The following is a 137691-nucleotide window of genomic DNA, read 5'->3' as shown; positions in this document are numbered from 1 at the left end:
GCAATTTGTTGTTGACAAAGGACAGCTGGACATATAAATGGCCCCATTACCTTCAGTAGCTTAGGGCCTCATCAAACCTAAACCCAGCCCTGTCCATGCCCGGTCCCTCCCCGCTTTTGTGTCCTTCAGAGTCACGGAGGGGGGTGTTTTTGCCTTGGCAAGTTCTGGGGTGGGCAGGAAATGCTACAAATTAGATGGATAAATAATGGTGAATTGGTATATTGGTGGAATGCTAAACCAGAGGATGACGTGCAAAATATCTAGGATGTCTTTTTATTTCATCATGGCACAAATAGCGTTCTTAATATGAATCCCATGATTTTGACATCCTACAAGGGTTTGCATCCCCCTCCTCCACATGCAGCTGCTGGCTGACCTTGGGCTAGTCACACTTTGCTGAAGTCTCTGGAGTCTCTCAGCCTCACTCACCTCACGGCGTGTTTGTTGTGGGGGAGGAAGGGAAAGGAGATTGTTAGCCGCTTTGAGACTCCTTCAGGTAGTGATAAAGCGGGATATCAAATCCAAACTCTTCTTCTTCTTCTACAAGTTTACTACTTTCACATCCCACTACGACTTGCGAGACCAGGGGTCAAAGCCCAGGTGACATTGGGCCAGTCTCTGCCTCTCTGCCTAACCCAATTTTCACAGGGTTGTGAGGATTAAATGGAGGCGGGTGTGCATGCCACCTTGGGCTTCTTGCAGAAAAAGGTGGGATGCAAATCCAGTAACTTATATTAGGGTCTGCAACCCCTGCTCATGATCATAGGAATTGTAGACTGGAAGTCCACCCCCCTGCAATGCAGGAAAATATAGCTGTCCCGTATGGGGATTGAACCTGCAACCTAGTGCCACCTCAGCTGTAACACAAACTTAGGAAACAACCATATGTGATGTGTGCTGGATGATTGGGGAAAGGGCTTGTTTAAAAACAACAACAATTTGATTATTGACATCTATGACTGGTTGGTTAAAAGGAGTTAATCTTTGGTTAATTTGAGTTACTTCTGGGAGGCTTACAAGGTCCCTGAAATTACTCTTAGTATGAATTAGTACTCTTTCAGCCAGCCTGTTTTATCCTCTGGATGCACACCTGGGATTTTAATTTGCCATTAAATGCATGAACCAGTGTGCTCTTTTTCTATACATGGTGGTGTAAAACACAGGCTTATAGCACTATTATATCACTTTTAACACCTTCCGTTCCTGGTGTCCTCATCCTGCCTGGAACATCCTCAGTGAGGCATGTCACCAGACTCAATGCAAGTAAAGCATATCCCACAGAGTGTTTAAACTGGGTAATTGTTCTTTGATATTGCCGCATGTCGTCAATCACTTGACCAGCATGGACATCTGTATGACGTGGTCCTACTATGATGCTGGCAAGCACTTAGCCCTCTATCACACATATGACAGAGTTGCTTCTCCCCTAATGCTAATTGCCACAGAGGGGATTTTCATTGGGATCACAGCTGAGGAGCCCAGGGTTAAACCTCCCCTCCCTGTGTGCTGTGATCCTGATAAGACATGGAAGAGCCATACTGAGTGTGCATTAAAGAAAACAAAAACAGGCATGGTTGCTAATCATGCAGTAAAAATAGCTCCTGACTTCACTCCCTAACTTATCAGTAGCTTACGCATAATTGGAATAGTGGGTTGCTTCTCTCACCACCATGTATTAATAAACAAGCCGAGTCTCTTTACTCCCACAAAGTTGCATAGGAATAAACCTCATTTAGGGAACCAGACAGGGAACCAGACACAGAGGGCCTTCTCAGTAGTGGCGCCCACCCTGTGGAACACCCTCCCTTCAGATGTGAAGGAAATAAGCAGCTATCCTATCTTCAAAAGACATCTGAAGGCTGTTCAGGGAAGTTTTTAATATTTAATGCTGTATTGTTTTTAACATTTGATTGGGAGCCGCCCAGAGTGGCTGGAGAAACTCAGCCAGATGGGCGGGGTATAAATAATAAATTATTATATTATTATTATTATAATGTGGTGGGACTTGCTTCCGAGAAAAGGTACAAGTTTGGACTGTAAAAGCAGCTGTTATTGCCTTCCTCTTTTTTGACCCCAGTCTTGCCCTAGCTTCACCTCTCAGTACAAGTTGCCTGGATTTTCTGGTTCTTCAGAACCTCAGGCTGGGCAAGAGAGAGAGAAAGGGTTTATTGCCCAGCCAGAGGTAGAGAGACTTCGGTAAGTCCCTGTGAGTTCCCGCTCTCCTCCGCAGATATCTTGCAGTTTTTCAGAGATGCTGAAGGGAGAAGGGGTTGGGGAGGCAAGGCAGTTCACAGTATCCCAGAGGGCTAGAGCAGTTGGATGTGTGGCAACAGATAATGGCACTTCCTGTTTTCTGGGAAATCTTTCCTGATCTGTTGCCCAGTTGTTTAAGCAAAATTGCACTAATTATTTAATTTTTAAAAACTCAGGAAGTGCCCCTGCTCTAATTCCCTGTAAAAGGAGGTTTAAGCCTATGTTGCGGTGCATAAGGAAAACAGCACTCTCTCTGGTGTTGTGTAAAATCATTCCAATGCCACTTCATTTTTGCAGTATTAAAAGGCTCAAGTGTCATGTGGATGCCCCCTAAGAAGCAAGTGAATGCATTATATAGCTTTTCTGGAGTAAATGCCTTGTCTGGACACATCCAGGAGTCATTCTGTTTCCAGAAGTAGCCCGCGAGGGTGCTTCCAAGAAGCCTACATGCAGGGCTTGAAGATAACGCCACTCCCCTGTTTCTACTCCCCCCCCCCCCCCGCAACTGCTATTACAGGACATAACTCATCTGAAAATGAAGGTACCGCATAGCTATTGTGACTAATAGCCACCGATACACCTATCTTCCATAAAGCTGCCTAAAATTGAGAGGCTTTATTTGTCTATGGACTTTTTGCATGGACTGCAAGAAGATCAAACTGATCCATTCTGAAGGAAATAAGCCCTGAGTGCTCACTGGAAGGACAGATGGTGAAGCTGAGGCTCCAATACTTTGGCCACCTCATGAGAAGAGAAGACTCCCTGGAAAAGACCCTGATGTTGGGAAAGATGGAGGGCACAAGGAGAAGGGGACGGCAGAGGACAAGATGGTTGGACAGTGTTCTCGAAGCTACCAGCATGAGTTTCACCAAACTGCGGGAGGCAGTGGAAGACAGGAGTGCCTGGCATGCTCTGGTCCAGGGGGTCACGAAGAGTCAGACACGACTAAATGACTAAACAACAACAACAAGTTCAGAATTCTCTTTTGCTAATGAAATATACTCAGAGTCGCAAAGTGATTTCATGCTCTTTATTCAGCTCATAGTGGTGAGGAGGAATGAATGGAAGTCCCCTCAAAGTATCTGCTTTATATACATTATTTACACAATGGGCTGAACATGATTGGCTAATTCCAGAATTCTACTGTAAGCCAATCAGGTTGTGGATTCACTTCTATCTGGAGCATGATTGGGTGGTTCCTGCCAACCAATCATACTGCCGCAATGTTCTAGGACCAATAAGACTGCTGCATTTTGGATCCTATTGTTCTAGGACCAATCAGACTGCTGCAGTTTGGATCCTATTCAACTCAGTACATAACAGTTAATACCAGCACTTTTGTAGGTAACAAATTGATTGCTAACATTAGAGGGAAATGAAGTGGGTGGGATCTGTGCAGTTCCTTTAGTATAGTTTCAAGCAGTTCCGCTGCAACCTCCAGGCCACCTGCTTAACAACAGCATACAAACATCTGCCTAAAAATGATTTTTCATGTGCTTACATGATGCAGCTGTGCAGTTTTTAGAACACTGAAATCAGCTGAATTGGTTGTACGCTAAGATAGGCAACATAGCTCCCTTTATTTGTTTGTAGTTACATATACAGTGCAAAATTAATTGGAGCAATAAGCAAATCATGGGATGAAACGCTATTTTAACAACATTCCCATTGCCTTCAGTAGGGCCTGTGGTTTTTAATCCGAAATTTGAAAATCCTGAGTTTGGCCCTGACAGGCTTAAGATTTTGCTTACATGTGAGCAAACAGACCCCATTGATTCCAAATCAGAACATATCACTGCAAGACAGTCTTTGGCCTCTTACTTTGATAAGCAGCAATATAAGTGGTGCATCGTTTGATTTCTTTAATTTTTTTAGTAAGAGCTTGGAATACCAGAGCAATTAAATCTGTCAGGACGTATTTCATTTTGGGCACTGCATATTATCAGTAAAGAAATAGCTCCCACTTGGCGGGTAAAGGAATAAAAAATGGCAGGTTGGTCTATAGGAAAATATCCTCTATGTTAGGTGCACAGTGGAATGAAATTGGTTCCCTGGTGCTCTGTTCCTTGATATTTTAGTCCCCTTTATGATGAAAGAAGCCTCATGATGTTTTTCCATAGCCATACCTCTAGCTATACCAAAGCCATTTTATTTTCTGTAATCCTAAACTCTGTCAACCCCCACATCTTGTGTTGTCTGAAGAGAAAAGATGTGGCTGGGATGAAAAAGGATAGATTAAAATTGTGTGTGTGTGTGTGTGTGTGTGTGTCTGTCTGTCTGTCTGTCTGTCTGTCTCCCATACTCAACACGAAGCCACATGAAACTGCTTTTCAATATTAAAAGAAAGGCATGGGTAAAAGAACGACAGAACTTAAAACAATTACAGAACTACCCAGAATGTGTTGTTTGTTCTGCCCAAACAGAGTTCAATTGAGTACAATAAACTCAGGTACAATGTAAGCAAACAACCTAGCCTAGGTTATTTCACATAAATAGAAGATGAAGTATTGAGGCCATAAAGCATGTTTGCGTTGATTTTGAGGTGTGTTTTAAAAGGAGTCAAAGATTTATTTAAAACAGAGGTGGTATTGTGTAAGGAAGAGAGAATGTGTGAGGGGGCACTGCATGATGGGGAATAAGTTTCAGAACAATTTAGCATCGGATGAAAATACTTTATCGTTACGTTCATCCAATATGAAAAGATATACAGAGAAACTAGTTGGCAAAAACAAACGCCAAGGCATTAGGTTAAGAAAACGTTAAGCATGGAAACCAAGGGACTTCTATAAAGAAAGTTCAGGCTCTTGCAAAACTGAGAGGAAGTGTGAAAGCTTGTGAAATAGGGAAGCCTGAAAACGAGGAAGGCTGAGGTAAAATCCACCCAAGTAGTGTTTTTAGTTGAACACAGAAACTACCACCGCTAATTACGTAAATATTACTGTACTTTTGTGCCCTTTGTGTTCCCCTGACCTGACCTGACTGTTTATACCCTCCCACTGTATGTTTGCATACCTGAAAACTGAGGATCACTCCATGCAGCTGAAAAGAGCAGCTCCAGACTGCAAGGGTTTTGCAGGAGTTAGGTACTAGTTTGAGCATTTAAAGTGGATCAAAGCACTTGTGTCGCCCTGGTGCAACAATTCTAGTCTTAAAATACCAAAGGGGTATAAGGTGTGCTTTGGAAAATAATGGGAAAATGCATTAAAAAGTATTGTGTGAACGAATAACGGAAAGATATGTAAACAGCAAACAAACTGTATTGAATGCAGAATGAATGCCCATTATATAACCACAATAAATTAGAACAAGTGCTTATTAAACACTAGATATAATCTAACCTCAGAGTAAGCTTTGTGCAAACAAATCAGGGTAGGTCTTCAATCAATTGGTGAACTGGAGGTCACCAAACTGAAGTGGACTGTACTCCAGGAAAGTTATGTCACAATAAATTTATGTATGCACACAACCTATTTAAAGCACATTTCCCCCATACCAAAGAATCATGGGAATTGTAGTTTACTCCTCCCAGAACTACATTTACCAGCACTCGTAACAAACTACGGTTCCTACTATACTTGGTGTTTGTGTGCTTTAAATGTATGGCATGTATGCAGCCACTATTTGTAAGGTGTCACAAGGCCCCTTTGCATTACAGTGGTACCTCGGGTTACATACGCTTCAGGTTACACACCCTTATGGTTACAGACTCCGCTAACCCAAAAATAGTGCCTCAGGTTAAGAACTTTGCTTCAGGATGAGAACAGAAATTGCGTGGCAGCACAGCAGCGGGAGGCCCCATTAGCTAAAGTGGTGCTTCAGGTTAAGAACAGTTTCAGGTTAAGAACGGACCTCCGGAACGAATTAAGTACTTAACCCGAGGTACCACTGTATAACAAGTTTGTTTTCAGTGCATTGCCCTTCTAATACATGCTTCATGTATCTTGCTGTAAAGGCTTCGTTGTGCTGCCAAGCAGACTTAAGTATGAGTGCCATATTTCAAACAGTAAAAAAGTTGTTGAGCTTTGTTTTGTTTTTTCTAAGGGACGTTTTTTAAGGGAAATCATTGGTTGCCAGATTTCCCGAACATTTAGACGGTTTCCACCCACACACTGCTTCCAACTGCTGTATTCTGCATATGTCCGGGAAATTCCAGATGTATGGCAAACGTAATTCGAGACTACTGTTGTGTAATCATACAAGACAGGACAGTTTTGCTTTTCTAGAGCCCCACCATTGGATTTCTGATGGATATTGCCACCTCGTGGTAAACAAAGAGCATGACCCTTATCATCCCCAGCTTTGTTGTTGGCATCCGTCTGTCTCTAGAGACAATGGAGTGTGCTTCTAGGGGTCAAACCGCTGCACCAAAGTGACCTCCTTGGGGTGGTAGAACACACACTTTGAGAACACACACTTTCCTGGCGCTTTCATTGTACAGTGGTACCTCGGGTTAACAACTTAATTCGTTCCAGAGATCTGTTCTTAACCTGAAACTGTTTGTAACCTGAGGTACCACTTTAACTAATGGGGCCTCCCATGGCCACCGCACGATTTCTGTTCTCATCCTGAAGCAAAGCTCTTAACCTGGGGTACTATTTCTGGGTTAGCGGAGTCTGCAACCTGAAGCGTCTGTAAACCGAGGTACCACTGTAGAGGCGTGCTTTCGCTAATGGGGCCTCTTGCTGCCACTGTGCCACCAGCACGATTTCGGTTCTCATCCTGGGGCAAAATTCTCAACTCGAGGTAACTCCTCCAGGTTAGCGGAGTTTGTAACCTGAAGCGTTTGTAACTCGAGGTATCACTGTACACCTTTAGGCGCCAGGCAAAAATGTTCCTTTTTAACCAGGCCTTTGATTGACCTGATCGACACCCTGTACCCTTTTAAAATGCGGCTCTTTTGGGGGGGTGTTATAGGGTTATTGTTTATATTTTTATTTTATATATTGTGATCTTTTCTGTGAACCGCCCTGAGACCTCCAGGTATAGGTCAGTATATAAATGCAATAAGTAAATAAAAATAAATAGAAGGTGTCAGGTTCAACTCCTGGCACGTCTCCTTTTCCCCCCTTCAAAAACTGGTAAGGTAACAGGTGATGTGCAGTATGGCTCACTGGATAGAGTACAGTTGTACCTTGGTTCTCGAACGTAATCCATTCTGGAAGTCCGCTCAATTCCCAAAAATGTTCGAAAACCAAGGCACAGCTTCTGATTGGCTGCAGGAGCTTCCTGTACTCAATCGGAAGCCATGTCGGACGTTCGGCTTCCAAAAAACATTCACATACCAGAACACTTCTGGGTTTGCGGTGTTCAGGAGCTAAAAAGTACGCATACCAAGGCATTCGAGAACCAAGGTACAACTGTAGTTCAAAGGAAAGCAGAGCAATACATTTGGCACCAGCATGGCTGTAGGAGTTGCTGGAAAGATGTGTAAAAGACACCACCCAGCCACCTTAGGGACTCCACTCTGGATTTGTGTAGGGTTTACCCCTCAGCCATTTCTTCTCCCAAAGATATCAGAACAAGAGGGTGGGGTGGCTTTGTGGATCTCTTCACTGCATCAAGAAAACGGATCATTTCAGAGGCATCTTAGATGGCTGAATATGAATCAAGGTGAGGGTTATTGTGAGCAGGGAAAGGGTTAAAGCAGGTTTATTATTATTATGGATTCCTGGAATCTTGAGGTTTCATGAGCATCACTGCCTGGTCTCAAGCAGCTGATTCCTTATACATTAACAGTATTTCTAATCTCTTCACCCAAAGGCCCCAGGGCAAAAATATGCACAATCTAAATAAAAATTAAACAGGGAAATCAAAACACCAGTAAACAAATTACAGACTTCAGCTACAAATATAACCAGTAGTAGTGACAGGAATTCAAATTGTGGAAAAAGCCTGCCCAAAGGCTTCCACTCCAGAAACCTCATTATTATTATATAATACATTGCTACTCTGTTGTATTTTTCTTGCTGGGATGTGGGGAGATGCACTTGTGTGATTTAGTGCCTAAGGTGCCAAAATGACCGGCATGGGGTATGTTAAGTTGTGGATGAACATATCAGACGACACAGTGATTCTTCAAACAGCTCTTGTTTATTCACAGGCCAGAACAGAACTAAACTGAAGGGTTCAGCCAGCCTGCTTATATAGAGCTCCACTAGAACGCAACAGTAACCATTTTCTGTAACTATCCAATCACTGAACGTCACTTTCAATCCCTTATTTGCATATGTGGACCTGAGTGAAAACTATCTACAGTATCCCCCTGCTGGCCCAGAGAACTTTAGTACATAACAGGGTACTATACCATCTGACTGGGAATGAATTTGGATGTTGTGTGAAATTTTCTCAAGTTCCTAAGATTTATATTATTTTATCCCTTTATTTGGGGGGTTATGGTTGGTTATCAGCCAATCTCTGCATGGTGGAACTTCAATGTTCTCTGTATCAGATGCTGTGTATGCCTGCATATTCACAATTGTTCACAAAAATAAGAGACACACAAGCACCCACTCTTTCCTTCTCCTCCTGCTTCATCGACACCCAGCCTTAACCAGATGTGCTGATTTCAGGACAGGTGTTGGAAAGAAGCTACAAAGGCTTCCTTACAGTAACGATTAAAAGATCAAGCCCTGCTATCTAGAGATCTTTTTCAAATTATATTCTGAGCTTTTCCATTTATGTACTGATCAGGCGCACCACAGGGCATTTTTTTTTTCAGCCGGAACTTGCCAGAGCTTTGTTGCAGCACCTCTCAGGTGGGCGCCATTACAACTATAGGAGAACCAGGGTGAGTGTTATGTACTGAAGTTCTCACCCTGGGCCAGCAGGGGGATACTGTAGATAGTTCAGGTCCACATATGGAAATAAGGGATTGAAAGTGACGTTCAGTGATTGGATAGTTACAGAAAGTTGTTACAGTTATGTTGTACTGGAGCTCTATATAAGCAGGCTGGCTGAACCCTTCAGTTCAGTTCTGTTCTGACCTGTGAATAGAATCATAGAATCATAGAGTTGGAAGAATCGCTGTGTCATCTGATATATTCACCCACAACTTAACACTGGTTCTGGCACCCCTTTTTCTGGAAAAATATCACTGTCCACACCCAGCATCTTTTCAGCAATCATACAGCCTGTTTCCAGACCACTCACCGGGTCCTTTTAAGGAAGGTAAACGCTAGTCATGGTTATTACATCTTTGCTGTGTATATGGGGGCTTTAGTTCATGCATTATTATTTTTTTCTCCCATATGACTTCCAGTTATGTGGTATGCACTGCAAAAATGTGTTCTTTCCATATCTGCTCGGAATAAGGCTGCAGTTCACCAACTGTACAAGCTGTGTACTTAGCAATGCCAAGGGACAAGTATAAATAAGTGATTTGTGAACTGTGGCCCAGATAATTAACAGGATTTCAGCCAGTCCCCTTGGCGATTTGAAAGGGCTTCATGTATTCCTTTGTTAAAGCATACACATGCAAATCAGAATCAACTAGGAAATGAATAACCCATCTGGCAGTACAATGTACAAACGGAATAGCGCAATAAAGATGAAATTTTTAAAATTAATATTCAAATCATACAGTCATCCTTGATTTAACTTTCAATTATACAGAGGTAATTGTATTAAGGAATTACTTCATTTCACTGGTTGGTGGGGGGGAAATAGCTTGAGTGTTTTAATATCCTAGTGTCTGTAGGTAATATATGACCTGGTCTGCAGTCCTGAGCTGACTAGAATCCTAATTCTTTTTGCACTGAGCATATATGAGTGTGCGACTATGGCTAGCCTCTGAGCAAAACCCTCTGGACCTACATTCCACAGTCTATAGAATTTGCCGGAATATCTTTAACAGATTTCTCTGTACAAATGGTACTCCTTGCTAGAATGGAGCTCCATGTCTGGAAGGAAATACACAGCAGATTTAACAGCTAAGGGCTGAGTCTGTGTACAGGCTATTGTATAAAATATGGTAATGGAATTGTATGAAGGCTGTGTTCCTATGATCAAGTCACTTCCATAGATCTTTTAGAATTCGGAACTGCTCAGGCCTCTGTCAGATCCACTTTACATTTTTTTCTTTTCAAATGCAACCAGCTTAAGCCACATTTAGTGATGAGCATTCACTGGCAACCCGATTCTTTACTCTCCCCCGTCTCTTTAGTAAAGAAAACCAGGTTTGTTCTGAAAATCTGCTTACAGGAATGTTGTTTGCATTTCTTGGGAACATTTTAATTCTAAATTGTGCCAAGTTCAAGTAAGTTTATGATGTAAGGGGAGTGCGGAGAGAGGAAAAGAAGAAAAAGTAAACTGAACTTAAGTTCGCTCTGATTAAAAGGGGTCAGGAATGCTGCGGTAAGGAAAGCAAAGGCATACAGAAACTGGAACAGCGCCCTGAATTACCGTATTTTTCGCTCTATAGGACGCACTTTTCCCCCTCCAGAAATGAAGGGGAAATGCGTGTGCGTCCTATGGAGCGAATGCAGGCTCCTTGGCTTCAGCGATAGCAACGCGAAGCCTCCAAAGCGCAGAGGGAGTGCTCCCTCCGCGCTCCGGAGGCTTCGCGTTGCTTTCGCTGAAGCCTGGAGAGCGAGAGGGGTCGGTGCGCACCGACCCCTCTCATTCTCCAAGCTTCAGGGATAGCCGCCTGAAGCCTTTGGATTGCAGCGGGAACTCGCGCTGCGCTCCGAAGGCTTCGGGTTCCTTTTGCTGAAGCCGGGAGAGCAAGACTCTCCTGGCTTCAGCAGAGAGGGAGAGCTGCGCAGCGCTCATTCAGCGAAACGGGAGGAGGAATGGAAGGGGCTCCGTTTCTCCTGCCGCTTCGCCTTAGGGGCGCTGAGCAGAGAAGGAGAGATTTTTTTCCCCTTGTTCTCCCCCTCTAAAACAAGGTGCATCCTATGGTCAGGTTCGTCTATAGAGTGAAAAATACGGTAAATGAAACTGCACTAGCAGCCCTGTGACCCAACGTAAATGTCAAACATATGCTATGGAGAAAGTAAAATAATAATAATAATAATAGCAATGAAAATATTTAAGAAAAATGCCTCAGTACTTTGATGGGAATGTTCTTCTTTACCATTAATGATCAGCCACTGGTTTGCATCATGAGAGTTCATGTCTGTCCTGAATTTATAGAGCCCCATAATCGTAGGTGCACTCATTATCCATACATTTCTCAGCCCAGCAAACTACGTATTGGCCTCACCAAGGATGATCCCTGGGTCATTCTCCAATATATTACATATAATATATTGTGTCTGTGAGGGTGGGTGATAATTTTGAATGACCCTTCACATTTACAAAGGGAGGGAGGAAACTCTGCATGTAGTTCACCAGGGAGCAAGATTTAACTCAACCCTTAACACATCCTATGCAGAATGGCTTTTATATGTTGGTGCATTAAAAAATATACATACTGCACTTGCATGCTGCATTTTTGAAGTGGCTTAGTCTACAATTCTACCACCTTGTGCTTCTGTTGGAAGTGTCAAGGTGTGACTCGGCTGATGTATCTGCATGAGAAAGGGTAGATAGTGAGAGGAACCTCCAAGCTTCCTAAATTGTCCTCCTTGTGTTGATCTGTGTTGAACTTCTTTCAGCCATGCTCTTAGGCAGTGCTGGATTACCCAATAGGCAGACTTGGCATATGCTTAGGGCACTAGCAAAATAGGAGTGCAAAAAACTGAGAGTTCTTTTTTTGAAAGGAATTTACTTTTGACTTTTTTAAAAGCATTGAATAAGTCAACATGGGGAAAAATAAAACCTTATTAGACTTACTTGCCTTCCACTACACACTCTTGCCCCTTTCTGTTCTGTTCTCTTTTTGTTATTTATTTTGAATTTCATTGGAAGGGTACCATAATCTTTCCAGTGCTCAGGGCCTCTAAAGCAGCCTTTCTCAACCTGTGGGTCCCCAGATGTTGTTGGACTACAACTCCCATCACCCCTAGCTAGCAAGGCCACTTCTTCAGTGGCAGGGTGCGGTGGGGTTTTCCTCAGAAACCCATTTCTCCGATGGGTGATCTCCTACCCTTCTGAGAAAAACCCCACCCCACCCTGTCAATATATATAAGGGTCTGGTGACTTCTGTTTCAGTGTATCTGAAGAAGTGTGCATGCATACAAAAGCTTATACCCAGAAAAAACTTAGTTGGTCTCTAAGGTGCTATTGGACAATTTTTTTATTTTTTTATTTCGACTGCATCAGACCAACACGGCTACCTACCGGTACCTGAATGTTGGATTATTATTTGTTGATGTTTAGTTTTGCTGTTGAGTATTGGATCCTAATGGATTGTTGAGTATTGCTTTGTTTGATGTAGGTTGTTTATGTTAGAATTATTGTGACTTTTTATATAGGATCTGATTGCTACTATCAATGTTTGAAGTTTTATTATTATTCTAATGTGTGCTGGAAGCCACCCAGAGTGGTTGGGGCAACCCAGCCAGATGGGTGGGGTATGAATATAAATTATTATTATTTGATTTCCCCACCCTTGTTCCTGATGTAGATCTTCACTCACTCCAAGTTCTCGATGTAGATCTTTATTCCCTCCTTGTTCCTGATGTAGATTGTTAAGTTGTGGGTTGACATAGCAGACGACACAGCGATTTCTCCAAGTAGCTCTTTATTTTGTAAGCTGGAATAGAACTGACTGCAAACAGCTCAGCCGGCCTGCTTTTATAGGCAGCCGGCTGTCAACATTGTAGCAACAACAGCCCAGAGTTCCCGCCTAAAATAACGGACGTGGACCTGAGTGAAAACTATCGACAGACCTGAGTGAAAACTATATACAGTATCCCCCTGCTGGCCCAGGGTGAAACTTCACTACATAACACCCCTCCCCACCGAGATAAGGCGTTAGTTACAATCGTAATGGTTTCCTTATATACAGCACTACGCGTAATGATTCAATTAGGCACAAAAGCATATCGGTTACATTTCCCATACTTAGACCAACAGTGATACATGTCCAACAACATAGTCCTTTAAATAAGTTGGGCACTTGGGAACTCTGCCAGACCGCTGGGGACTGGTAGCCAAGTCCGGAGGGCCACACAGTTCTTGCTGAGGCTGTGGTGCGACCCTAGGTGGCGTTGGAACCAACTCCCCTGGATTCGCTGCTGTGGGTGGAGCCTCCGCAAGTGGAGTGGTCTGAGTCTGTGGTAAGTCTGGCAGACCCTCTGAAGCGGCTCGGTTCGGCTCCACGCTGGCAGTTTGCGAGGGAGGTGTAGGTGGGGCCTCGCCATCTGTACGTGTCTCTTCTGGAGCCGCAAGCGCAGTTGGGGGCACCTCGGTAGTGTCCAAGTCCCCAACCCTGCGCCTAAGCTGGTCTATGTGCCGTCGCCACAAGCGTCCGTCTTCGAGTGCCACCTGGTACGAGCGAGGTCCAGTGACTCCCACTACTGTGGCTGGCACCCAAGGAATGTCCCCCACATAGTTCCGGGCAAAGACCTGGTTTCCTGGGACAAATGACCGTGGCGCGTTGGCACAGCCTGGGGGTTCAGCCACGGCAAAGTCCGGGTGTAGCCGGTCGAGCGGTGACCTGAGGCGGCGGCCCATAAGCAGTTCAGCAGGACTCCGCCCTGTGGCCGCATGAGGGGTGATGTGTTGCACAAACAAGTATTCGGCGACCCGCTCATGCCAGTCTCCCCGGTCCAGGCGCGCCAGTGCCTCTTTTGCCGAGCGCACCATTCTTTCCGCTTGCCCGTTGCTGGATGGATGAAAGGGTGCCGTTAGGGCATGGCGGATGCCCAGTCGCAAAAGATACCGCTCAAACGTGCCTGACGTGAACTGCGGTCCGTTGTCAGAGACAAGGACATCAGGACACCCATGCGTTGCAAACAGGCCTCGCAGCACCCGGATGACAGCTTCGGTAGTGGTGGAGGGCATCAGGGCAACCTCCAGCCATTTGGAATAGGCGTCCACCACTACCATAAAGGTCCGGCCGTGAAAGGGGCCAGCCAGATTGATGTGCACCCTCGACCAGGGTGTCTTTGGCGTCTCCCAGGTGTGTCCCTTAGCTGCCGGTGGTGCAGGCCTCGACTCTTGGCACGCTTGACAGGCGGACACCCAGGCAGTGATGGCATCGTCCATATTAGGCCACCAGACGTAACACCGAGCCAACGCCTTCATTTTGACAATTCCCGGGTGGCCAACGTGCAGAGCCTTCAGGACGCGCTGACGGAGTCCCTGGGGAATCACGACGTGGTCTCCCCACAGCAGACAGCCGCGATGAGCTGAGAGTTCATGTTGTCTGGTTGCGAAGGGCTGGAACTCTGATGCAAAAGGCCCTTGTGGCCACCCCCTCCACACCCAGTTGAGCACCCGGCTGATGGTGTGATCCTGGGCAGACGCGGAGGCCACAGTGGCAGCCGATACAGGCACTGCCGGAAGATCCTCAATCAGAAGGAGCGATGAAGCTGGAGCCGGGTCTTCCACAAATGCTGGAAGAGGGCAACGGCTGAGGGCGTCGGCATGGCCCATCGATTTCCCCGAGCGATGGATGAGCCGGTAGTGGTAGGCAGCCAGGAAAACAGTCCATCGCAGCATGCGTGGCGAGAGGACCGGTGGAGTTGGACAATCACCGGCGAGGAGGCCCAGGAGTGGCTTGTGGTCAGTGATGAGGTCAAAAGTCCTGCCATAGAGGTATTCATGGAACCTCTTCACTCCAGCCACAAGTGCCAGTGCCTCCTTGTCGAGCTGGCTGTAATTCCGTTCCGTCGGAGATAGCGTCCTGGAAAAGTAGGCGAGCGGTGCTTCTCTTCCGTCTGGAAAACGGTGACTAAGGACAGCACCGATGCCAAAAGGTGAGGCGTCGCAGGCAAGGACCAGCGGCCTGGATTCACTGTACTGTACCAGCACACTGTCTGATGAAAGGAGAGCCTTGACCGCGTTGAAGGCCGCCGTCTCCCGATGACCCCAGGCCCAAGGCGTCTTAGTGCTAAGGAGTCGGTGAAGAGGCTCAGCCACTGTGGCTTTGTGGGGCAGGAACATGTTATAAAAGTTCAGCAGCCCCAGGAACGCCTGCAACTCCGTCTTGTTCTTTGGGGTGGGGGCCTGCTGGATAGCGTGGATCTTGGATGTGGTCGGGTGAAGGCCAGAGGCATCGATAAGATAGCCCAGGAACTCTACCTGTGGAACGGCGATCTGGCACTTCTCCCTCTTTACCTTGAGCCCGGCCTCTTGGAACCTGGTCAGCACGGCACGGAGGCGCTCGAACAGCTGCTGGTGTGAGTCTGCAGACACCAAGACGTCATCAAAATATGGTACCACGCCCGGAAGCCCTTGCAGGAGATGCTCCATAAGGCTTTGGAAGATGCCAGGAGCCACACTCACCCCAAACTGCAACCGGCGGCAACGGAATGCCCCCCGGTGGGTGACGATCGTCTGGGCTTCAGCAGTGGCATCATCGACTGGCAGTTGTTGATAGGCTTGGGCAAGGTCCAGCTTAGCGAAGACCTTACCCTCACCCAGGGAATGCAGCAGGTGTTGGACAACAGGAACCGGATAAGCGTGCTGCTGAAGTGCCTTGTTGATCGTGCACTTGTAGTCAGCGCAGATTCTCACCGACCCATCTGGCTTGACAGGCGTGACGATGGGGGTTTCCCACTTGGCGTGGTCAACCGGCTCCAAAACTCCTTGGGCGATCAGTTTGTCCAGTTGTTCGTCAACCTTAGCCTTGAGAGCAAAGGGAACCCGGCGTGGCTTTAGCTTGATGGGGGCGACTTGTGGATCAAGGCTAAAGGAGATGGGCGTACCTGTATATTGCCCCAAGGTGCCGTCAAAAACCTCGGCAAAGTCTTTGACCAGACCCTCAGTCTCTGCGTTAGAGATGCAGTTGATGCCGGTGACTTCCAGGCCGAGGGCATCAAACCAGTCTAGCCCTAGGAGGCTTGGCCGCTGACCTTCGACCACCACCAACCGGAGCAGGCCCGAAAAATCCTTGAAGGTGATCCGGAACCGGCCAACGCCTACCACGGGTAGTCTCTCAGGTAGTCTCTCAGGTGTACACGGTGAGAGTCGAGTTGCCTTTTGGACACTCTGGGTACCAGTCTTTTGATGGTGCTCCATGACACGATGGACAGGGCAGACCCGGTGTCGATCTCCATGTCACATGGAGCTCCTTCAATGAGCACCGTGACGTTCAGCTTGCGTCGCGTAGGCGAGTCGGTTTGGCCAATCGTGGTTCCAGACGGGCAGCGGCAGTTGGTGAGAGCGAAACAACTTTCCTTGGCAGACTGGAGTGAAGACTTGGACTTGCGAGTCGATGAAGGGGGGGTGTCAGACGGAGCCGATCGGCAGACCTTAGCAATGTGGCCCCTTCTGGAACACTTCCTACAGATGGCGTCTCTGAAGCGACACTTGGCACGGGAATGGTTGCCTCCGCAGCCGGCACATTCCGGTTGGCCCTTGGACTTCTGTTGGAACTTCCTGCGCTCCCGCTTTGTCTGGTGCACGTCATCGTCTTCACTGGAGGATGCCTCATCACTGCTGGCCTCTTCATGATGCACCGAAACTGGCTCCCTAGCAAGACGCGGGCTGCTGGACTTGCGGATCTCCTAGGCGGAGCGTTCAGCAGCTTCTGAGGCCACAGCCTCCTCAATGGCTTTCTGCAGCGTGAGGTCTGGCTTGGCAAGGAGACGCCGTTGCAGATGGATGTCCCGGACCCCGCAGACGATTCGATCCATCAGGGCATCGTCTAAGTCTCGGAACTCACAGTGCATTGCAGCCTGTCGCAGGGCGGTGGTGTAGTTGTTGATTGACTCCCCCTCTGCCTGGTTCCGGTGGTAGAACGCATGGCGGGCAGCAATCTTGGACGGCTTTGGTGCATAGTGGTTGCGGAGCTTCTCTTGGATCGTGTCCCATGGTGTTGCCTGGACTGCTTCAGGCGCAACCAATGCTATGGCCGTCTCAAACACCTCTGGCCCACAGAGGCTGAGGAATAGGCCCCGCTTCCGATCCTTTGATACTGCTGTCAGCTCGTTGGCTTGGAGGTAGCAGTCGAACCGAGCGAGGTAGGAGTCCCATGATTCAGAGGCTGGCGCAAACGGCGGTAGAGGCACAAGTGAAGCCATGATTCCAATGCCGGCGTGAAGGGCGATGGATGGAACACAGTGCTCTTAGCCAGAACAGTCAGCTCTGAATTGGTTCTGTCCAGTGATTTCGCTCAGTGATTTCGCTCTGTGATTCAGCTCAGTGATTCAGCTCAGTTCAGAGGCTGGCCGCATCTGGCTGTGCTCTGATGTCCATCGATCCCATCCTCATCGCCAGTGTTAAGTTGTGGGCTGACATAGCAGACGACACAGCGATTTCTCCAAGTAGCTCTTTATTTCGTAAGCTGGAATAGAACTGACTGCAAACAGCTCAGCCGGCCTGCTTTTATAGGCAGCCGGCTGTCAACATTGTAGCAACAACAGCCCAGAGTTCCCGCCTAAAATAACGGACGTGGACCTGAGTGAAAACTATCGACAGACCTGAGTGAAAACTATATACAGTATCCCCCTGCTGGCCCAGGGTGAAACTTCACTACATAACATAGATCTTCACTGAATCCTCCTTCTCTGGCTGGGAAAGTGCCATTGTGTGCTACAAAAAATGTCTTGGGCTAGCCCGGCACAAACCTCAGCCATTACTCAAAATCACAATTTTCCTCTCAGTTCCCTCCATCCCTGATTTACTTAAACTTCTGTTACCATTTTAAACCATTACTTTTCCCCTTTCCGTGTCCTTCCCTTCTTGCTCCCATGTCATGGCCACTGCTGTTGTGCAACTGGCCTTCCCTTTTGCTCCCCTAACCTAATCTTTACTTCATGCAAAATCCTCCTATGGGGCTTTGCAATGACATTCTTATAGCTCTTTCTCTCTGTGTGTCTCTCTGTGTGTGTTAGTCTACGTAATTGTACAGGGCAAGAGTCTCTGATCTAAAATCTTACTAAAAGTTTATTTTATATTTTAAAATTTAAGTGTGGAGAACTAGAGGGAGACTGGGCTACAACCAAAGCACATTTCACTTACAACCACAGTCTGCAATGCATTGCATCTAAACAAGCCCTCTCTTTTAGGAAAACAAGAATGAAATTTCCCCTGGGGAGGGGGAAGTACCAAAGAAATTAGTTTTTAAAATTCAAATTAGTGCTGTTTTGTAAACAAAGCTGTCTTTCCTATTAGTATTCCCATCTGTGGGGCTATAAACTGTTAGCAAGCAAGCTTCTGCTTATATTTTATTGTCTTGTTATCAGAATTAAGTTGGCCTTCTGAATACATTTAAAATGAAAGCACTGTGATTGTTCTCCCCCTCCCTTGGAAAACTATTGGATGAGAAATGCTAATTACTGTTCTTAACAAGCTGAAATATCTATAAAACTTTTTGGTCTACATTTGCTTTTCCGCAACCTTCCAGGGGCCACATAAAAAGGTGGGTGAGGACAGAGACTAAAGAGGGCAGAGCAATTCTCCCACACAGTGGCGTAGTGTTGGGGGGGAGGCAAAGTGGCGGTTGCCCCGGATGCAAAATTGTTAGGGGGCACAAAATTTCAACCCCCAGTGCTGCCTTGATACAACTGCCTGCTTCTGTCACTGGGCTACATTGAAAGCAGCTTCTCCATGCGAACCAGGAAGTGACGTCTCCAAACAATGGAATAACTCATATAATAATAATGTTATTATTTACACTTCGCCCATCTGGCTGGGTTGCCCCAGCCACTCATGTTTTCTTATCTCTGCAGCTGTGATCTTCTGGGTGACATGGACGCCATTAGGCAGTTGAATGTGCATGCACATTCCCCCTTCCTCTGTGCAGCCACGGGGCACAGGCAACCCACGCCACAGCTCCCACAGCGCAGGAAGCACTTGCCTAAATTAATGGGCAGCTTCATTTCTTGTCGCTTGAAATCTGGGCATGATGATATCTTTGCAACATTAAAGCATATAATCTTTTAGGATATGCGGAAGTGTTAACTTCATTTCAGACTTGGAAGACTATACTTTTCAAAGCCACTAACAGTTGAGAAAGAACTTTAAGAGCCAATATCTAAAATTGAAGTAGGGTACTTTGCTGTACTACCTATTAGTACTGTTGCAAGCCGCCCTAATCTCCACTGAGCAGTGCACAAGATTCCAGGGGTCTTGGCCTTCAACCAGGGTCTATGTCTCTTTGGGGAGAAATAAGGTGTGGCAGAATCTGCAGCATCTTTGAAATATGATTTATTAGCATAAATGTGCAATCTGGGTGTAGATGAAGGGAGTGCACAGTTTGCAGCTTTCTTATCGCAGGAGCATCTTGTCCTCTGCAAACCAGCATTGCGCTCTGAGACATCCTACATACCATGTATTTGTTCTTCCTTTTTGCCTCCACAGCAGCCCATGGAATTCTGCCCCACTCCTTCCCAGCAAACATTTAAGGTTTCAAAAAAGACAAATTTTCCCATGGTGTTATGTCTCCATCATCTTGGCAACTTGCCAATTCTCCTGTCCCTGCCAACTCCTGCGGGGACAGTTGTTTTGCATTGCCAATGGCCCATAATGGCTCAGTATTTGGTTCCCCATCCACTGTAGACGATGCCCTGATGGATTGAATCTGTCTGCAACGGCGTCTCCTTGCCAAGCCAGACCTCAGGCTGCAGAAAGCCATTGAGGAGGCCGTGGCCTCAGAAGCTGCTGAACTCTCTGCCCAGGAAATCCGCACGGCCAGTAGCCTGCGTCTTGCTAGGGAACCATTCCCGTGCCAAGTGTCAGTTCAGAGACGCCATCTGTCGGCGATGTTCCAGGAGGTGCCACATGGCTAAGGTCTGTCAATCGGCTCCGTCCAACACCCCCCCTCGCTATATCGCAAGTCCAAGTCTTTCCCTGGTCCGCCAAGGGAAGCTGCTTCGCCCTCACCAACTGCCACTGCCCGTCCGGAACCATGATTGGCCAAACTGACTCGATGACCGTGCTCATCGAAGGAGCTCTGTGTGACATGGAGATTGACACCAGGTCTGCCTTGTCCGCACCGGCATCAACTGCATCTCTGACGCAGAGGGTGATGGCCTAATCAAAGACTTTGCTGTATGTAATGGAACCACTATGATTGTAACCAATGCCTTATCTCAGTGGGGAGGGGTGTTATGTATTGAAGTTCTCACCCTGGCCACTAGGAGTATCGTGTATATAGTTTTCACTCAGGTCCACGTCAGTTACTTTAGGCAGGAAACCCTGGGTTGTTGTTGCTACAATGTTGACAGCCGGCTGCCTATAAAAGCAGGCCGGCTGACCTGTTTGCTGTTCAGTTCTGTTCTGGCCTGTGAATAAACAAGAACTGTTTGAAGAATCACTGTGTCGTCTGATATGTTCACCCACAACTTAACAGTTTGTTTGTCTTACCTTGTGTGCCTTTACCGTATGTGATGTCACAAAACACTCTTGTCTGTCATAATGCTAATTTCTCATTGTGATGAAGCAGATCGTTTCCCCCATTCAGAGCCCCTCCAAAATGATTTTTTTTATGTTTCAGGATTTCAGCAGGAAGCAACAGGACATGCTGTAATGGGAAATGAAGCACGATGTCCACCCCAAAACCTTTGTGGATGGAAACAGTAGGTAGAGCATGAGACTCTTCATCTCAGGGTTGTGGGTTTGAGCCCCACACTGGGCAAAGAGGAGGCTGGACTAGATGAGCCTTTGTGATTCTATATATTGAACTGTCTGGCTGGACTGAGAACTGGGAATGAAGCATAAGGTTGGGTCTTGCCAGTGTGGTGTAGTGGTTAAGAGCGGTAGTCTCGTAATCTGGTGAACCGGGTTCACGTCTCCACTCCTCCACATGCAGCTGCTGGGTGACCTTGGGCCAGTCACACTTCTCTGAAGTCTCTCAGCCCCACTCTCCTCACAGAGTGTTTGTTGTGGGGGAGGAAGGGAAAGGAGAATGTTAGACGCTTTGAGACTCCTTCGGGTAGTGATAAAGCGGGATATCGAATCCAAACTCCTCCTCCTCCTCCTCTACAATTCTGTGACTCTATTAGAAAAAGAAAACATCATGAACACAAATCATAATGAATGCACAATAAAAATGATGTCTGGAAGTGCCCTCAGGTGGTTTTTGTATATTGCAGAATTCCCCCAACCCCTACATACACACACACACACACACACACACACACACACACTTCTATATTGGAATTAACATGCATAAATCACAGCAAGGATATATCTGCACCAGGAAGTCACTTCCAGTTTTCATTATGTGGAAAACAGCCTTTAGGTTGGAAACATTATGATGCAGTTAATGGACAATGGCCTTGCAAACCTTTTGAATGTTCCTTTTTCAGAGCTGTAATGGCTTTCCCCCAGTAGCATCTGAAGCCTGGTACAGCCTTCCTCTATCTATTCATTTATTTTCAAGTGTTCTGCCTGTGTTTCTGATACTGCAGTGCCCAGCAGACAAAAGGAGCTGTCTTCCCCTTTTCTCTGCAGCCCGCAAAAGCAATAGTACTGCTGTCCAATGTCAGGGCTTCTGTTTTAACCCTTCCCCCTATCAACACACAAGGGAGCCATATCGCTACATAACAAGGCACTGTAAATTAGCTTGCAAGTAAAATGATGGGATTGTCAGAGTTGATGACCCACATTTTGATGAGCTGTGCAGTTTCCCCATTTGTGATCTGCATCCACTGTGCCTTTTATTCTGCAGTCCTGCGTACATTTAAGTAAGTCCATCGAATGGAGTGAGTGTTATTTCTGAATAAACAGGTAGAGGAGTGTGCTAGAAGGCATTGGCCATCCCTTTTTAGGGCCCCTGGGGTGTGGAACCTGTTGGATCTCCTGATGTTGGTTACAACTTCCGTCTTCCTTGATCACTGTCCATGACAGTAGAGGTATTGGGAGTTAAGAGTCCAACAACATCTGGAGGATGAAAGTTTATCCACCCCTGGACCCGGGCTACCGTAAATCTTGTTGCATTCGTCAGAAAGGAGCTACCGTTGTCTAAGAAGTGGGATTGGTTCATGCAAAATGTCATCCCAATAAGGAGAATGAGAAACTTTCTTCTTGGAATAATAGGTTTGGAATTGCCCAAAAAAGATGTTAGATTGTTTTTGTATGCCACAACTGCTGCTAGAACTTTGCTGGCCAAAAATTGGAAATCACAAGAAGTACCAACTGTGGAGGAATGGCAGATGGTGGATTTTTCAGAGCTAGCCGACCTGACCAGAAGAGTCCGTGACCAGAAGGAGGAGGAGTACCAGGAGGATTGGAAGAAATTTAAAGACTATTTAGCTAAATATGCTAAGATAATTTAAATAGAAATACTTGCAAGTACCAGATTGGCCTAGGATTTACATAAGTGATGTTACAGAATAATATGTTTAAAGTAAAAATGAAAAGAAAGAAAGATGTTAATCGATTAAGTAAATTACACGTGAAAATAGTTTTGGAAAACTGTTACAATGATACACATTGAAATTCAGCCTGGGGGAGTCGAGGAAGTCATCCAACAATGTAAAGAAAAATGGAATTATTATACTTATGATTTGTGTGTGTGTGTGTGTGTATGGAAAATCAATAAAGAAATGGAGAAAAAAGGAGAATGAGAAACTTGCTCTGCTCTTCAGCTTTTAGTATCATCCTCCACAGTCACTCAAAATACACTCAAAGCCCTTGTTAGATCATAGAATTGTAGAGTTGGAAGGGACCACAAGGGTCATCTAGTCCAACCCCCCTGCAATGCAGAAATCCTTTTGCCCAACATGGGGCTCAAACCTGTGACCCTGAAATTAATAGCCTCATGCTCTACCAACCAAGCTATCCTACAGATGTTGCGTTACATTGCACAGTGGCACGCCTAAGTTACAGTGATCTGCTTGCACATAATAGTCGTGTCACGGGTAGATCATCTTTTTGTGGGGATTTCAAAATGATTTGCTCCTAGGCACAAAGATTTGTTTTTAAAAACAAGTTCTGAAAATTAAGTCAGAACAATTTCACACATACACAAGCAAACACACACAAGGGCACTGGCATGCAGGTGATGACTGGGCTGCTCAGCTCATCATTCATGACTTCTCTGACATTTGCACAAACCCATTGCTTGTGACAACTGCAAAAGCAATGAAAACAGTAACTGGGGGGAAACAAATGAATTGTTACAGAAAATAACCTGGGTTCAAACTTGTGTGAACTTAATGCATCTGAGAAAGTGGGACTTAAGTGTTATCTTCAGATATATATTTCGATGCAGTGCCAGATTCAACAAGGGTTTCCTCTAGTGCAAATGTGAGAGCAAGGTTGATGGTTCTATCTGGAAAGCTTAAATGCTTGTGCTGACAAAATGCTAGCAAAATCTGCTGTATATTTTGAAAAGTGGTTTGTCCAGCCATCTATCCACCTGTTCTCTATAGGTTGAGACACCTCTTGAGACATCATTGCCAAACTTGGCCCTAGAAGATGGGGGTGGCAATTTTCTGCAATGTTGTGGATTATGCTCATCCATAAATATATGTAAAAGGGCAGAGTGGGGAGATCCAAACCCAACATGCTAAAAAATATGGTCACTAAAAGAGGCCACAAACATACCTAATAAACCCGGCAGAATAAGGGCCAAAAGAATGGGTAGATTAAAATGGTTTTGGCCAGCATTTAGAAACAGACAGGGATGGTGACAGCTGTGTCTCCCTGGTCAGAGCATTCCACAAACAGGGAGCCACCATTGAGAAGGCCCATTTTTGTGTCCAGCTGCAGCACCTCCCTCAGAGGAAGCATACAAAGTAGGGCCTCAGATGACAAATGCAAAGTCTGAGTTGGTTCATGTGGGGATAGGTGGTCTTTGAGGTAATCCTGTTCTGAGCTGCATAAGGCTTTATAGATCTTAAAGACTTTTTTGAAGGTAGGGACTATAACTCAGTGGTAGACCACACACTTTGCCTGTAGGATGTGTAAGGTTCAACTCCTGGCATCTCCTCCCCCCCCCTTTCAAAAACTGGTAAGATAACAGGTGATGTGCAATATGGCTGTTGCTACCAATCAGAGGTAATCTTTACCATAATAAAAGACAAAAGTGGAAATGACCTAACAGAAGCAGAAGACATCAAGATGAGGTGGCAAGAATACACAGAGGAATTATACCAGAAAGAAATGGATGTCTCGTACATCCCAGGTAGTGTGGTTGCTGACCTTGAGCCAGACATCCTGGAGAGTGAAGTCAAATGGGCCTTAGAAAGCACTGCAAATAACAAGGCCAGTGGAAGTGATGATATTCCAGCTGAACTATTTAAAATTTTAAACGATGATGCTGTCAAGGTGCTACACTCAATATGCCAGAAAATTTGGAAAACTCAGCAGTGGCCAGAGGTTTGGAGAAGATCAGTCTACATCCCAATTCCAAAGAAGGGCAGTGCCAAAGAATGCTCCAACTACCGCACAATTGCACTTATTTCACATGCTAGCAAGGTTATGCTTAAAATTCTACAAGGCAGGCTTAAGCAGTATGTGGACCGAGAACTCCCAGAAGTGCAAGCTGGATTTCGAAGGGGCAGAGGAACCAGAGACCAAATTGCAAACATGCGCTGGATTATGGAGAAAGCTAGAGAGTTCCAGAAAGACATCTACTTCTGCTTCATTGACTATGCAAAAGCCTTTGACTGTGTCGACCACAGCAAACTATGGCAAGTTCTTAAAGAAATGGGAGGGCCTGATCACCTCATCTGTCTCCTGAGAAATCTCTATGTGGAAGAAGAAGCTACAGTTAGAACTGGATATGGAACAACTGATTGGTTCAAAATTGGGAAAGGAGTACAGCAAGGCTGTATATTGTCTCCCTGGTTATTTAACTTATATGCAGAATTCATCATGCGAAAGGCTGGGCTGGATGAATCCCAAGCCGGAATAAAGATCGCCGGAAGAAATATCAACAACCTCAGATATGCAGATGACACAACCTTAATGGCAGAAAGTGAGGAGGAATTAAAGAACCTTTTAATGAGGGTGAAAGAGGAGAGCACAAAATATGTTCTGAAGCTCAACATCAAAAAAACAAAGATCATGGCCACTGGTCCCATCACCTCCTGGCAAATAGAAGGGGAAGAAATGGAGGCAGTGAGAGATTTTACTTTTTTGGGCTCCATGATCACTGCAGATGGTGACCCCAGTCACGAAATTAAAAGACGCATGCTCCTTGGGAGAAAGGCAATGGCAAACCTAGACAGCATCTTAAAAAGCAGAGACATCACCTTGGCAACAAAGGTCTGTATAGTTAAAGCCATGGTTTTCCCAGTAGTGATGTATGGAAGTGAGAGCTGGACCATCAAGAAGGCTGATCGCCAAAGAATTGATGCTTTTGAATTATGGTGCTGGAGGAGACTCTTGAGAGTCCCATGGACTGCAAGAAGATCAAACCTATCCATTCTGAATGAAATCAGCCCTGAGTGCTCACTGGAAGGACAGATCGTGAAGTTGAGGCTCCAATACTTTGGCCACCTCATGAGAAGAGAAGACTCCCTGGGAAAGACCCTGATGTTGGGAAAGATGGAGGGCACAAGGAGAAGGGAACGACAGAGGACGAGATGGTTGGACAGTGTTCTTGAAGCTACAAACATGAGTTTGACCAAACTGCAGGAGGCAGTGGAAGACAGGAGTGCCTGGCGTGCTCTGGTCCATGGGGTCATGAAGAGTCGAACACGACTAAACGACTAAACAACACCAATCAGAGGAAACAGTACTGAAATACAGTGGTACCTCGGGTTAAGTACTTAATTCGTTCCGGAGGTCCATTCTTAACCTGAAACTGTTCTTAACCTGAAGCACCACTTTAGCTAATGGGGCCTCCTGCTGCCACCGCGCCGCCAGAGCACGATTTCTGTTCTCATCCTGAAGCAAAGTTCTTAACCCAAGGTACTATTTCTGGGTTAGTGGAGTCTGTAACCTGAAGCGTATATAACCCGAGGTACCACTGTATATGGACAAATGTTTTGACTTGGTATGAGATGACATCACTGGATAGTGTAATTACCGTCTTCTACCAATAGGTGACACTCAGTTATTAGTTTTGTAAGCCAAATAGACTATGTGGTTGGTGTACACCGGGGTCCTCAAACTTTTAAAACAGGGCCAGTTCACTGTCCCTCAGACACTGTTGGGGGCCGGCGCAGCACGGCGGCTTTGTGGTGGGGTTCTGCAATGGCTGGGCGGGCTGGATTTAGGACCCTGATGGGCCGTAGTTTGAGGACCCCTGCTCTACTGCTACAGCACTGTGGGGTGCCATACCCTCCGAGAATCACTGATCCAAGTCATGATACACAGTTGTCACTAAGTGACAGCAGAAGGAGAGCCAAAGATCTCTGAAAACCAGTTGAAGGAGAGCCAAAGACAAGGGAGCCGGTGAAAAAGCCTTGCTCGCTTCTCTCCTTTGCTGCCTTCCAGTTTTTTCTGACTTAATCCAGCCACCCCACTGAGCTCTGCCTACTGCAAGCAGTCCCTGTTGCCATCACTGCATGCTGAAGGCGGCCTAGCATCGCACAGACCTCAAGTGCAGCCTCCGGACAATTTTGAATGTGTCTTTTTTGAGAGTCACAATTCTGTAGTTCGGCCAGTTCCATTTGGTAAATCGGATCAGCAATTTATTCCTCGGTCTCCTTTCTCCCTGCCCTGATGTGTCCTGGCCTTGGGCCTCCATCTCCCCCAGGCTGCGTGGTAAACAAGAGCCCCCTTGTTTCCCCACCCCAGGTTTCCTGACCCCTTCGCTTCTCTGGCGGGGCCTTTCCCTAATGGCCCCTCTCCGTGGCAGCTCAGCTCTTCCCACCCCTGCCCCCCATCCCTCTGGCCCTGGGGCTCCTGTCCAGATGGGTCTGTGTCCGTCATTCAAGCGGGGGGGGGGGGGCTTCTACAGAACCTCCCCTGTCGCCGCTGCCACCCCAGTTTCCCCCTTCAGAGCCTCTCTTACTAGGCTGACCCCAGGCCAAACTGAACTCCAAGTTGAGGTCGATGTTCTCCTGCTTCAGTTTGTCCTCCAAGCGGGGCAGTTTCTTCTCCAGCGAGGATGCCGCCATCTTCCCCTCCTCCCTCAGAGCCGCTGGCACTGCCGCCACCACGCAGCCAGAATACACAAACATCGCAGTGCGCACGCACCAAAAGGACCAACCAGGCCACCATATTCTCCTCCTGCTCCTCTTCCCACCGCAAAGGCTCAGCTCCACTTTTGCCCAATGTGCCCGTTTTGCCTCACAGCTTTTCCTCACTTTATGCATGTGCAAGGGTACTAAAGCGCTGCCCGAGCTCAGTAACAACACGGCTGCGCCATCAGTAATATTTTGGACGTTCTCCTTACCAGTACTTGTGCATCTTGGGCAGGCCGCATTTAGGAGGCTGGCGGGCCGGATCCGGCCCACGGACCATAGTTTGAGGACCCCTGGTGTACACTGTACAAATATCTCAACCCCCCCCCCCTGCCAAACCAAACCCTTTCATTTTGAAATAATCACCCTTATGTTTAAAATGAGATTGAAAACCAAAAATGGACTGGAGTTTTTCAAAGTGTACCCAAGAACAAATGAAATCCTAATAATAATGTATAGGGTCATTACTAGATAGGCATATGAATATTTAAATAGCGATGTAGAGGAGAGGAAGGAGTGTTTGATAAATATTTCCGTTCTCATTTGGAAAGAGGGAGAATAATGCATTCATAATGCCATATAATGATGATTAACTACTTTGTGATCCAGCCGTAATTAGGGAGGGTACTTATTGGCGCCCGCTAAGAAACATTTTCAGTCGGTATATCTCGCACTGAAGAGTTCTCAGAAGAACTTCCTTAGGAAGGATATGGTCTACTGACATTAATCATGCAGTATGGAAGAAATTAGCTAGCAGGATGGACCCAAGTAATTATGCTCCAATTACCACTGTATTGATCCAAGGGCAATTAGTTGAATGGCTCGGGCTGCAATCCTAAACACTCTTACAAGGGAGTAAACTTGTCCTCCTATAGGTGAAATAAGTAAAAATTGCAGATATACAACTAAAATGTAGTAGATGAACTGGGAAGCTGGGTTCATTCTATCAGTTCCACTGAAAGGCCAGTTCCATCCAGCCTCCTCAATGGGATAACTCTGTTGGTAGAAACAAAATAAAAAAATTCCTTCCAGTAGCACCTTAAAGACCAACTAAGTTAGTTCTAGGTATGAGCTTTCGTGTGCATGCACACTTCAGATCTGAAGAAGTGTGCATGCACACGAAAGCTCATACCTAGAACTAACTTAGTTGGTCTTTAAGGTGCTACTGGAAGGAATTTTTTTATTTTGTTTTGACTATGGCAGACCAACACGGCTACCTATCTGTTGGTAGAGCATGCGACTCTTGATCTCAGGCTTGTGGGTTTGAGCCCCACATTGGGAAATGATTAATTGTCATCTGGTAGCTACAATTCAGGCTGCCTCCTGGGACGGAGTCATTATAACAAGACCAGCTCCATCAGGTACCTTCTCCTTTCAGCTGATTCCATTTGAGATGGTCATTGTAAGAACTGTTCTTTCAGAAGAATAGAAGCATAACCATCTGAACCCATCCCACTTACCATTCCCCTCTCCCCCTCTCCCCCTCTTTTCTTCCTAACAAAAAATAAATAGAAATAAATGCTTGATGAATTAAAAAACCCCTCTATTCTACCCTGTTCCCTCTTTGTTTAAACCAATTCATGAACCAAGAACTTATACACTGACCACTAATAATAAACCATATGTTGTAGATATTATTCCGCATTTATTATGTTATTTTTGTGATATACAAATGACAGGTATACTTATTTGTATAACATTATTCTTGTGTATAAAACCCAATAAAAAGCTTTTTTAAAAAAACCACACAAAACCTGTTCTTTAAGGATTGACACCCTTTTGTGCCTTTTTTTGTGTGTAAAAGACATCTAATTGTTTGTATGTAAGCTGCTCTTTGAGACTTTGGGCTGAAGAGTGGGGTAGAAATGCTTTTAAAAAATATTTGATTGAGTTGAACTACATGTACCTCTCTGTGTGCGTGTGGCAGTGAGGTAATGGACAATCAAAGACCCAGAACTATTTTTGCAGTGGTTCTATTTCATACCCAATCAGCATGAAAGGGGGGCTTTTTAAGCCACCGCATTCTCCAAAGCTAGACTTTTAGGAACTCTGAAAACGCAAGGTGCTTCAATAGAGGAGTGTGCAAGTTGTTGCGTACTGTGGAACTTTGTGGAAAACACAGCGCAAGTCACTCGGAATGGAAACAATGGAGCGCTCCAAATCATTGGCCCATGGAAAATAACAGATCTAGCTGAAAGGCAACGTGCGGAGCTTTGCAGTGATTGTTGCAATGGATCCCTAATTAGAAGTATTGTGCAATTGTAAGACAGTTGTATAATCTAAGGTTGTATAATTATATGTTTGCGGCATAATCTGAATTGTATAATCTAAGAAGGGGCATGGCTGAGAGGGATGTGGTCATGACTTTCATGAAAGGGCCCCTCACTTCTGAATTTGCCACTACACTAATGATGTGTAGGTGTGTTAATGTAGATGGCCACATAAGGGAGGGTATACACGAACCTATTGCGGGAGGCCCAGATTTAAGAAAAGGTTACAGTCTGGCACACTCCATGCGTAGGATGGGCCTTAATTTCCTTGTGAAAGCAACTTCATACATTATAGCACCTGAAGGGACCAATTGCTGAAGGGACTTTTGTTGAGGTGAACAAGTGTAATAACTTACCTGAACCAGCTTGGGGCAACAGACAGAAAGGCAAGCTATTCTTCCCTTACTGATTCCTTATTAGCTGCCTGTAGATTGTCCTCTCTCAAGCTTCCTTCCTGCTTCCTCTCCAAGGCCCCCTCCAGACAGCATTTTTTCTTGCGAGTGCATATAATAACAAAGAGCTTGACTTCAATGTTCATTTCTAATGGCTTCGTTCTGGACCATCTGTTCCTCTTCCTCCTTGCAAGTGATATAAAAAATTGGGGTTTGGCTTTTGCTGCCCAATTCCCCATGGGACTCTGAGTCCCCTAAGTCCACGATCGGCCAGAGATGAATGGATGGAGGCAGGATGCAGTGGGAAGCAAGGCAGATATTTATTTTTTTCTGTTGCAGCAGAGTCCCCTCCCCTCCTTCCAAGGAGAGACCCTAAGCAAAAGTGTGCAGGAACCTTTTAAAGACTTTTGACATTGCTCAACCCCCTTAGCCAAAGACCACCTCAAATTCATCATACGTACATCATAGGAGGCGGTCTACAGCAGAAATCGTGCCTGCCAGGATACCTGATAATGGTTGCCGATTGCATTACCTGGGCAGTCTGGCCATTCTTTCGTGATGGTTAATACTTTAGTTCCTAAATCCAGGTCACAGGCTCACCCTAAAGGTAAAGGTAAAGGTCCAGTCGTAACCGACTCTGGGGTTGCGGCGCTCATCTCGCTTTATTGGCCGAGGGAGCCGGCGTACAGCTTCCGGGTCATGTGGCCAGCATGACTAAGCCACTTCTGGCGAACCAGAGCATGGCACGGAAATGCTGTTTACCTTCCCGCCGGAGCGGTACCTATTTATCTACTTGCACTTTGATGTGCTTTTGAACTGCTAGGTTGGCAGGAGCAGGAACTGAGCAACGGGAGCTCACTCCGTCACGGGGATTCAAACCTTCTGATTGGCAATTCCTAGGCTCTGTGGTTTAACCCACAGCACCCTACTAATACACAAATAAGCCCTTAAAACAGGATTTGTAGGCGAAAAGATAATGGGAAGGTTTTCCCCATTTGCCTTCCTTACCGTCATTGGGAGAGTCAAAATGGCTTAAGGATTGCTATCCTGTACTAATTTCAGACACATGGTTTACAGTATATTTAGATATGTCAGCATTAATTAATATTTATTCTATATTTGAGACCTTAGAATTCTTAAAACACAAGATGTTCTTCTATTCTCCAGCATTATTGTCTGCACTCCTGGCATTCCATTGTTTCCGTCACTGCTGACTGCCTTCACTGTTTTGTTTTTAAAAAACCATCAGAAGTTTGTTGCATTGGGATTCCATGGGAGCCTATGCTCCCTATACAATTCTGCTTCAGTGTAAATGGGTTGTCTTTTTGAGGAAGGAAAAACAGACACAAATAAACCAAGTGGAGGTTCCAGAGGCATCCTGGCTTTTAGAGATGGATAGAAAGAAAGAGAGAGATTGTGTGAGAGGGCAAGGGTTGCAGTCAGGAATGGGGCCACCGACTCTCCTCATAACTGCTGCTGCCTTCTTTCTTTTATGACCAAAACAGTTTGAGGAAGACTCTGCTGTGTTTTCCTGAGCAGCAACAGCCAGGCTAGAAACCTGAGAAGGAGCTTATCTCAGAAAGGCTGAGGATGGATGACCAAAGGAGAACAAACAAACTCTATATTGTGATTTATGGCAGCAGTATTTCTCACATAGGCTTTGAATGTCAAAGGCAGCCCCTTTGCATTGTATATGAGGAGTGACTATCTTGAAATCATTAAAATTAATACTGGGGACTGTTATTGGAAACATCTAATGGTGCAATGGCTTGATATAATCTTTTTTTGTGTGTGTGATGAAATTAGGTGTTCCTTCAGGTTGCTGTAGATTGAAATCAATGCTCCAGTTTCATTAATACCAGTGAAACTAGGTTGGTTACCCAGAGCTATTTGCTTGAGACATGATTCTTCAGCACACATGCTCTCTTCTTGAATTAGATGTGTGGAAGATCCCGTTTTTGAACCAGGATTTGATGCCTTTGGTTCCTCCCTACACATTGTGTCTCACTCGCTGGATCATCACCTTGTCGTGGTGAGTGGGCTTGCACGTTCCTATGACCCTTGTGAGCGAAGCCATCAGGAATCTCGTACTCCCAGCAGGATCACCCAAGGCAATAAGGTCAAAGGGAAGGAGCTAGACAAAGAATGATCCAAGAAGTCCTCAGCGGCAGAACAGGCAGATGATAACAAGCGGTATGTTACAATGGCTGTGAAGGCGGATGAAGGCTGCAACAGATAATAATCTACCAGTCGTCGTGACTTCTCATGCCATCGGAACAGAGCCCTACTGCGAAGACTCTGTGTTGGTCAGCGTGCACTGATCTACACACATAAAACAAATTCACGCACAGGCATCTTCCAAAAACCCATCCCAAACCCAAACCCCAAAAGTCCCATGGCGATCAACAAATGACAATGGGGGCAGGATCGTGATATCTGGAAGCCCCTAGTCATGAACCGGCACATGGGCAGCGGATACAGATTCAGTCGTTCTGACTCAAGGAACGAGGCAGTTGAGCAGCTTGGCAGCTGTATCCATGACTGAGCAGTCCTTTTTAGGATCCACTCTGCTAACTCTGAAAAGGGGAGGGGCTAGAAAAGGTGCCCTAAACATAGTCTGCCTCAGCGGCGTAGCGTGGGTTGTCAGCACCCGGGGCAAGGCAAGTAATTTGCGCCCCCTAACCCGGGGCAAGGCAAGTAATTTGCGCCCCCTAACCCGGGGCAAGGCAAGTAATTTGCGCCCCCTAACCCGTGGATTTGCGCCCCCATACCCTACAAATCTATGCCTATGAATGATGGCCCCCCTCTCTCTCTCTTTCTCATATTCCAATTGATTCCCATTTCGGCCGATCGATCCCCCAAGCTCTCACCCAGCGAAATTCGTGCGTAATTACGCTTCGCCATCCCTAATCCTGCCGCTTCCACCGGGAAATCATGACGGTGCATTTCTCCTCTCCAAACTTTCCCCGGCCCTTTGCCGGCCGGCGCAGCCCTTTTGGCTACGAGCTCCCCTCCTTCTCTGCCCGCTTCCGACCCCACCTCCCCGTCCAGCCTCCCTACCTCCTGAAAAAAGGCGCCGGCGCCGAGCAGGACACCCCCGCGGCCATCGGAGAGAGGCGGGGCCGAGGGAAGCAAGCGAATGGGCGAGGCGGGGGTAGGTGGCCACGGGGGCGGGCGCTGCCGCAGTCCTCGGGTGGGCAAGGTAGGAGCAGGCGGAGGCTGGCCGGCCGCTCTGACAATAGGGGCGGGCCGAGGGCACGACGGGGCTGGGCCCTCTGGACTCGCGCCCCCCCCCAGATGTTGCGCCCGGTGCGGCTGGCACCCCCGGCACCCCCCACGCTACGCCACTGGTCTGCCTCCCTTTCCCCCTGACTGGATTACCGCGCCCAGTGGGGTCACCACCCAGTGGTCGTAAAAGACAACTGAACTTGTGGAACACGGAATATACAGACTTTGTCAGATAGCGAGTGTCTTGAATGCAGAATTGCCATCATTGCAAGAGAGCTGTGACGTTTTAACATCGATATTGCCGCGCTTCAAGAGACTCAAAGAGCAGGTGAGGGACGACGGATAGAAGAAAAAGGAGGCTACGCATTCTTTTGAAAGGTCAAAGCACGCAAGTAGATAAATAGGTACTGCCGTGGCAGGAAGGTAAACGACGTTTCCGTACGCTCTGGTTTACGTCACAGTGTTCCGTTGCACCAGAAGTGGCTTAGTCCTGCTGGCCACATGACCTGAAAAGCTGTCTGTGGACAAACGCCAGCTCCCTTGGCCTGAAAGCGAGATGAGCACCACAACCCCATAGTTGCCTTTGACAGGACTTAACTGTCCAAGTATCCACTTCCTTTTGCCTTTTTTACCTTTTACATTGTGTTCCAGTGAAAGAATGTTGTTGGTGATCCAGATTGTTAATCTCTGTTCCTCTCAAAATATTACTGTGTAGCTTTCTCTAAATTAGAAGTGTGAGAGAACAGCTTTTATAGAAATATGGGGTGGAGACCTATTCCACAGAATCCAAAGACCTATTCCACAGAATCCAGAATGCTAAAATGTTCCAAAGCAGTAGCATCCTCCCCCAAAATTCAGGTTCTGTGTATCAAAAATATCTCTAGATTTTCCTCTTTACATGCATGGGAACACAATCCATTACATAGAGAAAGCATCGAAGCCCAGATTCCTTGCATCACAACATTTCCGGCTTCTTCACACCTCACAACCCCTAGCAAAGTTTGACTTACCATTTTTCAGCCTCCGGAAAGGAAAAACCATACATAAACTTGCACGGGCACACACAAAGGTATAATTTTTGCTGTGTAGTCGCTAATATATTTTCCTGGCTTAACTTGGAACTGTTATCTTCAAGGTTGGAACAAACCGCTTAAAGCTTCTTTATTATACTAACAGCTTAGGTTTTTAAAATAAAACATTTCAAAATGGAAGGACAGAACATGGTAAGGGAAAAATACAGTGATGCATAGCTCACTTGGTAGAGCATAAAACTCTGAATCTCAGGGTGGTGGGTTTGAGCCCCATGTTGGGCAAAAGATTCCTGCATTGCAAGGGGTTGGACTAGATGGCCCTTGTGCTCCTTTCCAATTCTATGATTCTTTAAAATCATTATACGTAATAAGTAACAAATAAGCGTAAACAAGCATTGACTTACTAGGTTGTGAAATACAGAAGTTTGTCTTTCATGCTTTTGCTTTATTAGGGTTGTCTACTTACTAGAATCATTTTTAGATAATACTGTTTCATCGTGACCCCACCCTTGAGCCAAGATTTTATGGCCTTTGTGTCCTCACTACAGCCAGTGAACAAAAATGTTGTTGGTGATCTAGATTGCTGATTTCTGTTCTTCTCAAAATGTTCCCCAAGGCAAACGGTGAAGTTGGTAAACAAACTTAGATTATAACTTATTAGAATTCAGGATGGGTTCCTGGTAGCATTCTGAACTCTTATTTGTAACATCATATTTCAAAAAGGACACTTCTGCTTTGAAACTCTGATAAACTTTTTTTAAAAAAAACAAGAGACTTCTAATAGCTTTGTGAGAAGTTTATATTTTGAGGAAATCTGCAGAAGACCAATGAATTCAAGACAACAAAAGAAAATCCCCAAGTAAATAAATAAGTGAAAGGTTTGAGAGAATGGATAGCCCTTGAGTCCTTTTTAGAAAAAAAGTTAAGAAACTAACAGTGGAATCCAACTATACGTACTCAGAAATATATCCTACTGGTAAATACTGATGAGTGAAGGATTGCAGCCTACATAACCAGCCAACCATTATGAGACCAAGTAGTTATTCAAGGTAGTTAGTATGTGCCCGTCTGGTTGAAAATACAAGCTTTATCTTCATCCCAAGGTGTTGGCTGTACAATTTCTTGCAATCCTTATTCAAACGAACTCTCCGCCTAATTTCACCATAAGGATTATATTTACATCAAGTCATTGCATCACTATGTAAATACAGTTTGTGGGTATTGTTTATTGTACTTTCATGTCCATTCTGACAATCCTTCTGTGGGTTTAAGAATGTTTTCATTCAGGGAGAGGGCAATGGTTTTAATTAAGGATTACTACATGAACATTTCATAACACTTTGTTTAGCAAGGTAGTTAGAAGTGGAAATGAAATCTTTTAATAATAATTGTGTGTGTGTGTGTGTGTGTGTGTGCACGCGCTTTAATTTCTCAAGAGAGCTAGGCACACAGGTCAAACCAGAGGAAACAACGAGTGTGATACAGGCACAGCAATCCAAACTAAATCAATCCAGTATGCTTAGTGGCTGCCAACAATATTGTTGTTGTTTAGTCGTTTAGTCGTGTCCGACTCTTCGTGACCCCATGGACCAGAGCACGCCAGGCACTCCTGTCTTCCACTGCCTCCTGCAGTTTGGTCAGACTCATGTTGGTAGCTTCGAGAACACTGTCCAACCATCTCGTCCTCTGTCGTCCCCTTCTCCTTGTGCCCTCCATCTTTCCCAACATCAGGGTCTTTTCCAGGGAGTCTTCTCTTCTCATGAGGTGGCCAAAGTATTGGAGCCTCAGCTTCACGATCTGTCCTTCCAGTGAGCACTCAGGGCTGATTTCATTCAGAATGGATAGGTTTGATTTTCTTGCAGTCCACGGGACTCTCAAGAGTCTCCTCCAGCACCATAATTCAAAAGCATCAATTCTTTGGCGATCAGTCTTCTTTATGGTCCAGCTTTCACTTCCATACATCACTACTGGGAAAACCATAGCTTACAATACGCTGCATCCAAACCCAGCTCAGTGCTGACTGATACTGACAACAGCCAGCAGAAAGTGCCTGAGCTCAGCGGAGGACCAAATATTTGCAGCATCTCTAATGCCACCGGACACATTGCCCACCAACTGCTTCACCCCAACCCCCACATCTCACGAGTTGTGCCAACAGCAACAATTGATCTAGTCTTGCTGCCAACACTACTGCTACTTGAGGGGGCACTCTCAGCATCAGGTGGTGGTCTGCCGCCCTCCACCAAGGGTACCGCCTTCTCCACTCTCTCTAAATAAATAAATAAATAAATACATCCCAAATTGGTAACAAATCCAATCCAATCACAATACAAACAGATAAGACCAAATTACATTTCAACTTAAAGAACATTTCAGAGGGGCTTCCCACATTCTGGATGTCTGGAGAAATTGTCTCACACATCCCCCCCCCCCCGCTTTCTTCGCTGTTGTTATGCCCATTTCCAAATTCCGATCTTAACCTCTCAAAATATCTTCAGTCGCCGGTGCATATCTCCTCTCATATTAAAGAAATCATTATGTCCATTCGCCTGCCGGAACACAGTTTAAGACATGTTGTTGTCCATCAATAAGGATTCTCAGCGCTGTCTCCCTCCCAAATCTGGGCTGTTGTGCAAGTCTGCTTCATTTAGAGGTTAAAGACGCCGTAAGCTCTCAAGTTGTTTAACAAGCTGTTATTCCAACGTATTTTTGTAGCCCATTTCCTGGGCTGACCTTGTGGATGGGGTCCACGCCAGTTTTACCCGTGAGAATGTTTGGGGCTATTCTTTATAGTCATTAAGTCTGCTGCTGGGTTCCTGTTTGGGAGTGGAACCTAAGGAAACAGTATCAGTGGGAGCATCACCTCCTCACTGGTACGACAGCTGTTCCCCATAGTGCCCTACTTTGGAGGACATAACCTGATTTGGATGCACTGCTCAAAAGAATTCGAAGAAACAAGTGCAAATACATCCCCATCTTCTTAAAAAAAAGCAGTGGTTTTAAAGCACTGTACTGTCTTCACTTGTCAGTACAGAGCGGAGCATCAGAGTTAGCAATGCAGACATTTTTTTTTTTTTTATAAATATTTATTAGAGTTTTTGAATACAAATGCACCGATAATAAACAATCTTACTTCCATCACAACGTAGTTTCATCACTTCTTTGGACTCCCTCACGTCTCCCGCTCCCATTTACATCGTTAAAAGGTTTTTCCAAGCAAATTATCAACTTGTTTACGATCTTATATCCACTCATTTAAGTATAATCTAGCAATTCTCCATAAAATTTATGTTTTCTTTAATCTCACTTATCATCAAATTCAAAATCTAATTTAGTGGTGGCCAATTTTTTATAATCTAGCATCCTTCTTAACATTCAACCAAATTACAATGTTTTTGTAAATACATCTTAAATTTCTTCCAGTCTTCCTCAATCCTCTCTTCTCCCAGGTCTCGGATTCTGCCAGTCATCTCGGCCAGTTGCATATAGTCCATCAGCTGCATCTGCCACTCTTCCAGTGTGGGTAGATCTTGAGTTTTCCAGTTTTTTGTGATGAGTATCCTTGCTGCCGTTGTTGCATACATAAAAAATGTTCGGTCCTTCTTTAGCACCTTCTGGCCGACAATACCCAAAAGGAAGGCCTCTGGTTTCTTGGTGAAGGTATACTTAAATACCTTTTTCAGCTCATTATATATCATTTCCCAGAAGGCCTTCACCTTAGGGCATGTCCACCAGAGGTGAAAGAATGTTCCTTCATTTTCTTTACATTTCCAACATTTATTATCAGACGAATGGTATATTTTGGCAAGTTTAACTGGGGTTATGTACCATCTATATATCATTTTCATTACATTTTCCTTCAGAGCATTACATGCAGTGAAGTTCAGCCCAGTGGTCCATAACCTTTCCCAGTCCTCAAACATAATGTTATGCCCAATGTCCTGTGCCCACTTTATCATAGCCGATTTAACCATTTCGTCTTGTGTGTTCCATTTTAACAGCAAGTTATACATTCTAGATAGTACCTTAGTCTTTGGTTCTAACAATTCTGTTTCTAACTTCGATTTCTCCACCTGGAACCCTAACTTTTTGTCATTTTTAAAAACTTTGTTAATCTGAGCATAATGTAACCAGTCTCGCACTTTGTCCTTCATTTTCTCCAAACTCTGCAATTTCCAATTGTCTCCGTCTTTTTCTAATATTTCCCAATATTTTGGCCATTTGGCCTCCATATTGGGTCTTTTTCGGGCCTTAGCTTCCAGAGGTGAAAGCCACCTTGGAGTTTTATTTTCCAATAAGTCTTTGTATTTTGTCCAGACATTAAACACTGCTTTCCTGACAATATGGTTCTTAAAGGCCTTATTGATCTTAACCTTGTCATACCATAAGTATGCATGCCAACCAAAAGCATTGTTAAAACCTTCCGGGTCCAGTACGTCAGTGTCTTCGAGAAGTAGCCAATCTTTTAGCCAGCAGAAAGCTGCGGCTTCATAGTACAACTTTAAGTCTGGCAGGGCAAAGCCCCCTCTTTCTTTCGCGTCTGTTAATATCTTAAACTTAATTCTGGGCTTTTTGCCCTGCCAGACAAATTTAGATATATCTTTCTGCCACTTCCGGAAGCACTCCGTCTTGTCCACAATCTGTAGTGTTTGAAACAAAAACAACATTTTTGGCAATACATTCATCTTAATAGCAGCAATTCGGCCTAACAAAGAAAGCTTCAGTTTTGTCCAACTGTCCAAGTCTCTCTTAATTTCAGACCAACATTTTTCATAATTATCCTTAAATAGACTCAGATTTTTTGCTGTTATGTTTACCCCTAGGTACTTTACTTTTTTAACAACAGTTAGTTCTGTTTCTCTCTGAAACCGTTCTGACTCTGTATCTGTCAAATTTTTTCCCAACACCTTGGTTTTCTGTTTGTTTAATTTAAATCCCGCCACCCGACCAAAGTCCTGAATCAATTGTAATACTCTTTTCGTACTAGATTCTGGCTCCTGCAGGGTCAAAAATAGGTCATCTGCAAAAGCTTTAAGAGCAATGCAGACATTAATGGAGATGAGTTTATCTTGAATTTACTGCTGGAATAAACGATCACTGCTTGAAAGTGAGCCGACACTGCAGTTATCCAGAGGTTATCTTCTTTAATCTAAAGATTCTGCAATTGCAACACAGAATGCTGGCAGCCAAATGCTTTTGGAAGTCAAATATAATGACTATATTACATCCATATTGTTCCAGTTGCATAGGCAACTACCTATTACTTTCCCAGCTCAATTTAAAGTGTTGCTTTTGACTGTTCCTCCCTTGCTTTGGATGCCAGGTTATTTAAAAGACCATGTGCACCCTTATGAGCTGGGCCCTGAAATGGGCTTGGGAGCATCTACTCTGTGGCCTGCCCTCAGGATTTTTAATCTTGGCCAGAGCAACAGGCCTTTTCAGTAGTGCTGGCACGTCTTTGGAACCATGTCCTTTGTGCTTACCTTTAAACTGACCTTAAAACGCTTTTCGATTAACCTAGGATTTTATAGATGTTAGCTGCCACCATTTTTATGAAGTCAGTTTCGAATGATTTCAATGATGATTTTGATTACGTACTGTCACATGCTATTTTTTACTCTAAACTTCTGAAAACCACCTTATTTTGTTTTATTGAAAATGATGTTTGAGAGGAAATAAAATTAATTTGAGAGGAAATGTGAACCCCACTGCAAAAGCATTTTAAAAATACAAATAAAAATTCCCCAAACTATAAAGGTAAAGGTACCCCTGACCGTTAGGTCCAGTCGCGGACGACTCTGGTTGCGGCGCTCATCTTGCTTTATTGGCCGAGGGAGCCGGTGTACAGCTTCCGGGTCCTGTGGCCAGCATGACTAAGCTGCTTCTGGCGAACCAGAGCAGAACATGGAAATGCTGTTTACCTTCCTGCCGGAGCGGTACTGGTCGGCAAGCCCTAGGCTCTGTGGTTTAACCCACAGCACCACCATAGAGAGCACCTGACAAACTAAGACCCATGTCCACCAAAAACCAACGTCTTACTTAACAGGGTCGGCCCAGATATTTTGGTGCCTGAGGCAAACTACAAAATTGCAGCCTCCGCCCACCCTCCCTGCCAGTGAAGAAGGGCTGGGTGAAACAGGAGCAAAGGGAGAATAATATCTGGTTGGTCTGCCTAAAATCATTTTGTGATAAATTTAGCTATTTCTTCTCTGCTTTTGCATATCAAACAAAACAGACGTAATCTGAGATTTGGGGCTATAAGGAATATGAATCTTTTTTAAAATTCAATTGACATAAGTTTTTATTGTTATAAGGAAGGGATTGGATAGTTTATACAAAAGAGTTTATTCTAGAAACTTAAAATGTTTTTGTGTGCAGCAACTGTTCACTGCAAACGGCTGTGTCCCTGAAGGGCAGCCTCTGGCTGTGGAAACAAAAGACAGTTAAATCAAAAGAAGTTGCTTCACAAATCGTTTTTGTTGATTGTCGACTGCAGCAATAAAACCGCTATCACAACTTGCCAAAGCACAGCAGATGTGGTTTCAAACTGGATGTTGAGATTCCTGTGGGGTTGGTCTAGATGACCCTTGGATCCCCCAACTCTACAACTCTATGATTCTATGGGATATACATTGGGATCTGCCCCGCTCCATGGATCCTGCCGCCTGAGGTGGCCAACTCACTTTGCCTCATGGGTGAGCCGGCCCTGCACCTAATAAATTGTGCCGGCCCTAAACATTCCTGGATAGCTCTTTGGTTATCTTTTGATTTAACACCAAGGTGGCAGGTTCAATCCCTGTGTGTGCCAGCTGCATATTCCTGCATTGCAGGGGGTTACTAGATGACCCACAGGATCCCTTCCAACTTGACAGTTCTATAATTCCACCAAGGCTGCCCAATCAGGGCGACACCTCTCGCACAGGTCAAGTTTTGCAGGACGGTTTGACCTGCCTGTGTCGCTGGTGGGCCAGGCCCAGGGCCAAGATTCCAACGTTAAGCAGGGGGAGGAGCCAGAAGGGGAGGTGGGCGGAGCCACCGCTCGCGGGTTCCTCTCGTATTGCCCGCTCTCCCAAACAGACTCAGCGGATAATACAGTGGATAATTTGGGCGGGGGGGGGGGGCTGGGCTGGGCCGCGCACGCGCGCCGCGCGGCGGGACAGCCTATAAGTGCCGCGGGCCGCCGCGTTCGACCTTTCACCCTGACGCTGAGGGCTCAACGCGGAAGCGCGATGGCGGCGGCAGAAGGGCCGGCAGGCGGCAAGAGCGGCGCTTCCCCGTCGGCTGCGCACCGGAGGCTGCGGATCCTCTCGGGCCACCTGAGGAGCGGGCCGCCGGAGGCGCACCTGTCCGCTGCCCAGTGCCGAGGGCGGGCGGCGCCGGCGCCGGCTCGCCCTCAGCCGAGCACCTTCCCCAAGAGGCGGTAAGCGGGTGGGGCGGCGGGGGAAGCCTGGGCGAGGGCGGTTCCTCCCCGGTGGGACGCCAGCTGGACGGGGGCTTCCCGAGACAGGGGGCAAGGCCTCGCCCCGCCGCCCCTCGCGGAAAGGGCCCGAAGCCGGTGCTTTCCTTGCAAGAAGAAGGGGACGGAGAGGCAGGAAAAAGCCGTTGCCGCTTTCCGCTATTCCTCCCTTTGGCCTCATTTAATTCGAAAAGAGAGTTTGGGGGCAGACTCAAGTCTCATTTCTCCATAACATCTGAATTAGGAGATCATATGTAGGCCCTGGGCCAGTGCCTGGGTTATTAAATCTAGCCGACAGGGTCTGATTGGTTGGGTCCAGAGCATGGTTCATTACTTGCGGGGGGGGAATGGTCTCTGATGTCTTGGAAAAGGTAGGTGTGTGGCTTCTCCTAAAGAAACCGACTTTGAACACCTTAGACTGGAACAACTGTTGACCAGTAACAAATACACCCTTTGGGAGGATGATGGGGCAGCTACAAGCATGTTTTGATAGCGGATTATTTAGATCTGTTCTAATCTGGGTTCAGGTCTGGCCATGGGACTGAGTTGCCCTTGGTCTTCCTAATGGATATTTGCAGTGGGTGGGAGAGGGTGTGTGTGAGCTTGATCCTGCTTCTTGATCTATGGCTTTTGAGACCATCAACCATGGTATCTTCCTTGACTGGCTCAAGAATGGGAATTTGGAGCACTGTGTTACAATGATTTTGGTTCTGCTTCTGGGACTAAGGAGAGTGGGACTGGGGAAGTACTTTACAGGCTTCTGGAGGTTACGTTATGAGGTGCTGCAAGGCACTATTTTAACTCCATTGTTGTTCAACACCTATATGAAGCTGCCAGGAATAATCATTAGGAGTTTGGAAACAAGGTACCAGCAGCATGCTGATGACAGACAGTTCTATTTCTCCATAACATTTGACTTGGGAGAGAGCATTGGAATCTGCATGAAAGCAGTGGCGAGATGGATAAGGAAATATAAGCTGCATTTGAATCCGGGTAGGATAGAGGCACTGTGGGCGAGTGGTTCCTGTGCCTGAGAAGTTGCTATGAGCTTCAGGTGCCATGTTCAAATAAAGAACTTGTACACCTGTCCCCACTAAAGTATGAACCTTATACAGTGGTACCTTGGGTTAAGAATTTAATTCGTTCCGGAGGTCCGTTCTTAACCTGAAACTGTTCTTAACCTGATGTACCACTTTAGCTAATGGGGCCTCCCACTGCCACCGCCGCACAATTTCTGTTCTCATCCTGAAGCAAAGTACTTAGCCCAAGGTACTATTTCTGGGTTAGCAGAATCTGTAACCTGAGGGGTATGTAACCCGAGGTACCACTGTATAAGGATACAGCTTGTGCATTATACTGCAGGGAAGACACACCCACCCACTCACACCCACCCACCTTCCTGTGTTGGACAAGAAATACAAAAGCTGAATGGGCAAGTCAGTTGATGGTAATGTCCAAAGTAGCTCAGATTCAGTTTCCCCCATTTCTGTTACATAAAAGTCTTGAAGACCAAGTTAAATAGGAGTTATGTGGGGGTGGGGTGGGGTGTTTGCAGTGTATATATCTATGAACCTGTAGAGAATTAAACCCATTTATGACAGCATTTATTTAACTTTAACAGTGCATTTGGTATTTCATATTTCCATTATTGAAGATTATACTAATATGCCACTACAGTAGTGACATTTTGATTAGTAGCTGCTGCTTGGTTAGACCCTGAGTTCCTTGTTTGAATGCTTGAAATTTAGTACAGTGGTACCTCGGGATGCGAACGGGATCAGTTCCGGAGCCCTGTTCACATCCCGAATGGAACACAAGACGCGACGGTGCGTCTGAGCGTGCTCATGCCGCGTTTCGCTGCTTCCGCGCATGCGCGTGACGTCATTTTGAGTGTCTGCACATGTGCGAGCGGCAAAACCTGGAAGTAACGTGCTCCGTTACGTCCGGGTTGCCGCAGAGCGCAACTCGAACGCGCTCAACCCGAAGCGCATTCAACTCGAGGTATGACTGTATTCCTAATTAATACTTGACAGACCACCATAGAACATGAACAGGATGGGGTAGAACAGCCAGGTAGTCAAAACTCCTGTCTGTTTAAATTTTGGTGAACAAGCAGGGTAATGTGACTGAAGCACTTACCAGGTTGGGTGGTAACTCTTTCTCCTGCACAATTTTCTTAATTAAAATTGCATACAGTATGCATAAGATTTCCCCGCAAGGAAATAGTGCGTTTTTGTGGAGAGTTCATTGGGAAAGCGTTGCAAGGAGAGTGGTTTAACCTCTTTCCCACAGTGCCATGGCCCAGATCTGGATTGGATTCTCCTTCAGCTACTATTTGCTGAAATTCTAAGCAGTGGAACGTCCACTTATGAATCTCAAGCATCTTGTCTTGTTTGGCTTTAAGAAACTTGTTGACTTTATCTAGATTTACTCTCGGTGCATAGTGCCAACAGCTCCCTCTCCCCCGATACCTTTTCTTAAGAAATCAACCTTTTATTTAGGTAAGGATATTCATACTGTGAGGCAAATGGTTACAGAACAAAATGTGAATTACTTTGCTTGTTAAGGGAGTTTCCTGGTGGGCAGTAGGAGTTCATGGAATGTGTCAAGAGAAGAGTAGGGTAGCTGCACTGTGAAAGGACTGGGATTAAGTGAACAGAAAAATCATACCTTAAATGACAGCAAAGCCCGGTATACAATGATGTGCATTATCATTAAGTATTATGTGTCCTGCTAAGATATTATCACATGATCTCTTTAACCCCCGCTTTGCCCCTGGCAGGAGCAGACTTGCTGTCTAAAGTCCTACTGACTGTATCTTCAGTCATGAGAAGCCAGTTGCCCAAGGGAGATCAGCCCATAGGCAAGGAGGTTGTCAGGGGTTCAGGAGCAGAGACACAGGAGAAGGAGCAAATGGAGAGTGAGGAGGAGGAATCCGAGGGGGGTGTAGGCAGTGACAGTGGTCAGAGAGATTCCACGAGTCTCTCCAGCGAATCGGAAGATTCACAGAGAGGAGCGCCGATGGCCAGGGCAAGGGGGGTGCCAAGGGGGAAACCCCAGAAGGAAGGGGCCAGCGGGGACTCCCTGAGCAGCAGTTGGAAATCAGGACCAGCGTCCCCACCAGAGCGTAGTGGGGGGGGAGGAGTCCCAGGCATCGGGACCAGTCTTCTCACCACCAGAGGGAGGAGATGAGTCAGGATTGGCCACGCCTCCATCGGAGAGCGGGGAAACGGTCAAGAGGAAAGTCACCGGCTGGGCGCGCGTGCCAAGTTCAAATGTACAGGCGAGCGGCACAGCAGGTAGCCCGGATAGGGAGCCAGGTCCTAAAGCCCGCCGGAAGGAAGGGCAAGACTCAGGGGGGTCAGCGTCAGAAGAGTCCAGGAGGGAGGAAACCCCAGGGGGCAGAAGGACCCAGAGGAGGAAGGAACAGCGCAGGAGGTGGAGCCGCGCTAGGATCTTAAACTGGTGCGGAAGGGGTAGTGACTCAGAGGGGACTTCGCCGGTCTAGGGTCAAGACGTAGGGCTGCACGCTCTGGGGTTTGAAATGGAAACTAAACTTCAATAAAGACTCTTGTACATTACATCAACCAGGCGTTGGTCCTCTGTGAGCTGGGACCTAGAGGCAGCTCTGACAGAGGTCATTAGCAGTTTTTGACTTCTACTTGTTCCTATGATTAAGTAAGCTTTTGCGTGACAGCATTGATGGGCTCAGGTTGTTCCCGAGGCCGCAGGTAGTGCAGAATGTGGTGGCCCTATGCAGCTCAAGCCCAGTATACTTGCCCTGTCTTAACCTTTATATACCCAGTAGGTTACTGCATCTTGCAGGAGCGTTCCTCCTTCAAGTTCTGAAGATCTCAAAAGCTTGCTCTACAGTAGCAGAGAGCTATGCCTCTTCTGTGGAGTGGCACTCCAGTTGAAATGTGACATGTACCTTCCTTATGCACTTTTTTTTGGAAACGACATTCTTGTTCTGATAAGTAATTCCAGCTAGATGAATAGGTTTCTGTGTAGGTGTCCATTCTGTATTTCTTGTAAATTCATCTTTCGTTAGTTTTGTGCTGTTCTGTTACTGTTTTTAATGTATTTGGGACATCACCTTGGGCATATGTGAAAGTGAGAAATAAGAACAACAACGTTCTTAAACACACACACTTCTCTTTTTTCTGCAGCTGGAGGTTGCCTGGTGGAGAAGGAGAAACCATTGACATTCCAAAGGGGTGGAGGGAAATTCCCAGCTGGTGGATCAGTTCCAGAACCAAGCCAACCTCTGTGGGCCATTAGACTATACCTCCGCAGTTGACAAGCCTATACTGGTTCCTTTTACCATCAAAGAGGAAGCAGAGGCATATCTCTTAGTGCTGTGGTTCATAGCACTAAGATCAATATGTCTGTTCTTAGTTCAGGAAAACCAGATCTCCATGCCTTATGTCTTATGATGACAGGCAACAGGTGTGTGTGATTTGCTTTTCTTCTGCTTACTTCCAACAGGGAAGCAGGAAATTTCAGCAGCATGCAAGAGGACTGGTGTCTTCTTTTACTGTGTTTCTACATTCACATGCCTCTGTCAGGGGTCCTGCTTGCTGTAACTACTGAGACCAAGAAAGTACCCCAAGAAAGTACACTGAGACTCCATAGCTGCTGGCAAGAAAGGTGTTTTTGGTCCCCCATTACACGTTAGGCAAATGAGTTGTCATTCTAAGTCATACTCAAACCCATTGGAAGAAATGGTCCTAAGATAGTCATGACAGTTTTAAGTCCACTGATTTCAGTGCATCTACTCAGATTATCACATTGTTGGCAAGATCCATTCATTGACTCCCTTAATTTATACTACAAGTGAAACTTCAGACTGAGTGTTTGGTATTTTTGAAAGTCCCTTACTTTCAAAGTCTCCCTTAAAGACTTTTTAAAAAAGTGGCTGTAGATTCTGTTGCAGATCTTTAAAGAAGAAAAATGTTCTGCTGCATATATTTTGTTTGGGTGATATTAGAGGTCCACTAAGTTTGGATGGGCTTGGTACTCGGTTATTGTTTCTGGTAGCCAAATTTTTGATGCTGTATGGAAGCAAAGTATATATTGTCTTAGCCATGTAGTTTCACATTTCAAGCAACACATTCATCAGAGGATTAAAAATAGAAAACAATAAGATGAAATTTTTTCAGAGTTGGAGAATCTCTTAGCTGTTTGAAAAACTTTCTTCAGTATGTATCAAGAGCGCATTTCTTACTTCAATCATTATCAGCTACTTAATGTCATCTCCTCTTAAGCCAACTGTCAGATCATATTTCAAATGAACATTTTAACCAACAAGAGAAAGTCTCAATAGTGATTTATAGGAGTTTCAAAAATAATTGAAGAAAGGAGGATTTGCTGGTCTTTGCCCTAGGGACTGAACTCCAGGGTTATTGTGGGGTTTGGGCAAGGTTATGTTTTTTCCATTCCCTCGTCACTCATCCACGTTCCTCAAAGATTTCTTGGACGCACGGCAGGGAGTAATCCTTCCAGAACATTTGGAAGTTAATTCCTGTTACCTTTGTCCCTCGGATATACATACAGTGGTGCCTCGCAAGACGAAATTAATTCGTTCCGCGAGTTGCTTCGTCTTGCGATTTTTTCGTCTTGCGGAGGATTCCCCGGGTATTAATGGCTTTAAGAAAAAGGAAGCAAACTCGCAAGACATTTTCGTCTTGCGAAGCAAGCCCATAGGGAAATTCGTCTTGCGAAGCACCTCGAAAAACGGAAAACCCTTTCGTCTAGCGAGTTTTTCGTCTTGCGAGGCATTCGTCTTGCGGGGCACCACTGTAATAAGATACAGTAGCCATCACTAATCACCACTTAATTATCTCTGCCAAGGGTCTTGACAGAGATGACTAACCAGCCATGAGGTCTCCCCGGAAGTCCTGAAACCCACTAGATTTCTGTGGTTCTAAGTTGTTTACAGTTTAAGTTTTTGATACTGTCTTAATTGTTGTAACCTGCCCTGGGACATTGGGGAAAAGTTTGAGATGGCGGCAAAATTATTGTTATTATAAGCTGCAACCCAAGATAAAAGGGCACACCTAGCTACTTTAAAAGAATTGAGATTCACGGATGCTGTGATTACTAAGAACCAGCATGGTTTCTCAAAAACAAGTCATGCAAGACGAATCTCTTTCCTTCTCTCTCTGGATAAAGCTACAAGCCTGGTGGATCATGGGAATGCTATGGATGTTGTGCACCTTGCTTTCAGTAAGGCTTTTGACAAAGTTCCCCATCATATTCTTGTAGAGAAGCTGGTAAAATGTGGGTTGGATGAGGTAACTCTTAGGTGGATTTATAGCTGGTTGACTGACCAATCCCAAAGAGTGCTCAATAACTGTTCCTTATCCTGGAAAAAAGTGACAAGCGGAGTGCCACAAGATTCTGTCCTGGGCCTGTTGTTGTTCAGCATCTTTATAAAGAACTTGGACAAAGGAATTGAAGGGATGCTCGTCACATTTGCAGATGACACCAAACTGGAGCTGCAGACAGAATCGGGATTCAATATGACCATAACAGATTGGAGAACTGGGCCCAAATTAACAAAATGAAATTCAGTAGGGACAAATGTAAGGCTCTTCACTTAGACAGGAAGAACCAGCTGCACAAATATAAGATGGGGGACACCTGGCTTACTAGCAGTACATGTGAAAAGGATCTAGGGGTCTTAGTAGACACAAGCTTAACACGAGTCAAAAGTATGATGCAGCAGCAAAACAAACAAAAAAAGCTAATGCTAAGCTGCATCAGCAGAATTCTAATGTTCAGATCAAGGGAAGTAATAATAACACTCTATTCTGCCTGGCGGCTCTGGTCCATGGGGTCACAAAGAGTCAGACACAACTAAACAACAACAAATTCTGTCTTGGTCAGACCACACCTGGAGTACTGTGTCTAGTTCTGGACACCACAATTTAAAGACATTGACAAACTGGAATATGTGCAGAGGAGAGTGACAAAGATGATCAAGACTGCAAACCAAGACTTATGAACAGTGTAAACTCTGATATATCAGTTAGGTGGCAAATGGCTCCTTAAACCATTTGGAAGTCGCCAAAATGGAATGTCTAGTTGTCATTTTGGGGCCAGGAGGCTTGAAAGTTGTATTTTTCAACACGACTTCTTGATTCTTGAAATTTGCTCTGTGCAGATAAAATATCACAAATAGAATACTACAGGATTTGTTGTTAGCATGTGAAAACAGGCAAGTTCCAAGGATACCCAGGCATGCACCTCCACATGGAGGTATCAGGTGCCATTCTGGCACCCGGGCATCTTCACTTGGTCGCAAGTGGCTGATAGCCAGGTGCAACATGCCTCTGGCGAATTTCAAATGCTGCTTATGAGGAATGGTTGAGGGAATTGGGGATGTTTAGCCTGGAAGAGAGGAAATTAAACAGCCATCTTCAAGTATCTAAAGGGCTGTCACATGGAAGATGGAGCAAGATTGTTTTCTCCAGCTCCGGAGGGTAGGACCTGAACCAACGGCTCCAAGTTGTAAGGGAGGAGCTTCCAACTAAACATCAGGAATGACTTTCTGATAGTAAGGGCTGTTTAACAGTGGAATGGACTCCCTTGGGAGGTTGTGAATCCCCTTCCTTGGAGGTTTTTAAGCAGAGGTTGGATGGCCATCTGTCATGGTTGCTTTCGTTCAGATTCCTGCATTGCAGGGCTTGGTCTAGATGACCCTTGAGGACCCTTGCAGCTCTGCAACTCTGATACTTCTTCTTCTTCTTCTTCTTCTTCTACTACTACTACTAATTATATTTCAGCCTTTGGCCTGAGCCTCCAGCACTGTTTTTTGCTAAAACTTTGAGAGATAGTGCCTTTTGCATACGTCTCTTAAGTACTCCGTGAGAGGTGTGAGCTTTCTTTTTCCAGGTAATCTCTGTTATATTAGGTCTAATTTGAGACGAATGAACTGTCATCTCCTTATCAACACGATGAAGCCTTTCTGTGGTGCAGTGGTTAAGAGCGGTAGACTCGTAATCTGGTGAACTGGGTTCGCTTCCCCACTTCGCCACATGCAGCTGCTGGGTGACCTTGGGCTAGTCACACTTCTCTGAAGTCTCTCAGCCCCACTCACCTCACAGAGTTTGCTGTGGGGGAGGAAGGGAAAGGAGACTGTTAGCTGCTTTGAGACTCCTTTGGGTAGTGATAAAGCGGGATATCAAATCCAGACTCCTCTTCTTCTTTCTCTTTTCTGATCTTCCATATTTGTTAGAGTTGTAAATGTTTGTTCACGGCATTATATCATGGAGAGTTATAGAAGAATAGCCAGTGCTCTTCAAGAGAGTTGTGGATATTGTTTCTGGTTGTATATCAAAAAAGAGTTCAGTGACATATTTCTGTGTTTCATTTTCAAATTGTGATCGCTCAAAATGTAGGCCATTTCCTCCTCCTCATTCAGTGTCAGTCCTGTATTGCTGCAATTCACAGAAGTGCCTCAGTATTTGTTGACATTAACTATTCTTCCATTAATTTTATCACCAGACAAAGGAATTTCCATAACTTGTTATTCAGCATCCTTATCAAACAAATTTTTCACAATCAAGCAACAGACAGGCTTAATCAGTTTTTCAGCTGCTGTATGTGCTTTGTCTCTTGAGGAATCAATTCAGCCAGTTGGTAAGATATAATTTGCATCTTACCTGAGACTTTACTCATTTTTCGAAATACGATCGTTGGCATTTCCACTGTTCCAACTGCCTTTCAAAATACTGAAACATTGCATTTTCGTATGTTTGGGGGCCATATTGGAATTGGAAAGCTTCTCACCACAGATCAGACACATAGATTGAGGGACATTTTCATCTTCAGTCCATGTGAATCTGAGACTTGGATAGCTATCCACATATTGTTGACTAACTTTCTTTTTTGGAGGTCTGCTTAGACCTGCTACTGGCATTGAATTAAACTAGTCTTCTCCAGTACTCTGTTTGAATGGTGATTCTGGATCACAACTAGGATTGCTTTCAGTATCACTTGATGCTCATGCTCTCATTTCAAAAAGATATCTATCCATATTCTGCAAATAAAGAAAGTGATTTTGATACTATACAGTACACTGGAGTGTTCAAATGTTTTTTGATTATTCTTTAATCTTTCTCCTGCACATGCCATCCTCTCCTGCTACACCAGTGTGGTGCACCGCACCTTTTGAGAACCACTGTGTTAAGTTGTCTGTTAAGCTATGGTGTAACATCCGCATTTATGATAGTTATCAGATTCACGTAATGATGTGGGTGGTAGACACACCATGAAATTGTGTGTCTTTTTAAATAAAGGTGGCATCAGATTTGGAATTGTTTTCATAGGTAGATGTGCTTAGTTGTGTGTTAATTTATCAGTGACGTGTTTCCCAACCTGGGCTCATTTGGAAGGATGAAGGGATATAAATACGTTAAAAAAATAAGATAGTTATGAAAATGACTTGGATTAGCAAGGAGGAAGGAAGTTCATTCAGTCTGCTGGTGTGGGTGTTTGGAATGGATGTCATTTAAATTAATTTGTTTTTATGTGCTTTTAAATGTGTTTTTGAGAATTGAGGTGTTAATTATTTTAAGCTACCACCACTGTGGTGTATGCATTGCATGGGTAGGTTAGAAATTAATGGGAGTCAGTGTTTCTCTGTCCAGAAGGCAATCCGTGATGGTTTGTTTTCGATTTAGCTGGAACTATACTGCACATACTCAATTTGAGGGGTGGAAACTTCTAAAAGCTCTCCTTATTTTATTCTTGTATTTACATATTAAGCTCAAACAATTCCATAGTATACACATCTGTCTGCCAGCGGGATGCACTTTGCTTGAACAATGGGACTTCCCCTTCATCTCCTTCCCCTTGCAGTTCCCTTGTGTGCCTGCCCAGTCAGCTGCAGAGAGTAGAGGGAAGTTCTACATGAAACTCGATTTTACCTATGATTTAGATTTTAAAGATTGGGGGGGATATGAAGGTACTGAAAACTATTAACCTGCTCAAATAATTATCTAAAAATATATGTATCTAAAATTACAGTTGTGGTAGTTAACTAGTATTGTTCTTGAAACATGAGTTTGACCAAACTGCGGGAGGCAATGGAAGACAGGAGTGCCTGGTGTGCTCTGGTCCACAGGGTCACGAAGAGTCGGACACGACTAAACAACAATCTGTTCCAGTTTCATATTTGTTTTGTATTATTTCCATTGGCTAGATTACTAATTCAACCATGCATATTTTTTTCCCAAACAGACAGCTTCCCACTAACATCACCAGAGTTGAAGTCAATTGTCAATGTGTACCTTAAACCTTAGGGGACGCCGGTCACATATTTTAATTTAGGAATGTGAGCTTCAATGGCACGATTAATAGAGTGGGGAAATCTCTGAAAAGGATATGGTAAGAAGATGTCTTTAGATAGGATGGCTTCTTGGAGCAGTATTCATTCATTTATTTTCTTTTAGTATTCCTTTCAGTATTACCTTTATAGACTACCTTTCCTCCAAGGAGCTCAAGGTGGCCAATACATATTTCTCCCTCTCCATTTTTATCCTCACAACCACCATGTGAGGAAACTTAGGCTGAGAGACTGTTCATTCAGTGAGTGTCCTAGCTGAGTGACCTTCAAATGCTTTGTCTGCCTGGTTCCAGTCCCACATTCTAACCGCTTCATCAGACTGGCTAGAGAGTATGAGATGTATTTGTGGTGACCCAAATTTCACTGCAAATTTTGACAAATGGGGGGGGGGCATTCTTGATGTCAGAATGAATGGCGCCCATCATGCAAGGATGGTGCCTGACATTTCCACTATCTGGGGATCAATGGATCAGTTATATTTTATCTGTGCGATCAGAATGAATTTCTGGAATCAATTTGCTTTTTCTGTTTAGCCTCAGCAGAAGTCATCATGAAGGAAAAGAGGTCTGAATAGGCCAATATATATGTGGACTGTCCCTGAATCAAGTGACTTCCCTTCTTTAAGTTCTCAAAGCTCTTAACGTAGCTCACAGTTGTCATCTGAACTAGCTAGATTTTTAACTGAGAATAAATCCCAGTCAGTCCATCATTTGAAAAATAAGATTTTAAAGCCGTCGTGCCCAAAAATGACAACTAGAAATTCTGTTTTGGCGATTGCAACTTTGGTTTAAGGAGCCGTTTGGCACCTAGTTTATATATGAGTTTCTAATACTACTCCCTGTCTTAATCTGTATGAAGTGGTAGGGTCCAGAAATGAAATCCACATGACAATTGGCATGTAAGAAACACATATTTAATGTGGCTGAAAGACACTTTCTAACCTTTTGCGGATGAATGAAGTTGAACACTAGTTACATGGCTTTTTTGTAATATCTGCTTGCTTTGATATGAAGATCTTACAAAAGGATTGCCTGTCTCATTCAAATAAATGGAAATATTGCCACCTTGTGGGTGGTGCTTTGTGTGCCATAGCTCCCTCTTTATAACATTTCCTGATAACATCTGTTGTTGGATTGTGAACAAATAATCTTCCCAGACCCTTTGATCATTCTTCCCTGAATGTCTCCTCTCTCAAATGGGGGGGGGGGGGAATGCATATGTTGTAAGTTTTGTTGCTTTGTAAAGAAATATGAGTAGTGCTCTTTTAAAATTGGCAGCGCAAATCATAAAGCTGTATGTTTTGGATGGAGGAGTGTTTTAGAATTACTTAACATCCTGTTTTAACATGCTGTTCTCACAGCTTGAATTTTTCTAAGCATGGTTCTGTGGAAACATTTTGGGGGTGATTTTCTTAACACTGTAGAGGAATACATCGAAGAAACAAGCTGTCACTGTCACACCAGATGTGTAGCGCACTTGAGTTTTTGTTTTATTCTTATCAAAGTTAAACCGCCAGACACAGTTGCAATTCTAGTTTATTTTAGCTAGGTTAGGATTGCCTTTACTGAACATTTGCTGTAGCAAATTCTCACAGCGGGTCTTTTTGCACACTTCAGGCTTTCTGTCACTTGTCAACATACCTACACACCTATGTCGTAACTCTGGAAATTTCATTATGTAAATCAGATTCTGGATAATGTCCTCCTTCAGAATGTCATTAACATAAAGAACATTAAGCATCCTATTCTCAAGAGTGGCATCCAGACCTGTGGGAAACCTTCAAGCGCACAAGCGCTGTCTCTCCCCGTCAGCTTCCAACAACTGGTGTTCAGAAGCATTGCTGTCATTTTTGGTATACAGAAGCATTAATGTAACAAAAATGAGTGTTAATAATAATAATAATTTTTATTTATATCCCGCCCTCCCCAGCCGAAGCCGGGCTCAGGGCGGCTAACAACATATAAGCAGCTAAGGGGCTACATGCAGCTTTGTACATCAATTATATAATCATGCAAGCTGATGTAAAGTTTCATCAGAATGGACAGTATCCTAGAATTATAACGTTGACAAAAAATGGGCAAACAACATAGACAACTAACAAGTCATATTCTTTTTGTCCTCCTTTCCCTTTTAGGCAAGAAGTTTTTAAGTGGAACGGATGGGGTTACAATGACTCAAAATTCATCATCAATAAGAAGGGACAAGCAGAATTCACAGGGAAAAGGTAACATCCTTGTAGATACATAATATTTCTAAGGGATAGGGGGCAGGAGGGATTTAAAAGCACGAAATGGATATTAAATAGTAGGTGAAGTAATATCATTGGCTTTTGGGTGGGTTGCCCCTGTCAGGTATGTGGTCTGTTGGTTACCTTTCTGTGAATAGTTCATCAGTGGCAGACTAAAGCCAAAGCTGTTACCCTGATTGTTGCGTGGATTTGTAGAAAAGGGAGGGGTGATTGGAGTGTCTGGCCACTTCTACTAGTCTGCAGTTTTTTGAGGCTTGGCTTTGTCACCCAGATTCAGATACTTGGGACGTTGTCTGACCCCCGTCCCAGCATAACTCCAATCCCATAGGTGATCCATTCCCTTATGCACACCTGTTGCTTCATCCTACATGAGCCAAGATGTAAGAAGCTGCTGGACTTCCAGCTCCCATCAACCCCGGCCACCATGGCCAAAAGTCATGGATGATGAGAGCTGTGCTTCAGTCATGTCTGTAGAGCCACAGGTTAGTTAACTACAAGCACCAGAGGATTTGTCGGAATCCTACCCTTATTATGTATATAGATGAGTTAATTATTCTTTATGTGAACGTAAGAGGGACCCTACGTAAGAGGGACCCTATTGAATCAAACCAAGAGCTCATCTCATCCAACATCCCATTTCCTATAGCAGCTGTATAGATGCTTCCAAAAACCCTGTAAGAAAGGCAAGAAGGCAATAACTTTGCCATCCTGGTTTCCCTACTTGGCAAGGATGATCACTGAACGTGGAGATGCTTTTTTGGCATCAGTTCTCATACCTTTTTTTTATGAGAGGAGACTTCTCCGTGAATTTGTCTAATCATCCTCTATAAAACTACTTAAGCCACTGGCTGTTACCACATCGTAGGATGGTGACGTTCATCAGCTATTTATGTTGTGTAAAGGTGTGCTTCGTTTTGCTAATCCTGAATTCATTTGTCTAATACTTAAACCATTTAAGCCACTGGCTGTTGCCAGATCAAGCGATGGTGACTTTCATGAGCACATGAAAGGTGTACTGCACATTTTGTGAATCTTGAGGCTATTGCCCAATTAATTTCATTGGGTAAACCAAAGGTCTAGTATTAGAGACAGCCAAACTTATTTCTGTTCACTTGCTTCACAGTTTGCATAACTTTTATCTTTAAAAACTACATCCTTGTCTTTTTTTCTGAACTAAAAAGCCACAAATGCTGCAGCTCTTCCGTATAGGAAAGATGCTCTAACCCTTGTTCGTCTTGGCTTCTCTTCCCCAGCTGTAGTCTCCTAGTCATCTTTTCTTCAAAAGAACCTCATGCTGTATACAAAATTTAGCCACACCACTTTTCTTAAAGTACTGCAGCGCTTGGATTCTTCTTTTCTGGAAATACAGTATTTGTAATTCCTCCTGTAGTAAACTTGATGTCAGTTAATATGATGACTTCTAGTTTTTGAAGGAATAAATTCTCTTCAGCTACTGTTTAATTTTTCAATCTAATTTAGGTGTCTTCCCCTGCAGATTAATCCCTGAAAACTTGAAGGAAATAGGCTTCAACTTCTGATCCTTGTATTTGCCCTGTATTTGGCAGCTATGCGCTAATTCTCTTTGGATGCTGTCTTTGGGGCATCCTGAACTGTACACAATATTCTAAATGTGAGCATGCCATGAACGAATGCAATTGTGGCTTTTTATTTCAGACCTATTCAGCTATTTTGTTGTTTATTTACCCAGACCAGAGAAATATGTGGGAACTCTTTAATATGCTTCAGACTTTGCTCTGTTTTAACTACCTTCTCAAGCAACAAGTAGTTTATGTTGCAAATCACCAGATAATTTCTGAATAAGTTAAATAGCACTGTTCCCAATACCAAACTTTGTGTTAGTACCAAAAACAGCAACCCTACTCTCTGCTCATGATTTTAATTAACTACTATCTGTAAGAGGGTTCTTGTTACCTCACTACTATGTTTTCTTCCTCTTTGATGGGCTTTCAAAAAGCATTTGGACAATTCAGAAGTATATAACTGTACAAAACTGGGTGTTTATTTGACTCGGGATTATGAAAGGTTGTTGAGCGATACTTTCCTTTGCAGAAGCTGTTCTGGCACTTCACCCACAAGACTGATTCTTCTTTCTGCTTAAGAATGGCTCATATTAAAACTCTTTGCAACTTAGCTGGATAGGTGAGACTGACAGATCTATAATTTCCTGGATCCTCGGTCCCATCCTTCCAGAAATTACATACTTTTTGTGTATATTTGAACAAATAAAATACTAGATTTGTACTAGCTTCAGGCTAGAAAGAACTGACTAAAATACTTTCGAATTCAGGTATCGGCTAGGTGGTACGGTGTTGCCTTTTTTAGTAGACTGGATGGAGAAATATATGAGCGGAAGTCTGGAGCATAAAAGTACTTCTAGAGTAAGTATATAAATGAACATCTAATTTGGTGTAACTCAGTGCGACTTCTAAGATTCCTTTGTATGCAGTTGGAATAAGGTTTAACCTCTGATCCATCGCCATTGTCCTTTTTGTACTATCTGATATCTGAGAACTTGGGCAGAGGCCTTTCTCAAGCTTGCTACCAGTGCCCTGTGGTTCCTTACTATATGGTTCAGTGTGAATCTGTGTCTAAAAATGAAGTACCTTATTTAATCTGATTTGATTAGGTTTCTTTCCTCTGTAACCTTTCTTAGTAACGTTACATTGCTTCCTTTTTGACACAGGTTGCAAATCCTTTTCTTTCAACAGACTTTTAGTGTTTTGCTTTATATTTTTATTTTTTAAATCTATTTTTTATAATGTTACGATTTACTAGTTCTCAGTTGCTCTGTGGATAAAAAAGCTGGGATAAATATCAAATAGCTAACATACTATTACTATGTTTCTGCAAGATTTCTTGGTCACTAATTGTTTAGACATTTGATCAGTACCTTTACACCTGCCCTCCAGATACTTGGCCAATTATAGATCAAATATAGATGGGCAGGTGATCAAATATAGATGGGCAGGTACACTTTTAAGTTAATAAAATTCCAGCACAGGTACCTGCTAATTCCAGATGCCCTAGTTAGCTGTGAAGCATTGAAATTGTTCCCTGTACCACTGGTCTCCATCGTTTTTAGCAAGTGTGCCACAAGTCAAGTCCAAAATGAATGTGCCAAGGTCCTTTTACTTTGGGACAGTTTGACTCAGCTAACATGGGGGGAGGCAGAGAAGTCCCCTCCATGCCATAGCTGGGATATAAGCACCACCTACTCTTGTCCACAAGTGCCACAAACCCCGCATGCAACAGGTTAGCAATTTGATTACCGAAGCTGAGGACGTATTTATTTTTAGCTAGTAACATTGGCACAAATTTAAATGTATATTAAATCTCCTGCAAGAGATTGGATTGTAAAGCATGCCTTTAAATCCAGGGGAAAGTATGTCCTGGTTGTCAGCTGGAAGTTTGGGAATCAAGCTGGCATGATACAACTTGGTTGCTGTTGAGGTATAATCCTGCCCCACTGCTTTGCCTGCATTCTTATGCTAAACTGCATTTCCAAGTATTTCAGTAGAACTTGTCTAGAACAATTGCTTTGCAGTGCAATTGTTAAAGCGTTTGGGGCAGACCTAAATGGAGAAGTAGATGTCTTTTCCAAGAAAGATAATGTTATGAAGTATAGCCTGAGCTCAGGATCTCCTAAAAAGGACTTGCATTTCTACTAGAGTGAAATGGAAGTGGGTTGGATAAATACAATTAAAACTTTCAGTTCTTAGAGCCTTTACCTTCCATTCATTAAGTGTAATCCACTTCAGACCAATATTTTAGGTCAGTGATACTTGATGGCTAGAGTAGAAGCACCATGCAGTAGAATATCCCTTTTTCAGTAGAAATCTGTCTGATGCTTGTGCCTCTCAGCTGGCTGTAGCTCAGGCAGGCAGAAATGAAACAGGGAGAAAGCAAGTGAGATAGACATGGTACCCTCCTTTTCCTTTAACACCATTGATTCGTGCAACCCAGATGTTGACACAGGTAGCAGAAAATAAAAGTCCTTTGAAATATAACAGTGATGTTGAATGAGCTGAGCATTGACCACAAGAAAGGTAAAGGGTTTTACCCAATTTCAACACCAGTAAATGGGTTTGAGTCATACTTTACCTTTGGCTTCTGGGAAGAACTATCAATGGTTTGTCCTTCCTGCACCTTCCCTAGGACTATTTAAAACCTTTGTGACCCGAGGAAAGGCTGAAACAAGGAAGGCCAGGCCAGGAAGCTATTGCCATCAGCTTCCAGTCAGCTTAAGAAGACTGCATTCTCTAGCACTTTTTGGTGTTAGTATTTCAAAATTGTGTATCGCCCCGGCTGCCTTGTTAGAAAGGTGCTATATATTTGCAATAATACAGAGAAATGAATAGTTTGAAAGGGGACAATACAAAAATGAATTGGTTTTCCAAGAGCTTGGCATTTCTCTTCTTGTAGAAGTACCTTGCCTCTCTGCGGGAGTTTCTTCTTCTGAATAGGTGCACTGAGCATAGCTGTGTTTTTCTTTTACATTGAAGGCATCCTTGAATCTTAGTGATGTGCCTCCTTCTATTGCAAATGAAGAATTTATCAAAGACCTCCAAGCTGCTAAAATATCATATACCCAAGAAGCAGAAGCTAGGATATTCAGAGCTCATGGTAAGAACACACACACACACACACACACACGAGTGCATTTTAACTGTATGTTTATTTTTTAACTTGACATCTTTGTAAACATCGCCCCCCCCCCTTTTGTACTTTAGGTCATTGCTTACATGAACTATATAAGCTCAGGGAAGGAATGTTTCAGCGAGTTCCTGATGTAGTTGTATGGCCAGGTAAGCTCTTTAGAATGTTTTTCTCATTCTTCAAAGGCTTTCCTCCACCCTGAAGTCCAATATAGCAAAATACAAATCTGGAGGCGGGGGATGAACTTGATATTGGAAAGCACTTGCAGATGTTGGCAGAGCAACCAGTACTTGGTCCAGGAATGTTGTTTGGAAGTCTGCCAAGAATGCTGCTTATGCAGCCTGGTGAAAAAGCCTTTGCAAAACACAGGCTCTGCTTTACTTGTTTGGTCACTTTCCTCCAAAGTGAAAGAAAAAGAGTGTCAAAATTTGAAAGGTAGATGCAACATGGGCACAGGATCAAAACATACAAACACGTGAAAGACTTGGAAGCTTTTTTCAGTGTGTGCAAACCTTGAATTTTCTGAAGATGAAATAAAGTTCTGATATGGTAAACTTTCAACCAGATTTTCACGGGCAACGGATTCTTGCTAAAGAAAGAAACCTGAGCCATGCTAGCATTTTCAAGAACACATAATTTGCTGTTCAGAATGCATTACATGGGTTCTTGTTTACAGTTTCTGTGATTTACTGGCCTTTACCCAGCTGGCTCCTTCCAGCTGTGCAACTTAGATGCTGGGAAAACTTGGCTCAGTATCCTTTATTTTTATTTCTAGTTGTTAATACCAGAACACTTGCTGGGGTGCTTTCTGCGCATTTTCCAGAGAAACCAAAGCTTCTTCATTTATGCTCCATTGAAACCAACATAGCAAGTTAGTCGAAACCAACTGGAGAGTTTCATGACCCACTTTAGATGGATTCAGGCCACTGCTCTAAATCAAGATATGGACACCTTTCCTATTGACTGTTCTTGCTAGTTCATTTTCAACTTTTTTCCAACTAGCAGAAATCTATAGGGAGGAATGTAGTGCTATGTAAGCTTTTCAGATTTCCAAGCAAAATAATCCCCTCTCTCCTTGCCCCCTCCTTCTGGGGGTTCTCATGACTTCTCCAGAGTCAGTGGAGTCCTTATGCAAGCTTCTGTTCCTGGGATGATTCATTGGTTGAATCTAGCCCATACTTTGTTGTCTGTAGGATATACAGTATTTTTCAGTGTATTGGACAAGATTTTTTGACTCAAAAATCATGTCAAAAAACTGGGGTCGTCCAATACACGGATAGTGACATGGCTGGGGGGGGGGGGAGAGAAGCTGTGCGCCGCCAGCCAGCTTGTTAGTGGGAGCGCAACATTCCCCAATGCTGCTGTGTGATCTAGGGAGTGTTTCCTGCCCGCAGCTGTGTGGGGGGAGAGGCTCAACAACTTTGGGCCATCTCCTCTCATTTTCCTAAAATTGAGTCCCCCAAAATGGGGGGGGGGTCCTTATACATGGGGGCGTCTTATAGACGGAAAAATATGGTATTTATTTGCACCTCCATTTCATAACACTTGGTGCATCCATAACTACTTCAAGCACTAGAGTTTTTACCAGCTTGGGCTGGTGCACCAACAATGTCCCTTCCTTCAGAAGCTGAATCTGGCCAGGGTTGCTTTTCAGTAACCTCCAGACTTGAGTACTATAAAGCACTGAACACCAGGCTGGCCTTGAAAAGCTTTTGGAAGCTTCAGCTAGTGCAGACTCCTGCCACCAGATGGACTAACACCCACCAACAATCAGAGCGTATTACAGAGTGGGACCAGACCAGTTGCCTATTGATTTCTGGGCTTGAATGCTGGTTCTTGCTGCTTGAATGCCCTGTTTGGGACTGGAAAATCTTATAGAATGCCTTTCCTTTGTGCACTCTGTTCAGTGTCTAAGATCCTGTCTTGCAATCCCACACCAAAGTTCATTCAGTTTTTGCTAGAAGCAGGTGTTTTTCAGTTGTGGCATCAACCTTACGGAATGACCTTTCCAGAAGAACCCATTAGGCACCATCATCTTGGACCTTCAGGTGCCAAGTTGAAGCCTGACTTCGTAGAAAGGCTTTTGGCTGGCTGTTGGTTTTACTTTCCTCCTGTGTTATTTCTATTTTCACGGCCTTGCTTTTTTGAGCATCTGCTAAATCTGTAATTTGCTGTTACTTGAATTGTAATTTTGTTGTGAGGTTCTTTTTGATAATTTAAGCTTTTTGTATTTTGTTTTGATTTAAAAAAAGGAAAAGTGTAAGCAACTTTGGTTCAGTGTTTAAGAGGAACATGTGAAAAATTCAGAACCAAATAGATGATCTGGGCTCAATCCATTTTTGCCAGCCAGTATTGCATATAGTTCTTCCCTGAGCCCCAATATTGGTGGTGCAGAGACTCCTTTTCATCTCATAGTGAAAGTGTCCAAAACATTGAGACTTCACTTCCTTAACTCTAGTATAGTTGTGGCCTCTGACATCACTGTAACAGTAAGCCGCTGTGAAATACTTTAATACATTTAAATTTTAATCACTGTCTTAATATATGTTGTTAATTCTCTATTTATACTTCTGTTTATAGACTGCCATGATGATGTGGTTAAAATTGTGGAAATAGCCTGCAAGCATAACGTTTGTATTATACCGTATGGTGGTAAGTTATATAGCAATTTTATGCCTTAAGGAGAATAATTGTCTTGTTTTCAGTGGCCAGAATCCAAAGTGTTGCTTCAGAAATAGCTAATGGCTTTTGTATGCCCAGTGGGATTTATTTTTATTTTTATTTTGAAGAGCAGACTCCCTTGCTATGTTGCGTTTTGCTTGAGGAAGCCTCATCCCAAGTTCAAATGTAGCACTGTTTATTTCTTTAAAAATGATTTGAGCCCCATAGTTAAGTATCAGAGAACTAACACGAAGGCACGTGAACGAAAAATAACGTCAATGCGTTTCTTGTATCTGCAGGAGGAACAAATGTTTCTAATGCTCTTCAGTGTCCTGCTGAGGAGAAAAGAACGATTGTTTCATTGGACACCTCACAAATGGTATGTGGAAAAAGCATTTTCAGGCAAAACTGTGTAGAATGTCAGATTGTAAAAAGTATTTCAAATACCAAAAACGTAACTTAAGCTGACTTCCCTTACATGGTAACAAAGACTGTGGGGAAGGTGGCAATGGACATCTTTATAAGGCCTTGAGTATTTTTGGTTCCTAGCCAAAGAGTTAAGTATTTTGTAGGATCAGCATGCTTGGTAGCAGAGTGAAGATTTTGAGTCTGGCTTTCTCAAGTCCCAAGCCCAGCACTCTTAACCATTATGTTACATTGGCTGTCTGTTGGGAGCATAAAGACTGCCACTGGGTTAGATAGCTAATTGATTTCATAAAGCATGAACTAGAGCTTTCAGCTTTCGAATAACTTAACAGGTAAGTTTGGAGGGGGTGGGAAGAAACACTGTGGTTCTTCTGTATACAATGCAAGGTCAATCTTTATTTCAGTGAACATGTGCAGCATAAAGATGTCATTACTGAACATCAGTTTGTCCAGAATCCTTTGTCTTAAAAGTTCTGTATAAAATCCCCTTCTGGTTTGCGCATAGGGTGGAGCGCTGCATGCCGTAGTGTTTGCCATACTTGCCCAATCCCAGTTCATAGTGCAACACTCAAGTAACTAGGGCGAGGTGCCCCAGGAGAAAACAGGATAAAGTTCAGCCATTAATATCCGAAGTAGGCACAAGCACATCTTGTTCCTTTTTTAAAAATCTAGCCTCTAGCAGGATTGAGTAAGAAAAAAAAATCACCTGTTAATCTTTTTGTATCCTTTGCTACTCTGAGTACTTCATCTGCAAACAATTTGCTGAGACCATATTGATTACATTGGTAAATTGATGCATAGTTCTTATATGAATCCATGGGCCTCAGTTCCCTGTGGATATTTTTGCTTTAGGCTCTTGGGCCTACTTCATTACAATTTTAGTTCCTGTGTGAAACAGTAATAGTTCAGACAGGCAAAAAATACGTATGTTTACACCTTCCCATTTCCAGCCCCTGAAGGCACAATCCTATACACGTCTGCTTGGAAGTAAGCCCTATTGTGTTTAATGGGGCTTACTTTCAGGTAAGTGTGTGGAATTGGCTAAACGCTGTTGATTTTGTCAACTGTCAGATTGTTTCACAAGTCTTACTTTGGTTTCTTTGTAATAGAACAGGATTCACTGGATAGATGAGAAAAATTTAACCGCTCATGTTGAAGCTGGCATTGTTGGACAAGACTTGGAAAGACAGGTATCTTCTTTGAAAATTACTTTTGGTTTTTACATTGCCAAATGTACTGTGTATATCTTCCAGGTTATTGAGTCAGCTCTGTCTTAATCATTATACCAGTTCGTGTCCTGCAGACATGACCGCGCCAGGGTAGATGTTGCTGAGTTAGTAGTGTGAACATGCTGGGAAAATGAGCTTGGGAGACCACGTCTTTGTTTGAGACTTGGTCCTGCCACGTGATGCCTCAAATCTTCCTGAGATTGTGGAAAGCATTGAGGCATCGCTCCTGACAGGTGTAAGTTTCCCTTGGCTCACTGCCAGAAAGCAGCATGCCCAGCACACAAGCCAGGTGGGACTTCATCTTGGGGTTGGTGGTTAGCATCACATTCTCCCAGATGCCTTTGGAGAGGCGAGCCACTGCTGTAGCTGCCTTGCCAGTACACCTATCCAGCTTGGTGTTGATGGAGAAGTTGCTGGTTATGGGGGAGCCCAGGTAGACAAAACTGCCTACCACCTCAAGCATGTGGTCACCAATGGAGTGCAGGCAACATCCTGACCCAGGATGTTGGCCGTCAGGGTGGTGTTAAGGTTGAACTCCATGCAGGCTGGGACAAAATGGTTGGTGAGACTCCGTAGAGCTTCCTGAGAGTGTGTTGTCAATGCTGTTACAAAAAAACACCTCATAGATAAGGACCCGCCACACTTTCGTTTTGGTGTGGAGGCATGCCAGGTTGAATAGAATAGACCCCTGTCGCTCCATGAATGGATGTACATACTGTCTTCAGTTGAGCTGAAGGCATATGAGAGCTATGGGGAGAATACGTCAAAGAGAGTTGGGGCAAGAATACAGCCCTGTTTCACATCACTCTTAGAGGGAAGGTGTCAAAGGATTGCTGTAGATCAGGGTTTCCCAAACTTGGTTCTCCAGCGGTTTTTGGACTACAACTCCCATCATCCCCAGCTAGCAGGACCAGTGGTCAGGGATGATGGGAATTGTAGTCCAAAAAGCACATTTGGGGAGCACTGCTGTGGAACTTGTCTAAAAGCATTCTCAAGTCCTACATACTTTAAAATATGTTTGAATTGTTAACTACTTGCAATACTTAGTAATAGACTTTCTGTAGACGAGTGGTCCTCCTTTAAAAGGGTTCTGTAGCTTTTTCCAAAGAAATGATTTTTGTTGCAAACTACAAACACAGCACTTTCTGATGAGATGGCCTTTCATACTTTTTATTTTTATATCCTCTTACTGTTTGATGTAGTATTTTAACCTTTCCAGAGCTATAGCTTTTTTTAAAAAAGGTTAGAATTAAAATGCACGGAGCATATTCTCTTAATTTAAATGACATTTTTCCAGGCTAGTAACTTCGGATGTTTCACTAACTGTTCCATTCTTGAAATGCCACAGACTCTTGTCCCACTAGAATAAGGCATAATAGCTTCTTTTGCTGCAGCTTCTTTAAAACCAAAGCAATTCCTGCCATTTCTCTTGGGGGGGGGGGCTTCTTCTGGATCACAAAGATTGTTACTCAGTGTATATTTTTATATAATCAGAACATATTCACAGCACTTTGGTCAACATATGAAGCATGTTCAAGAGTATATACTCAAGTATCGTGAGTGGGTCATGTGGTCCTGTAGGTGTTCCTCTGCAGAAATATGTGATCTTGTTCAAAAGAATTTGCATAGCAAGGGAATTTGACATTTGACAGTGTTAGTCCACAGAAGCTCCAGCAGTGCCTATGCTTGCAATCTGTCCAGAGGATGCTAGGGGTTTGGAGTGGTTTTTATTTTATTTTTTAAAGCTTACGTTTCATATTTCTAATAATAAATTCATATACCCTGCTAGTGATTTAAACATAACCCTCATATAATGTGGCTGTTTGGGGGGGGTCCTTCTTTCTTGGTGTTTTATAAGAGGGTAGTATATAGTATACATTTATAAGTAAAACCGTCTTTTTGCTAGCACACAGTCTTGTGATTTACATTTTAAGAGCTCAAGACTTGCTGTATTATCAGATCTTTAAGATAGGGAATGCCAATACCTGCATCATTGAAATGTCATGGTGACCATACTGTAGCATGTAATAAAGCAGAAGAAACCGGCAGATATATATATTGCGTTTAAGCAATTCCAGACGCAGAGCAGCAACACTGCATATGTGGACTTGCCCTTCCTCTCCTCACTCCTGCACCCTGAAAATCTGCTCCATACTGTCCCCACAATACTCGAAAGCAGATTTTGGGGGTACAGTGTATTTAATTTAATTTAACCAATGGTGTGTTCTGGTGGATGGACACAGTTGAGTTTTACCCTTATTATTATATTACCAAGAGAAGTTGTACCAGAAAACACTTGGGAGCTATTCCATCCCATAGGGCATTCTTGAATAATCCATCTCTCATCGCACATAATGTGGTTTCAAACGCAAGCCCATGTGACCAGTTCCTGTGCCAGTTGACATAAAAGACTGCTCTGCTGAGCAGTTTCATTGGGAGAGCTTTGGGGGGGTCAATGTATAAAGGCGTTTCATTCCATTTTTGAGGCAGTGCAGATGGCAAAGCCCAACTAATAAAGAAAAATGAAACCAGTGACAAATGTGTAGAAATTCCTCATCTGCATAGCAAATATACTGTAGTATTGCACATAAAAATCCCAGCCAGATGGTTGTATATTAAGTTGCCTCTTCTTGAACGAATGGAATATAATTGGTTGCTCAGGATTTCTACAGACCCAGCTGCATATTACCAGAACCATAACTAAGTGCTTGCTGTATTGTCTTTTAAGTGAAATCTTTTGAGCTGTAGTCTTCAAGCTAAAATTGTGTCATGTCGAATGTTCTTAATAAGGGATCAGATTTAGGTTTTTTGAACTGTGGGGATAAATAAGGGAAAGCTAACAGCTACGTTTAATACATTCTACTGAGACCTGGGTCCAGTTCATACAATAATCTTGGGCTATTTTTCACCCTCTTCTGATTGTGTATTCATGGGCACAGTACAACATCAGCTTGAGGTATGTGGCTTTGCAACTGTTTTTGCAATAAGGGTGGTGTTAAAAGTACTGCCATGATAGAATCGTAGAGTTGGAAGGGACTTGGAACAGTAATCTAGTCCAGCCGCGCCCCCCCCCCTCGCAAACGATGCAGCAATCACAGCTAATGCAAATGAATTGTCTCATTGGTGAATCGTCTGTGTACTTCTGGGTGATTGTATACCAGAGGGTGATAATGTGGAGAAAATTTGGTAGCAAACAGTATGGTTCTGTTTGGAGTAATCATGTTAATGAAAGCAGATTTTATTTTATTGGTGCAAAACAGTGGGCTTTCCTGCCCGTCTCTGGAAAGACACACATCTACAAAACCAAATTCTGGAGTTCAAGTTTCATATCCTTAGAAAGCTGTCCATTCCACAAATGCTGTCTTCTTTTTCACGTGTTTAGCTGGGTGAAAGTGGTTACTGTATGGGCCACGAACCAGATTCAATGGAATTCAGTACACTTGGAGGCTGGGTGGCAACGCGAGCATCAGGCATGAAGAAAAACATTTACGGAAACATTGAAGACCTGGTAATAACCCCCCCCCCCAAGCAAATGATCTCATTACTGTTCATCGGTGTTTGATGCTTGTTCTAGTTCTAATCTTTTTGTCAGTTAGTGGAAACTTAGGTTGTTCTGAAATTCCAAAGATAGTTTTTTTAAAAAAAAAAAAACCAGTCTAGTCTTAGAGAGGCAAAGTTGAATATTAAATGTTTTGATCAATAGTGGTATATTTGGGTTTAGGCTAATGATGGTTTTGGTATGCTCACATGCTTTTGTATGTTTCAATTCGTATGTAATTTTTAGGCAAATATATTTTATTATACAGGTGGTTCATATAAAAATGGTAACCCCAAGAGGTGTGATACAGAAAAGCTGTCAAGGACCGCGTATGTCAACAGGACCTGACATCCATCATTTCATTTTAGGATCTGAAGGTATGCATCAAAATAGAATTGCAGTTTTTGTGTGCAGTTGTTTTGAGCCACAACTCCTCTCATCCCTGACCATTGGCCATGCAGGCTGCAGCTAATGGAAGGAGTCCAAAACAACTGGAAGACATTGGATTTGAAAGGGCTTATTCCTTTTGCCATAAAGAATAAGATTTCTACGGTTGATGCCGTTAGATGCAGTGCAATTTTAACACAGTACATATAGCTGTAGACCTATTTTGGTGTGATGTAATAATTTGTACTGCTAAGGAAGAGGCTGGTGCCTTTTTCTTGGAGCAGTGCCAGATTAGTAATGCCTCTTGCTTAACGCTAACTCTCCTGCATCTTAGACTGCATTTCTAAACACACTACAGTGGTACCTCAGGTTACATACGCTTCAGGTTACATACATTTCAGGTTACAGACTCCGGTAACCCAGAAACAGTACCTCAGGTTAAGAACTTTACCTCAGGATGAGAACAGAAATCACACGGTGGCAGTGGGAGGCCCCATTAGCTAAAGTGGTGTTTCAGGTTAAGAACAGTTTCAGGTTAAGAATGGGCCTCCGGAACGAATTAAGTACTTAACCCGAGGTACTACTGTATTGAGTAAGCCCCACTAAGCACAGTGGAACTTTGAGTAAGCATATCTAGGGTGCTTTTTGCTTTAGCCACTCCTCTTAAAAGTCATTATAGCTTGGATTTTCTGATCATAGAAACTCTGTGTTCTATGTAAGGTGAAAAAACTAAAACAAATGGAACATCACAGCATTTTGTAACAAGGTAGCCCTGTGTATGCAATAGGTAAAAGGTGAAACACCCCTGGATGGTTAATTCCAGCCAAATCCGACCGTGGTGTCCGGTGGTGATCTCTGCTTTCAGGCCATTTGTCCACAGACAGCTTTTCTGGGTCATGTGGCCAGCATGACTCAACCACTTTTGGCGCAACGGGACTCCGTGACTAAAGCTAGAGCACATGGAAACACCATTTACCTTCCCGCCACAGCAGTACCTATTTATCTCCTTGTGCTGGTTTGCTTTTGAACTGCTAGGTTGGCAGGAGCTGGGACAGAGCAACAGGGGCTCATCCCATCGCAGGGATTCGAACTGCCAACCTTCCGATCAGCAAACCCAAGAGGCACAGTGGCTTAGACCACAGCGCCATCACGTCCCTGTTATTCAATAGGGCATTACAGTACAGAGTACCTAGTTTCCTAGAGGTGCTTCATTTGCAGTGGACATCCAGCTAAATGCTGGATTACAAGAGTACAGAGATGAAAATTCTCTGTCGGGATTAAGTAGGGACAGTATAACTCTGGTGCGCTGTGTTTGCTGAAGCGTTAAACTAATTTATTAAAACCGTTTTAGAGTTCTCATTTGGAATAAGGGAAAAGTGATGGACACGTGACAGATAATGTGAAATTGCCCTTTTTTTAGTCTACATTGTCATTTTACAAAATCTGTGCAAGCCTATCCCGTCTGTGCAAGCGTATCAGCTTGCTGGACAGAACAATTCCCTCTCTCCCAGCCCCTTCTCCTGACCTCCCCAGAAGCCATTGCACTGGGCTTCAATTGATGCTGATACACAATGATGCACAATACATTTCTGTGAAGAAATTCTGAGGCACTCTGTGTTGTAGTGCATTGACCCATTTTATTTACTACATGCAGTAGCTCGGGCATGGTGCCAAACCATGGATTGACTTAGTTATAGATTAGAACCCAGACTATTTTGACTACCAAACATACAAGGCAGCCATAGTTATAGAGCTGCTGGTTTGCTTGCAGTTTCTTTCTGTTTCAGCACGCTTCCACTGGTTGGCTGGGCACACGCTGCCCTGTTTCCCAGTACTTTTTTTCTGTTCTGTTTAAATGATTGGCAGGTGCTGTCAAAATATGAGAAAGCCTCTTTTGATGTTCTGCTTGATACTAAACAGTGCAAAAATTTCTTTCTATATTGGTCTTTTTGGAAGAAAAACGCCTAGCACACTAGTTATAACTTGCCCTTGGTGCTTATTTCCAGTGCTTTTTTTTCCTAAAAAAAAATGTTTAGGGGGTACTCTCATTTTCCTACTCATATTGAAATACTGCCCCTCAATGAGGCTAAACATAGATTCACAAAATGTTTAGGGGTATGCGTCCCCCCAGAAAAAAGCACTGCTTATATCATAGTTTTAACTACACTACGTTGAAAGAGCAAAGCTTTCTTCACATTATGATGGATCTTTGAAATTACATCAATATTTAATCTTATGAATTTTATTTCTACAATTAGAAAGCTAATCCTCACAGTTTGATAAATACTGCATTAACTGAACATTACTGCGCTAACTGAACACTGCCGTTTGGAGGTTCTGGAATAGGAAATATTTGTTAAAGAATTGGGCATGGTTTTCAAAATAAACAAAGATGGGATTCTTAATTTTGCCTATTAAATCACAAAATGATTTTTGTAAATCTTTCGACGATAGCAAAATGACCATTTCCCTCTTTTTATAAAGGAACCCTTGGAGTGGTAACAGAAGTTACAATAAAAATTCGACCAATCCCTGAATACCAAAAGTATGGGTCTATAGTATTTCCAGACTTTGAGAAAGGGGTGGCCTGTTTACGAGAAGTAGCAAAGCAGGTAAAGTAACCTTATCTTCAAGTTGTGATTTATTGCACTTTTTATTTATTTATATAAAAAAGAGTAGTATCAAAATGTTTTCACTAGATGGCATGCTAATGCTCTGCTCTGCTGTCTTTTTCTTGAGGCTGGGCAATATGCTTAAAGGGGAAATCTCCCACTAAGCTTTTGGGAGATTGCTAAATCGAATTTTAAGATTTTATATTTCTCTGGTTTGCTTTCCTGGATTTAGTATCCCCCCCCCCCCCCCGCTGTAATTAGGAAGCAGCTATTGCTTCAAACTTGAAAACATTTACAAATTAGCATAAAAGGGCTTGGGAAACTATTGCTAGCATACTGAGTTCAGGGTGAGATCTGGGCCAGTTAAAGTATTCAGTGTCCTTATTTAACAAATGACTCATTGTTAAAATGTTGCCCTTTACATCCTTCTCCCTCTTCTTTATTATATTCCCCAGTCAGTCCAATAAATAAGTAATTCCCTTATTCTGTACCTCAGTCTTTGTTTGTTTCCCCCCACCCCCTTTGTTAGAATACCTAGTTTCTTGGGTATACACAAAATGTGTGTGCATCTGTCTGCACACAATTATCTTTTGCACTGCATATAAGTTCTGTTCCGTCTTTCTCAGTTAATGGTTGTATCCATTTAAGTTCTACTCAGAGTGTAGTCGTTTCCATCAATTTCAGTGGGTATCCTCTTAGTATGACTAACATTGTCAACAACCCAACATATATATAAAACCATTTGCTTACAATTTCTTCTATTTTATTATTGACATGGGGAACACACTCTTTTTAACAATGACAGGGCATTATTAGTAGTTCCTAGAAGGTGCGCCAACTCTCTCCCCCCACTAAACTTGAATATTTCCCCCATTGTTCCATGTAGTTTCTAAAACCTTACATAGCATTGATCCATAGAGAGCTGGTTCTATATCTTAAATGTATGTATTTGAGGCTGGACAGACTACAAACAGGGGTATGCTATCAAAGGCCAGATGTTGACCTAATGTAATACAATGCAAATTTTGCAAACCACATTAATCTTAATCAGTCTGGGCCTCTGTGTTAAGATTACCGAATGTGTTTTTTTACAGCATGATGTAACTCCTTTATAGAGGTTCAGTATTTGACTGTATTTCATCCCATGCCAGATTTTTCTTTAAAAAAATTACTTTCTATCGGTGTTCTTTATTCACATGCAACTTGTCCCTTTATAGCGATGTGCTCCTGCATCCATTCGCCTTATGGACAATAATCAATTTCAATTTGGTAAGTTTTTACTAATTTTGCTCATGATTTGCTTTTGTAAACTTGCGCCGAACCTTGTGGTCTGATAGCGGGTATTCTGTGACCTTGGCGATAGGGGATTGAAAATTAAAAATGTGCCCCCTCTTTCCCATACTCCCTTGTCATTCTCCAGTTTTTGCCTCTCCCAGCTTTGGTGCCCGTAACCATGGTTCACTGTAGTGACCAATATCTGGAGAACTGCTCAGCTAGTTCTGCATGGCTAAGGCAGTTTTGGACTTGTGGTTCTTGAGCATCCCCTGCTGTCTAGCAAACAGCTTTTGCAAATAAGTTGGTTTGTCAGCTGTCAAGGAAAAAAGTCAAAGAGCTTGACCTCTTTGAATCTAGACTTGGTTAATTCTAACCCAACATTTGAAATCAGAATTTAAAGGGACGAGGGCATGATCTGCAGTTGGTTACTAATCCCAATGTTTGATCAGTTCATTCCTTTGTGCCATTCATCACTGACGTCGGATGGAGTTGATTATGCAGTATGGATACTTTGATTATTTTCTATCTTTCTGCTGACTGCACTGGGCTCTCAGTGACTCACATAAAATCCAAATGCAGTCAAAACCATTCTTCAAAATTAAGATTGTAGTGTCTTAATTTATTGATTCCCCCCCCTTTAATTAAAAACCTCTTGATCAACTGATCAGGGGCACCTTAATTAGACAACACATTTTTAAGTGATTTAAAACATATATAGTCTCATTTATCTTAGAGGCATTCCTACCTTCTCTCGCACAAGAAGAAATGTTTCTCCACACACGCATCATCTGAAAACAGAGCATACTTAGTTTTTCCATTCTGTTTATTAGTATGCATACTTTCATAGGTTTAATCAATTAAAACTCACATTATTTTTCAGTTTCTTTGATTGGATGGTGTCCCTAAAGAGAGAAAGCTTAAAAGCAAGACAAAAAATACACCCCCATAAAGTACAGCAGCATTGTACTAGCAGTCTCCCCCTAAAGCTTGTTGAAATAATAAAAAGAACCATCTTGTGATTCTTACATCTCTTTCCTTCTACCACTACTTTGTTGGTTTATTCTCTTTAAGAAAATTAGAACATTTTTGGGCAGACAGAGCTTGACTGAGGAAGTTGACTTAGGGCTGCAGTTAATGAAGAAGAGCATTTGATTGTTCTAGAGTTGTGGGAGCAGCCTTAGTGAACAAGGGTTCTTTGTTGCATTGGGGGCGTGAAATACCATCTCCCACCCCATTCTGACTTGTCAGCAAAAAGCTAGATAAAGTAGGCAAAAATAATCTGAGACTAGGTAAACATCTCCTAGCACTTCTACTATAGATAGCATTGAGTCAAAGTCTAAGATTGTTAAAGAATTAGTTGTGAAAAATGTCTTACGTGAATGTCTCCACTAGATGAAAAGCTGATCCACAAACAGAACTTCAGCGCTAGGTTTCTCCCATCGGTGTGTGTATATGTGTGTGTGTGTGTTTGTAATCTGTAAAATAAACAGCCAAATTAACTTTTGAATGCATGAATATACAAGTGGCTTCTAAACAAACAAAAATAGGGAATCTACCTGACTTTATGAACAGGGGACTGGGGAGTAGCAAATGTGCCTGTTCTCTGTGGTGCAGAGGTAGTCATTCTGTAGGAAAGAGAATCACAGACTCCTATTTTGATGTACTTTTGTAAGCAGGCAAAGAATTAGACTTGACAGATTGCACCGAGTTTTCAGATTTCTTGCATTTATGCCTAAACGTGCAGGGTTCCCATAAGTCCCTTGCAACAGTGTTAGTGGTAAGTTTATTTTGCTAAGAAATGCAGCACTTACTAATAAAAAAACTTTAAGCTCCAGCTTTTCAGTCACATTTCCAAATAAAATTCTGAACTCCATTAATATAGTTGTCTTACATTTTTTTTTTCCTTTTTCCTAACTCTTGCCAAGGACATGCTCTTAAACCACAGGTTTCTTCAATTTTTACATCGCTTCTGGACGGGTTGAAAAAATTCTACATCACAAAGGTATTTAATTTTTATCCTTGGCCTCTAATTAATTCAGATTCTAAAAGCTTTGGACACACGTGCCTGCAAAAGCACACTGTATAAAATTGCATGTTAGGTCTTCTCTTCTTCCCCCACACCAAATCTTAACCTGGGTTTATTATTTTTTTAAAAAATGTGCTTAATGTCTACACTAGTCCAGAGTCTAAGGGTGCAAATGGCAGAACAGCATCCGCCAGATGTTTTAGTTGAGAGTAGTAGCACAACGGGACACGGGTGGCACTGTGGGTTAAGCCACAGAGCCTAGGGCTTGCCGATCAGAATGTCGGCAGTTCAAATCCCCGTGACTGGGTGAGCTCCCGTTGCTCAGTCCCTGCTCCTGCCAACCTAGCAGTTCGAAAGCAGGTCAAAGTGCAAGTAGATAAATAGGTACCGCTCCGGCAGGAAGGTAAACGGCATTTCCATGGTTCGCCAGAAGCGGCTTAGTCATGCTGGCCACATGACCTGGAAGCTGTACGCCGGCTCCCTCGGCCAATAAAGCAAGATGAGCGCCGCAACCCCAGAGTCGGTCACGACTGGACCTAATGGTCAGGGGTCCCTTTACCTTTACCTAGTAGCACAACACAGGTGGGGAAGAGAGGTGGGAATTTCTGGTGTCAGAGTTCCTGCATTTATCTGAATGAGAAATATCTTTGCACGTGCAAGACATCTCTTCATTGACTTGTTGGCCTCTACCATTAGGGTTGGGGGAGGAAAAAAGTGAAACCATACACTCCAACAGGCTGTTCCTACTAATCTTGATGTCAACATATTAATTCTGTATCCTCCATTATTTTAGCAGCAGAAGTTTGTTGAACTTGGAAAGTTTCAAAATGAAATTTCATGTTCAGAATGAAGATTCACTTATTATCAGAAACTTCCACATGGCAGTAGTTGTAAATGGTTACAGAATAGAAAATAATGGATGCTTTACAACACTTGGGTTGCTCTTTCCCCCCCTGCTTGCGTTCGTAAAAGTGAATTTTCAGATTGGTTCTCTTGACGGCATCCTCTTGAACATTTCTCTTAAGTATCACACTTTCAAATATGTGCCATGTTACCTTGAAATATGCCTCTTGTTTATGCTAAAACGCTTGTGAATCTGCTTTAGAAGAGTTGTATTGTGTACAAAATAAGTTAGGAACATGAATATATTGTAAATGACTTAAAATGGTGGATCAACATGAATAATGGTATCTTGCTGTACTACCTTCATATAATGGAGATGCCTGTCTTTCCACAGTTCAAAGGATTTGATCCCAATATGCTATGTGTCACCACCTTACTTTTTGAGGGAGACAGAGAGAAGGTTCTTCAGCATGAAAAGCAAGTTTACGATATTGCTGCAAAATTTGGGTATGAAACCTTCATATCTTAATAGTTAAGCAATGTGTTGAAAAGTCCAAAATCTTTGTAGAGCTGAAAACCAGAGGCCTTTTATGAAAATTTATGGAAATCATGAGGTATCATGCATTTTTTCAATAATGCAAAACCATTTTGGAAAGTGAGAATGAAATTGTAGACATTAACTAAGAGGTTAGTGCATAAAAATGTACCTGAAAACACAAGAGAGTCATTTGAATTTGCTTGAGCACAAATGTTTGTAGGGACTTAACTGTGATACAAAATTGAATACATTTTGCCATAGTCCAGTTGAGGTCAGGGCTATTTCTATTTCTCTGTAGCACACGAAAGGGACTTTTGTGACACTAAACAAACAAATCTTAACGCACTGAAGGAGAGCATTGTTTTGAGCATTATACTTTAATACTGTGCATTATTGACTAAAGCTGTGACTCAGGCCAGCCTGTTTTAAAAAGGAAATTGTATTTAATCAACAGAACTTGATTAATTATATGTATTCCACCTCCTGTCACTGATTGCTCTGTGCTGTTACAAAGGAACAGAAAACATTTCACTTTAATAACAAGCTGAGTAATGATAGGGTGGTTTGTGTCCATCTGGTTTGATTGATTACAGGACTAATCAATGAAACCACGGTGAAGATATTTGTCTGGGCCACAACTTTATTTCCCATTTAAGCAAATTATTACTTAGATCACTGTGTTTAATGGGGAAAAACAGACACTTTGCTAATGTTCTGCGTTACAGGTTCACTAACCTAATATCTGAATGACATGTTACAACGCTCAACCTCCCATTCTCACCAAAATGTCCTTTCAAGAAGCAATGAATTGAGATTTAAGGGGCAGGCTGATAGGGGACAGAAGTAAAACACCTTCTGAAATATAGATACTTTGTGAACATTAAGCAATTACAGGATAGCCTGGCAGCTTAGAAAGTAGGAGCTGTCCTGCATTCTTGGTCAAACATCTCTGCCCCATCATTCTTTTCTTCTGTTTGCTAGCCTTGAAGCTAGAAGACGAGGAGAACTGGAACAGACAGCCACTGTTAGCTGCTTTGGCTACTAACCCCAAAACTCAGCTTGTTTCACCTAGAGGGTGTTTTCCTTGTACTTGCTACCTCTTTGCTCTTCTGCCAGAAAAACAAGGGGATAAAGTGTCGTCGGCTTATCCAAGAATATCCCACCATGTTGCCCCAGCTGTCAGCTGTTGCCCATGGCTAGCTAGAATACTGCCGGGCTGCACATGCCTGGTTGGGTTTCAGAATTTTCTCTGCCTCAAATGTGCCAGTGAAACTGAAAATGCAAAAGTCAGGTTACAGGTCAAGTGCCTATATAGCCAGCAGCACAGCCGGGCTAAGCTACCATTTCGGTTTTCACTGGGGGCCCACTCACTTGAGGGAAACAGGCATGTAACAAACACCATGCTTACATGCTGTTTGCATAGAAGTGTTCTCTTTGGCCCCTGAGGTCTCTGAGTTGAAGCTGCATGCTGTTTTTCATTCATTACCATTTGGTATTTGAGAAAAGCTCTTAAATAAAAGAAAATGTTCCTGAAAATAGTGGACATTTCTCTCACAATTTCTATCACACGCTGCTATATCTGAGCAGGCTGAAAGCAAAGAGTAAGGTTACTGTAACTTCCGTCATAGAGCTTCAACATGCTGATGACAACGTAGTGTGTGCATGCTCAGAGGATGACCGCCAAACCATCCTAAATATCTTTGTAGAAGCTTATGAAAATCTTGGCCTATCACTCAGCATCTAAAAACCAGTGCTGCACCAACAAGTACAGCGCCACAAATCCAACTCAATAGTGTAACGTTGGAAAAGTCAATCACTTCTCCTACCTGGGCAGTTATCTTTCCACAAGGGCCAACATTGATGCTGAAATCCAGCATCGCCTGAGCTCTGCGAGTGCGGCATTCTTCTGACTGAAGTGCAGAGTGTTTGAGGACTGGGACATTCGCAGGGAAACCAAAATGCTTGTTTACAAAGCATTTTGTACTACCAACCTAACTGTATGCTTGTGAAACATGGACCACTTATAACCGCCATCTCCAACTCCTCAAAAGATTCCATCAACGGTGTCTCCGGAAATTTGTACACATCACTTAGGAAGACAGGCGAAATAATACTAGTGTACTGGAATAAGCAAATATCACCAGTGTTGAAGCAATGATTCTTCAATATCAACTTCATTGGACTGGTGATGTTGTGCAGATATCTGATGATCGTCTTCCAAAGCAACTACTCTATTCCGAACTTAAAAATGGAAAACGTAACGCTGGTGGTCAACAAAAAAGGTTTAAAGACTGTCTCAAGGCAAATCTAAAAAAAATGTAGTATAAACACCAATAATTGGGAAATACTTGCCTGCAAGCACTCCAATTGGAGAACAGCCTTTACTAAAGGTGTCATGGGCTTTGAAGACACTTGAACTCAGGACGCAAGGGAGAAATGTGCTAAGAGGAAGGCACGCTTGGCAAATCCACACCGCAATCAACTTGCGCCTGGAAACCAATGTCCCCACTGTGGAAGGACGTGTGGATCCAGAATTGGCCTCCACAGTCACTTACGGACTCATTGTTTAAACCGTGTGTATGGAAAGATAATCTTACTCGGCTATGAGTGATCGCCAAAGAAAGAAAGAAAGAAGTTAGGTAGTCTTATTTCATACTGCCAGGTAGCAAAAATCTCTCCCTCTTGTCTCTTTCGGATCTCTAGGAGGCCTCAGCTCTATTTTTAAAACTAAATGAGGATTATGAAGGGAAGCTGGACAAAATCTAAATTAGATGTGCCTGTTCTTTAAACCTAGCAAACTAGCAAGAATCAGAAGGGTAGAGGTGACTGTTGCTACTTGAATTTTAAAATAATAAAAGTAAATGAGATATGACTGCCTGTCACTTTGATATTTTGTTCCTACATGCCTTGCATTTTATTTTTTCTTCAGAGAAAATGAGTTTAGGCTGTCTTGCCACTCTGTTATTTTTTGGGGTCAGCTTCTCAAATACACACACATTTAAACTTAATATGTATTTATTTAGAGCATTTGTACCCCAGTCTTCAGCCAAAATGGCTCCCAGAGCAGCTTCCATAAAAATCAATTAAAATGGGGCATTTTAAACGGAACTTAATTTACCTGCCTAAATTCTTGATTGGAAACAACCTTGCTGTAAACCATTTCATGCCATAGGAATAACTAATGTATTATGATATTTTACTGTCCTTAAATTATAGTGGTCTGGCAGCTGGAGAAGACAATGGACAGAGAGGATACATGCTAACGTTTGTCATTGCTTACCTTCGGGTAGGTCTCTTATTTTATTTATTTTTTAAAAAAACTCAGTTTCCCATTATGTATTGTGCTGCTGTGTATATGAGACAAGGAAAGGGGGGAGCTGTTGCATATTTTAATGGTTCAGAGTTTTTTCATATACAAAAGAACAACATGCATATTGGGCTACTCCGCTTTCTTGTTACACTTCCTAAAAATTTGTGCAGTTGCAAACTTTTGCCTACAGGATGCTTTCGACCCCATGACAAATGAATCGGTCAGCTTTAGTTGTTTGGGAAGGATTAGATGGGGAAGAAGTTTGAATCCAGGTCTAACCACATTCTCTCCCCCCCCCCACCCCAAAACAGCTTGAACAAAGATCTCTCCGCTACCTAGCCCTGAGCATCTCATTAGGTAGATATATGAAGGTCAGTAGGCACTGTCAGGAACAGGCCAGCAATGAGGTGAGGCCATTTGATTTTGGCAGCAGATCTGACCCCATCATTGCACTGTTATCGAGGAGAGGTGAGGGGAAGACAGGGTCCTAGAGTCGTCCCTCCTCCTTCCCAAGGCCCAGTTAGTGCTTTTCCAGTTTGGGGAAGGAGGTAGGAGGGCTCTAGGATCCTGGCAGAGCCTTACGCCTCCTTCTCAAAACCCAGTGCATCACTTAGTCTGCTTTGGGGACTCAGTGGCGAATCTCTTCCTGATTAAAAAAACAACACTTGACCTGATAACATGTCAGCTGTGTTCCTGATGTCTAAAGGCTGAAAAGACTATAGCAATTTGAAGTAGTTGGTAGAATAAACAAATTTACGCAGTAGGTCCTGGGAGTATGCTAGATCTCTTTGACAAATTAATATTCTCAGAATATTAATACACTTGAATGTTTTGGGTTCTGTAATTATACAAAATAGGAGTTCTAATCTGCAAATGATCTCCTCTATAGGACCTGGGCATGGATCATTATATAATAGGAGAATCGTTTGAAACGTCTGTTCCCTGGGACAGGTAAAATCAGTTCATTTTCTGTTTTTGCATTGTCTGAAGTTGTAAAAGCTGTGCACCATATGAAAAGGGTCACAAAGGTTTTCCAAAATTATTAAGCTGAGATTATACATTTTTCAGGCCAGGTGTGACCTACTTTAGCAATAGAATTTCTAATGAGGCTTCTTGTTGAATTAAACAAGCCACTGATTTTTATCCAAGGATATATTGAGAAAACAGCTAATTTCTCTCAGCTGATAAGCAAGTGAATGGCTTCCTGTATGCATAACTGTTTTCCGTAGACTATCCAAATCTAGTCCTATTGTTCTACAATTCTAGGAGGTTGTTGGGCTCAGATAGTATCTAGAGCTTCATCATGTTCCACATGCATAGTTGTTCTTAACCGTTATCAATTTCCAAATACAATTTTCATGTCCTATTACATGCATAAACACAATTTTCTGGATCAGGCCTTCCATTTGTGAGAAGCTTCTCTGTATCTATACCGTATATTACGTAACTTTGACTGACTTCAGGATCATGGCAGTTTTGAAACAACAAATGTAGATTTAGTTTACGTGAAATACTTGCATCCCATGCAAACAGTTTGCAAGCCATGCCCATCGACATCTTAAAGGTAAAGGGACCCCTGACCATTAGGTCCAATCGTGACCGACTCTGGGGTTGCGGAGCTCATCTCGCTTTATTGGCCGAGGGAGCCGCCATACAGCTTCTGGGTCATGTGGCCAGCATGACTAAGCCGCTTCTGGCGAACCAGAGTATCGCACGGAAACGCCGTTTACCTTCCCGCCAGAGTGGTACCTATTTATCTACTTGCATTTTGACATGCTTTCAAACTGCTAGGTTAGCAGGAGCAGGGACTGAGCAACGGGAGCTCACCCCGTCATGGGGATTCGAACCACCTACCTTCTGATCGGCAAGTCCTTGGCTCTGTGGTTTAACCCACAGCGCCACCCGTGTCCCTATATCGACATCTTATATAGGAGCATTTACAAAGTAAGTGTGGGCCATGTTATCTATTGCAGGATTAACGTTAAGAGGAGCTTGGCAGAAATATATGGTATCTGCTTTGTCAGATTATGCAGTAGATACACCTAATTAGAAGAGGATTCCTAAGTAGTGAGCTGTTGGGCAAAATATTGCAATAGATGCCACAGCTGTAACAAAGAAGGAAATGTTTTTGGGAAACAAGGAAATACAGCATGCGCGTGTACACACACACCAGCACTGTGTTCAAAACTCTTCCTCCACCAGGAGCAGCCCATTAGTCCTGGAAAGCTATGTGACTTTTTACATTTCTTTTCCTCTGTAAACTCAGCCATTTTCTTTTTGCATTGCAAATGTTAGTATGTCTAAACATTGCATTTAGAATCCTACTAAACTTTATTCTTTTCTGGCAACCTGTGTTTTAAAGCAAACAAGCTGAATTTAACCTTGGCTCCCTAACACTTATAAACTTACAGTGCTGACAGATAAAATTCCACAACAGACTTAAACTTAGAATCATTTCTTTTAACGAAACAAAATGTGCTTCAATTTAACATAAATTGTTTTAAAAAAACCCTACTGAAATGCAATATAAATCTCACATAAATCTCTAATAAATATGTACACAAAATAAGCGGACATTTCTTTCACCTTCTCTGTTATATTTTGTTTCAGGGTTCTAGACCTTTGCCGAAATGTGAAGGAAAGAATAGTAAGAGAATGCAAAGAAAGAGGTGTTCAGTTCCCACCTTTCGTTTCCTGTCGGTAAGACACATTAAATTTCCGCTGCCTATGAAATTGAATGAAATCAATCTAAATTAAGGGCAGTAGCAGTCTTGATATTCTTTTGATTTGAGGTGGTTGCGGGGAAAGGGCCAGATCTTGGTTTTGGGACACCACGACCATACTGTCTGATAGATCCACCCTCTCCCGCTACCCAATGCCAGGATTGGTGGTTTATCATTTTTTTCCTGTACATATGCAAATACCAAAGTGTAACAGTGTGTACATTATGGCATCGGTGAAGCAGAAGTGTACGTAGGTCAAAAAAATCAGAATTGTATTTCTCATTGTGTTGCTACTTTCCCCCTTTTGGCCCTATTAGTGAGTGCTGATAGCCATTTTTACCTAGTAAAGCTATCTTGTATTTACCGTATTTTTCGCTCCATAAGGCGCACCGGACCATAAGGTGCACCTAGTTTTTAGGGGAGGGGGAATCAAGAAAAAAAATCTTATTTAAGAAGAGAGAAAAAAGCTTCTCCCAGAGCTTCTGGGGCTGTCAGGGGAAGCCCAGGTCCCCCCCCCCAAGCCCCAAAGAGCAAAGAAGCTTTGTTTTTAGCCGCAGGGCTGAGGCGGGGGAAGCCCGAGCTTCCCCCGACCCCAGCCCCCAGAACAGGTCGGGGAGCGGTGGCAAGGTTGCGTGCAGCCTTGCCTCTGTTCCCAGAGCTTGCGGGGCTGGCAGGGAAAGCCCGGGTTCTCCCCCCCCCCCCCAGCCCCAGGGACCACACATTCGCTCCATAAGATGCACAGATATTTCCCCTTAGATTTTAAGAGGGAAAAAGTGTGTCCTATGGAGCGAAAAAATATTTCCCATTGTCCATAGCATAGCTGTCAATGTTTCCCTTTTTTAAAGGGAAATTCCCTTATTCCAAATAGGATTCCTTGCAAGAAAAGGGAAAAGTTGACAGCTATGGTCCATAGTGGTCTTCATCAAGCATAGTCCTTCCCTTTCTTGCACCTCGAGTATTTTAATGTGTTAAAACAAAATTGTGGGTTCCGTTTTTTAAGAGGCAGCTTTTGTGCCTTTCTGGTCATTGCACCTCAAAAAGTATATTGTAGAGTTGGAAAAGGTTCAGACAAGGGCAAAACGGTCCTGGGGACTGGAGTTCATAACATGATACGTGGCACAGAGAAAGCAGATCTAGAAAGGTTTTTCTCCCTCATTACGCTAGAACTCTTGGGCATGTGGTGAAGCTGAATGTTGGAAGATAAAAGCAAGTGCATAGTTAAATCATGGAGCTTGCGCCTACAGGTGATGGGCACCCAATTAGATATCTTGGAAAGAGCATTCAGCAAAGGTTATCAGCAGCTGCTAGCCCCAATGGCTATGTTGTGGCTCCATAGTACGCCATCTTGTCAACCATGGTGAGAACAGAATGCTGAACTCAATGGGCCTAATACAGCAGGGTCGGCTAACGTTATTATGTATAGAACAGTGTGGTACTTGATCTAACAAATACCATTTTTATATATAAAAAACAACAACTCACAGGGTGACGCAGACCTACGATGCTGGCGCCTGTGTCTATTTCTATTTGGGCTTTAACTACAGAGGATTAAGCGACCCTGTTCACGTTTATGAAGAAATAGAGGTAATTGTAACTATTTGTCGCTTTCATGTTATGTAATACTTGGCTGTAGTAACTCATTCACTATAACAAGTAAAACTGCAAGTTAGAGGCAGACACCTTGTGGTCAGAGGTTCCGCTCATGAGATCCTCCCACCAGGAAAAAGTGGGGAACAGTTTCTGCTGATTGCTCCCCCCCCCCCCAAAGAGAAGCTGCTCCGGAGGGCTGGGGAAGCCTACAGAACAATGTCAGCAAGGAGAAGTGTGGAATTGTTGTCCCCCACCCCAACCCCTTCCTCAATTCCACAAACAGAAGGAGCCCTTTTTGTAGATGTCTCCAACCCTGTATATGTCAATATTCAAAGCTGAGATGCTTCCTTATCTTTGCCAGCCTTTGAGAGGAGTTGTACCGCCTTCATTTATGTGGACTTCCAGTAACGTGTGGTGGAAACCTATCCCCCAATAGGAGGGGCGGGATACAACTATTTTGCAATATGCAAGCCGATTCTAAACTTGGCAGAATGTGTAAATAATCTCGATTGCATTGTGTTGTTTGTTTGCTAGTATTTAAAATGAATGAAAGGTGTGTAATTATCCAGATTGCTACATCAACTTTGAGCTTAGTGACTAATTAAGTTATTTGCATTCTTTAGATGTCAGCTAGAGATGAAATCCTTGCTAATGGAGGAAGCCTGTCACATCATCATGGAGGTAATGTTTCCAGTTGCTTACATAAGCAGTGTTTGATACCTGTTTTTGTTAAACCTAGCATTGTGGTTAACCTAGCATTGTGCGGTTAAACCTAGCATTGTGGTGCTACTCGTGTTATGCAGGAGAGCTTTGGGAGACTTATCATGAACACGACTTTCAAGGTTTTGACGTGGTTATCTTCTGTGATGATGCTGAGCTTGGTTCAGTCCATGTTTTAAAGCGAACTGATCTGATTTGCATTTCATGCGCTAATACCCAGATCCATAACACATAGCTATCCTTCAGATTGCACACTTCTCCAAATGTTGTGACACAGGTAAGTAGTAGAAAACGGGATGGAGCAGACATATGACTGAACACATGTGTGAAACTAAGTGATTAGAAATAGACCGATACTTCCAACCCTAGGTACCTCCTATTTTAAGTGGTTGTCAGAAGAAATATTCTCCTGCGCCCCAGCCAAGGGGCTGCTGATGAAAACCTTTCTGCCTCAGGAAGGTGGCTCAGGAGCACATTAAGCCAGTGCTTCTGGATCTGCACGGACTCCCTAATGGTTTCTGAGCACAAGTTGATACGGTAGCATCGGTAGCTAGTTGGCACTAGTCTCCCCCCTTTCCTGTATGCCATCATTATAGCTGCAGTATGCTAAAACCAATGGTCTGACAGTTCTTTATCAACCCTGTGCTGTCCATATGACTGGCGAGGGTGTAGTGGGAAGTGTCTTGGAAGGAAGGTAGTAGTATACCCTGAGCTGCCTAAGCCGTCACTGACTGTTCCAAGGCTGCAGTATTCAGTTTGGGGTTAGGCCATGTGGGTGTCTTGCCCCTGCTGTCTCATTGGTTCCTCTGGCCCTTCAAGGGTACAGCCTGACACTGCAGCAGAGAGCACCACACACCAGAAACATGATGAGACCCAACGGGCTGAGCCTAGAGAATTTTTGTACATGTGTTTGAGAACAGTATAGCTCAGTCGGTAGAGCGTGAGACTCTTAATCTCAGGGTTATGGGTTCAAGCCCCATGTTGGGTGAAAGATTCCTGCATTGCAGGGAGTTGGACTAGATGATCCATGTGATCCCTTCCAACTCTACAATCCTATGATTCTATGCATCAGGATAAATAAGTATATTCAAAATGTCTTACAGTTGCCTGTCCTGATCACAGAGATAGAAATATAGCATGCAATACTGTTGCAAAAACTGAGCGTGGGAGAATTTGCTAGAATGGTGTGTAGTGGTACCTCGGTTTTCGGACATCTCCGTTGCCAAACGTTTTGGTTTTCGAACGCCGAAAACCCGGAAGTAAATGCTTCCGCTGCGTATCTGTTGTTTTTCACATCTTTCTCTGTTGACTTAGCAGACTGCCCTTTGCACCTCGGTTTTCAAATGTTTCGGAAGTCGAACGGTCTTCCAGAAGGGATTACGTTCAAAAACAGAGGTACCACTGTACAAGGAATTATGAAGTCAATGGCTATAATCCCGGCACATTGGGTGCTTTCCCCCTCCATCTTGTAAATCGCCTTGAGATGGTTGTTTAGAAGGCAATTAATAATCAATGGTGGCAATCGTCTTCTATGGCGTAGATCACATGACGAAAAAAGCTTGAAACTCCCATTTCCCCGCTTTGCCAATGGCATTTCTGTGGTGATCTGATCTAATATTGTGTGTTAAATTCCTCCTGTGTATCTTAATGTTCCTGGAGTTTACTGTTCAGGATTAAACTGGTTGTATCCTTTTAAAAAAATTATTATTATTTACTGACCTTCAGGCCTTCCCATGACATTCCCAGCATTGCTTTTTAGTTCCTCTGTGAGGAAGAATATTGATGCAATTCCTCTTCAGTGTTTGCCCTATAATTGTGATTAATAACAGTTGCTTTCACTATCTGGAAACAGACAGCCTGGTTAGTCTGCCTACAATCATGTTGTGATAAATGGAGCTATTTTAACTCCGGTTTTGTGTATCAAACAAAACAGATGTAGTCTGAGACTTGGGGCTATAAGGAATATAAAGCCTGTTTAATTCAATCTTCATGGTGTTTGTTGTTTTAAGGAAGGGACCGAATAGTTTATACAGCAGAGTTTATTCTAGAAACTTAAATAGTTACCATTTCCGCATGCAGCAACTGTTCACTCTAAGGGACACGTTCCTGAGGAGCAGCCACCTGCTGTGGAAACAAAACTTGAGACACTTAAGAGAAGTTGCTTCAAAAAAAAAAAAAACTTCACAAATAAACCAATAAAGAACAATAAAAAGGTTAAGTATATAGGTAGCTCGTTTAACCTAAAACTCATTGAATGCCAACCTTCAACAAGAGCTAATGATAGAGAGAACATGGCATAATGAATATGCAATGTCAACTAAGGGCTTGAAGCAGAATGTTCAGCAAAATTCTCCTTTTTCCATCCGATGGTCCAGGCACTGATATGTTCTCCTCCATCCAATGGGAGCATATTTTCATCAGTTGGGGCAACTTGGGTGTATGTTCCACACTCCCATGTAGAGCCAGTCTGGACTTTTTCTTCTTCCCTTCCATGCCCTCATCACTATTCTCCAAAATGCCAGAAAAACAGGGGAGTGTGGATTGCGTACCTTTCCATGTCTGAGACTTGCATTAGCAAGTCTTATTTCTAGCCACAGGCTGCTCAGTGTTGCCAGTTGCTGGTACCAGTCTACAGATATGTGCTGGGGATTCACCTAAGCAGTCCCATCAGTGGAAGCCCTGAGCAAGGACTTCTTCTGCAATAGTCCTCTCCTCCCTGCCCCTTCCCAAAATTGACTTGGGGAAGGGATTGGGACAATGCCTAGAACAGTGTGTGTGCGTTGTAACATCTGGCAAGCTGCAGTGCTTGCACAGACTGGAAGAGTTTGAGGTTGAATTGCACCCCTCAGATTATGCTAAGCATAGCAGAATGTTATAACACATTTTCATTGATGATCCTGGAGTATTACGGGTATAAGTGCCCAGAAGTAAAACACCATGTGTGGTGAAAAGGCTCTCAAAAATCTACCAAAAGTTCTAGGTTCTTAAATACTGTTAGTGATTAACAGTGGTGTCCAAATTTTATGAAGTGAAGGGCCATGAGGGCCGGCCAAAGTTGTTGACCTTTTTTTAGGATTAAGTTGTTGAGGGTTTCTTTAGGATTTTACCCCAGGAAATAAACTGCCACAGGGGCCAGATTAAACAGACTGGCAGGCCAGGACTAGGCCCCCAAAGAGGATTTTGGACATGCCTAGATTAAAATGTCTTAGGCTTCATCATTTTGTGCCTGTTTCCATTGAACATATTGCTCAGCTGATTTGTGCACACAAGGTTGTGGTTAAAAGCCATTACCCCCATTTAGGTGATATTTATGGGTTAATTGAACAAATGGTGGTTGTGCATTTTCAACCTGCAATTGTAGTTTAGAGTCTCAAGTCACCTAACTATGACATCAGAGCAGACCAGCTAATGATAGTAAGAGGGAGGGAAGGCAGGTGAAAGCAAGTATTGCAATGGATAACTGGTCAGGACTGCAAATAAACCTAAATGCAGCCTGTCAGTCATGATAGGCTCTACACTAATTATTGCAAAAAAATACTCAATTACTATGCTACAGGTTGACTTGCAGGCAAAAAGCCTACAAGACAGAAGCAGATCTAGATTAAAGGCACACAGCATGAATCCTTCATGCTGGTTGACACTTACGTATGTCAATCACCCAGTGACTGCTGCATGAACAGATACTTTGGATCTGTGAAATACAGTGGTGCCTCGCAAGACGAAATTAATCCGTTCCGCGAGTCTCTTCGTCTAGTGGTTTTTTCGTCTTGCGAAGCAAGCCCATTGACGGCTTAGCGGAGTAGCACTATTAGCGGCTTTTAGCAGCTTTTAGCGGCTTAGCGGATAAGCAGATAAGCGGCTTAGCGGTTTAGAAAAGGGGGGGGGAAAGGAAAAAAACCCGCAGGAACTCGCAAGACATTTTCGTCTTGCGAAGCAAGCCCATAGGAAATTCGTTTTGCGAAGCACCTCCAAAACGGAAAACCCTTTCCTCTAGCGGGTTTTCTGTCTTGCGAGGCATTCGTCTTGCGGGGCACCACTGTAGCCATCACATATCAGCTATCCCAGAATGGTCCAAGGGAGTTCGCTAGTAGAAAGTACTCACTGAGAAGTCATGGATTTATGCAGCCAGGTGGACAGGAAGTTTGTATATCTCTAGCTCAGTGGTAGAGCACTTCCTGTGCATGCAAGAATCCTTGGCATGTTCAGGGAGGAATGAGAAAGTCTCCCTGCAGGCCGGAAACACCGGCGAGCCATCTGATTCAAATATTCTTTCTTTGTTCCTCAAGGAAGACAAAATGGTGTCGCTCTTTTTTTTAAACGAAACCTTGGTTAGCCCACATAGTTGTGGTTAAGCACTAAGGACATGCAGCTTGTAACTTTATGGAACAAAGGGGTTAATTTTTTTATCATCAAATTCGTTCATAAAGGACCACCAGTGTCCGCTGTACGGCTTCTCCCCCCCCTCCCCCTTGGCTTTCCGGTTCGCTAATCAAATGTATGTTAGATTTATTATTGCAAAAGTATAAAGCATAGAAAATGTGACAAGATAGATGTGTAAATTATCACTCTGACAGAACTAATGATGCACTCCGAGCACCTTCTGTTTTCAAGCACTTGGTGAGCGACTTCATTAAATATGCAATGGCTGTTTGGTGCAGCGGCTGAGAGATCAGTTCAGTCCCTTGTGGAATTGCATTATTGCTGAAGGTGGGGGAAAGACAGGCATGCTAGCTGTCTGACATCCTGCTGGGGCTTTAATGTGCTCCATCTTGTTGGACCAGTTGTTTTCGGTCTTCTTGAGACAATTACATCCATAACCACAGGATACGTTCGCCGAAACAATATTACGGATAATAGCGGATAATAGCATAGACTATTCATTGTCTCTTTAGCTCTAACTGGAATGTGGGTGGCTGGACTTGAGAGATCTCTGCCGTCCTTGGAATGTCAGCCTTGCCAAATTGAGAATAGGAATATGGTCACAGGAAAAGGCCCATCTTTTTCTAACGAAATGTGCATTTTCCATACTCTCTCCAAACCACACTGCTTATACGTTTGAGGTTGCCATATGAATTTGATGCCAATAATTGGCTTGGGCTTTTTGCCAAATACTTGGAAAACAGATCAGGCTTTTTTTTTCTCCTAGCCATTGCTGTTCAGTCAGCTCTGCAACACGGTTTGTATTCCTCAGAGAGAAGAAACAAAAATGCTCTGCTCTCCTTTGGTAATCCCCATCATTAATTATTTGAACGACACTTTAGGTAGAATGGGCCATGCAAGATGGGTTGAATTTAGTTGCAAATACATGGAAGAGGCAGGGGCTGTGGCATATTGGCTTATACAAATGGATCATGCCCTTTGTTTGTTTGTTACATTTATATCGCGGCCTTCCTCCCAACGGAGCCCTGGTCGAAGCTAGCAAATATAAATGGGTGTCTGCCTTGATAATAATTAAAATACTTAAGTAATTAACAGCCATTAAAAGACACAACTGATGGTTAATAATAATAAAAATTGTACTTTATGTTTGAATGTTGTAGATCCACAACTGTATTTGAATTTTTTTTATTGTTTCATCTGGTCACCCTTGGGCTCTTTGGGGAGAAAGGGTGGGGTATAATTTTAATTAATAAAATAGATTATCATTGAAGTCAGAAAACTGAGTTATGATATCCTAGGCAATATGAGTACTAAGTCGCACAAAAGTCCTGGCAACTGTCATGGCGATCTTCGTTGTACACATAGTTAACAGCACAATTGTATATATGTTTACTCAGGCGTAAGTTCCATTGAGCTCAGTGGGGACATCCTTCCAGGTAACTGGGTATAGGATTGCAGCCTTAAGTTCAACCACCCACTTTTGTGAGAAACGTGCTTCCTGGCTTGTTAGCCAGATTTTTTTGATTAGTAACTTCCTGCAGCTGCATCCACTTTGTGCATGTTTAAGTGCTCAACATTTAAAAAGCCTCTTTGTATGAAAGCCTACATATTTTTTGTATATCTAAAAAAGAGTAAGCCTTAGGATTGGTGTTTCCTGTATCTCAATATATCCTGCTCACAGCGTTCAAAATATATGCAGCTTTAATTTAATTTTTAATGTGACGCACCATCTTGGCCTAAACTTTATCTAAATTTCATACTTTGTAAAGAGAGTAGGCAGTGTGGAACACAGGCTTCCTCTGGGAGTACATCGAGCTTAATGAGCTTGATAGTCTGGTGGGCTCAATAAATCAAATAAAGCAAAACATTTCTCATTTTTGAATAAAAGCATTTATCACCCAGTGTTTGTTCATTCATGGTCACAAGATTGATTGGCTCCTGCTATTATGGTGAATATTAAAGACTTTTTCCCCCCCTTCCCTTTTTCTTTCCAGTGGGCAAGTTACGGAAGCAGTGGCTGAAAGAGAGCATCTCAGATGTTGGCTATGGGATGCTGAAATCTGTCAAACAATTTGTGGACCCCAATAACATCTTTGGAAACAGGAACCTTTTATAAGCCTGGTTACTATCCAAAGTGAAATTACACACAAAAAAGCGATCGTTTATGAGTCTCATGGCTATCCCAGTATCCAGATATAGCGTGGACCCAATTTGAAAGCTGTTTACTCCTTACATCTTTAATTTTCTTCAGTTAAATGTGATCATACAATTTACTCATAGCACACTTCCCACAGAGTACTCCAAAACGTTTCTCACACACAACCAGCCCAAAGTATACTGATGTCAATCTAACTGATAACCTGTTTGGATGGCTTCCCCTGCTATAGTGCAAGAATAGCTAAGGCGGATACTAAATGTTTTTGTCATAGGAGACGTTCTTGACAAAGCAGCACTCCTGAGAAGCAGATGAAAAATGGGTTTATATTTCTATAAAACAGCTTTTCTATTGAAATTTTTAAACAAACAGGCGATGAAATTTATGCCATGCTGCAATTTTTAAAAAAAACAAAACCCGAAAATAATTTTGGATTACTAGTTCCCCCTATCTGGTATTACTGAAAGCATTAGTTCACAAAGTGTAGTCTCAATAGCATTTGTAACTTTATGTTCTGAACAATACTTACTGACTCCAAAAAGCAAACATTTATTTTTAAATACAGAAAAACACACTATCTTTTTTAAACAAAGTGTAGTGCTTTCATAATTTTGCCCTGCTGATTCTTTTACAGGGCAAAATTTCCCAAGTAGACAAATGGTCCTGTTAATTCTGAAGTGTAATTTGGAGTTTCAGCCATTTCCATTCTGAAACAGTCTATTTTAAATTTTGACTCTTAGCTATGAGTGTAATCATTTAGTCCACAAAAATAAAATGTCATGCTTTTCTAAACAGTATCAGAAAGCATTAGAATGGAACCTACCTTAGAATTGTTAAAATAATTTAATTCTGCCTATAAATACCTACATTTTTAGGCACCAGTTCTTATTTGCTTTAAGTTTTTTTCAGATATATATATAGAATATCTGAAATTGTGACACCCCCCAAAATAACGTTTATGTTAATGTCTGCTAGCAATTGGTAATAAATGTGAAGTTTAAATACATCTATTAAACATCCTGTTCTAATCTCCACTAAATTTTTGCTATTTAATCTTAACCCAGCATGTCAACTCAAAGCAGTGTATGGTCAAATCATAGCTACTGCATTCATGCCCTAAAACACCTTCAAAACAGACCCAATGCATAATATCTCATCATGACGATTGTCAGTTTGCTATTGGTCTTACCAGAACTCATGAAAGCAATCCAGATAGTCCTTTTAACAATTTAATCCACAAGAGTTTTTTTAAAAAAATTGCAGCGTGATAGGCCTGAACAATTACTCTCTACTAAAGTCTGTACCTATAGTAAACATTAAGACTGAGCACAACATTAAGATTTTTGTTTCTTAACTATGTACAAGGTATCTTCATTGGCAACAATCTGGTTACACCAGGGTACTCAGTTTTGTTTTTGATAGGAAAAAGAGTGTTTTCATGTGCCTAATGAGCACCATATCTAGGATCTCAGATGTTTGTTTCAGGGAATAAAATTGCCTTTTTGATAGCAAAAGTTTAATTTCCTGATTATTTTTGCTTGCTCTGACCAAGTTTATTCTATTTCCAAATGTGTAGTTTCACTTATGGTGCTTAATTGATTTACTTAATTATTATAGGTTTCCTAACCCTTTGTTACTGAAAATTGCACAGGGAAATGCCCTATGGGGATATTTTTCATAAGTTTATAGATAAATAGATGACAAGGAGTGTTCAAATCATGAAGTATAAACTTGTGTCTTGTTCACACTGTCCTATCTAATGAAGTAACTGGGGGGAGCTGCAAAAAGTGGATAGGTTTTGGGGGAAAAGATACAGTGCAGATTACTGTGAACATATTGTAAATTGCTTTACTTACGTCTATTTTGCTAGACCTTATTTCGTTTTCTTCCTTGTTGAAATGGTTAAATTGTTTGGAGCGTTAGCAAGAGCACCTGTAAAACATATGCAAGTGTGTGAGTGCTAATTCAAAAGACTGAGATGCTCATTAAAAAGTGAAAATTTTCAAATGGAAAGCTATTTACAGTGTATTCATGACACACCAACAGGGCCAAAAGTATTGGTGAAGGATACGCAAGAACTTCCATTTAGCTTTCTCTAATGGTGATTTGCAACATCCTACCATCTTTTCACTGATGTTGTAAGACTTGAATCACTCACTCTTGACTAGGCTTCCAAAGGACCATATATGTGCAACCATACACAACGCCAGCATTCTTCTGGCCTTCAGGAGTGACATCTGGGAAGAGATGGCAGAGAACCCTCCAGATCAGTATCCAGTGTGGTGCTAAAGGTTGACCAAAAATGGAGGCAGGTATAGAGCTATTTTAGAGGCACACACTTGGTTTTGGGACGCCTGGCCATAATCTGAACCCTCCTGACCATTCATTTTGCTGAAGGTTCAAGTTGTCTGCAGTATTGCAGTGCCTCATGGTAGGGAGGAGCTGGCATTCAAAATGCAACACTGCTTTCCATCTGGGCAAACGAGAGGGGTGACCTAGAGATTCTGTGTTCTTGCTAAAACCATTGGAACCTCTCATTGAATGCTAAGCTGGTGAAGCAGAGCCTTTCTGGGTTGCTTTAAGTAGGGGATGTGTAAAAACAACACCACACCACTGCATGCTGATTGGCAAATCTGAATTCCCAGCGCAATGCTGTGAGTGTCTTCAAATAAGGGGCGACTCAAATCCCACAGGACGTACATAGTGTAACTCTTTGGATTCCTAGGATTTTTTAATCTTCTGTTTAAAATTTGAGCGTTGTAGCTGAACTGTCAGTGTGATATCTGGGCAGAGCATAATTCCGTTTGAAATATGGCATAGTTGGCCATATTTTCATTTACTGTTTTACTCCAATGCCACAGTAATGGGCAGGATCCAAAGAACCAGGAAACTTATTCCACACACCTGAGGCCTTGAGTGGTGTTTGCATGCATGGAAAATTGCAATCTGTTTAAATCTGTTAGGAGTTTCCATAGCAGTTTGTGGTGTTGTGAAGGGGAGGAGAATCTAGAATCCCATGGGTGATATGTGAGCTGTGTTGTGTGCTTTAAAAAAAGCTCTTTAGGTCCTGGCTAAAACCCATTTTCTATTTTGGCAGAGTTCAAGCCTGTAAAACTTGTTACTGACTGTTACATCTCTTTGCAATGGGGTTAGAAGGTTAGATGCAAGGTTCTTGCCAGTCCATAGGTTTTTTGGTTCAGAAATCTGTGGGAAAGTTGGGTTTCCTTCTTAGGAATTGTTTTACACTGAGGGTGCCTCTTATTCTAAGGACCAAACCAGGTTACATTAAGTGTGTCGATGCACGAGAATCATAGTGGTGGTTTTTAATGGCAGTGGAGTGGCAATGTGGGTCTGGACTGCAACACAGTAGAGAGCTAACCCCTTCTGCTACCACTGCAATATCAGTCCAAATTGGAGTCTGCCACGGCTGCATTTTTGTTATTATTATTATTGCACACGCAAAGACTTATGTAACATAACAACTTTGGGGCCCTAGATGAAATTCACCAGTCTTGTCCACTAGAATACTAACCAACTAAAAAAATACAATTGAGCTTTTGGCTCATGGCGGGAAACCATGTTTATCATATACTGAACAGGTAATTGTACAACCACAGTTATAATGTTGAGATTATAAAAGCTTATTAATCAAAAAAAATGTTCCTGAAATTTCTCCTTGAGCCGATTAAATTAATACTTTTTCAAATGGCTGATTGTTTTTTCTTCATTGTCAAGTAACCAGAAATAGTGCTTCAGGTTAAGAACTTTGCTTCAGGATGAGAACAGAAATCGTGCCCCGGTGGCGTGGCAGCAGCAGGAGGCCCCATTAGCTAAAGTGGTGCTTCAGGTTAAGAACAGTTTCAGGTTAAGTATGGACCTCTGGAACGAATTAAGTACTTAACCTGAGGTACCACTGTATTACTGAAGCTGCTAAGATATTCAGGATAAATCCATCCCAATAAGTATGGGTACTGTCTTGCTCCAGTTGTACCTATTAGCTGATAGAATATAAACTCCTGAATATATCAGTTTAAACTTCAAACCTCACCAAATAACTACATTGGGAAATGACTGGCGAGATCCAGAACAGACAGTTGGATAATTGTAATGTGTTTATCTGGAAGGAGCAACACAGGAATGGGTGAAGGAAAACAGACACTTGATGTTGACACGGAACACGATGTGAGTGCAATTCATCAATCCTGAACAGATGGAGCCCTAGGGAGCCAGAGGCAACAACCTGGGCCAAATACAGCAATTGACCTTTATCCCAAAGGCAAGAATGACGAGGGTTTCATGTCGCAAACTTCATTAGGACAGAGAGATCCAGGGAACCCCGACTACCCCAGCAGCAATAGCTTTCAAAATGTGATTAGTACATTTCCCCCCTCTAATTGTTTTTTATTGAGTTTTGATACAGAAAACACCCAAATAGCACACAATAAGCATGGCAACCTTTCAATTACATCACTTGCAAATGTAAAAAGTCCATAAACCGTGTCTCTCTGATCAGGCCATTTGTCTTCTGCTATCTTCCGACAACAGTGCCGCTGGTATAACTGATGCATGTTTATGAGAGACTGAAAGGAGGGGGTGCCTACACAAACGAGGGGAAAGGAGAACCAAAAAGAGCAGGAGAGGGAACTCTAGTGACTAAGTAGGTCAGGGATAGGGGACCTATATGTTGGAATGGTGCATCCAAAATACTATGCAAAGGGTTAGTGCTGTAGTATAGAATTTTGTGATGACACACACAGGCATTTTTTTCAGTTCAGTTATCAACTGTGTGAGTTTTAACTGTGAGAGCAGCAAGTTATGTTGTGCTATGCTGCTGCCTTCCTCAGAGCCAATCTGTAAATATCAGTCCGTCCCAGATACAAATTCTTGTAAATATGTTTCAGTAAGGTAAGTATCACCTGCCTCTCTTCTACATTCAACCTGACGAGAGCAAGTACAGCAAGCAAAAGTCATATGTTCCTTTTAAACTTTGAAAGCAAGTATTGAATGGTTGTTTTTTTCTGGGAGAAAAGACAACTATAACTATTAAAAAGAGTCAAACGACATGGGGCAGCTTCCACACAACTCTGTAAAGTATAATTGCAACATAATAATAATAATAATAATAATAATAATAATAATAATAATAATTTATTATTTATACCCCGCCCATCTGGCTGGGTTTCCCCAGCCACTCTGGGCGGCTTCCAACAAAACACTAAAATACAATAACCTATTAAACATTAAAAGCTTCCCTAAACAGGGCTATAGCAGCCAACAGATGAGAGCTGGGGAGGGGGGGGGTCCACCATTAAGAGCTACCTTTGAGAGAGGACTCTGTACTTTCTCTGTTCTTGTTTTTGTTTAGATAGTTTTTTATGTTGCTGTATTATGAAAAAGCTTTAATAAAATATTTATTATTATTGCTTTATTTTTGACCATAGGCTGTAATTAACACAGGAGTAAAAAAAGCTCCTGCCAACCTAGCAGTTCGAAAGCACGTCAAAGTGCAAGTAGATAAATAGGTACCACTCCGGCAGGAAGGTAAACGGCGTTTCCGTGCGCTGCTCTGGTTCACCAGAAGCGGCTTAGTCATGCTGGCCACATGACCCGGAAGCTGTACGCCGGCTCCCTCGGCCAATAAAGCGAGATGAGCGCCACAACCCCAGAGTCGGTCACAACTGGACCTAATGGTCAGGGGTCCCTTTACCTTAAAAAAAGACCAGGGAGGATAAAAGTGGCTGTTGGCATCTCTCCGGGAGCCTGCACATTCATGTAGGTCCCTGTACACCAGGAATGGAAAACCTTTCTTTCAGCCCATGGGCCACATTCTCTTCTGGGCAACTTCCCAGATGCTGGGTGGCAGAAGTGTCAGCTTGGCCCCGCGACCATGGGTACCATGCAGCGTGCATGGCCCTGGCAACAAAATTTGTGGGTGCCCATCACCTTTATGGTATGGTTACCAGATGTCCCCATTTCCTGGGGACAGTCCCTGGATTTACAAATCAGTCCCCTGACAAAATCCATTTATGTAATAGGAAGTTGAAAAGTGTCCCTAGATTCATTGAAAAAAAATCTGGTAACCTTACTTTATGGGGAATTTGGTGGGACCGGGGAGTTGGCACCTATGGCTGGGTGGGTCAGAGGGAAAAACGGGCAGAGGAATGAATCTATTTTGTATTGTTGTTATTATGTAAATTTTCACACGGCCCTTCGTCCGAGGATCACGGGGCAGTTTATAATATAAAACCAGAAAAATGCACATAACTTTTATGCTAAGCTAGTTTCTACACGCACTCCCACACTTAAATATCTGTCCTCCATTAGGACCAGCAAGAGGCATTGCCAGGGTCCAAGGACAGATTCCAGCCAGGCAAAAACAAGGGTGCAAAGCAGAGCTAGTGAGGGGTGTGGCCTGGGGAAATGGGTGTGGCTGTGGAGGGGGTGTGGCCTAAGGGCCAAGTAGGGAGGCTTGGAGGGCTGCATTTAGCCCTGGGCCTGAGGCTACCCAACCCTGCAGTATGCCATAGTTTGGCTTATTTTGATGTGCAATCCAAAGAACCCCCTGAAAAGAGAGTAGCAAGGGCTTTGAAGGTGCCCATCAACAGCTGACTCACAGGTCACCTGGTTGCAGTTTTCTATTTAAATTATAGTAGCTATTTCCAAAACATGTAGCTTATGCACATATTTATTATTTTTTTTGAAAATCCATTTTGTTTTGATAATACATTTGCTCTTTTTTTGGTGAGGTATAAGAAATTGAAATGAAAGAACAAAAGTTGCTACTGATGTATAGTGGAAATGCTGGGCCTTCTCGTGTGCTTTTCAAGTCTTTAAAATCTGACTAGCACTAAATTACTGATTGAGCACCATCATTGTATATGTGGAATCCTTGGTTGAAGGCCCTGTCAGCAAAAGAACTGCAAGCCTGCTTCCTTTTAGAAGCTTAAGGATAGTGGTGTCTGAAAGCTTTGGAAACTTCAGTTTTTGAAAATAGCTGCTGGTTTTCCAAAACCCTTTCACTTATGCTGTTTTTTCCATTTATTTCATTCTCTGCACTTCAATAGTTTTTCTCCATTCATGCTGACTCTTTAACAGCTGTGGACTTCACATCCCAAGTGTGGGGGCCTGCTTAGCCTGGTCTATATTTTACCTTCACCTACTTTTCTGGAAGCAGTAATTCTTTTTTGTTTTTCTTCTCTTTTTCTATGTTTCCTGAAAACGGACATTAGAATCTAATTTATTTTCAGACCACTGTATCACATCAGTCTGAGCATGAACTGGCAGTAAACATTTCCAGCTGTAACAGGGGACTCATCCCCTTCCTTTGTTCCTCCTTTGCTCCCACTTTAGGAAGGCAGGCAAAGCAGGCTGACTATAGAATAAATTAAGAGGAACAGCATACTAAAAGATTTATTAATAAAAGTGACTTGGGATCCAGTGTGTGGTGGCTTGGCTTTTTCTAGTGGGCCAATTGCAGAAAATAAACGTATGTGTTATGCTTCACTTTTTATTAAATTTGTTATACAAATGTGTGTGCGTGTGTTCTTTTGACGGTACCAGCAATGAGGACTATTTTTTAAAAGGCCAGTAGGAGACGTATCAGCTTTAGGTGAGGGTAATGGTTTTCTGGGCATAAGTGCCCATCTGTGTCAGGGGTTGTAATCTTTTGTGATACAGCGCCAGGCCAAAATTTGGCACCACCAAATGGATCTTCTCAGTTATGGATCTTCTCAATATTGCTTCCCCATGGCTTGGTGCCTTGTGCAGGGAAACCCCCCCAGAGTGCCCTAAATTCAGCGTTAGCTTTGTATGGTAAACTGGAAAGGGTCTAAACTGTTACATACCCTTCAACATGCTTACCTTAAGATCTGGGACATGGCCCCTCTCCCATGTGATAGCCTCAAAACGTGTTTTGGGGCTCCCTGATATCGCACAAGGTCACGATCCCACAAGTTTTTGGGCTCTGTGATCGTGCGTTTTGGGGCTCCATGCTGAGAGCATGCTGCCCGAAACTGGGGTGCCCCAGTTTTATTGGAGCAGTTGACAGGTATGCTATCACAACCGATGGCGGTCATTTTAAATTCTTTGTCATATGCCCCTACAACTGCTTTATAGTAGAGATTCCATGCCTTAATTATTTCAATAAGAGTGACAAAGATTAGTCCTTTTTTTAAAAAAAAGGTGCTTTTATGAAGTTGTGCGTTGATGCAGATCTGCCTTTTTGTCTAAAATATGTAGAATGGCTTTTCATATTAAGCAACAATGACAATAGGAGTTTGATGGTTGGGCCTTTTGGTATGAAGACATTAGAGACATACTTTTTTCCTAGTACTGTACTTAGTCGCGTGAACTGTTAAGCCTGGGTTGCTGTTTTTTAGATAAAGGCTTTTCACATTTTCCCCTAGTGGGGTAGTGGCACTTGCAGGCCTGCCTGCAAAAAAAAGCGAGTGTTTCTTAAAGCACTGGTTTTGCAGCTAGAGTATGTGTTTTCTCATATTTTGCTTAAATGTGATTTTTCGAGCCATTTTGATGCATGTGTTTTCTAGAAGGAGTACAATGTGCCATGTACACAGTTTGGGTTTGGAGGTCTTGGGGCAGGAAATCACTTGGGAGTGTGGAATGTTAAAAGCAAGCGGAAAATGAGGACTGCAAGGAATGAAAGCTGGACGGGCTGGCTGATGGTTCACAGTTGGGAGGTGGTAGAGCGTGCTTTTGAATTCTGGTGCTGGAGGAGACTCTTGAGAGTCCCATGGACTGCAAGAAGATCAAACCTATCTATTCTTAAGGAAATCAGCCCTGAGTGCTCACTGGAAGGACAGATCCTGAAGCTGAGGCTCCAATACTTTGGCCACCTCATGAGAAGAGAAAACTCCCCAGAAAAGACCCTAATGTTGGGAAAGATGGAGGGCACAAGAGGAAGGAGACGACAGAGGACGAGATGGTTGGACAGTGTTCTCGAAGCTACTAACATGAGTTTGACCAAACTGCGGGAGGCAGTGGAAGACAGGAGCGCCTGGCGTGCTCTTGTCCATGGGGCACGAAGAGTTGGACACGACTAAACAACAACAAAGAACATGGAAAGGGATTAGCTGTCTGGGAGTGGTCTTTGGAGTCAACTAATTCTAAGTGCTTTGATCCTTCAGCTTACCTCAAATTAGTTTTCGCATGCCTCAGATACCTCCAGTTAACCACGAAGAGTCTGTTGGCGAAATTCTCATGGTGATTGAAGCTGCACTAACTACAACAACATCTTCACCCAGAGTCTTATTAAACGCTCAGTAAGGCTATGTGGTTGGCGCTGAGGGTTAAACCACAGAGCCTAGGACTTGCCGTTCAGAAGGTTGGTGGTTCGAATCCCCACGACGGGGTGAGCTCCCATTGCTTGGTCCCTGCTTCTGCCAACCTAGCAGTTCGAAAGCACGTCAAAGTGCAAGTAGATAAATAGGTACCGCTCCGGTGGGAAGGAAAACGGTGTTTCTGTGTGCTGCTCTGGTCCATCAGAAGCGGCTTAGTCATGCTGGCCACAGGACCCGGAAGCTGTATGCTGGCTCCCTCGGCCAGTAAAGCAAGATGAGCACCGCAACCCCAGAGTCGTCCGTGACTGGACCTAATGGTTAGGGTTTCCTTTACCTTTAAGGCTACATACACATGACCAGCTTCAAAGGCTGCTAGGCCAATCTTTTTCTCGATTTGGATCAAAGCTGGTATTTGAATCAAAGCTGGGGGGCATCTGAAATGCAGTAGTATTTCCTTTTTTAAAAATGGCAGGATAGATCCAGGATAAATATGGATTGTGGCTAACACTGTGTGTGTGTGTGTGTGTGTGTGTGTGTGTGTGTGTACACAACTTCCCAAACCAGCAATGGGAGCACACTAGATGCAGAGCAAATGGGAGATTAAGATTGTGACTGGGGCTGGACGGTACTTACAAAAGGCCTGTGTTTTCACTCCATTTTTTCATTTATTCCACTTTTAGAAAGCAGCTTTCTCGCAGCTTTGCTCCCAAAGCAGACTGTCAGCACTGGTGTCGTTTGACTGCTTACAGGGATGAAAACTTAACAGGGCTGTTGAAAGACTTTAGGGAGGAGCACGCACATTACATAGTCCATAATACATTACACCGAGCCTTGTGGAATTTGAAGAGGAATGTTGAAAGATGGAATATGTCACAACCTGAGATAAGTCTTTTAACTCTGCAACAAACACCTTTTCCGCACCTTCGTTTTTAGAGTTAGAGCAAGTTGAAAGGGAATTGGCAGCTGCTTTTCATTCAGATATGGAGAGAAGAATTACACAAATTGCCTCAAAGGCGACGAATGGCTTACAAATCAGGATTTTATTCTAACACTGTCCACTGTCTCCTCACCAAACCCTGCCCCTCTGTGTCTTGTCTTTTTAGTATGTAAGTCTGAGGACAGGGCCTTTCTTTTCTTTTTCTTTTTAATTGATGTGAGCAGCTTTTAAAAGACAACATTTGTCTGGATAGCAAGATAAAGGTTTAATCAAATAGTCCTGTCGCAGTCTCTATGGTGGCCGCTCATGGGCAGCCCTTTTAAATGTACTCTCTGTGCACAGACCACTGATAAACAGATCCACTAGTGCAGGCATGCAAATGGCTCTCCTGGCTATTTTGCCAACGATATAGGTCTCTGGGAGAGGCAAACAAAAGGTCACAATTATCACAGTATTGACAATTGTGATTTTGTGGTTGCACTGCTCAAGGTTGTGAGCGTGCCACCCCGCCACGTCACTCCCTACCCAAGTAGTTTTGGAAATTCATCACTTACCCAACAGGCATTTAGGTCATAGGAAAATAAAGCAGGGCATGCTGCCAGGCTGCTCAGGAAGCAGTTTGCATGCTAAATTAGGGATTATTATTGGCTTGAGGGGTGTGTTTGATCTCACTTGTCAAACACAGGTGATGTGAAAGTCAATGTATTGCTTCACACCTCACCTCACCTCACAACACACACACACACTTTCACTTATATGTAATATGCAGCTATGCAATGCATTCTCTCTCCTGTCCGTCTTCATGCGTAAGTCTGCTTGAAGCAAGGAGAAGCAGTCCTGAGACAATCAGTTTCAGGAAGGGAATACTATGTACATGACTCAAATAACCACTTATCGGAATGGGCATGTCTGTGATTTTGCAGCCTTGATTAAGGCGCAAAAAACAGTCCTGATTTTAAGTGAAGAAGAACTTAGGGCGTATCCACACTGAACTTTCCTCCGTGCTTTCCAAGCGTAGTCTAAAAGCTCTGTGTCCAAACACTTTCCCTTTCCTTTTCCTTTTCACCTCCAGAGCTTTCCCCACAAAAACAGTTCAGCTCTTTAAAGCTGAATTGGAGCAAACAGCAACCCTGTGGAAAACTCAAATTTCCGTTTGTTGTGCTTCAGCTCAAAAGAGCAGGTTTTTGCAAGGAAAGCTCTGGAGCCCCCCACCCCCAAAAGAGTGCTCAGACACAGAGCTTTAAAGAGTGGGTCAAAAAAAGTTAGGCATGCAAGTATTCCAGACAGCTAGGTATCTCATTTTAAAGTTGGGCTCTCAGCCACTATACTAAAGCTGCACCTGCAGGCAAGGAGAGAGAAAGATATTGGATCTGCAAAAGACCGTCACTGGCTTTGCGTTATAATTATCATAGTCAACAACTTTGCTGCTATGGAGTATAGGAGTTGTGTTAACAGAATGAGGATACATACACGAAAAACAGTGATGAGTCAAAGAATGACTAGGAAACAACAGGACTGGATTGGAGACAATTTCTCAACCTACACAATTTCAGCAGATTTAAAGGAGATTTACTTTAGGAACTTTGGCCAATGGTATTGACAACTCGTAAATTTAACGTCATATATGGACCGGAGTCAGGCAAATGTTGGAGATACGGATTAAGTAAAGCAGACTATACACACATCTTCTGGAACTGCCTTCAAATACAAACATTTTGGAACTTGGTATAGACCAACATCTCAGATAGGTTAGGATACCCCATACATCCCCTACTCAGTTCTAACCTTGGTTATTTGATGAATGTGATCTTGGAAAGCGATCAAGAAATACTAGTCAACCTTATAACAGCAGCAAAGCTTATGGCAGTTAAAGAGCTAAATAAAGAATATACCACATGATTGGAGGGTAGAAACCTGGTTCACATGGTGTAATTTGGAATAATAATAATAATAATAATAATAATAATAATAATAATAATAATTTTATTTATACTCCGCCCTCCCCAGCCAAGGCCGGGCTCAGGGTGGCTAACAAGCAATAATAAAAACAAGTTGAATGAATACAACTTAAAAACAAGATCAAAATACAACATTAAAATATTGAAACATTAAAAAATGTTAAAATGCAGCCTCATCACAGGAGGAAAAAGAAAAAAGAAAAAAGAAAGAGGGGTAGGGGAGGGAATCAAATTGGCTCCAAGCCAAAGGCCAGGTGGAACAACTCTGTCTTACAGGCCCTGCGGAAAGAAATCAGATCCTGCAGGGCCCTGGTCTCATGAGGCAGAGCGTTCCACCAGGCCGGAGCCAGTGTTGAGAAGGCCCTGGCTCTGGTTGAAGCTAATCTAACTTCTTTGGGCCCGGGACCACTAGGGTGTTGCTATTTATGGACCTTGAGGCTCTCCGTGGGGCATAGCGGGAGAGGTATGCAATACCTATGCAATAGGCAATACTACCCCTTGAGCAACATGCTGGCAAGTTTGGTCTAGTCTAGTACAAACCCCTGGGCTAGAGTCAGTGAAAATGCGATGCAGAGAATCTCATAGCCTGTTTGCGGTAGAGATTCTGACGAAACATCGAGGGGAAACCCTCTGATGGCAAGAGCTGCCTGGCAGTGGAACAAACAACCTCAGAAGTTTTTGACTGTCCCTCACTAGACGTCCCCAAGCAGTAGTTAGATAGCCATCTGCCAGGGACTTCCCAGCTGCAACTCCCACACTGCATAAGCTTGCATTTCTGTCCCTAAGGTCCCCCACTGTAATGTGGGGGAACAGCTCTTGAAAGTCCATCGATAATGAGCACAATGTTTCCTGCTGTCTACATCGCCTCCAAATGCTACTTCTGCCATTTGAGCATTGTTTGTTGCTTCTGTAAAGCGCTGTCATTCAAAGGATTGCAGAATAAAGCTATGAGAAGCTCAGGATCTGTTTCCACAGGCACTGTTTGTCCATAAATAGATTGAGTAAATCTTTCACAAGAAAAGAATATAGCAATTAGCTCTTTCTCAATCTGTGCATATCTAGATTCAACATCAGTGAGAGCAGCTTTGATGCATATGCCGCTGGTACCCAGTCATCAATATTTTGGAAAGAGCACGGCACCCAAACCAGACTATAAAGCACCTGCTGAAATCCTGACACATCTAGTTGGGTAATAGAACTTTAACACTGACTGACTTACAAGGTGCTGCTTCAAAGCATTCTGGGAAACAACCTGTTTCCGATTCTTGTGCCATTCATTTTCCTGTTCCAGAAGCTGCCGAAGAGACTTTGCTGCTGTGGAAAAATTAGGGATAAATTTTCCAAGATAATTCATCCCCCCCCCCCAAAAAAAATATCTCCAAACACCCTTCTTCTTTGACTGTGGACGTGGCATCATGTTTGCAGACATTTTCCCTCCCTTTTCTGGCTGGTTTTACACCTTTAGCAGAAAGAATGTCTCCTATAAATGTCAATTCTGTAACACCCAAAATTCCTTTTCAGCACTTTCAATGTGGCCTTTTATGCTAAACCTCCTTGGCTGACATCAGTCTGCTAAATTCCCCTGAGAAACAACGGATGGGTGAAACAGCGTTTCATCTGGAATAGCAATCCACAAGCTTCCTGCAGTTCAGGAAACAGGCTCATTGCTGTTCACCAGAAAGTTGTATTTTATGGGAGATTTATCACATTTGTTCTGCTAGGACATTTGCTTCATTTTTATTCCAGCTGCAATTTCTGCAGCGAGGCTGGTTGCTGAGGCAAACTCATACTCAATTCATTATGAGCGAGTTTGGTGTCTCTTTAGTGAGTCTGTGGCAGCCATTTTTAAGATGCCACATGCACTGGCAGAAGAAGAGGAGTGCGAGGGGAGCGCACCGGCCCCGGCAGCGCGATCCCGGCAGGGTGCCATCGCAGCTGCCCCCCCCCGCCAGCGCTGCCCCCCCCCCATCCCCACAGGCGTCGCCCCCCGGCCCCAGGACACGCACCAGCCCTGCCCCCGCCTGCTCTCTGCCCCCGGTGCTGGAGCATGACGCTCTGCCACTGGCCACATGACTCCTTGGTTTCTCTTTGTAAGCCTAGTCATCCTGAACTGATACTAGGCTAGTATTTATTATTCTTTGTGGGGAGGCTTAGCTGTGGGATTTCTGCAGCCACTCCATACACTGTAAGGAGAGACGCTGCGTTTGCTGAAGTTCTGTAGCTGTTAAAGTCACAGGAACCTTCTTTGGGTTCATTAATGAATCCAGTGGTGTCTGCAATGTCTCACTTATATACAGTGGTGCCTCGCAAGACGAAATTAATCCGTTCCGTGAGGCTCTTCGTCTAGCGGTTTTTTCGTCTTGCGAAGCAAGCCCATTGACGGCTTAGCGGATTAGCGCTATTAGCGGCTTTTAGCGGCTTAGCGGATCAGCTGATAAGCGGCTTAGCGGCTTAGAAAAAGGGGGGGAAAGAGGGAAAAACCGCAGGAACTCGCAAGACATTTTCGTCTTGCGAAGCAAGCCCATAGGGAAATTTGTTTTGCGAAGCGCCTCCAAAACGGAAAACCCTTTTGTCTAGCGGGTTTTCCATCTTGCGAGGCATTCGTCTTGCGGGGCACCACTGCATATAAAAAAAACCTGGCTCCATCTCTAACCAGCTCCACTCCCATGGCCAGAAGAGGGCGGGCTGGGGCTTCCTTCCTCTGGAACCAGCCCCCACATCCTCATCAGGAGCAATGTCTGCAAAGCGTGATAAAGAAAGCGCAATAAAATGAGTCATGCCTGCATTTCATGCAGAATTCCTCATGTTTCAGCGTACGACAGCACTTCCCTTATCACATGGCAGGGGAAATATTTGTAGCCTGCACACAAGGTAAAAAAAGGGGGGTAAAGGACCCTTGGACGGTTAAGTCCAGTCAAAGGTGAATATGGAATGCGGCGGTCATATTGCTTTCAGACCGAGGGAGCCGGTGTTTGTCCACAGACAGCTTTCCAGGTCACGTGGCCAGCATGACTAAACCACTTCTGGCGCAACGGAACACCATGACGGAAACCAGAGCGCATGGAAACGGTGTTTAATTTCCCGCTACAGTGGTACCTATTTATCTTCTTGCACTGCCATGCTTTTGAACTGCTGGGTGGGCAGGAGCTGGGATTTGAAACGCCAGCCTTCCAATTAGCAAGCAGCAGCAGCAGCAGCAGCAGATGTTAGAACTGTACTGAGCAGGAGCAAAGCTAAAGCCACGTTGTCAGGGACTGGCCTGATGGGCAGAAGGACTGGTAGAGACCTCCATCTCAAGAGGCTTCTGGGCAGGTGGAAGATGATGATATTATGGTGGTGGTGGTGGTGAACAGGACACTCCTCAGAAGAAGCAGCCAAGAGTTGGGAACAGGAGCAAGCTAGCAAAGGCTCTGGTCCTGAACAGAGACAGGACTCTGAAGTGGGAAAAACAGTACAGCAGACAGTGGACACTACGTCACTTGAAAGCCTGATGGAACCTCCTTTCTCTGAGGACCAGGCGATCCCTTTGTATCTTAGATCAGAGAGCCAAACAAAGAGAAAGATTCCATTGCCAGCCACCATAGGTAGTAAGAAGGGGGTTGGGAAGCTAGGACGTAACGCAAGCAGGGAGTGTGGAGCAGGCACTCTGAGCAGTGTCTCAAAATTGAGAGAGCATAATTCTCTCTGTTTGTATTCTGTTGATTTAAATAAAAGAACTGGAAGAAGCTCTTTGCATCTCTGATTTCACTAGGCAGCTAGCCTGTGGGCACTTGTGTTTGGTTGCTTCGACATAATGGAGGTGTGGGTTGTTGTTGTTGCACATCACATACTTGTGTTGGTGCCAGAAAGCCATACAGAGCTTTTTGTTGCCATCGGTAAGTATTTGTTGTTCAGTTATCAAGCAAATATCCGCCCACACCAGGTAAGCAGGGCACAGTTGGGAGGCAGCAACAACCACTATCCCATTATACTGTGCAAGGAGAAACTATTTACCCAAATAGAAACCCCCTAGGGCAAAACTAGGTGGTAGGGATGAGAAGAAAGTAGGTGCAGGCTCAAGTTGTTTCTCTTTTAACCATTTCTACCTGTCCTTGAGACACTGGGAAACATATTGCCTTGGAAGGTAAGTTACTCGTTCTCCCTCCTTTTCATAAACAAGACTATTCCAAAGGTTCCCTCAACCCCAGGAGCAGAAAGGGGACACAAGTGGTTGTAGAGGGAAGGGAGAAATGGAAGAGTCTTCCATTTCCATGGAAGAAATTCTGTCAAGTTGTTGAAAGGAAAGTTAGGAGCCAAGTGAATCTCTTCCTGCCTGTGCAGAGGAGTTGCTTGAGATAAAAAAACTAAGAAAATAAGCAGCAGGAAGGTAGAGCTTGTTATTCTAAGCCAGGCCTGTCTTCTCTCACCTGTTTTCTCCCATTGTTTTTGCCTGCCCCTGAGGCAGTTCAACTGAGTTTACATAGCCTCATGCAGGCATCCAATGAATGATTTCTAACTAAATTAGAAGGGTTGGGTGCCGCCTCCTCTGCATTGCACCTTTCTGACCTTTTAGAGCCTGAAAACCTTCTTTTCTGTGAATTTCACATGAGGGTCGGTGGTTTGTGGTTTTCAGCTCCTTAATAAAGGGTTTTTGCTTTCCTTTAAAAAAATTGCATGTGTGTGTGTGCCTGCACAAATACTGGTTCACAAAGTTAGTGTTACGCCTTACCAAAAGAGAAAAGAAACAGACATGTCACCTGTGAAGTTGGTAAGACAGTGCTTAAGACAAGACAGGCCTGTTTCACTAATCTCACCCCTTAAATTTTTCTCTTGTCAGCGTCACTGGGGAATTGGTGGCAGGGGTGATGATATGAGCAGAAAGGTGTGCAGTGTTAAAGACGACACTAAAGTCACCAACCACTCCATCACACCAAGCAAGGCAATAGTTCCACGGCTATTTCACAGGAAATTATGCAGCCCTTGTGCTTCTTTTTCCTCAAAAAGCAGTAGCAGTGAGAAAGCACAAGAACGCAACAATTTGAGATAAAGTCGTATGGATTCTCAAGAATTAAGAGAGGGCAGTATTTTGTCAGTACTAGATGAATAAAGGTTTGGTGGATGCACTTTGTGCCTCTTCTATGTGGTTCTGTGGGGCATTTCATATTCCTTTGTTTTGTCATGCCCAGATTTACTACTATAAATACACTTGACAAGGAACAACCACAGGCAATCTCTTTTGCTCATACCATATTATGAGTTTGTCTTAGTCATGCCTTGTCTTTCTGTGCATGCCTAAAACAGCTTCTGAGAAACCAAGGTGCAGGTGGAGGAGAGAATGAGGTACTTGGATGAGAAAGAATATTCTGAATACCATTTGCCATCAACACCCAAAGCACTGTGATGAAGTATCTATTGGTGCCGGAGTGTGTTGCTTGCTCTACCTGACTGCCAGAGCTGTAGTTGGAACACTCTAAAACATGAGACAAAAAAAATAATAATCTGTGCCGAACACGATTCATACAAATTCTTAAAGAGGCAGGGAGAGAAGAAGGAAGAAAGAAAATAATAAATAATGGTGGTCTCAAGTGCGTCAATATTTTTGATAACTCCCCAGAGCTAGTGTAAGCCTTTCCTGACCCCAACTCCTCCTAGCCCACTCTGAGCCTCCTGTGGCTGCTTTTCATTTAAAAGGAAGTGTTATAAGAAAAACGGCTCCCTTTCCCTTATGGGGTATGGAGCCCGTATAGAGTCCTTAAGTGGTTTCCCTATCGGTAGGAGAAAACAGAGGCCAACCAGAGTATATTGAGAAGCAAAGCAGCTAGTAAGCCTGACCTTTATTCAAGGAACTGTTGCAACAGGGTCCCCCCTCACCACATGCAAGAGGGAGGAGAACCCTGAACAATGGTGCACAAACCCTTATATAGACTTTTGAAATTGCCCACCCTGTAGCCCAAGACCCCCCCCAAAAAAAACCCCCACCGTACATACATCACAGAAGCAGGTGGTCTACAGCAGAAATCCTGCCTGCCAGGATACCTGTTAATGGTCACTGATTGCATTACCTGGGCAGTCTGGCCATTCTTTTGTGATGGTTAATACTTTAGTTCCTGAATCCAGGTCACAGCTCACCCTACTAATACACAAATACGCCCTTAAGACAGGATTTGTAAGCGAAAAGACAATGGGAAGGTTCTCCCCATTTGCCTTCCCTTACTGCAGAGGAGTATTTGAGGTCATTGGGAAAGTCAAAATGGTTTAAGGATTGCTCTCCCATACTATTTCAGACACGTGGTTCATATATTTAGATATGTGTGCATTTATGAATATTTATTCTATATTTGAGACTTTAAAATTCTTATAACAGAAGAGAGGAATAAGAGGATACAACTGCATGTAACATCTAGTTTGGTCCTAAAGTTGCTTTTTTGGATCCCAGCTCACAGTGATAACTTTTTATCCCATGTTCCATTGAGGCCATATCTGTGATATATATTTTACACACACACACACACACACAGGAACCACCCTTGTTGAATTAATTCAGATCACAATTAGGGTATTTCGTCTCTGGGGTGGCAGTGCAAAAGCTTCCTGACAGATAGGCCTGCAACTTATTTAAAAGGTTGCCTATGCAATGTTGGGACATAGTTAAGGTATCTTAACTTTTAATTGACGTATAGTTCTTCTTTTAATTGATGTATATGCAGATGAAATTATTTCCCAGCAGGGTTAAGCTTTGGCAAACAAACAGGTTGCTTAACCCAAGCCTCAAAGCTAGGTCATATGTTAAAATAGTAATAAGATGGCATGCTCCATCAAAGCCCGAGATGTCCCAAGGAGCTTCACTGAAAAATGCAGGAGGTGTGCCCTAAAATACCTTGAAACGTTGCCTATGACACTGTAATGCAACTCTCAAATTGTGCTGAAGTGGCAAATGACTCAACCATCACACCAGTTCTGCCCCATTTGCAGCAGTTCCCCACGAGGCAAGAGAGCGTGTTGAACTTTTCAGCTTTCAAATTCCCCAAATGAGGGTTGTTAAAAAGTTGGAATATGACTCAGGCAGTCAAAAAACATTTTGGTTAAACTAATATAATTAGCTTTTGCTTAGTAAGTAACTACATAAAAAATATTGACTTGTTTACACCTTTGTGGAATTTCCAATAATTTTAAACTTGTCTTATTGTTATGTTTTTGTGAATGTTTTGTGGATATTTGTAAAGTTGCATAAAAATCATGAAAAATGATTGCCGTGTATTTGCAGTACATTAATATTATTTTTTATTTATATATTATAGATATTTCATATTAAATTGTATATTACAATTACGCACACACTCACAGAGTTCACTAATGTTGTGCTGTAGCTGCATTTGCTTCTTTCACAGGTTGAAGAACCTTCATCCGTGTGTTAAAAATTACTACTGCTACTACCACCCTGACCAGTGGTAATTCACTTACAGTGGCTTCTAAACAGATGACAAGACTGGAGACATTCACGCATATGAGCAACCTAATTGGAACTGGCAGAGAGTTGTTGCCTTCTGAATTCCTGGCTTTGTGAGACATTATGAGGTGTGGGCTATTGCTAAGAGAACAAAGTGGTAAGGATGTCAGAAACCACCCAGCAGTCAGTCTTGCAAAGGACATTTACCCAAATTGCTTGAAAAGTGGGAACGAACCCAGAGCCGTCTTTCCCATTGGTCTTAGTGGTTCGTTGCGCCAGGGCGCCGCCTCTCAGGAGCGCCCCAGCGAGTGGGGGAGCTGCGCGGCTTTGCCTCCCCTTTCCCTGCACACCCACCAGCTGCACCCCACAAACTACAGTATATGGCTGGTGGGTGTGCAGCTTCCTTCCCAAGCCTCCGCCGGAGGAGAGCGATCCCTGCAGAGGCTTAGGATGGAAGCGGGTGCCCTGACGCCGGACAGAATGCCCACCAGCATGTTTTCCTGCTTGATCGCTGCCACCGCCACGCCAGGGATCGCGGCAGTAGGGGAGGCAGAGGACATTTTCCACCGCCCCCTCCCTTGCTTTGGAGTTGGGTGGTGTGGGTTTGTGGGTTCCCCCCTTTCCTCTCTTTCTCCCCCCCCCCCCCGAGTGCACATACACAAACACACACACCCGGCTCCTGCTCCTCCTCCTCCTTGCATGCCACCCGCTTCAAGGTGTTACTATTAGTATATAAAGCCCTTAACAACTTGGGGCCGGTTTACCCGTAAGATAACAATCCTGTTGTTTAATTCAGCTGTGACACAGGATGCAGGACACCTGCTGGGACACAGGTGGCACTGTGGTCTAAACCACTGAGCCTCTTGGGCTTGCCGATTGGAAGGTCAGTGGTTCAAATCCCTTACCCTAACCCTGTCAGTAGATTTTTTTCCCTATTAGGTGCAAGGATTTCACATTTTGAGGAAAGTGAGGAGAAGGAACAGGGAGAATGCAGGAGAAGCAGCACATGAGGCTGCAATCTTAAACCTGCAAACCTGCTTACTTGGGAGTAAGTCCAGTGATTCCACCCCTAAAAAAAGGTTGACAACTCTGGGAAACAGGGGCGGTGGAGGGATCTTTGCACCATGGTGCAGGATATGTTTAAGACGGCCCTGAACGAACCAACCGTTCTTTCGTTGCCTCCATTGTAAATTCACGAGTCACATTTTTAAAGAAGATCCCAGAGAGCTGCGAACAAGCTGAAAACATATCTCCAGCTAGAGGAAAGCTAGATGTCAAAGAAGTTTTCAGCTCAAAACTGGACAGGCATTCTCAATTGCCAGTGTGAAATTTTTCTCTGCTCTGAATTTGGCTGCCCTGCAGAAGCTGGTTGCGAAAAGGAAGCGCACGTTAACTGCACATGCCCTAAGGAGACGAAGATCCCTGTGAAGGAACTTGCTTTCATTAAAAGTCAGAGAGAGAATACTTTTTTTATTGCACCGTATCAGATTGGCTTGCTAGATCAGCCTGAACATAACAGACAAGTCAAAAAGCAGAAGCAGCAAGAAGACACTTTGCTGAATATAAGCAGAGAGGTTAGCAGGATGCTTCAATACCCTCAAATGGAATAGTTTTCTCTGCTGATGAAAATGAAGAACAAATAGCTGATGCCCTGGACGTAAATGATAGAAGTTACGAATTGGCATTAGGAAAAACAAGTACCACCTCAATTAAAAAAAGACAGAGTACAGCACGCTAGAAATACATAATATTGCTATGCAGAGCAACAGATACAGAGCTGGCCTGCATGCCACAGCTGCCCTCACCACAGCCGCCTTTAGGCATTCTTTCGTGATCACTGAAGATGACAAGAGATTTGTAGTTGATCCCAATGAAGTCAAGAGGGCTCAATAAAAAGTTATTAAATCCCTGGATCAGGAATTTGATGAGCTTTGTTAGAAGGGTGAAATGGACTGCATCTTCTTTGATGGCCATGAAGACAGAACTAAAGTTAGGATGAAAGCAGATAATTCGGATCAGCAGTTCCGCAGCATCATTACAGAACAGCATTATTCTGTGCACAGTGAGCCAGGTGGGAGTCATCTATACTCCTTCACTCCAGAGAAAGGCTCAAAGAAAGGAAAAACCAGCTGAAGTTATTGCTATGAATCTTGTAGATTTCATGAAGGAGAAAGGCATTGCTAAAAGCCTGCAGGCCATTGGAGGCGATTCTACAAATGTTAACACTGGTTGTCAGGGTGGTACTATGCATTGGGTAGGGGTCAAGCTTGGTCGTAAGCGGATCTGGTTTGTGCCCTCCATCATTCAGCAAACTCTCAACTGGAGAACCTCTTACTTCATTGACTGACAGTGTCAAAAAGGTTCTGTCTACTGATCAAGGAAAGAACCATGGAAAGCTCCAAGAAAGCAAGTTGCCCCAACGAAGACATGGACTGAGACCTTAGGAGGCCCTTCACCCAGTCTACTTCTGCCACCCACCTCCCTCCCTGTCTGAAGAGTCTGAATCCTTAAAAGCCCAACCTGAGGAGGAACATTTCTTCTCCTTTCTGTTGTGGGATGAATCAGCCTCATATAACCAGCATTCTTAGCTCTAGTTTATGCATGAAGGGGTTCAGACAATAGAGTAAGCTGTTTTGCCAGACTTAATTAGGTGGTGGCCCCTCACCTTGAGAGGAAGGGTTAGCAAAGCTTTTGCTCTCCCTCTTTTCCACCATGTGAATCTGACCGGAAAAGACATCTAGGCTTATCGCTCCAAAACTAGACCATGTGGTTTTAGCAAGTCATCTATGTGTTGAAAACTACATTTTACTGCTTGTGTTTTCTTGCTGCTGTATGGAAAAGCACATGAATCTAACCTTTGAACAGTTTGTAAGTGAACCATTTTTAACTTGCCAAACTGTGTATAGTCTATTTCTATGCTAAAGGGGAAGCTTTAGGAGTGACTTAAAAAGGAGTATTTTAAAAGTCTAACAGCCTATATTTCCATGCTTAACTTTGCTGTATGTTTTGTGATTTTAAATTTCTGTTGGGCTTCTCTCACCAAGACAACATTTGCCCCAAACCTGGATCGAGGCATCTAGGGAATTCTTATTTTATTGTTACCAAATAAACAACCAAAACCAACATCTATGGCTTCCCACCTGGCACACCACTCTGTGCCACTGGACAGGCACAGCAGAGCAGAAGATAACTGACTTCTCGAGCAAATCAGGCTCAGGGCAAGATGCAGTCTCCCCTGACCACTAGTCTCAGGTTCAGCATCAGTCCAGTTCCTCAGCTGTACACAGTCAGTACATCCACTTCTGATTTGAGGTTTAATAACACCTGTACAGTGGTACCTCAGGTTACAGACGCTTCAGGTTACAGATTCCACTAACCCAGAAATAGTACCTCAGGTTAAGAACTTTGCTTCACGATGAGAACAGAAATCGCGCGGCGGCAGCGGGAGCCCCATTAGCTAAAGTGGTACGTCAGGTTAAGAACAGTTTCAGGTTGAGAACAGACCTCTGGAACGAATTAAGTTCTTAACCCGAGGTACCACTGTATTATACACGTATTATACACGTACAAACATACACATCACAAGTGAGGGTTCTTAGATGTTAATATTTCTGCAATAATTTTAAGAGGTTTATACAGAGATTTCTCTAAGCATTACATGCAATTCGAAGAGGAAGTACATGTGTGAGTGTGGTGGAGGGATTGCTTTCATGTGTATTTTTTATTTATTTTTTGTGGGAAGTGGGGGTCAATCTCATATTTACTGATCCCGGGGGGGAATCTCTGCACATGCCTGCCGACTCGTTGCTTATATTTTATGGAGCATACAGCAATGACAGCATTTACAGGGTGGCAAAACTGAATTTAAAAACAAATTGAATCACACCTTCTGGCCACCACAGCACTTTCTGAATACGGCAAGGAGGACGAAGCAGGCAAGATGCAGAAACGCTTATTGGCTGTGAATACACAGGCCAAATGTTCTCTGTCTGCTTCACCTCCCCTCCCCTTCTCCATCACTCATTTCATTTCATAAATGTTTTAAACTAGTGTGGCAGCAGATGTAAGGCATGCCTGACCTCATGTGCCTGGTAATATTTAGTTCATCTATGAATCCATATTGCTTTTTTAATACAGTTGATAACAGATAGCTTTATTTCTGGGCTGTTTCAAGGAAACAAGAGGCACGTTAAGGCTTAGACAATGCCATCAACTCCATTTGGTGTCCAGGCAAGAGACATGCATGTACATTTGTATAGAAAACTCAATGCTGCCAGATTTCTGCAGGCGGCTAAATGAAACTGCTGGGTTGAGTCAACTGGAAAACAGCCTTGTCCTCCTCTTTGCATTGGTACTGGGAAGATGGAGGTACTGTGAATTGGTGGTTCCCACATCCAGAAAACAGGAAGGTGGGCTGTTCTAGATGGGGGTTGCCCTTCCTCTGAAAGAGCGGGTGCACAATCTAAGGTTTCTTCTAGATTTCAGTAGTGTTAGTGACATGGAGTGCCTTTTTCCAGTTCTTGCTGTTTTGGCACTGATGGCCATCCCCAAACACCTGGACACTGCACTATAGTTACTCACTATGAGGGGCTGCCCAATAGCAAGACAACACAATGCAAGCTTTCCCGCCTTGGACCAAACAATCAGCGAAGGTGTAATTCCTGGATTGGAGGGGGGCGGAACACAGAAACCTCTGGGTTAAAGCTGACCGAAAGTCCAGAGGTAGCATTATTGTCAATTTACGATGGGGTGGAAGGTTCACGGGCTATGAAGGACTTGCTCACAAATTGATTGACAGCTGCATGAATTATGATAGCTAGGAAGTGGAAGGAGCAATCAGAATATAAAATAGAAGAATGGTATAAAGAGGTGTGGGATATAGCTACTAATTATAAATTAACATGTGCCATTAAGGTAAGACGGGGAATACGCAGGTGAAATAATTTTGAGGAGATATGGAAGGTGTTTGTAGAATTTGTACTGTTAAAACGGAAAGGGGTCAAACCATCGCAAGAGGTGTTGAAATTTTGGGAGGTTGGGTAGTTACAATCGAATGGTCTCTGTGGTGGGCTGCACATTTTTATTCTTATTTATTTATTATTATTGCTTTGTCAAAATAAATAAATGAAAATACGGGGTGGGAATGAAGTGGGGGAGGGCAGCTAATTAGTGGCTCATGAGATGGTGTTTTCCAGAACTCCAATTTTGTCACCCACGAAGAATGTCATGTTCTAAACATGGAAATACAATAGGTTTGTGTATTTCTGAAGCTGCAAAGATGGGGAGGAGTCTGAATTTGAATGCATGTCAACTTTTGTAATAGAAGAGTGATGGTCGGACACATTACTTGCTTCCCTGTGTTACTGAGGCATTGCTCAGTTACATCTAAGCAGCCAGTTTAAGGCTGATGTACCCCCTAAGTCTACATTGGTGCTTTAAGGTTGCAAATCTATACACACTTGCCTCAGAGTACATCTGACCATTAAACTTCTGAGCAGACACATGTCGGAGCCAATTCGAGCGCAGCTGGGTGTTAAAAAGCATACAGACCCACCAAACGTAGGGACAAAGTTATCCCCAGTTCCAGCTATTTTACCCCCATTGCTTTCAATACCTTTGGTCCCAATTCAAGAGAAACCTGGTTGAATTCGTGTGAAGCTGAACAGACCAGGAACTTTACCCCTGCACTTTCACAGCTTAACAGTATAGAGTGGGTCAGGTTGTGAGAGGGCCATGTTTCTTATTACTTCCATTCTCAAAAATGTGCTTTGCAGGAAAACCCAGCGCAATAAGCAAATAAATAAACGTGTTATTTAAGCGAATACTTTAAATACTCTTATCCCTTTCCATTCTGCCAGTGCCTTCTAAAGAGGTATGTGTGGGTTTAAATTGGACTGGAAAGTAATTTATGTGTAAATGCTGTAAAATGTCTCCGTCTTTTAGTCGCTGGGCAGAGTACGAAAGCTCCAGAGCCTTTTAAAAGGCATATGAGTTTAGTATACTGTAGCAGCCCCCCTCCCTGGCAGCTTGCACGAGAATGCTTGTATGCTTTTCTTCACCAACACTGCTCTTTCTCTCCCCCACCCTCTTTCTTATGCATTGTAGAAACAGAAGAGCTCTTTCCTTCTTGTTGCTAATATATTTCCATCCCTGTCCATTCATCCAGATGGGCCTGATGTTGTGATGTGAACCAAGGGAACACACGCGCCAAAATTACATCGTGACATTGACAGCAGCGGTGAGGCACTGTGTGCATTATGTATGCCTGCATTTATGAAAAAGTTACTGGCTTGCCTGATTGAAATATTCATATATTTTAGCACATGGATAGCATTAGCTGTTACTTTAGATTTCAGCTGAGGCAGGCTGCAATGGTTAAACACCTGAATTCTCAACAGGCACAGTGGGCTGTAAAATTTTACAACCATGAAGTGAGGGGATTGCAACATGTAGATTCCATTAAGAAAAAAGGGGGCGGGGGGGGGGGAATTTGAAAGTATGCTGCACTGCATATTTCAGCAATGTTGTCACTGAATTGATTGGTCTGACTTTAGTTATTAGCTGTTACTAGAAGTTTTCCACTGAGAAATGGAATTAGAATTGATAACGTTTCACTTGTTGCTTTATTATTATTCACAATCCTGCTGAAGCTAAACTGTTATGAAATGCTGCTCCTTTTTTTGTAATGTTAAAGCTTTTGTCAAGAAAAACGAGCCTGAGATGAGGCCCAATAGTGTTTTGGAAAGGAAAGAGGGCAGCCTATGTTACTAATACTTGTGTCTGTATCTTTGAATTCCACAAGCCCACCATTGTTGTTTACCAGAGCATTTCCCACACAAAGACTGGTTTGATGATCTTGGCAGCATGCTTAACATAATGGTTAATTCAGTTAGTAGCCACTACTCCACATTTCCATAGAGATTATCCTGAGAGATACCTGAGCCATTTTGTACCTTGAAGATAATCATATTCCTGCATTGCAGGGGGCTGGACTAGATGATCCTCAGGGTCCCTTCCAGCGCTGCAATTCTATGATTCTAGGTTGTGTATATATGCTATGTATATATCAATATTTGTGTCTTTGGGGAGTCTCATAGATTTCACTAATGTTTTGCTAGGCTTGCCATACGTTAGGAAAATACCTGGCATGTCCTGGTTGTTTTCGGGTGTAAAAATGGTGTCAGGGGGGGAATTTTGCCATATCGGCAAAATGTCAGGGAAAACCCAGGTGTATGCTCAACAATTTTGGTGATTTCCTTAAAAAAAAAAAAAAAACCTCAAAAACTTTGGGGATGTTAGTTTTACTTTTTGAAAAATGGCAACTCTGTGGAAAGGGGCTGGCTTCCCCCATAGCTTTTTAATTTTTTTTAAAGTAATCCGCCCCAAAACTTTGATCAACTTCATGCTGCAATCACTATAAACCTTTTCACCGTGATCTATATTATCTGACTGCTGATAATGGCAGTTCGACAGATTTGAAGTGTGTCCATTTTGTGTGTTGCCCTTTCAGAAACCACAATGACTCCAGTGGAACTAATGGATATATCAGGGAGCAGATATATCAGAAGCCTGAAGTGTCTTTTTTTTCCTTTCCAGTCTTCATTCAGTAAATCAAAGTGTACGATGCTGCCTGCCTGATGCTTGAAGGGTCAGGGAGACTCTAAGCATAGCACTTCCTTCAATGCCTTCCAATAAAGCAGACACTGCAGTCAGCAAATAACCAGAACAGTTAACCTCTGAGTATACTCAGAGTGCCTTGCCAAAAGAAAAGATATACATGGTCATGAAGGAAGCCTTTGGACCCACACAGAGGGTTTTATCCAATGTTAGTCATACCCAGTGTAGAACCATTGAAGTGAATGGCAAACCAAGTCCACTAATTTCACACGGTCTTCTCAGTGTTGGCTGGATACAACTCAGAGTACCTGACCTCCCCACTCCAAAAGCAAGTAGAAATATAATCATGGAGTTCCCTGCATGGTGCAAAGGCCTCCTGGCATACACTGAGTGCAAGATCACTAACAGCACCTGCACAGGCTGTGATACCAGACTACTGGGTATATCAATAAATTTTTGTTTGTTTGTTTATAGGAGTGTGGTGGGCTTCAAAAGGGGAGCGAGTAAAGAAAGGAATGCACACTATGCCCATGAGACATGCCCCCCCATGCGTACAGATGGCAACGGCCTAACAATTGCTCAGTTGGTAGAGCATGAGATTCTTAATCTCAGGGCCGTGGGTCTGAGCCCCACACTGCGTAAAAGATTCCTGCATTGCAGGGGTTGGGAGTAAATGACCCTCATTGTCCCGAACCCCTGGCCTACCTGGCAGCAAGTCAGCATCTCAAATCCCCAGTCCAGGGTCAATCCACATGTCCAAAGTCCAAACCGAACCACAGTCCTGCAGAGATTCTGGAGCATCCAAGCTGAGGCCCATCATCATGAGCAGTTGAGCAGACAGAACATCTCAGCTCTGCTTCCCTGTTGGGCTTTGCAGGCTGATTGCAGCACCTGGGCCTGATGAGGCAGATGACCCTCACCTGCTCCACGTCTACTCCAGCTGAGGAATCACACCCCTCCTCCCAGAGCTAGCAAGTCCCACCTGGCCAGCTAGGGAGCTGGGCTGTGGGCCTTTGTCTGCCTCAGCCTCCTGGAGTACCCTGCCTGCTTCTCCCTACACCTCAGAGCCCATCGTATTTGTGAACACAGGGACCCCTCCAGCTCTGGTGATGGGTCCTGATGCTATGGTTCCTGTGCATTGACCCCCATTTGAGTACTACACCACCCTTTGAGTACTTCCTTACCCACCCTCTGCTTCTCCCAGTGTGTCCCAGTCCCAGCTACATCCCCTCGCTGGGATCCTCTTCCTCCTCCCCGTTGTTCTGCCAGTTCATGGCACTCGTGGTCCCTTCCAGCTCTATCATTCTATGACTCTATGGTTCTATGCTGTCTGCATAGCATGCAGGTTAATGGGCACTTCCAAAGCAATGACTACAAAAGCGCTTTCAGAAAACCCCAGTGATTCAAAGGCTGAAGTGTGTACAGTGGTACCTCAGGTTAAGTACTTAATTCGTTCTGGAGGTCCGCACTTAATCTGAAGCTGTTCTTAACCTGAAGCACCACTTTAGCTAATGGGGCCTCCTGCTGCTGCTGCCGCGCCACCGGGGCACTATTTCTGTTCTCATCCTGAAGCAAAGTTCTTAACCTGAAGCACTATTTCTGGGTTAGCGGAGTCTTTAACCTGAAGCGTATGTAACCTGAAGCGTATGTAACCTGAGGCACCACTTTACGCAGGTTCAGCCATGAAGGTCACCTTGGACATGTCTCAGTATAGCATCCCACTCTAACCTACCTCACAGGCACGCAAGATGCAGAAATGCTTATTGGCTCTTACTATATGAGTATAGTACAGTGGTACCTCGGGTTACATACGCTTCAAGTTAAATACACTTCAGGTTACAGACTCCGCTAACCCAGAAATAGTGCTTCAGGTTAAGAACTTTGCTTCAGGATGAGAACAGAACTCGTGCTCCGGCAGCACGGCAGCAGCGGGAGGCCCCGTTAGCTAAAGTGGTGCTTCAGGTTAAGAACAGTTTCAGGTTAAGAACAGACCTCCGGAACGAATTAAGTACTTAACCCGAGGTACCACTGTAATAATACTTTAAAAAATGAAATGTGAATAAAAATGGCCTCACAAGAAGGAGTGCACTCCCTACAGCACATCTATAATGTTTACTGTGCTATACTGTAGGCTGGTGTCTATGTACTCCCTTTTTCAAGCAGCTAGAAGTTCAGGGTGCCTTTTCCAATTTCCTGTGGAAGAGGCTTATGTCATCAGTACAGGGTAGCTGGCTATCTCTAGAGCCGACAGTGTCTCTTGACTGAGGCTCCCTTTCTGTAGGCTGCAGCTACTGCGCTGCTCCCCATGTCGGGGCACCTTTAAATTCCCCCCTGCTTGCAACATGGTAGTTTCTTCTCCTATTGTATGAAAAACGAGCGGTATGTCTTTTCAAACGAGAAATAGGACGGTAGCATATATCGCCTTTAATAGAGAGTGACGTGGACACTAAGCCGGCGTATAATTATGATCTGTAACTCACAATCTTAATTACAAGGAGAGAGAGAGGGGAGAAAAATTGAATTAGTTCATTAAGGCGGTGGAAAGAAAATGTGACCCACCTGCCAAGTGGCAAGGTGGAAATAATTAATCTGGTCAAGTTGCAAAGGAAAAGGTGCATTAAAATGCAAAAGCCTCTGGCGGGATGCTTTTGGATTAGGCAATTCTGATTTACAAGTGGCGCATTGTATCGTCAGACCTGGCTTACATGTTTATAGTACAATCCTATATACAACCACTGAACTATGGACCTGCCTTATACAGTGGTACCTCAGGTTACATACGCTTCAGGTTACAGACTCCGCAAACCCAGAAATAGTGCTTCAGGTTAAGAACTTTGCTTCAGGATAAGAACAGAAATCGGGCTTCAGCGGCGCGGCGGCAAAGCACAGGGGCTTAAACAAATTTATGGCTACTAGTCATGAAGGCTCTCCTGTACTAGTCTCTCCAGTATCAGACGTAGTATGCTTCTGAATACCAGTTGTGTGCCAAGGTCCTTATATCCTGCTTATGCACTTTCCAGAGGCATTTGACCAGCCACTGTAAGAACAAAATGCAGGCCTAGGATAGACCTTTGGTCTGATCCAGCAGCCATGGATGTCCCTATTTTCATCTGAGAAATGCTGGAGGGTGCAGTGCTCTACAACTGGGCTATAAAGTTCCTCCATGTAGTCAAGTGGCTGTATCATCCTTAAACTGAGGCAAGCAAAATTGTGAGATGATGCAAAGAAAGTCAGTATTCCACACTCCCTTCCCCAATTAGGCGGCTGCTTTTTACACATGCACATTGATTAACCAATGGCTTGCGAGCATACATGAGCTAGCAGAGGTGAAACATCACAGATGAAATTACAGTTCAGTGGGTTTAAGTGTCCTTAAGTTAACTTGGACTGTGGCCAATGCTTTTAAATAGAGTCAGTTCATATGTTTGCTTGTGAGTCACCTATGTTGAGTGACAACGTGATGAGAAACGAAATAATGAACAGGCATGTAGGAACAAGCCTAAAGTCTCCAGATAATCAGGGAATAAAGGGAAAGAAGAACTTTTGATCCATTATGTGACGATGATCAACTGGACTAGGCTATCTACTTGTGCATTGCCATAAAAGAGGATGCAGACTGTCATAAAATTAGCATATATGAATTTATAATGCAAATTTAGAAATAATTACTGTCCAGATGCTAACTGTTAGTGGAAAACTTGAAGGTCCCTGGTTTTCTTTCTAACTGGACTTGGTTCTGACAGCCCTTGAGGCAAGGGACACCTTGGGTGGTAGTCAACTAAGTTTTACTCATTTTTACACCCATTGACTAATGGACAAGGACTGTACCTGACCACTTAAAAGAGCAACATTATAGAATTTCTTGTGGTTTGAAAATAGGAAAAGCTTGAAAATAAGAGAGCTGGCTCTGCCTACGGTTTCGAGACTAGTGATGGCCTGAAAGCAAGGCTTTGAGGCTGAAATCTCAGTTTGCGGCCTTCTTCCTGACCCACCCCCTGCCCCCATTCTTCATAAAGCCATTTACCCTTTTTCAACTCCTGAGACACTGACATCTCTGAAGACATCTCAGTCTATTTATGGCCTCAGATACCTCAAACTCAGTAGAATAAGCTGAACTCTGAGGTACACAGTGCATATGCTCTGTGGAATTGGAGACAGTAAAACAGTTACTTTTCTATAAATACCAGTAACTTCTCTTGACATTTACAAGCGTGTAAGATTCTTTTACACAGTCCATGATCGCTGGAGTGTTTAGCAGACCAGTGAACTGTGTGTCTGCAGTGAAGGGGCTCAATGCAGGTAAAGATATTTTACACTCTCGCACAAGCCCTTGCAAAAGTTTAGGACATTTACATTAGTGCCAGTAGATTGCCAAAGCATAAACTGAAAAAAGAAATATGAGTCAATGACTGAATGGGAGCCTAGAGCCTGAGTGCAGTGGCTTGAAGGAATATACGGATGTTATTGTTTTCTTTTATCTACGGTATATATCAAGTCAAGACACCATTTCCTAGTTTGGAGAACAGTTTTGTCCAAAACATACTTTTGGCACCTCCAGTTGCTAAGAAAAGTAATTCAGTAAAAGGAGGAGAGTTCAGTGGAAGATATATTTATTTGCTAAGTGTGAGAGTTGGCAGGCTTGCGGGAAGAAAATATGTAAAACTTAGCAAGAAGAACGAGGAATTTCTGTGATGTGATTAAAATAAGCAGCATGTTTTATATAAGCTCTGCAGGAGCCTGGGGGTTGCCCCGTGTGAAGAGATGGAGGAAACAGCTGGAGCAAGGAATCAAAATTCCTGTCAGTAAGGCAAGCTCACCTTGGTCTGCTATGAAAACCACAGCTTCTTTTCCTATATATCTGGGCAGATTCCTTGCAAAATCTTGAAAGATCACATTCAAGGGATTTGAATGTAAGTTCTTTTATACATCTCCGGCATATTTTGTTTGCCCTGTTCTTAGGCCAAAAAAAATTAGGCAAAAACAATGAGCCCTAGTCTGTACCAAATGCTACTATCATTCATCAGGTGAAAGCTCGTCTCCTCTGTTAGAAGTAGTACGTAATGTGCCCATTATGCCTGTTTATCATGATTTCACAACTAGGTGGAGAAAATGTGAAAGTCCAAGGTACATCGCATTCAGCACCTCTGGAGAACGCAAGAAGATTTACCTGCTTTTCCAACTCTATGACTGATTGGCCACATGCCACGCCAACAAAATCACGTATCCTCCATTGCACTTAAGGCAGGGTGGTCCAACATACATACCAAGGGCTGCATGCAGCCCTCAAGGCCTTTTTTGGTGGCCCTTGACAACATTTGACACCCCTCCACACGGGCAGCCCTCACACTGCCTTCCCAAAGCTGGGTAAGGAGAAAGGAAGCATGAGGGCTCTGACAGGGTCTTAGTCATCCTGATTCCTTCCCAAAGCCTAGTTAGAACTTTTCCAGCTGTGGGAAGGAGGTGGGAGAGCTCAAGGACCCTTCCCAATGCCTGGCCCCTCAGTCAGCTTTGGTAAGGCAGCACGAGGGCTGAGGTGTGTGTCAAATTTTAGCCTCCCCACCACCACCACCAACAAGGCAGTGTGTGGCTTGCGGGTTCCATGCCAAAGTATACTTAGTATGAAAAGTTGGACCGCCTTGACTTAAGGTACAAGGCCACTTAAGGCCACTTCCTGCCCTCTGATCTTGGAAGCTTCCCTGAATAAAACAGACCTGGGGAATTGAATGCAAACAAGTTATGCTGATGACGTCCAAGGCAAGGGTCTGCAAAGGGGTCAAGGTTGCATGCAGTACTGGATTAAACCATGTGGAGGCCTCTAGGCAGTCGAAATCTCCCCTTGCATTGAACTAAGAAAGTTTGTTTGTCATTTTCTTTCAAGGTCAAATCAATATTATTTTGATACGTTGGAGTGGGGTCCATAGGCCAGTGCCTACTCTGCGTATTTGGGAATCCGACACTGGCTGCATGTGTCTATGTCTAGTAATACATTAATGTATACAAACAGCACATTTACAACAGGGATACAGTGGTTGAGATTCAGTTACTTTACATCCTGTTTAGGTTTTGCCCTGCATGGCTTGTACTGCCTTATAAGCAGAATCTAAGCATCTCCCTCTCAATGCGGTATTTCCCATGGTGGGCAAAATGGCATTTTCTCAGCTTCTTGCTGGCAACATGAAGTTTTCTTCATCTTTTTCTTTTTCTTCTTCTCCTCCTCCTCCTTCTCCTTCTCTTCCCCCCCCCACTAGGAATTTCTATTGCTCTCGACATTGCCAGGCACAGTATTGATATAGCAGATGAGCGCCACAGATATAAATTTGCTCATTTCCACAGCAAATACACCTCTACCCCACAACGTACTGGGGCCTTTGGGGAAAATTTTAGAAGGCAATTAAAAAATATGTATTGTTGAATGCCGCTGCAATCTCTGAGTGGGGCGAGGTTCCAGGAGCTTGCCCGGAGTTCAATTTCCTCATACTATATTTACTCATATATTAAACCCGAGCCTACGATGGAAGGGCTCAGAGCATTAACACCCCAAGAAGTTCTTGCTTCTCCCATAGTCACAGCCTTGGTCCCAGTAGAAATCAGGCATGGTTCTCTCTCACAGTTGCCCAGTCAGCTGAAGGCAAGGAGCCCACCCATTTTTCCTCCGGCACAGAACCACTTCCTTTGTTGCCTTGGGGACCCGTACTTAGGCGATTACCTCATCAGGAAGTTGGCTTGGCTATTCTACCAATTGAATCCTTGTTGGATTCTGGGCTTAGAAGGGACTCAGGCATACAGCTAAACGCCACCGCCCCCGTCCAACTCGCAACACTGTTTTCATTATGTCCCCCACTATTTTAGAGACTAAATTCTCTGTAGTTTTGTTATCTAGCAAGAATTAATTATTATATTATAATATGTATTTTTTTAAAAAAAATTCCTAGTGAACAACAGATCGGGCATTCTCACGATTGCTCTGACTTTCATTTTGTGAGATTAAAAAAAGGGGGGAAATACCGTATTTTTTGCACCATAACACTCACTTTTTTCCTCCTAGAAAGTAAGGGGAAATGTCTGTGCGTGTTATGGAGGGAATGCCTACGGGTGGCGGGGGGGGGGGGATCTTCTGCAGTCGTGAGCAGAGGATCCATGGTTCCCCTTCCTTCCCTCCTCCGTGGCTCGCTTTGAAACAGCAAAGCGGGAGAAGAGCCGCTGAGTGGGGAGGAGAGAGGGACAGAGAGCCTGCTTCTTTAAAGGAGCAAAGCGGGAGAGGAGCGGCTCCTGTCCGGTTGGTTCCTTTAAAGCAAGCAGGCTCTCTGTCCCTCTCTCTCTCCTCCCCACTCAGCTCACTAAATAGCAGCAAAGTTTTTCAGCTCGCTAAGCCGGGGATGAGCGGGGAGGAGGGAGAAAAGCAGAGCCTGCTTTAAAGGAGCAAAGCGGGTGAGGAGAGGAACCTTCTCCCCTTATACCCCTCTTCTACATTATTAGCAGCATCCTTCTCCACCCACCCCACGCGTGTTCCTTGTCCCTTGAGTGCTTTTCCTTCCCTCCCCACTTAAAACGTGGTTACAAAGCACGGATCCACATGGATCCTCAGGATTTTTGCATTGGGCTACTCCAAACTCACTGTCAGATCACATGTCTGTGGCCACAGCATGAACCACAAAAATCATACATCCACTGTTTCGTTTAGAATATTTTTTTTTCTTGTTTTCCTCCTCTAAAAACTATGTGTGTGTTATGGTCGGGTGCGTGTTATAGAGCGAAAAATACGGGTAATAGCAGTGTAACAATCCTGCAGATGGATAGTTAAGAGTCCCATCTGATTTACTCCCAGGTAAGTGTGGCCAGGTATGTGTGCATAGCATGGGTGACTAACTTATAGCCTGGGAGGGGGAGGGGTTGAACCCCTCTCACAACCAATTTTTCTGTTGGTTCAAGACCTCACTGATTTTGGAAGCCCTGGCAAACAGGAAAAAATAAATGGAGACAGGGTTCTGGTGTGTGCAATTGTGTGGCATGTGGTTCTCCAGAGGGTTGACCAGCGTGGATGAAGGACTCAGGCCAGGAAAGGCTAGGCATGCTGGTATGTATAGGATTGATCATGATTTCTGTTTGTTTATTTTAGCCTAACCCTTTCCATCCAAGGACGCCAGAGAAGGCTAACCTTATACCGTATAGACTTGAGTATAAGCCAACCTTTTCAGCACTTTTTTTATGCTGAAAAAGCCCCCCTCGGCTTATACTCGAGTGAAGCAGGCGGCAACGGAGGAATGAGCAGCCCAAAAGGGAGCCCAAAAGGAATATAAGTGCCTCGGATTATATTTGGGTCAGCTTATACTCGAGTATATACGGTAAAATGTTAAAACAATACCCTAGCCTCTGTGATTTTAGGCAATGCACTTCCATTTTGCAGTCCCTGCCCCTGCCCACCCCCAACCACTTTACAGTGCAAGTCCACTGAGGGGGGGAAAGTCCAGTTCAGTTGAACTTGTATCCGGGAAAGTGTATATATTGCAGTCTTAAAGAACTAATGAAAAACATTGCCCTAGAGCAAGACGATTCCTCTTTCAATAAAATTGAGCTCCCATCCATTCCACGAAGGACAAACATTAGGCTCTTATCCCAGACTGGTGGCCAGTGCCACTGTCCTATTAACTTTAGTGCTAGTAGATAACTCTTTAAGGCTATTAAAACATGTTTGGAGCCGTTGGTCATCTTTGAAGGAAGGGGATTTGCACTCTGAAAGGCAGTTTTCTTTTGTTAATTACATAGAATGAAAGTCTACCATCTTTCAGGTGTTAAGAGCATTTCCCTTTTTAATATAAGAATGCTAACTGCGATCTTAAACACATTTGCTAGGCCTTAAGTCACATACAACTCTGTTGACTTTCCTCTTGGTACACCAAGTACGCTGAGAAAACTGCTCAATTGCCTGCATTCCCCCAAAGGAGCAGACATTCAATCTGAAGATGCTTCTGGATCCAGCTTTGTCAACAGAGGCCAAGTAGCCTCAAATGGCTAAAAGCATCTTCTACCAGCTGCACTTGATACAACAGCTTTGACCATTCTTGGACCAGAGGAGGTTAACCACAGTAATAATAATAATAATAATAATAATAATAATAATAATAATAATAATAATAATTTTTTATTTATATCCCGCCCTCCCCAGCCGAAGCCGGGCTCAGGGCGGCTAACAATAATAAAACAGTACAACAGTACAACACAACACAGCACTCTAAAATCATTCATTATAAAATTAATTCAAATCAAACCAATGGCAACCATTGGGCTAGAGCTCCGCGAAGATTGCCGAAGGAGGGAGTCAGGCTGTGCAAGGCCTGGTGGAACAACTCTGTCTTGCAGGCCCTGCGGAAAGATGTCAAATCCCGCACGGCCCTAGTCTCTTGTGACAGAGTGTTCCACCAGATCGGAGCCACAGCCGAAAAAGCCCTGGCTCTAGTTGAGGCCAGCCTAACCTCTCTGTGGCCTGGGACCTTCAAGTAGTTGAGGCATTGGTGACATCAAGACAGGATTACTGCAATGCACCCTATGTGGGGCTCCCCTCCCCTACGTAGGCTTGCGGTCCACAGTACAGTCGTACCTTGGAAGCTGAATGGTATCCGTTCTGGAAGTCCGTTTGACTTCCAAAGTGCGGCTTCTGATTGGCTGCAGGAAGCTTCTACAGCCAATCGGAAGCCACAGAAGCCCCGTTGGACGTTTAGCTTCCAAAAATAGTTTGCAAACCGGAAAACTCACTTCTGGGTTTGCGGCATTCTGGAGCCAAAACGTTCGAGAACTAAGCTGTTCAAACACCAAGGTACGACTGTATACACAACCAGAGCTACGAATACATTCGGCGCATAAGATTGGTGATACTGTTTCTTCTTCTTTACTATAAAAGCCGCCAAGAGGTTACAAACAGCTTTTAAGCAGCCCGCAAAGGCATGCTCTCTAGTGCACAGAACTCTACATTTCCGCAAGGCAATAATTTTAATTCCCAGGAATGCCTTCTAGAGGCCTAGAATTAGGAATTACCAACTGCTGACCACCGTGAGCCTTCAGCTATCTCTGTCTATAACAAGGAAGCCACACTGAGCTCAGACAAGGAAGTTAGGCCTTGCATGTAAAATCATGGCTGAAGTAGACTGGTGCTTCTAAGTCAGAAGGCTTTTCTGCTCCTAGTCACACATGATGCGGCTTCTGTGCCTTCTGTGTGAATGAGTACTGTAGACTGGCTTTGTTTCACTCACTCTGTGTTCCCTCTTTTATGCAGGGAGAGTTCAGCAGGCTGTGGTATTCAACTTTAATGTTATGAGAATGCTGACCTCCTGTGGGAGAACAAGGCTCATGATTCTGAAAGCCAATGTGCAGCTCACTAGCATCCTCTAGAGCAACACAGGAGAATGGTAGGCAACCAAACAGCCTGCCTGCCTACAGACTGGGTATTCTAAACACACACAAGGCTTAATACATGGGTAGGCAACCTAAGGCCCGGGGGCCAGATCCGTCCCAATCGCCTTCTAAATCTGACCCACGGACGGTTCGGGAATCAGCATGTTTTTACATGAGTAGAATGTGTCCTTTTATTTAAAATGCATCTCTGTTTTATTTGTGGGGCATAGGAATTCGTTCATCCCCCCCCCTCCAAATATAGTCCGGCCCCCCACAAGGTCTAAGGGACAGTGGACTGGCCCCCTGCTGAAAAAGTTTGCTGACCCCTGGCTTAACACAAGGCTTAAACAAACACAAGTGTGTGTGTGTGTTTGAATTGTTGTTTTTATTTTAATAATATATATTGTAGTTTTTATGTTGATTTTTTCTGTGAACCAACCTGAGACCTCTGGGTATAGGGCAGTATATAAATTCAATAAATCATCATCATCATCCACACTGCCTCTTGTCCCATGGCTTCTCTCTCCCCCCCCCCCCCCCGGTGGGGGCAAACTGCTCTTTCACACTTAACTGGAGAAACCAGCAATTTGAGTTTTCTCTGGCTTATTAAACTGTTGGACTAGTGGCAAAACTGACCAGAAAGCACAGGAACCAAGAAGACCAACACTTTAACAAAGAATGGGAAAAAATTATAATTTATCTTGGAGAGCACTGTAAGCAGATGGAAACATTAGCAGGATTGCAGTAACACTTGTAATGTAGCAAGTATTATGGAGACAATGGAGTTATTTAAAAATAGATCATTGGAGAAGATGCAGTAGAAAAAGTTTTAAAACAGGACCCATGGAGGGGAATTGGGAAGTCCAGAGATTCGGAGGAATCTGTAAATATGGATGTGTATGGTTGTACTGTTATAATTTTATACTTGTAAAACAAAATAAAAATTACTGTATTTTTTGTGTATAACACACCCCCTATTTGGGGGGAATCAAATTTAAGAAAATGGGGGGAGATGGCCCAGAGTTGTTGAGTTTTTTGGGGGGGATTACAAAGATTTGTTGAGTTTTTTGGGGTGGGGGAGTGCAGAAAATCAATAACCCGAATGGAAAACGCTCACATTCACTCACGTTGCAGAACACAAGAAGCATCTATCCACTCGCCAACAGCAGTTAAATATCGAATGTCAATTGCCACAGCAACAGCCAATCCATGCCAGCACTTGCCACACTAACAAATCACCAACCCACTTAATGTTGGGATATGAGTACTACGCAGCTGAGAACAAGCAGTTCGATGTTTACATCACATGATGGCCCTGACCGTGGGACAGGGTGTTCCAGGGATTTCTCAGGCATTTGTTCTTTGTGTAACTTGAGACCTTCCTGTTGCTTGTGTGAAGGAAGTCTCAGTGAGTTGCTCGGAGAAGACTGAGCGAGCGGACATGTTTTTGTACAGTTGTACAGTCAGAAATAAACTAGAGATGTAATAGACTTTCTGACTATCTTCTTTCTCCTGCTGGTATGCAAGGGGGAAGGGGGTGTGCACCTTCCACGCAGGGAGGTGTCGCCTATCAAGATCTCCCTGGACTGCCGGGATGCCAGCCAGGGTAGATCACCGGCAAACAAGCCTCTGGAGCCTGGGAGAGGGGCCAGCCTCTCCTGAGTGGGCTAGTTTTCCAACACTTAATGCACTAGCAGCCACTCCAAAGTAGCCCCTGCTGCAGCCAACATACACCAAATCGCCAATGACAACATGCTTTCTAGGCACAGGACAAGTGGGAGTGTGGGTGGACAAGCCCACAACTGTGTAACGCTTCCTAGAAGATATACTTGCAAGTCTTTTGTGATTAGCTGTGAATTCCTCTACACTGGGCAGTTGCAGAACAATCTTATGCATGTTCATTTGAGTTCAATAGAACTTCCTCCCAAGTTAAGTCAGAGGCACTGTGAGCGAGTGGTTCCTGGGTTTGATCAATGGATCAATTGCTTACCCTGGTTGGGGTTGGCCTCTCCGTGATGGAGCTGGTTCACCGTTTGGGTTGCTTCTGAATCCATCTTTGTCACCGGAGTTGCAAGTAGCCTCAGTGGGTAGAAACGCTTTTCACCAGCTGCGCCTGGTATAACAGTTTTGGCCATTCCTGGAATGGGAGAACTCGGATCAACTACAGCTCAGGCATTGGCGACAGCAGCACACTCCATGTGGGGATTTTGCTTGACCCAGAGACTGCAGCTAGTGCAGAATGCTGCAGCATGGTTGCTGACAGGAGTGAGGCCCTGGCAGCATGTAAGATCTCTCCTCAAACATTTGCACTGCTTGCCAGTTTGTTACCAGACCTATAACTCGGCTACATTAGTAAAGAAAACCAGAGTTTTGAATGTGTTATAAACATGCAACACAAGATGGCGCTGGAGAGTAAAAAAAAAATTCTCTGCAGTTTTCCATAGCGTTTGTTTTGTGTGTGTGATAACGATTTAATTTCTGACTTAATTATAGCGGGGCTTTTCTACCCCTAGTTCTAGCAGGGGCAAACATTGACCTTTCAAATTTCTGTAGTACCCTGTGTGAGGCCAAAATTGAGTGCCTCACCACCTCTCGCCTGCTCAATTCACTACGTCATAGTTGCGACACCCCACAGTGCCCGCTAGGCTTGGTGCCCAGTGTGGCGGAACCAGTTGTGCTGTCCTAAATCTGCATCTGGTTTGAGGAGTAAATATTGGTATATAAAGCCCTTAATGACTTGGGACCTGTTTTCTCTTTGGGCCACCGTCTCCCGTATGTGCCCACTCAACTGCTTTGATCTGCGGGACTGACTGTCAGGAAGTGGCAGGACTATGGAGAGGAGGAAGGGGATCCCAGTGAGGGGTGTAGCCAGGACTGGGACACACCGGGGCAAGCTGGGGATGGGGAAGAAGAGGTTGGTGTAGAAAGTACTCACAGGGTGACGGAGGATGACAAGGGGATGGAAGTCAGTGCACAGGAACCAGAGCAGCAGGCCCCATCACCAGAGCCGGAGGGGCCCCTGTCTCCACGAACACGGTGGGCTCTGAGGCATAGGGAGAAGCAGGCAGGGTGCTCCAGGAGGCTGATGCAGGCAAGGCCCACGGCTCATCTCCCTAGCTGGCCAGGTGGGGCTCGCTAGCTCTGGGAGGAGGAGTGTGATTCCTCCCTTGGAGCAGGTGAGGGTCATCTGCCTCATCAGCCCAGGTGCTGCAATCAGCCTGCAAAGTCCAACAGGGAAGCAGAGCTGAGATGCTCTTACCTGCTCAACTCCCCATGTTGACTGATCTCAGCTTGGATGCTCCAAGATCTCTGTCTTGCCACCAGGTAGGCCATGGATTTCTGGACATTGAAATTATTGCAGGTGCCATATAATACCCATTCTGCACTTGTAAGAAATTGACTGGTCAGTGCGGTGGCACTTGTCTGTTGGCGGGCTGCGCTCTTTTTAACATTTGCTTAAAATGTTTCTGTTTAGGCAAGCCTGTTGCAGACACATAGATGTTGAAGTGTTGTAATTTATATTGCTATTAATTTCAGTAAGCTTTAAATATTTTAAATTGTTTTCAACCGTGTTTAGGGATGGTTTTAATATTTCTCGTGAGCTTCTTAGAAGTTTTACTGCCGTCAAGTGATATATTCATATCGTTATATAATACATAAATAAATGGCAAGGGAGGTGGCCGAAATAAAGGGAAGGGTGGGGAGACATATCCACCATCGGTCTATGGTGTCTGGCAGATTACACCCAAAGGAATCCCACCTCTGGTTTATTCCTTATTATCTTCTGTCTGTTTTGCAATGACTGTAATAAGGTTTCCATTGCTAATACTTGTTTTGAAATTGAACAGTTGAGCAGCCTGAAAAAGCCTTCTATTAATGGAATGCTTTGCTAGAAAATCAGCTGCTAGGAGCTACAGGACTATGTACTAATTGTGCCATCCATGCTCTAATGTCTGCATGTTCACGTGGCCAAGGTCTGCTTAAAAGTGGAGAACTCGGGGTTCCCTGAGAACATGTCCTTCCACTCTATTTCTTACAGGTAGCTGTATTTATTGGAATAACATTATGTGCTTGCCACTCTCTGAGTGGAGAGACATGCCATGAAAGAGATTGATACAGCAGCAGGTTAGTCAGGCTTCCCTAGGATGGGCATGACATGAGCAGAGCACATGGAGAGAAAGCATGGGAGGACGGGGTCCTGACTGACTCCAGCTTCAAAAGCTGGAGTTGCTGAGGAGGCCGGAGACCATATTGGCTGTCTCTGAGTCTGAGCTTTTACGGCTACTGTCTGCCATGAACCACCATTGGCAGGACTGGCAGCAACAGCAGCAGATATGGTCTATGCTCCTGATTGTTATGTACTGAAGTTCTCACCCTGGGCCAGCAGGGGGATACTGTAGATAGTTTTCACTCAGGTCCACATATGCAAATAAGGAATTGAAAGTGACGTTCAATGACTGATCGTTACAGAAACTTGTTACTGTTGCATTGTAGTTGAGCTCTATATAAGCAGGCTGGCTGAACCCTTCAGCTCAGTTCTGTTCTGGCCTGGCCTGTGAATAAACAAGAGCTGTCTGAAGAATTGCTGTGTCATCTGATATGTTCACCTACAACTTAACACTGATAATAGCTCATTCTCTCATTAATTGTGCTGTTTTAAATAAGCATTTTATATTTGACTTTCTTGGGTAACGTTTTCTTTTGAAATGTTTAAGGTAATCTCCTGGCTGCATTAAATGTGCACTTTGTAGCTGACCTCTATTGTAATGTTTTATTTTGAAATCTTTAAGGCAACGTTTTAGTTTCCTGTTAATTATGTTGCTTTGAATGCGTACCATTTTTCTAGAAAAAGAGGTGCCAGAACTTGCAATGAGCACCTCCCTCATTCTCTTAGGATGGCAATGGTGCCCACCTGAGAGGTGCCAGGACTGAGTTCCGGCTGAAAAAAAGCCCTGTGTATACTTTATATTTGACTTTCTCCAGTAATGTTTTGTTCTGGACTGTTTTATTTGATGCTTTAAAATCTGCTTTGAGATTTTTTGCTTAAAACACAAAGCGGCATAGAAATGAAATTATTATTATTAAGGAGGCCGCTATCTGCTGTGATGGGGAAACAGGAAGAGGGAAAGAATGTGTTGTTTTGTGTATGCTTTCGTAAACTGGGGACGAAACCATGCTTCATATATATGCTGCTACTATAAAGACTTTTAAGTGTAAAGATTTCACAGGAGGGAAGTTGTTACTTTTGGCCAGAGCCATTCCTTGTTTTTTATACATTCAACCCCGTAGGCCTGACCCTCCCTCACATGTATATAACCAATATATCTTCCAGCTCCAAGGTTTTCAAAGGCAGCTGAGAAAGGAGGCATTGCGCCATCAGGAAACTTATCCACATCTGATCTTGGCAGTAACTCCTCCTGCCTGCTGTCCCTTCTTCAGCTGGGTGGGGAAGGATTGTAAATGACTGAAGGGAGAAAAGATAACAAAGGAAGCAAAAGAGGAGGAGGAGGAGGAGGAGGAGGAGGGAGAAGACAGATCTTTGATGTCTTATCTTCCTGTGCACACTGTGACATTGCAAAACACACACACACACACACACACACACACACACACACACACATCTGCCACAACAGGGTCACACCACTTCTGTTCATAGGCCCGATTCCTGTTCAGAAGGGCAGCTTGAAGTCTGGCATAATTGTCACTGGTTTCCCGTGTCAGAAGAGGCTAACTGGTGATTAGTTATTTATATGTAATCCACTTCAACTTGAAAAGATACATTATACCCTCCTCTGTTTTTTTGAAGGAGCCAGCCCATCTATAAAAACAGATATTATAGTTACTCACAGTTTCTTATCCAATGAACGCTGGTTGCATTCACGCTGCAGTTTATCCTGTCTTCTGGACGTTTCCCCAACTGTTGTTCTGACACATAATATTTGTGAGCTGTCACGCGATGTAAAAAGCCTCTTCTGGGAAACTAATGCAATACAGCTTAGGTTTAGCGCTCATTTCTGGGTTATTTTATCCCCCTCCACCTAGAAAATTGTGGGAGTTTTGCATGGCAATTTTCCCGCCTTTTTCGCAGGTCCATGCCACAGCTGTGAGGAGGCATATCCCTGCCTATTTCAAAGCTTGTGCCTTTTTTCTTTTGCCTGACAAGAAAGCATGCTGGTATTTCACACAGAAAGTCATGCCCAAAGGGTAAAGCCTAGAAGAAATGTGGAATGTAGAGGGAGAGGAACGGCATGTGTGACTGACAGGTACCCAAAACATGGCGGCGTAGTGGTCAAGATGTGATGGAACAGGCTTGTAAAGTATGAAAGGAATGTTAGGAAATGGGACAGAAGCACCAGCCTTACAATCACTTGAACTAATGCAGGAAACCCTATGTGTCAATACCAGCTTTAGTGCACCAAACCTGACATACTGAAGAAAAAAAATTAACTAAGAGGCATGCATGAAACTGCGATGGTTTTTAAGGTTCACTTCCTGCCTGCCCCAAAAGAGAAGCATTATGTCGTCTTCTTCTTTCGCGACCACACGTAGCCGAGTAAGATTGTCTTCCATAAACATGGTTTTAAAAATGAGTCCATAAGTGACAGTGGAGGCCAATTCTGGATCCATATATCCTTCCACAGTGGGGATATAGGTTTCTGGGAGGGAGTTGATAATGGTGAGGGTTTGCCAAGTGTGCCTTCCTCTTAACGCATTTCTCCCTTTCGTCCCAAGTTTGAGCGTCTTCAAATGGCCCATGACATCTTTGGTAAAGGCTGTTCTCCGATTGGAGCGCTCACAGGCCAGTGTTTCCCAGTTGTCATTGCTTCTTCTACATTTATTGAGATTTGCTTTGAGAGTCTTTGAACCTCTTTTGTTGACCACCAGCATTATGCTTACCATTTTAAAGTTTGGAATAGAGTAGTTACTTTGGAAGACGATAATCAGGCATCCGCACAACATGACCAGTCCAACGAAGTTGATGTTGAAGAATCATTGCTTTGACACTGGTGATCTTTGCTTCTTCCAGTACACTGGCATTAGTTCGCCTGTGTATATATGTATATGTGTATTGTCTATATGTGTGCTTGTGGTGCTGCAACAGAGACAGGTATAGAAGGGCATGAGGCGCATGGTTGGGGGGCAGAAATTGGGAGGGAAATTGATTTTGGAAGCAGGAAATTATTAAAAATGGAACAGTGTAAACCTGCCCCCCCCCCCCGGCCAAACTCTGTGGCCTTGAGCAAGTCACTTATCTCTATCTAGTATGGTATGCTATTCTACGGAATAGGTAACGGTACCCTTGACCATTAGGTCCAGTCGCGGACAACTCTGGGGTTGCAGTGCTCATCTCGCTTTACTGGCTGAGGGAGCCGGCGTTTGTCCGCAGACAGCTTCCGGGTCATGTGGCAAGCATGACTAAGCCGCTTCTGGCGAACCATAGCAGCGCACAGAAATGCCGTTTACCTTCCCACCGGAGCAGTACCTATTTATCTTCTTGCACTTTGACGTGCTTTCGAACTACTAGGTAGGCAGGAGCTGGGACCAAACAACGGGAGCTCACCCCATTGCGGGGATTCAAACCACTGACCAACAAGCCCTAGGCTCTGTGGTTTAGACCACAGCGCCACCCGTGTCCCTCATTCTAAGGAATACATGGGGTCAAAGGTGTCCTTCTGGTCTTATTCTGATGTCCACCATACCTCTGACCTCCCTGACCAGAGTGGGTGACACTCACAGCTAGGGCTGGGCGACATCTGGTTTTCAACATCACAATATATCACCAGCTAAGCATTGTGATATAGTGATATATTGTGATGTTCAAAATAAGGATGGAGCTATGTAGAAGCATTGGCTTGCTTCATGGTTTCCCCCAGGGTGATTTTTTGCATAGCAACCCCCCCCCATTTTATTTTATTTTAATTTCATGATTTGCGATATATGTATTGCCAGGTCAGAAATTATGAAACCGGTATCACGATATGAACTTCAAACCGATTTTCGGCGGTATGTTGCCCAGCCCTACTCACAGCTCACACTCAAAAATCTAGGTTGGTGACCCCGGGTCCAACAGTATCTAGTCAGATACCTTTGTTTGTCTCTCCCTTCTGGGATTCAGAGGCAAAATACCTCTGGTCCTTAAGCTATTGTGGCTAATCTCTATTGATAGAACATCTGCCATAAATCTGCTTAATCTATTTATAAAGCAATCTAAGCTACTGATTCTTGTGCCAGCAAATTCCATAGTTTAAGTACTTTCCCTTGTTTGTCCTTAACACGCGATCAGCCAAATTCATTGAATGATTCAAGCCACATTCACCAAGTTTCAATTGGTGGGGATGGGGAAAATTCAGCTATCCACTCTTTTTAATATACAATAGAGTTCAGAGGGCACAATGGAGGCACGGTGTGAAAACGCATATCCTACAGAAGGCTGTTCCCCTTCATAGCTTACAATAATATTTGTGGCTTTGTTGATCCTTATGTTAAAGTAACGGACAGGAGCTTGACATTCCAAGAGGTGATGCTGGCCGTGGAATCTTAAAGGCCAATTCTGAAGGTGAAAATGGGCAGAGCACATAAACACTGCCACGTAGTCAGCCATGAATAAAATCATAAAGAACTCTTCAGCCTCCTTTGCATTGCTTGGAGGGCACTCAACATTTGAACTTGCGCAAATATGCATGGGGATCTAGTTTTAAATGTCCACTGACTTTTACAGAAAATGCACGGTGAATATTAAACAAAGCCCTGCTATTGTTGCCCACAGCCTTTACTCCGTTCTCTATAATGTGGGGTGACTTTTAAAAACTTTTTGTAAAGGTCACACTGTTTATACCGAACAATATATAGTACAATTCTCCCTGTAAATTAGAAACATGCTCTACTGCTTGCTGCTCTGCTCCATGAAGGTGAACGAGGTTTGAAATCGTAGACCCTTCCTGATGTGCAAGCAATTGTGGGAAGCAATTTAATATAGGGTGGCAGCAACCAGTACCGCATGCTGACTCTAATCACGTGGATCACCACCAGTCTTGCTAGGCTGCCATCATGTGATGAGCCCAGAATTAGCACACTTCCCAAGCAGTTGTAGCTGATAATGCTCCATGCCACCATATGACTGACATCTACAAAGGGCTGACTCTCTCTGCATGATTACGGAGTCATCATGGGGGATGTTTTCCAGTGTGACAATGGGGTCAGTGGTTTTCACCCATATAGATAGAGCTTGGCGGCTGTTGCTCCTAAGTCATCTTGGAATGAGCTACAGAAGGGCATTCCATACTTTACTAGCAGCAAAATGGGAGCTTCATCACCATGCCATCACTCCCAATAACATTTGAGGGAAAGTGATCCCTTGGGTGTGATTGGCAGTGCAGTTACTTCACATCCCTGCTTTGCTGGCCCTGTCCATACATCAGCTTCTGTTCAAAGTTGCAGGGAACAATGTGGGAGATGGCATGCTATATCTGCTTCCATGCCTCCGCTGGTACAGTACCAGAACCGAGAGAGGTTTTGCTTCAAATATTTTATGATTTCAAACCTCTGTATCATTAGATTTCTAAAATGTGCCCCAAGTGCCTGTGCATTAAAAAAAACCTCCAATCACAGTAAATTTAAAGCAGGTCTTCTCATTGACGCTCTCTCTGTGTGTGTTTTTATATGTATTTTTTCTACCTGCATGTAAATTTTAGCAGAGAGGCAGTGTTACTTTACTCTTTTGACTTCTGAAAGGTGGTATACATTGTATCCTGTCATTGGACACCAGTGAAATTCACTACAGAACAATAATTGTATGGTTTTGCTATTTGTTGTTTGCTGCCACGGGCTCCTTTAGGAACAAGGGTGAGATAGGTATTAATTAAATAAACTAACAAATAATAAACAGTTTAATGCTCATGGAAGGAGAGTCTGAAGGTTGTAGCCAACTAAATTCAACTCAGAATAGGCCCATTGAAATTAATGGGCCAGTTAGTCATGTCCCTTAATTTCAGAGTCTACTCTGAGTATGACAAACATTGGATACAACTCTTAATACGATGAATCTGGGTTCCATGCAAATCTCCAGCGATCCAATACACAGATTTACTTGCTAGTTTGGTTTCTTTTTTAAAGACATATTTTCCATCTGCACTACTCTGGTTATATAGCAAATAACTCTTCACTGAAATGTATTTTTAATACACCATTGTGTCTTTCTAGTATACTATAGGGATTTGCCACTTAAATACCCACATGTTCACTTCTCTGCCAGAACCTGCCATTGTTCAGTGGCGCTTCATTTAGGAATTTGAGGCCTTTTCTTGTATTAACTGGGGGCCAGTGCCAAAATGGCATGGTGAGGAAATAGGATATCCTCTGCTGCATACCTGAGGCCTCTCACAAATTCACAAGCATGCAATTTATCCACTTCAAAACTGGGGATCACAATAGGAGTTTTCATGCAACAACACTGCTCCCACACCATGCCATTTCAATATCCCAACACCCTGCCAATGACTGTGGCCTAAATTATACAAAGATCCTGAGACAAAAACATAGCTAAGGCTTTAAACTCACATGTGGGGAATATTTGGTCATTCTATGCTTTGGTTCTACAGATGTTGCTGAACTTACAACTCCCATCATCCCTGGCCATAGTTACTGGGGTTGATACAACATCTGGAAGGCCA

General features: G+C 43.6%; 1 protein-coding gene across 4 annotated transcripts; it reads left to right on the top strand.

Annotated features, from left to right (window-relative positions):
* The first annotated feature begins 20760 nt into the window (after nucleotides 1-20760).
* Nucleotides 20761-91414, top strand: AGPS (alkylglycerone phosphate synthase). Of its 4 annotated transcripts, none has more exons than XM_081876623.1 (20): nucleotides 20761-20825; nucleotides 54198-54287; nucleotides 56620-56710; nucleotides 58835-58955; nucleotides 59063-59137; nucleotides 61569-61640; nucleotides 61949-62028; nucleotides 63185-63265; nucleotides 66687-66812; nucleotides 67111-67219; nucleotides 69714-69841; nucleotides 71059-71110; nucleotides 73042-73118; nucleotides 74380-74492; nucleotides 77740-77809; nucleotides 78723-78784; nucleotides 80444-80533; nucleotides 82041-82140; nucleotides 82770-82827; nucleotides 89241-91414. In XM_081876623.1, exons 1-20 carry the CDS (start codon nucleotides 20776-20778, stop codon nucleotides 89360-89362), a joined length of 1767 nt encoding a protein of 588 aa, XP_081732749.1. In that variant the 5' UTR covers nucleotides 20761-20775; the 3' UTR covers nucleotides 89363-91414. The 4 variants fall into 4 exon arrangements, with proteins under 4 accessions (XP_081732749.1, XP_081732750.1, XP_081732748.1 ...); XM_081876624.1 differs by having other exon boundaries at nucleotides 20768-20829; XM_081876622.1 differs by lacking the exon at nucleotides 20761-20825 and adding an exon at nucleotides 41407-41673.
* Nucleotides 91415-137691: the final 46277 nt, after the last annotated feature.

This window comes from Podarcis erhardii (assembly GCF_964252035.2).
Source record: "Podarcis erhardii genome assembly, chromosome: 1".
In the NCBI taxonomy this organism is placed as follows: domain Eukaryota; kingdom Metazoa; phylum Chordata; class Lepidosauria; order Squamata; family Lacertidae; genus Podarcis; species Podarcis erhardii.
The sequence above is the reverse complement of the archived record's forward strand: the minus strand, read 5'-3'. Positions and strand labels throughout refer to the sequence as shown.

Coding starts and splice junctions, on each gene's coding strand:
- AGPS (XM_081876622.1), top strand. CDS start 41,483: ATGGCGGCGGCAGAAGGGCCGGCAGGCGGCAAGAGCGGCGCTTCCCCG. Junction 58,956..59,062: donor TAGGATATTCAGAGCTCATG/GTAAGAACACAC, acceptor TTTGTACTTTAG/GTCATTGCTTACATGAACTA. Junction 82,141..82,769: donor ACGTTTATGAAGAAATAGAG/GTAATTGTAACT, acceptor TGCATTCTTTAG/ATGTCAGCTAGAGATGAAAT.